Here is a 144,179-nt window from a genome sequence, read left to right on the forward strand (position 1 = left end):
TCTAGTGTCCACAAGTTCTTTAAGATTTGACCTAGTGACCTAGTTTTTGACCCCATGTGCCCCACTTTTACAAGCGGTCCATATTTCATCAAGGGGTACATTATGACCAAGTTTGAACAAAATCCGACCAATCATTTCCATTCCGGACGAAAAAAATCTAAAGTTTGACCTAGTGACACAATTTTTGATCATATGTGACCAAGTTTTAAATATGTCCAAGATTTCATCAAGGAAAACATTTTGATTAAGTTTTATGAATACTTGATCATTTATAATGCCTCTAGTATGTTCCAAAGATTTTTCTAAGATTTGACCTAGTGACCTAGTTTTTGACCCCATGTGACCCACTTTTTTAAGTGGTCCATATTTTATCAAGGGGTACATCATGACCAATTTTAAACATAACTTGACCAATCATTACCATGATATGGTTCCGGACAAAAAAATCTAAGATTTGACCTTGTGACCTAATTTTCGATCAAATGTGACCCAGTTTTATTTACAACCAAGAGTTCATCAAGGAAAACATTCTGATAACGTTTCATGAATAATTGACCATGTATAATGCCTCTAGTATGTTCCAAAGATTTTTCTAAAATTTAACCTAGTGACGTAGTTTTTGACCCCATGTGACCCACTTTTACACGTGGTCGAAATTTGATCCACGGGAACATTCTGACTTAGTTTGAACATTTTCTGATCAATGCCTACCAAGATATGTTACCGGACGGACGGAATGACGGACCGAATGACGGACGGACGGACAACGCCAAAACAATATCCCCCTCCCGAAACCTTCGATTCGGCGGGGGATAAAATATATACTATGGAAACATTTCAGTTTGCCTCTCCAGAAAGAGTACAGTGTCATCTTGCCAACCGTCCCTGCAGTACTATTAGTATTTTGACTAATGACTAAGGATGATTTTGGAATCGTGTGCGTTGAACGCTCTTTGTTCAAATTGTCTATGTCACCAGTTATCGTCTGAAACGGAAAGTTTCGAAGTGGTTTGGGACTTCTATTTGAACATCTTCCTTTTGATAAAAGTTCATGAACATTTGCCTGCAATTTTGACCAAGCCTTTTTTGACGACAATCTAGTTATGGTTATGACTTTTCGCCATGTGTATTCGCCACCATCTCTAAATGTCAGCAGAATATGTGGCAAGTTAAAAAAACACACGAAATAACATTGTTATAAAAGCGTTTGTAGAATATGTTGGCAACGACCGTAGATTTGCATTAATTTTACATGTGTCATCGATGTGCTTAACATTCTTCGGATCATTCCTTACTTTAACAGATCAGGTTGTTTGTTCCTAGTTTAAGCCTTCTATAAGTGACCCCCCCCCCCCCCCAAAAAAAAAAAAACAACAACAAACACAACAACAACAACAACAAAAAACAAAAACAACAACAACTACAACAACTGTGTACAGTACATAACCTCTGTTTATTGATCTTAATCTACTTGCCTTGATCCCTCTTATCCTGCTGTGCAGTTTTGGAAGTTTTATTATAGAAATGGACCCTAAATGGCCCTGAGCCAACAAACGAATACACAGGAAATTGGCCCCTACTGTGACACCAGTGCAATTAGCAGGGGATGCACAGCAGGGGATTACCATGCCAAACATTCCTTAAACTAGGCATTTAAATGAATTGCGAAGTCGCTCCCATCACCACTCCACTATGGTGAAGACACATGATATTATTAAGCTGATAACGTTCGGATCAACCGTTCTTTCTTCTCATTCAATGAGTACAAACGTCTTACTTCTTGTCCCATAAAACAAATATGTGCTGTTTTAACGACAAATGGTAGGAAATAATAACATAATAATTACTATTTAACTAGTAACAAGCTTTAAGAACAAAGAATTATCACGGTTAAAATTTTCATTTGACATAGTTTTGTAGAATTCTACCACGAGGATGACAGAAAAGTATCATCAAAAGTGGCATTGCGGTTTCAAAGGAATTGTGATTTGAAGCAAGGATATATATCTGATCATATTTTATTTCCCAAAACAAGGACAATAAAATAATACATATTTTTATGGATTTAATATTGTACATATTTCCTAAATAACTATACAACATAACGATATATAAGTCGGTATGTGCTGTTTAACTTTTATATCTAAACGTTTCGACAATGCGCCTTTCAATACATAACATGATGTGACATCAACAGCAACAGCAGGCAACTTTTTTACATATATGGAAACCGAATAACAACTGTTTTATGTATGAACGCTAGATGACAACAGTTAAATATATAAACACCAAATGACAACTGTTTACATATAAGAACAACGAAATGGAATCTGTTTACAAATATGAACACCAAATGACAACTGATTAAAGATATGAGCACCATGACAAGTTGCAAACATCGGCACGAAAATATTTATGAGGAAAATACATGAACCTGATCGCTAGTATGTTAAGAGTTTAATAGAATACTCAATATAAATACTCATAAATCGACAGCAGATAAACTGATTAAAAAATAGAACATGGGTATTTGATATGACTGAGTTCGTCATGTTCTGCAAAAATCGTCAATATACATCTTACAACACAATTGAGTGTTGTTTATAAAGCAATTTCCTAAGATTTCCTTCTTCCAAAAAAGGAAATGTGAAGAAATATTTAGCCTTTGCACCTGTTTAATTTCTGATTGTTTATAATTATCCACGATATAAGTGTTATTAGCATAGACTTTTATGAGCCCATTTTAATCTACTGTATTCGTCAGCGCTTTATGGAAAACATGATAGTTTGGTTACGGTTCAAAATCGCATGAACTCATCAAAAAAAGAATTCAATCCGAACACACTAGTTTGCCCCTGCATTCCTCCAAACTAGGTCATGAACGATCTGAAAACTAGACGTGTTATTTGATCGTCATTTACCCGCGGCTACCCCAGTACTTGTAAATTGATTTCACTCCGCAAATGTAAAAACAGATAACAAGAACAAATCATGAAATGGTATTGCTATATTGGTTATGTATCGAGTACTAGAATTGTACCCGGGTACCCTCCAAAACTTCTCCAGCCCGGGAGAACTATTAACATGATTCATATGATGATCAAATAGTTGACAAACCTTTTATTCTTCAAACCTATTGACATTCATGAATGGCACTTAATTGCTGCATTTGCTAAATGCTGAGAGGTCAATGCTCCTCAATATATATATTCATTTCCAAAAAGATTGGAATGCTAGGACAGGTGAAAAGGCTGATTATGTTTTAAATGTATTGCCTGATGGTTATGTTATGGGTGATGCTTTGAGTGTAATGTTGATAAATTTGGTCTAAACATATTTTATTGAGCAAAATTAGTCAACATATCAAGACAAATACATAATTAAATTTCAGGATTGGAACGGTAGAAATAAACTAATAGAGTTCCTTTCCCTGTTATGATAAATTACAATTGGCATAAATTTTCTAAGTTATATGATGAAAACAATATTTCTAGAGACAATAATGAGATGTTTAGATGTTAACCTTCAATCATTAACATATATTATGAACAATATACTTTGTTTAAAAAAGTATAAGTAATAGTAATACTAATGATATTAGTTTTAAAAGTGTAAAAAAAGACTATTTTGATGAAGACTGCATAGACTTGAAATAAATAATTATAAATGACTGAATACTTTTAGACAAATATCATGAATATAGTGCAGGCTATAAATAACTTAACATAAATTGGAAATAATAAGATTTTGTTGTGCTAAGTTGTACTGGAAGATGTTAAAAGGTTCCAGAGTACAAAAAACATGTTTACTTACATCAAATGATTTTGTTGAGTACTTTAAGTCCTGTATATTTTTTCAGCCGGACGAAGATGTGTTGCATTTTATTGAAAGGTATTTAGATAGTGAGTTTAATGTCATGTTCCAAGGATTAAATGTCCCCTTTACTGTTGGTGAAGTTAGAAAGGCTTGTAAAAAACTTAATTATGGTTACGCCAATGCGCCGGATTACTTTAAAAATGAGTTCTTCTAAGTGGGATGTCATAATGAGGTGTTTTGCAATGTATTATGAACAATGTTTAATAAGTTACCTGATTGTGGTTATTTCCCAGACAAAAGGTCAGAAGGGTTTATTGTACCACTACATAAGAAAGGGGCTGTAAATGAACCAAGTAATAATAGTGGTATTGCTTTGTTAAGCTCTGTGGAAAAATTGTTTACAAAAATATTGAATACTAGTCTGAAGATTATCATGTGTATAATGAGGCCCAGGCTGGTTTTAGGCAAATGATGGGCACTATTGATAATATTTTTGTATTACAAAGTACAATCACATGTTTATTTGATAGCAATAAGAAAGTATATGCAGCATTTGTTGACTTTTCCAAAGCATTTGATTATGTTGTTAGAGTTTTACTCTGATAAAAATTGATCAAATTTGGTGGGGAAAGATGTTAGATATTATACAATCTATGTATATGTATGTTAAGTAAAACGTGAAATATAATAATGAATTAAGTAATGATTTTTCATCTTTATTTAGGGTACTTCAAGGAGAATCTTTATCTCCGTTTTTATTTTCAATGCATCTTAATGACATAGAAGATATTTTATGTACTTATAACTATCAAGGTATTGATTTTAATGTGTTTAAAATATTTATATTACTGTATCCTGATAATATAGTTTTGTTATCAGATACAGAGTCATGATTGTATTCGGCCAATAATGTATTTTTCTTCAAAATAGTATTAATTGAATAACAGTAGTTATTCTATTATACAAGAATGAATTGTAAGAGCATTATGTCGTAGCTTCTGTCAAAAATTACAACCAGCATTGTCTGCATTATGTTTGGAAACAAGACAACTGGTAGCTGTTATGCATTGGCAAAATATGCTACGCATGCATGTAAAACAATGTAAACGCGGTCTGAGCATTATTAGAAAAATGCCGTCTGACATAAAAGCTGACAAAATAACATTCCACCGCAGCTCTGATTTAAATGACTTTGAACGTAAGTCCAGATTAGTTTAAGGTCTGTCGTTAACAATAGTCATCTTAAAGTATTTTAATACAACTATTGACAAACAATAGATAACCACAATGATAGTCATTTTTAAGAAAAATATAAATCGGAACAGACCATTAGCAAGCCACAATTTGGGCTGAAATGCGGAATTTCCGGAATGTTTCTAGTTTCAACACTGTTTTATCCAAGTTGACCACTTTATCCATTGGTGTAGGTGGCAGCCAACACACTGTTTGATTCGGAGTTTGGAGTCGGGGTGTCAAATTCGAATTAAGAAGGCATTAGAGGTAATAACGTGATTCTGATTATTTTCTTTTAAACAAGGTCCTAAATTAAGAATACATTACATGTACATTTATTTTAAAACTCATACTTAATACTTAAATAATCGCGTTTGATTGATTGGTGATTTGTCAGATTAATTCAAATATTTTTTCCCGATATGTTTGGAATTCAATATTCAATATCAGGATCTGATACGAATAAAAATGATCTAGAGTTTTGTGTTAATTCAATGTTCAGAAGTTTCAGATTAATCATGATTTTTTTATAGAATTTGAAAAGAAATTCTTCAGGATATGCGTAGTATGTTCTTGAACATTCCCATTTGGCATGTAAGAGCACACTTGAAAATTGGTATATGTAGTAAAAATAAAGTTTCTTTTAAAAATTCACCAGTGCTAGAACATTTCTTAAATCAAATTATTCTATGATGATAACTTTTTGTGAGAGTTATTGTGATGTTAGATATAAATAGTGCTCATATAGTATCTTTCATAATGTATAGGGATTTTATTCGGAGGACATTAATACTACCAAGACCAGGGAATATATTTTGTGAACTTATGAACTGTTGACATAATTCTGTATTCAATGAATCAAAATTATTTCATTTCTTATTTAAATTAACATTTGTAAAATCTCACTGAGTACATTTTGTTGATGTTTTCTCTTTCTTTGCTTCGCTTGGTGGACGTAACATAATTGGGGGCTCGTCCGTGGTTGAATTTTGTTTTGCAGATTCAATATTGATTTTTTTTTCATATTACTGTTATACAATTCATCACCTTAGTGCAAGAACTAAATATCTGCTTCTATTTATATATGCAGTTATTGAGTTACTGCAATAAGGTGCAAATTACTTATATTAATTTCTTGGTTCAAACTAGCAACAAAAAGCCATGTCATTCAATTTAGATAATTCTGTAGCTGCCCCTTCCCATTGGATAGTTTATTTGGCTAGGAGGACTGATTTTCTCAATCTTGCCAAGCATAAGTATGTGTCTGAAACTAAATCTGCTATGCGTGAACAAACGTTAAGATTGCTTTGGTTCGTCTTTTAGTGCGTGTACTCTGTGTCATTGTTGAATCACAGTCTGTATCGCAGTTTCAAATCACAAAACCGAAACTCGTTTTTGATACACTCGTCCACATTTATTCCACACCATCAAACAGTCAAGCAGTCAATCTAATTCAACATAACAGAACGAAATGGAACACAATGTAACGCAATTGTACGTAAAGGAACAGTAATATGAAACCACCTAAACACAGTAATCAAGACACATACATCATATACACAATTGCAATCAACATAACGCAATAAATATAACAAATAGAGGTTCGCAAAATCTTTTAATGACATTCAAAAATACTTAAAAAATGCTCTGAAGTTATCTAGCCATGGACAAATGCATAAGCTAACCTTTTATTATTCAATGTTTATTAATTTCATTTATAGCAAGCAAACTTATAATGAAATATAACCTTCTAAACATTGGAACGTTTTCCAATTAATTTATTTTTATTTCAAACAGAAACTTATCATCATTCATGTCGTTTCACTCGCACATCACTTACTGAAAATATATACTTTCGTCCAAAGCTCTCCAAGCTGCCAGCCGATCAAATTCCAATACAGGATCATGGAAACCTTGCTTTATCTATATTTGTATACGTATCTTGCATATCCCGGCTAAATTATCAAAACAATGGGTCCGATCAATTTCTATTATTAATCTTACAATGAATCATTCTCGCTAGCGTCCCGGACACAAATCTTATCAATCTACTAAAAATATTTCTAGCTTCAGTTTGAATTAAATTAAGGGAACTTTAACTACATTATGCAAGTGAGTGAAATGGAGACAGATGCAAGAGAAACAAATGTAAATGCAAATGCAGTAAGAAAAAGAACGTGGTGAGAAAAAAGAGATGCAAATACAGTTTGACAATGAACGTAAAGGGAGGCAGTTTCAGTTACAATTGAAGGAGTTAGAAATCAAGGGAGAGCAAATCGAATTACTTTGATTTAAAAAAACACACTCATAAGGCTTGTTTAACCTGGAGTAAAAATACAAAATATTTCGTTCAATTTAAAAAGGATGAAGCACAATCTGAAATGGCCTAAAGAGCACCGGACCTTGCTGTTGCAGAGTGTTCTAATTGGTAAAGTTCGTAATTTATAAGGAGCGTTGGGTCATACAAAGCTCTAATTATGACACAGTTAAAGATCTGAATCTTAACAGTAATGAGTTGGTCCATGGTGCTCATAGCTTGCCATTTAGAACTTTTAGAAAAGACATTGTCCAGGCCCAAGTGAAACATCACAGATATGGTTAACCATCTTGGAAGAATACTGATGCGTCAGCTTGGTGTTCCAACGAGTGGGAAGTTGCAAAGTGCTTTTGTCCAACTGACGCTACAGTGATTCGAAATCTGCTGAAAAAACAGATTTGAATGGGATTCTTAGTATCATACAAAACTGTGATCAGTTCGAAATGTATTTTGACGATATAAAAAAGGTTGAGGAGGTAAGAGCTAATAACTATTGTCTGAGATTTTAGTGCTTTTAAAGTTGTTCATTTTTATATTGCAAGGAAATAAACCATAAAAAATATACAGAAAACGATATTGAAGACGCGTTTTTACAATGAACGAAAGCTAAATAGATCATTCATGTCCTAGTTTAACTGAAATGAAAAACATATACAGACAAATGCAATAACGTTATCAGCAATGTAATTTCAGTCATTGAATTTAAATATTAGTTATCAGTCCGCATTACCGTTTCAATTTATATCAGGCTTATATGGAGTCATAAGGCATCGACATTTATCATGAATATCAAATTATCTCATTTGTTTACCAAGGGAAACAGGGTTTATGGAACTGCGTTTTTACTCTGGAGGTTTTATTAAACTTGAGTGGAATTTAGCAAAATGAATTTCCATTTACATTAAGAATCAATAAGTTGTATTATAAATGTTGTTGTTGTTGTTGTTGTTGTTGTTGTTGTTTTGCACTGAAGAATGCTTTTGTAAATGTTGCAGGTCCGCCGGTTCTGTCGAAGTCTATGCCACTCCCCTAATATGCAAGTTTCATGTCAGGAAATGTCGGAAATTTTCAAAGCCTTAACAAACTTGTTAACAGATGGAAAGTGTCTTGGTAGCAAACCGGAAGCAATTTCTACAGTTACGGAGTTGAAAAAGGTTAGTTTTTTCTAAGTTCATGTATTTTGTCTATCTCAATAATTTACTTCATTGTCAAACGCTGATTTGAAATGAAACACACATGAATTTTATAAAATTTCAGTTAGAGACAAACAAATTGACTGTCACTTCCGAAGAAGTTGGAAAACTTCTTGTATTAGAAAAAGGTGCCATGGAAGATTGTAAAAAGGCATTAAATGAAGAAAGGGATGACGACAGTGTTACTATGAAAGACATCGTTTCGCGTTTGGACCATGTAACACAACTTTTTTCAGTTCTTGGTCGACAACGTCCTAGTAAACGGCCAGTCAAATCTGACGATGGCCACTTGCCAAAGAGAGTAAAGCGTGACAGAGCGTCATATAGTTCAAATGTTGAAGGTAAGAGCACAGATGTTTCGGTTTTTGTCGGTTCTGCTTCAAAGTAGTACGTGTCTTTAATTATGTAATGCATTTCAGGCATGTTAAAAGACTTACGCGTCTTCTACGATAAATACTACAGTACTTTACCATTGGGTCCAATGTTTGAAGAAAAGGTATCTAAACTTGAGGAAGCTTCGAACAGGCTGGTGAAAGAATCGTATGCTGTAGATGCTTCTGAATTTCTTGAACAAGTTGAAAGGCAAAATATTCAAGACTGTTTGTCAAATCCACTAGAAAGCATACACTTACTTTGTATCTTTCATGATGAAAAGACACTTGTTGACTCGAGATGTAAGACATACTGCCAAATATTGAACATGTTGCTTGGGAGGGCAAAAAAGATGTTCAAGATAAAGCAGCAAGACGTCACCGATGGATCAGAAACTATTGATTTACCAACTTGCTTTAAACAGGATGCGGACATGTGTCAGGAGCACAAATCAATTCTTTTAAGATTGGGAGAAGTTGCCTATACAGCGTTGAAATCTACAAGCAATCAAGTATTAGATGAAGCAACCGTAAGCGCAACATTTAGAGGAGAAGAAGAAGTGAGCTTTATACTGACTGCAGGTCTATTGTCCAAGGACGAGCAAAGGGGGAAACTTGCAAGACAGGTTTGCCGTTACAGTTTTTTGCACTCAACATATCAAGAATTGTTGTGCTGTTTGTATCTGGTATGTAAAGACAACGGTGATGATCTCTTGAGCAGGCTTTTAGACCATCTTGAGACAACAGGACAAAAAGATGTTTTAACAGAAATGTTTCTGTTCTTCTGTGGCATGAGCGGCAAACTAGCGAGCAGAGCACACGATAAACTTTCACAAATGAAATATGACCAAATGAAGAAGTGCGACCGCATTAGGTTTTTAGATGTGCGGAAATCAAGAGACTTAACCCTGAAGGGATACGAGGAATCGAAAATAAATGGAGTCGAAAATAACATTGAAATGCGCCAGTTGGTAATTGACAAACACTTGGATTTTCATTATCCAGCTTTACAGAGGAACACGACTGGGGTACATTCGCTTGCTTGCATTTGGCACAAGGAAATTTCAATTGAAGTCAAAAACATGGATCTCTTTATCAAGAACTCTTCGAAGTCGTTATTGTATGTCTTTATCAATGGTGAGCATGGCAAAACTATTCAATTCACGTCACAAAATCTAAATATATGTCTGAACCTGCATACGTTGGAACTGCGGTATATACAGTTGACGGATAAATTAGATCTTTCCGCATGTGACACACTCAGATCTCTAACAATAACCAGAGTAAAGCTCTCAGAGGTGTGTATACATGCACCAACGTTACACTATTGCTTTCTACGTACTGTAGATGAAAGGGATGCTTTATTCCACTTGTCATTTTCGAACGATCTACGATTTTCAGTGAAATTAAAAGAGCTTACTCTGATGAACGTCAGTGTAGTAGGAGTGTTAGATATAAGCGAGTGTAAACACCTGACAGGCATATGTTTGTGGAATGTTGACATGGACAAGTTGATTTTAGAAACTCTCTCGGTTAAGACATGTTTTCTTGGTGAACACATTGGAAAGAACAAAAGCATTGGAAAGAACAAAAGCTTTTGGCCAATCATCCTCAATGCACTGACAGGTTCGGAAAAGTTAGAGGAACTCTACGCTAGTGGACCAGAATGCAGTTCGTTAGAATTGTTTGATGCACTTAAGACAATAAAGAATGTTCGTGACATACAACTTATGCACGTGAATTGCAATGACGCTGATATGCAACTGCCAAAAAGCTTGCAAAACATTTCCCTTGATGAAGTTATCCTATCATTTCCTGCTTTCACTAAACTTGTCGAAAGTGTTAGAGCATGTTCGCTAAGTGTGCGTTGTAGTTTTCACGACTGTGAAATAAGTAAAACAGTCCCTTCGACTATTGAAAATTTCATTAAAGAAACGTGCATACGGCCTAAGTACGAATTAGAACAAACGGTGTTTCCTTCGAGAAATAAGCCTTTCCGAATACCGACAAGCATTCGTGCCCCAGGTCCAAAAGTGAATGTGAACATGAATAACGTTGTTTTTCGTACTTGCAAGTAATAATCAACTGATAGTCAAAAGCAAAAACAATGCTTTATTATGTTTCGTACCACTAAAGACATATATAAGCTATATAAAGAAAATCTAAAAACGCCGTGAAGCCTTTTCGAAATATGTTTGAGTTAGGCTCAATATTTGCTTGCTTAAGAAATAATTGTTTGTTTTCATGCTTTTCTTTTAAAGCTTCACTCTCACAGATATACCATTTTTACAACTTTATTTATTTTTTATCTTGGAAAGAGCAAATTTATGCATAAATTTCTGCAAACCAATGATTTAAGATTGCTGACAAAAAATCAGATTTCATATTTTCGTTCGAAAATTAATGTTTTGTGGCTTAAACCGTTTAAGAAAAATGCATAAAACATCATTTTTTGATCTTAAATATAAAAATCTGCTATCTACGTTTTGTCAGCAGTCTTATATAAATGGTGTCCGTGCATTTTCGCAAAAAAAATGCTCGTTCAAAGATAAAAAAATTAAAGAGTTGTACAAACGGTAAATCTGTGAGAGTGAGGCTTTTAACGAAGAAATTGTGGGACTCAAATAAAATGAACTTTTAATAATGTACCAAGAATCTTGTTGTTACTATATGGGTATGTTTGATAGTTTCTGGATGGTTTGCGATATTGTACAGCTTTAAACTTTAAAATGATCGCCACTATTTCGTGTACGCAATGTTTGGGGTCACCAATTTTACGTTGAGCCGTACCAAAATGGCTTAGTCAGCTTATTAGTTCAATTATGAATGAAATGCAGTTTTTCGATGGACATACATGTGACAATCAAACAAAGTGAATTTAATATCAAATATCATAACGTGTTTACTCGATCAATAATAAATCCGGTTGGATAATGCATGTTCTTAAACGTTGATGATAGTGTTTACTAACGATCTCTGTCATTGAGAATAAGGTTATAAACTAAAGTTGTCATCACCGATAACAGTACGGAACATATCACTCTCTAGTGTTTGTTCCGCTTTGAGCTTAAATAACATATCACACATTGTCTTGAATATGTTATTGGGCAATATATGTAGCGTAATTTAAGAGCTAGATGTTAAACTACTCAAACTCGTCATATAATGCATTTTCTCATATAAAAAAATCCTTACATATTGCTGGGCGAAATGCTACGCGTTACTTGAGGTCTAAAGAGTGCAAACTGGAACACACCAAGGACAAGAACGATGCGAGCTAATTAATATGAAATAAAACAAAAGGCTCATATACCTTCTGAAATCTTAACATATGGATGATGTACTTGAATTAAGAAAAGTAACAAAATGAGCAGTACGCACCAATCTGTAGACTAAACAAATCAATAAAGTTCATAAAACTTTGAGCATGTTGATAGAGAAAGGTTAATAAATGTAGCAACTAAACTCCTACAACATATAAATCCAAAGGACGTCAGGAACGACAATTTAGAAAAACAACAACTGATATTGCTTCGATGACATGCTCCAAGTAGTTCCTAAATTCTGACCTATTCAATTTATTTCGATACACCTACTGGTAAGCAGTAACAGTGCTGTACCAGTTGACCTTCCACATATATCCGATGTACAATGATGTGCATTTGGGATTCCTGGTGACATATTATGTTGATATCATTTGAAAGAGTTGGTGTTTAGAGAAAACAATGTAGCACTTATAAAAAATAAAATATTACAATAATATTTGGCCATATTAAAGTTGAAATTAAGAAAGAATACTTGAACAACTTTATTTATAATGTATTGTGGGTCATGCATGTTATAATATATAGTGAAGGACAAGCATTACTCCTTCGAATGATACCAACATTAAATGGGGCCGCCCGACATCCGAATTTAAATATTTGCCACATAAATCAATCCAAATGGCAGTGTTGCCAACTGGATCAATCCAAATGGCAGTGTTGCCAACTGAATCAAATCAAATGGCAGTGTTGGCAACTGTATCAATCCAAATGGCAGTGATGGCAACTAAATCAATCCAAATGGCAGTGTTGGCAACTAAATCAATCCAAATGGCAGTGTTGGCAACTAAATCAATCCAAATGGCAGTGTTGCCAACTAAATCAATCAAAATGGCAGTGTTGCCAACTGAATCAAATCAAATGGCAGTGTTGCCAACTAAATCAATCCAAATGGCAATGTTGGCAACTAAATCAATCCAAATGGCAGTGTTGGCAACTAAGTCAATCCAAATGGCAGTGTTGGCAACTAAGTCAATCCAAATGGCAATGTTGGCAACTAAGTCAATCCAAATGGCAATGTTGGCAACTAAGTCAATCCAAATGGCAGTGTTGCCAACTTATCAATCCAAATGGCAGTGTTGGCAACTAAATCAATCCAAATGGCAGTGTTGCCAACTTATCAATCCAATGGCAGTGTTGGCAACTAAGTCAATCCAAATGGCAGTGTTGGCAACTAAATCAGTCCAAATGGCAGTGTTGGCAACTAAATCAAATCAAATGGCAGTGTTTGCAACTAAGTCAATCCAAATGGCAGTGTTGGCAACTAAGTCAATCCAAATGGCAGTGTTGGCAACTAAGTCAATCCAAATGGCAGTGTTGGCAACTAAGTCAATCCAAATGGCAGTGTTGGCAACTAAGTCAATCCAAATGGCAGTGTTGGCAACTAAATCAATCCAAATGGCAGTGTTGCCAACTTATCAATCCAAATGGCAGTGTTGGCAACTAAGTCAATCCAAATGGCAGTGTTGGCAACTAAATCAGTCCAAATGGCAGTGTTGGCAACTAAATCAAATCAAATGGCAGTGTTTGCAACTAAGTCAATCCAAATGGCAGTGTTGGCAACTAAGTCAATCCAAATGGCAGTGTTGGCAACTGTATCAATCCAAATTGCAGTGTTGGCAACTAAATCAAATCAAATGGCAGTGTTGGCAACTAAATCAAATCAAATGGCAGTGTTGGCAACTAAGTCAATCCAAATGGCAGTGTTGGCAACTAAGTCAATCCAAATGGCAGTGTTGGCAACTAAATCAGTCCAAATGGCAGTGTTGGCAACTTAATCAATCCAAATGGCAGTGTTGCCAACTCAATCAATCAAAATGGCAGTGTTGCTAACAGAATCACTCCAAATGGCATTGTTGCAAACTCAATCAATCAAAATGGCAGTGTTGCCAACATAATCAATGCAAATGGCAGTGTTGCCAACTAAATCAATCCAAATGGCAATGTTGCCAACTTAATCAATGCAAATGGCAGTGTTGCCAACTAAATCAATCCAAATGGCAGTGTTGCTAACTGAATCAATCCAAATGGCAGTGTTGCTAACTAAATCAATCCAAATGGCAGTGTTGCCAACTTTATCAATCAAAATGGCAATGCTGGCAACTAGATCAATCCAAATGGCAGTGTTGCCAACTAAATCAATCCAAATGGCAGTGTTGCCAACTAAATCAATCCAAATGGCAATGTTGCCAACTAAATCGATCCAAATGGCAGTGTTGCCAACTGAATCGATCCGTATGACAGTGTTGCCAACTAAATCAATGCAAATGGCAAAGTTGCCAATTATATCATCAATCCAAATGGCAGTGTTGCCAACTTATCAATCCAAATGGCAGTGTTGCCAACTAAATCAATCCAAATGGCAGTGTTGCCAACTTTATCAATCCAACTGACAGTGTTGCCAACTGAATCAATCCTAATGGCAGTGTTGCAAACTTAATCAATCCAAGTGGCAGTGTTGCTAAGTAAATCAATCCAAATAGCAATGTTACCAACGAAATCAACCCAAATGGCAATGTTGCCAACTAAATCAATGCAAATGGCAGTGTTGCCAACGAAATCAACCCAAATGGCAATGTTGCCAACTAAATCAATGCAAATGGCAGTGTTGCCAACTAAATCAATGCAAATGGCAGTGTTGCCAACTAAATCAATGCAAATGGCAGTGTTGCCAACTAAATCAATGCAAATGGCAGTGTTGCCAAGTAGAACCTTAATGGCTTGCTAAAACGACAAGATTACTTGTACATCGGATACAATTAAAAGCACATATTGACGGATGGCGTTTTCGACTGATATTTCGAATATTGATATGTCATTCATAAACAAGAAATTGACATTCGGTGTTAGAAAGCGCATTTGGATTTGAAAGTTATCACATTGAGTGTCAACTTGTGAAATTGCTTAAATACAGGATAGTTGTTGTTCATAATCCAAGCATAAACTGTGCGAACTTTCCGTCGTAGCTTCTATAAACAATAGTTTAGTGCCGTTCATTATCTTCAAATACAAGACAGCTTCTAAAAACAATACCTTAGTGCCGTTTATTATCTTCGGATACAAGACAACTGCTATCTAAAATTCATTGGAAAGATATACAGAACATGCATGCAAAATAATGCAAATAAGAAGAAAAATGTAAACATGGTCTGTTGGAGCATTGTTAGAAGCCTGATACCTGACATAATAGTTCACAATATATTATTGCGAAGAAGCATTTATCTAAATAAGTTGGAAAAATGGTCCAAATTCAATCTTTCCAAAAATAAAATAACCTGCATTTTGTTCGGCTGCAACATAAATGGTAGTTGTAATTCATTATACAACAAGGAATTGTTAGAGTATTCCGTCTTAGGTGCCGTAAATAAATACATTGGTTCGGGCGCAAATTATATTTTTTGAAAACAACACTATTTGCATTTTGTTCTTCGGATACAAGGCACATGGAAGCTGTTATTCTTTAGTAAACTATGCAAAACATGCATACAGAGCAGTTATGTAAAGGTTGTCTGTCGGAGCATTATTAGAAGATAGCCGCCTAACAAAACAGTTCACATTGTATCATTCCGCCGCACCTTTTATTAAAAAATCTTGGAACAAAGGTCAACCTAAATATTTTCAAAACAATTGTCTGCCTTTTGTTCGGATACAACATACCTGATAGTTGTTATTTATTATACAAACATAAATTGTGAGAGTTTTCTGTCGTAGCTCCCATTAACAATGCCGTGATGCCGTTCCAAATTCAATGTTTTCTCAAAAATACTATTTGCATTATCATCGGATACAAGACACTTGGAAGCTGTTATTCATTGGAAAGATGTACTGGACATGTATGCAAAACAATGTAAAGACGAGCAATGTAAACACGGTCTGTCGGAGAATTTTTAGAAGCCTGCTGCCTGACATAATAGTTAACGAAATATCATTCCGTCGCAGCTTTCTTTAAAATAACTTGGAACAACGGTCCAAATTTTGTTATTTATTATACAAGATTTAAATGTGAGAGTTTTCCAACGTAGCTTTCATCGACAATACCTTGGAGTCGGTCAAAATTATATGTTTTCAAAACAGTTCTATCAGCATCACGTTCGGATACACGACATCTGGTAGCTGTTATTCATAGGCAAAATATGCTAAACATGCATGCAAAACAATGATATTTTCAAGTAAAATGCAAACGCGGTCTTTCGGAACATTGTAGGAAGACTGCCACCGGACATTAGTTAACGAAATAGCATTCAGTCTCAGCTTTCATCAAAATAATTTTGAACTTCAGTCCAAATCATTTCACGATATGTCGTAAATATTCGTCATGTAGAATGGTGCACTTTTTGTCATCAGAATCATTTCACTTTTCCCTAGTAATCGTACGGCAAATACGAGTTTGAATGTAAAATGCAGCTAAACAATAGTTCGTTTGGAACGATAATTGTGTACATTTTTGTATTCCTACGAATGTTTACATGTAGAATGATGAAGCATTTTTTTGAATGTCATCATAAACATGATTCTCTTTCCCAAAACACTTTTTCTTTATCTTAGTGCGACATGTACGGATTTCATTGCAAAATGCGGTTAGCCCACATTTCGTTTTAAACGATCGTTTGAAGAATTGTGTTTTTCACAAGGATAAATACAGAATACAGAATGAGGCTAACAAATAGTTTGTTCGTGGCGATAGTTTGTATAATTTTGTATTGTAGGAATGTATGCATGTACAATGTAATGACCTTAATTTTCATAAGAAACATGGCACATTTTACCAAACGTTTCGGCACTTTTTTCTGGTCATATTCCGGCATGGACGAATTGTAATGCAATATGCGGCGAACCAATAGTTCGTTCTGAACGATAAATTGTATAATTTTGAATTTATAAGGATGTTTACATGTAGAATGTTTTACAATTTTTAATTTGCCATAACAAACATGTCACATGTCACATTGAATTAAACGTTACGGCACTATTCCCCTTTCATGTTGTGGCATGCACGAATTTCAATGCAAAATGCGGCTATCGAAAAGTTCGTTCGGAGCGATAATTTTTACAATTTGGTAATCATGTTTACATGTAAATTGTTGCGACTTTTTTATTTTAAGAATAAACAGTGCACTTTTTACCAACGTTAAAGCACTATTTTTGTCATATTGCGGCATGCACGTATTAAATTTAATTTTAATGCAAAATTGTTCAATTCAAAATACACCTAACCAATAGTACGTTCGAAACAATATGTTGAACAATTTTGCGTTCATAAGGATGTAACTTGTCATCAGAACTATGGCTTTTGTACCAAACGTTACGGCACTATTTTCTCGTCATAATGCAGCCGGCACAAATTTCAATGCAAATTGCGGCTAACCAATAGTTCGTTTGAACGATTGTTTGTAAATTGTTGAATCCATAAGGATCTAAACAAGTTTAATGTCACAGGGTGAGAAAAATGTGCAGCCAGACCGGGGCTCGAACCCGCGACCCCTCGCTATCACCGACTGAGCTACCGGACCACTTACACACCTCCTAACCACAAGTGTAGGTATCGGTACCGTGAGATACTTCCCCGCACTGGAAATTCGTCCTCGAATAATTATTTCACATAATTAACACTAGGAGCGCGTTATGCTGCCAAACAGTGCTGCCACGGCTCCACGTTGGGCGCCAAATGTCACAGGGTGAGAAAAATTTGCAACCAGACCGGGGCTCGAACCCGGGACCGCTAGCTATCAGGGCGAGTGCTCTACCGACTGAGCTATGTCACGGTATCGTTACCTAATCAGGTATTGAGAAGGTGTGTAAGCGGTCCGGTAGCTCAGTCGGTAGAGCACTCGAGCCCCGGTCAGGCTGCACATTTTTCTCACCCTGTGGCATTAATGTTAGACCTTACAAAACCTTACGGGAATATTTCCTTGTCATAATTCGGCATGCAAGAATTTCAATGCTAAATGTGGGCAACCAATAATCGCTTGGAACGATGAATTGTACAATTTTGAATACATAAGGCTGTCTATATTGTAACATGCTATACTTTTGTTATAATTGTCATAAAAAATAATTATGACGCTTTTTTACAAAAATTCATAGTATTATTTCTCCCACCTCAGATAAGTAGATCCAACAATTTAACCATGCTAGAAATTCTTATATTGCCCACGGGCGAAGATATAATACCCGTATGGAACTCCTTTTTAATGGTCCCTTGTTGAAGAATGTCGTCTGTAGCATCATGGAAATCATGTCTTGTGGCAATATTTAGAACGCTAATTAAATATTTCTCGCTTCAAATGTCACCATAAAACAGTTTTCACGCACCTTTTAAGAAATAATGCTTCACTCTCCTTAGAACTATTTAAAGACCGATTTAACTATTAACATAATCTGAATCACTGCGCGCATATCCATGACAACCACGAGCTATCGCATATCCATACGCAATTATTTTCACTTAGCACAAAAGAGTTCCAGCAAAAATTACATTTTTACTTAATTTTGTTTAACTGAGGTGGGAGAAAAAGCATCTACCATAGCCGCTCGTGTAAGATAGGTTCATCCCGACCCTCGCGCAGGGTGTTTTGCGGAAACTCGGTAAACCTCGTTTCCGCAAAACACCCTACGCTCGGGTCGGAATGAACCTATCTTACACTCTCGGCCATGGAAGATACTTATAATCTTGGCCATATTGCGGCTGGCACAAATTTCAATTCAAAATGAGGCTAACCAATAGTTCGCTCGAAATGAGAATCTGTACTATTTTATTCATAATTATGGATTTGTACAAGAAGAATTATGTTTCTTTATTTAATGACGTTACGTTGTCGACTCATTAAGGGGAAGGGGAGGGGGCGTGTGCGATTTTGTCACTCCCACGAAATGCCCTTGAAATCCTGTTGGTTTAAAGAGACGTACCTATAGTCATCCTTAACACCACTGACGATATAAAACATGATGGTGACAATATTAGAGGCGGATCCAGGATTTGACGTTTAAAGGTGCGTAAGCTAGGGGTGAATGCATTTCACTTGCACCCCTTATAGGGCGTGCTATTACTGTTTAATTTGACATTAAAATAGTGTTTTACACAATAATTGTAGCCAGTGTTTTAAATGATCTAAGAAACAGGAAAATCAGCGAGAAAATCAACTTTGCCAGAAGGAACAAACATACCAGGAGATCAACCGCAGCTAAGAAATCTTGAAAAAAAAATTTTTTTTCAAAATACTCCAAATCATTTGAGCAATCATTTGAAACTAGAGAAGGTTATTTGCAGCCGGTCTAAAGGTACAGAAAGAACATCCGCCTTTTCAAAACGGCTGAATGGATCACTTCTAAAGGATACCGCTTTCTTCACATACATTAGGTAAACATTGCGTCAAGCAAGTATTGGAACACACACATCGACAGAACTGTCAAAAGGAGCAATAGCTTTCTCAAGAGTAACGGTCGAGTCCGAAGAAAGGATGCGACATCCGATGCATACCTCGCAATGGTACAGTCCAACTTCGAGTATTGAGCTTTGGCACTGTGCAATACATTTCCACGCTTGAGACGTTACAAAGTAGAGTTGCGCGGTACACTTTCAATCATTATAGAAACGCCAGCAGCCTCAACGAGTTGGACTGGGAATCATGTGAGTACAATCACATCAAGACCGAGCTCATCATGTTGTTCCATATTCTACACGATTTGGTATGCATCAACACATCAACCTACTTGGAACCTGTACCTTCGCGTACAGTATCTCAACACTCGTCAAAACCTCGACTAGGCTTGTTCACGCGTACCGTCCGCCACTGGAATTAAAATCAACTATTCAGCCAAACTATGTAAGGGACCGGTGATGGTATAACTGTATCGGTTGGATGAACGCCGGGCTGCTAAGCGCTTCGATTATGTTTTCACATGGACAACGTTCAATAATTAGAGTGCGGTATTTTATGCTACAAGGTTGGTAGGTGACCCGATATTTATATATGGAAAATTAGGTAGAGTTCCATTGTATGTCCATAGATTGACATCACTTATCCGCTTTTGGTTGAAAAAAAAACAATGACGTATGAAAGAAAATTTATCAAACTTACTCGATGTTAACTGATATACAAAACAACGCAACGGAAATAAACTGGGCAATTAAAGTAAAAACATTGTTAGAATATATGGGATTCGCTGAAGTTTGGCGTTCAACAATACAAACTATTTTATACACACCTTTAAGATGAGGGCTAGAGATTGTTTCATGAAAAAATGAATGAAGAATTACGAGAATCATCAAGGGCGTCAGCATACATACTATTTACAATTTTTAATTATCAGTCATATTTAAAACACCATACAAAACAATAAATTCAAAAAAGCTTTAACACGACTAAGAGTAGCTTCACATAGATTAGAAATTTTATAGAAATGGGAAGATGGCACAAGCCCCAAATAAAACCAAGAAATGAACGAAAATGCCAACTTTGTAATACACTTGAAGATGAATTACATTTTCTCTTAGAATGTCCATTATACCATGAATTAAGTAAGACTTTTATACATTAAGCGATATTATTGGCGCAATCCAAATATTCCTAAATCCATAGAACTGATTTCGAGCGAAAATAAAACTTCTATTAGAAAACTATGTTGTTTTGTCTATATGAGCTTTGAAATGCGTTTGAAATGCGTCAGTATAGATAGTAGACGCTTTTCTCCACAAACTTTATTTTTCAGTATTATAATCAAATGTGTTATAACTTTACTTTGTTTATACATTATGGTTGATTTTGAATGTTGTTCTATCGGAAATGTTTATATACTGTACATGTTCATATTATATGTAACTCATGGGCTGTAAATTAATAAAATCTTCTTCTTCTATGGGATATACGGGGCAAAGGAAACCATATCGGGTGAGAGCGATATACCATATCGGGTCACCTACTAACATCGTAACGTATACATCACGTCGACAACCTGTTTACATGTCGTCGGTATCGGAAAAAGACGTCATTTTTATACGATATTAATTTGGTTACTCAATATGAAAAAAGGCTTGGAAATCTCATAACAGACTCCAAATGTAAAGCTGATTTGCTGATGGACAGTTCCAGTCAGTATTTTGTAAAATATCAGAAACTGAGAACGAAAATAAACTAAAATATCAGAAAAATTGTATACAATCTATTCCTATTTACCTGTGAGCCTAACTGCAGTGTTCTGTAAAACTTTAGAACATATCATCTGTGGACATTTACTGAAGCACTGTAAGAAACATTCTATTCTGACTGATAGAAATCATGGATTTAGATCTGTGTTTGTTTTCAATAGAAACTCAACTATTGATAACTTATAAATAACTATGGATGGTCTACTATGTACAATCTTATGATAAAAAGTGCCAAGTACATATAGCTATACTTGACTTTTCGAAAGCTTTCGATACTGTCCCACACGACAAACTACTACAAAAATTAGAAAATTATGGTATCAGAGGAAACCGACTAGTTTGGCTCTCGTCTTTCTTAAAAAAACAGAATCATGAATGTTATTGTTGAGGGTGAAAAGTCGGATAGTGTAAAAGTAAACTCCGGCGTGCCTCAAGGAACAGTACTCGGTCCTCTGATGTTTTTATGCCATATAAACAATCTACCAGATACAGTGAAATCTACAGCTCGTTTTTTTTTGCCCTCGGTTGCCTACTATATAGGGCCATCCGCAACACCAAAGGCCACCTCGTATTGCAAAACGATTTGAAACAACTTGAAAATTGGGCTTAAGTATGGGGAATGATATTTAATGCAAGAAGTGCTTCATCTAAGTGTAAGACAGATTTTTTTCTATGATCTGGACAACACCATACTACAAAGTTAATACAAATCCATACCTTGGTTTGACATTGTCAGTAGACCTTACATCAGTAACATTTGTAAAAAGAGGCTAACTTTACTTTCTGACGAGAAATTTACGAAACTCTGCGCAAGATTGTAGGAAACTAGCAGTATATTTCACTCGCATGCCGTTCTACACACTTGAATATGGATCTGTTATATGGAACCCTTACTACGTCAAGGACATTACTTCTATTGAAAAGATTCAGCGTCATGCTGCTAGATTTTTCATGAATGATTACACTTCGAGAGAAGATGGCTGTGTCCCAGACATGCTACAGAGACTCGATCTCGACCCGCTTCAGACCAGGAGTCATCAGGCAAGGCTTGTATTCATGTTCAAAATTATCAGGGGTATGGTTCTGGCAATAGACAAATCCAGCTACTTAACACCTATTCAAAAACTTAAGTGACAGTATTCAAAAAAATATAGTAAAAAGGTTTGCAACCAACCATTCGGACTGTTATCAAATCAAACCAGCTAAAACAGAACAATAAAAACATTCATTTTTTTATTAAGGCACTCGATCGTAGTGCAGGACTGAAACTATTTAGAGGAGAGTGTCGGGAAATCAAATACAGTGGAGAGCTTCAAGGCAGCTCTCACAAGTCGTGACTGACCGACCAAGACTCACCACCGACGCCTTATGCCAGAATTGGTCCTGCGTCGTATACATAAAGATACAGTCAGAGAACTATTTCTTATGAACTTCTTCTTTACACTTACTACGCTTGGCGATTTAATCATATCTAGTGCTTATTTCTTATCTGTTTCTTTTCCTTTTACTTGCCACAAGCAGAAACGTTATGTTCGATGTTGACAGAGTTTTCTACAATGTTTATGAAACTTTATGAAAATTTTCAAACGAAGAATATGGTTATAGTAAGGGAAACAACTCAGGGCAAAAGAAGTTCGGCAGTTTTTCTTTGGGTTTAAAAACTGACTCGCGCATGCGCTCTTGGATTCAATTAGCGATTAACAGGTTGTTGATATTTTTAAAATTATTGATTACAGGTAAATGCCGTCCTTTCGTACTTCACAAAATTCTTCTAATAGTTTTCCAATTCTAATTGTTTCTTCTTTAAATTTGTGCATGCTGACGTTGCCGCAAGTGTAGTTTCTGATCATTGTACATGCATGTCCGCGTACTATTTCGGATTGACTTTTATTTTTCTATTTTATAAAGCGGATCCTTATAGTGGACCCTTTTAAAGAGGTTAACAGCTGTGTTATTGCTTAATTGTTCTGTTGGATTTCGTCTTAAATTAATGTAGTGAACGTTGCCACATTCCTGTTTATTAAAAAATGGCAAAATAAAATTAACATTTATTCCAAAATAACAGCACTTTTAAACATTCCTTCAAAAACAGAACAGCTTTTGTCTGGAACAATATCAGTGACTTCAGATACTCTTTAAGACTTGAATGACTATATTTAGTTTTCTCTCCCCGCTTGTATGAAAGAACAGGGATGCAAATTGACACAGGGGAGCTGAATTATCAAAATACAGAGGCACATATGCCTAGTCCAAATAATTGTACGTAGACGGATTTTTTTTAGATTTTTGATCTGGCAAATCCTTCACGTACAAATTGTTTAGTATCAAAAGTGGGTAGTTGTTCCGATCAGGATTCCGGGTTAAAGCATATAGCGTCTATAAAATATCATAAAAACAAGAAATATTACCAGATAATGTTATTTTATATTAGTTCCGTACGCACACAAAAAATATCCAACTTATAATTATGAGTTTGACGGCTTTTCTTCATTTCATTCTGTCAAAACATAACGATATATACATGAAGGGCACCTGCAAGGCTTCAGGGCACAGTTTTAAATCGCTCGGAACATTTCGGACATGGCCGAGTTGTTACGAGTGTATAACAAGGTCTATCTCGAAGCTTTGTCGGAGGAGGCCGAGTTATTACGATTGTATCGAGTTGTTCCCCTTCGCATAATTGTTATTTGTGTCAGTCAACTTTCTTTTATTGGAAAGGTAAACAACTTGTTTTAATGCATTTCACTTACATGGTAAAATATGAATTTAACTCTTTATGTTCAATTTCAACCATAAAATACTTCACTTAAAACAATTTCAATATTTTTAAAACACCCCCGTTTTTTGCACATTCCCGTTTAGACGTTATGGATTGGAAGAATCCCGTATAACACATCTATTATTTTAGACTACACATATGCCCAGCTACTAATCCAATTTCAACAATCATATTTAAAACAATTGCGTTTCAGCGTCCGGAATTGTCTTTGTAAAACTAAGATAATATAAACTTATAAATTAGTTAAATTTTAAATATTGTACTATTGATATCAATGTTCTGTTGTGTTTTTTTCTTCAGAAGACGTGACTGAACGGCAAACATGGCGGATGAAGAAGGTATAGTATTTTTAATATAGTTGTTTTTATAATGCGTGAGACTGTTTTTGAACTCTTAAAATTTGAAATGTTTAAATGCAACTTGCTCTCTAATAATGCTCAAAACTTGGTTGCTCCCAGTGCCCCCATCCAAGGGGCTGACCTGGACTCACCAATGGGCCTTACTTGGCCCCTGGGAACCCAGAGTTAAAAATTTCAGGGATTTTTGCATTCAACCATTCTCACTCCTGATATGCATGTATCTGTGTTTTATTGCCAGTGCTCCAGCTAGGCCTAAATTGTAGGGTTGTGCACCCCGCTGCCCTTTTCAGGCACCCTGCAGCCTTTTTACTTCAGTTCACTCATTAAAGCTCATTAAATGTGCATCAAAAGTGCCCACTCTGACATAGTACCTTGCCCTCTTCAAATCTTAGCTTGAGCACTGATTGTTCTTACACATCATTCTTGTCACTTTTTATATGTGACAACTCCTTTTCCTGATATATTTAAACCACTGTTTTAGCTGTACACTCATGTTAAAATCGACAAGAGGGCAACCAGGCTATATGAGAGTAAAAAGTTCAGATATAATAACCTAAAATTGTTTTTATTATCTCTCTTATGGTGAAAACTTGCATATAAATGTCAAACAGGGTTGGCATATTATCTCAAAGTGATTTTATCTCCTTCTTTAACAGTGGGAAATACATAAAATTGCTTCCCTTCCATAAATGCCATTTAATTTTATATAGCCTCTGTGTTAAATGTATTGCTTTAATGAAACAAGATTTTCATCATTTCACTTTATACTCATTTCAAACATAATATTTAACTCATGTGAACATAGAAAAATGTTTTCTGAAAAACCCTGAATGTCTTTCAGAGTGTTTCACATGAGAATTTTACTACCAGTACTTATTTTGCAGTTATTTCAATGACAAGATTGTGCTGTATGGACAATTTTGAAAGGTTTAAAATACTGTAAATGTTGTATTAGATGTGCATGCCCTTATAGATGCGCTGTGGTCTTATCTTGGGTCTTATTTCTGATTCTGTGTCGAGGACAATGAATATGTTTACCTTAAATTTAAAAAAAACCCAAAACAAATCTGATGAAAAGCATTCCTACAACCACCAATTTGGGGTACCTTCTGAGCCTCAGAGGTCATGCATATAAGGAAAACCCATATCCTGTTATACACAATGATAGTCGAGATAAATTGCCGAAGTTAGTGTCTTGACTTATAGAACCCATGTATTCTCTATTTCAATGGACCATTTTATCCATTTACACAGCATGAAATGTTTACCGTAAATGACTGGGTATAAGACGATAGGGGGTATTAGACGCAGGGAAAAAAATATGTGAAAAATCAGAGAAAAAAACTTTTAATCTATGTTTTTGGTTAAAAGACGCATAGAAAAAATGTCAAAATCGTCCGGCATTTTCAGCCACCATGTTTGTTGACAGTGACAAAAAATTTTTTTTTCGTGAAAATGGCGATGGTTATCTTTAAAACCATACTGTCGAGAATGAAAAGTTATGTTAAGCAAAAAATATTTTGACAGTGCCCAACTTTGCTTTTTTATATGTAAGTTTGATTATTGTTTAATTCAATTTATTATTCAAAATAATATTGAATACCGTAATTCACAAGAGTTCGGACACCATAAATTAATTATTTTTTTCGCTCTCCGAATACATACATTTTTACATTTTATTTACATGTTTGTTTAACCTGCCTTATTTCTTCATGTTTGCTTTTTACCACTTATTAATTTATCCGTAGTAATCAATGGTCATAAACTTATTTATTACGCCTATAAGTGTAAATCCTTCATGAAGTTAATTAAAACACCATTTTATACATGCACTGAACTGAATAAACACATTCTATCGGCTTCAGATCAAAGAGTCACACTGTGTGACGTCAGATAACTTACAGTTATGCCCACGAGGATCTCGTGGAGAGCATGGACATTGCTATGCAGGATTAATGTATAACTGTACGATTATTGCTTCATATAGTCTATAAGTGTGGTACAAGTTTGAAAGCTTATTGGCAGATCGTTTTACAAACATGCCATGTCGATGTTTTCTTAATCCCTTGATTGCCCTTGTTGTTTGTTTAATCCTCAAATAAATATATCACACTTCCTTTTCAACAGGCAATAAATCGTTTAGGATGGGTAGTAACTAATTAAATTGTCACAGTGGTGTATACGGTTAGGTAATCTAGCCAGGCAGTGTAAAGATAAAAATCAATATTCTTCGTCTGTGAAACTTGGTAACTATGAAAGTTATGATTGATGTCCTTTGGGTGTCCGAAAATTAGGTACGCAAAATAAATTATTTTGGGAAATAATTATGTGTGTCCAAATATAAAATATTTTTGTTGAAATTATAAACGTCTTACGATATACCGTATCCCGATCTTCAACTGCCGTTTTAACCCGTATATACTCGATCAATATGACGCGAGTAACATCCCTTTCTACATAAATCTAAACAAACTCTCGGCTTGAAATTGACATCAGAAAAAAAGTTCAAAAAATTGTTACTGGGTATTATACGCAGGCATTTTTTTGCATCAAAATCTGAGGGAAAAAAGTGCGTCTAATACCCAGTCATTTACGGTACAGTTATGATCCAGCGAAAGCTGATTGTTATTTCATGATTTTGACTTCAATTTATTAGTAGATTTTTTTTTTAAAGTTGCTGAATGTGGGGAAATGGTTCTTTTTTAACGCAGAGTGTTCACAAAAAGACATGTGTCAGGCACGTTTAGTACGACATGTACGGTAGTTGATTTTATCTGTGAATGTAGCAAGTAGAGGGAAGTTAAAGGCCCAAAGATTCTGTCTTGTAACACTTAAGAAATCCTATCTACAATATGACATGAATTTTTTATTCCTGGTGAACACATCATTATTTCAGTATCATTTGAAAGGCCTTAATTATGAGTAGAAAATAATTATGTAAAAATTATACTCCAAAAATTTGGAAACAAACTTGTTTAGCCTTAGTATTTTGAAAAATAGACCAATTCACATGCAATTTTGAAAAATGAATGGCAATCAATTGACTTATTCTTTTTTCAATTATTTAGTTAACATATTTGAAATCAGCAAGTTACACCCATTCAAATGAAGCCAAGCGCAGATTGCGTCACCAGGCATCAAAATTTATCTTAATCATCAATAGCAGGATAAATTGACAAGCCTTATTTCACACCGGATACCTTGATTCAAGTGTTGAAAATGATAAGTGAACTACATGCTGTAACATCAGATACCTGCAAAGCACATTAGAAAAGGTTTCTGCATGTACTCAGGAAATTCGGAATTTTGCATTAAATCTTGCATCATTTAAATGCCTTAGCATGCATCGTAAGGCTATTAGGTGTTTATTATGTATTTATTGTCTTAGTGTACCTTAGTATCGAGGTGTTTTCAAAGGAAAATTAAACACTTTTTATAGCCCCTCCAATTGGTGGCCAGGTCTTTGTAGGAATCAGGTAATCTTTTCTTGCAGTCTATAAAGTTGTGTCTTTTTAAATATAATTTTCAACACTGAAAGCCTCAGCCATTTTTGTCTGGTACGTTTTAATGTCTTTCCTATGCCTAAAAACTATCAAAAAAAATATCTCAAAACTGGCCAGAAGGAAAAAAATCAATGGTCAGTAAAAAAGTTCTGTCTGCAATACAAAGATAAGGGGTGGTGGAAAAATATTAGGGTAGGTTCGGGAAACTATACACAAACAATAATTTTTGTTTCGACTCACTATGTTTATAATTATACCCTAAAAAATATATTTTTTGACATCCTTCGATGATACTGCCACATATAAAGTACCTAGCTAGGTTGAAAAAAAATGGATACCGAGGCAATAAGACCTAAAAAAAATAATTGTTTTTTGAGGGTAAAAACATCTCCAAGATTATGAGGTAGGGTTTGTCAAGATCATTTTTCTTGCAAATAGCACTATTACCTGCAAATCTTTTTTTTATTCTTATTATTTTGTTGTGTTTTGGGGGGAATAAAATTCTAGGGTCCTCAGCTTCTATTAGGTATGGTCGGGTTACCAGAAACAAAGAATTTCTTTTTGGCAGACCTAAACATTAAAATAAAGCAGTGGCCTTGCAGAACAACTGTAAAATATGTAAACACACTCAGCTCAGTGGTGATAGTGCCAGATGTCTGTGAGAGAGAAAACATCATAAACATCAAACAATGTCTCCGCTGTTTGGCACATACACATGATTAGAGCAGAATGAATGTCTTATTCATTAGATTAGGAGTGGGGAGAAAATATGAAGGTTGATGTAAGATCATGCGTGATTTCTTTGCATGCTATGTGCAGGTACCGGGACATAGTTTATTATGAATTTTTAGAAAAATGATTAATTATATCCCTAGATGTATGGCATTCAATAATATTATGTGCTGTTCTTTTTTTAACAAATAGGTTATTGGATTTTTCTCCCATGAGATAATGTTAAAAATAGTTATAGTCATACAAATGCTGACAAAATGATTTATATGACCTTGAGATTATAATACGTCTATTTATTCTACTTATCTGTCATATATTCTGACTCACTTTTCATGGCAAATTCCCAATATTTATATGCAAGTCTTGTTTCATATCCAATTCATGCTAGTTTGGGTACATTTCTCCAAAAAAGTATGCAAAAACTTGTTCTCAAAATTTCTAGAGAAAAAAGCTTGATAAATTATGCCAAAAACTGTTTCAAAATATTAAAGATCAAGATTTTTCAAGGGAATTTATAATGCGCTTAAAATACACATTTAGATGTATTTGTTAGCCAACGATTAACATTTGTATTGAAGTGAATGAGCCGATTTCAGGTATTTTTATATTGAAATATGAAACCACAAAATGATGTAAAATCTGTATTCATGAGTCACGCCAGAGGCATTTTTGGTGCAGTTTCGTATTTACAGTCTAAATCAAGCCTTGAATTACCTTAAAGTAAATACTCATTTTAAAGAGACTTGTTCGGTCACATATAGGGCAAAATTTATTTTGTTAGAGTTGTAAAGAAAATGCTTGTTTTGATAGTAGTAGTAAGGTTACAAGTTTTGTAACACAAGAAAATGTGGACCACTAAACGAATTAAGGTTTTAAGTATGTACTTACACAAATTGAATGGTTATGCTACTGTGTCTCATAAAAACATTTTATTTATGTAAATACAACTTCTAATCATTACATAATTTGGTAAAAAAAATGTGCTAGGCCAATATAAATTAATTGCTCATCCAATTTTTTTGTGTGGGCGGGTTGAACATTTCATTTTTTATTTTTCATAGATGACTGTTTCACCGTTGAGTATGTGTTTATGGTCTTTTTTATATACATGTGTTTCTAGACAAACCACAAACATAATCATAACAAGTCTTCTTTTTACATGTGAATGTTATGCATCAACACTGTTGGTATGAATAAATGCTGTTCCCAGACAGTATTGGACCGATACACAAATACAGCCCCAAGATCAGCAATTTTGGTTTGAGTCACGCAATTAAATTTAAGGGGCGGCAGAAAGAAAAAGGGGTCGGGTGGGGATGAAAAACGAGCAATTAATTTATAGTCTCCTTTTAAGAATTTAATTATTTACGGCTTATTTTTTCGAAATTCTGTTTATGTGTATAATGCTCGTTGCTATTTGGTGTAACATGAGGGTCATAAGCTCAAATTTAACATTTTTAGCTCAAAAAATATTAGGGCAATAGTAAATCTGTAGCGTCCCTTTAGTCTTCACTCCTACACTGTCTGAATGCCTGCAAAGAAATACATAGAAATTGGGCTTTATTGAAATCATCTGTTCATATCATTTTCAAAATTAGCGTGTTATGGGAATAGCTCCTTTCTGGTGTCAATCTTATTGAAAAAAAGTTATATTAATAATTTAGTGTTCTGTGAGAATAAAAAAGGTGGAAAAATCAAACAAATTTTAATTTTATGCCATAGTCAGAGAGTGTTTAATTATTTAAATAATTTTACCCATTTCTTTTTTTTGCTTTTTTTTTTATTTACATTAGACTTGGCCATAACTTATATACCTTTCTAAGATATGTATTTGAATGAAACTTGGTACACATGTTGTCAGAGACAAAGTCATGCAAAAACCTTTAACTTGGCCATAATTAAATAACCATTTAAGATGTACACATGAAACTGTGTACACTTGTTACTAGTGACGGAATGTGCATGTCCAAGAACCTTGGCTTTAATAATTATCAAGTTATGCCCCTTGGTAGATTGAAAAAGTCATGCAATAGCTTGACATTGGCCCTTTATGATCTTCACAAGAAACATTGTATACATATTACTGTTGAGAATGGCCCATAACTCTGACTTAAATAATTGTTATGCCCCTTATTAACTATAAAAAACAAACAAACAAGCGATGCCTTATCTTCCGCGTTTCTCTTGTTCCATACAGTGTTAAAATGTTTGGTATTTCAATCCACATTGTTGAAGATCATCACTTTATGATTATTTATCAATTTATGTACAAAAGCACTTATATCCAAAACATAGGTAACTTACGTTTATTTATTTCATAATGATAAAACACTCTTACTGATTGATGTAAATTATGAATTGTGATGATAATTTGAGTTATGCGCATATTGTTGCCTATGGGGTTTATTATATGGAACAAACTTTGAATAGGTAATGTACCATGAAAGTTTATGATCAAAACTTGTTTTCATAGTTACCTTGCCCCTTAGAAGAAAAACAATATTTATTTTTAAGTGTTTCAAATTATTAATCGTTTATTCATGTTTTTGGGGACAGAGGACTTTCAGACACAAAATGTATTAAGATAAAGGTAATTCAAATGATAATTCAAACCAAAGGAAGAATATTTATAGATTACATGTATATCATATGCATTCAGTCCATCCACTGAATCTGAAAACTGATTTTCTGATTTTTTGTTTGAGTTTTTTTCCATTATTTAATGTATGTGTATAAAATACGCTGTTAATTTGATCGTGCCTTGAGCTATTATGATAAAATAAATTGATGGCTGGACTGGATCCCATATCATTTTGGTTTCATTTGATTTACACCTGATGTCTTAAATCAAAACTCTGGCATCATAAGTGTCATAAAAAATCATTTTTGTGTCAGTCATAAGTAAGCATATTTTATTGTGCCTCTTAGGTAGTAGTATAATGGTGGTATGGCCAAGAAAATAATATTATAGTTCCAGTTTCCAGACCCTGTTTGGTAATTTGGTAAAAAAATATATGTCTTTTTTATCAGAATTATAAGCCATTTGGCACTATTGTTTGGACAAGGTAATACAGTTTACTAGTTATGACTTTATTGGCATTATTACTGTCAAAATGTACATTGTATACATAATTAAACAGAACAATAATATACATACTTTGTACACTATTAAAAATATACTCACTCCTACGCACAGGGTACAGAAGGTTGAAAAATAAGCACACTATGTGCTTATCCTATATCGGTGGTGACTGTTAGCTTATTTATACTCGACACTATGATTTTGGAGCATACAGTGCACAGACAGAATGTTACCCTGGTTAGAGCTACCCTGGTTCTTTATCGTGTACACTCTCTGTGTATAGCACTGTCACACAGTACCTCCATTTAATGTCCCTCCTGGAAGACAATAAGTATATAAATTAGTGGTGTGGTGGGAAATCGAACCTTTAACCCCTTGATTGACAGTCAAGTGTGTTACCACTAGACCATAGATCCGCCACTTATCCAATATTGCTCTCCTTAAGCCAATTTATGACCACTGTGGGCAAGAGTATGCCACCCCTACCTACCAAGTCTGTTTGTTTTTTCAGCATGTTACAGGAACCTCAAGATACATTTTGCTGGGCCTAATGGGCATCTCTGGTTATAGACATGAAATTGACCAATTTGCATACTGTATTGTCTTTACCATTGAAGTACTGTGTCAGTGTGTGAACTTCAGTGATAACAATGAAATAAACATGATCATAACCCATTTCTGTACCTGTTGCTATGCTAAATAACTTGTACCTAGTGCAATCAGTTGAAGCATAATAGATAATGTTCCTTATTGTGCCTTTTATGAGTGGGCTATTTTTCAAAAATGGTTTTAGTTTGTATAACTTTATATAAGTAATAGTTACAGCACCCACAGTCCGTGTTATTGAGACTATACATGTACACTTCGTTAAGCTTCAATCAAAAAGGTTGTGGGTTACATAATTTTTTGGTACTATGTTGTCAAGGAAAACGTTCAATAAATATCGTGCTGTATAAGTGGACATGGTAGTTATTTATCTACATGATAGTTATTGAACAGTTACGGCATTTCTATTTGTTAGCATTCCAATATGGGAGTTTAAATCCGTAGACAGATAAGGAAGAAAACACCCCCCTAACAAACTACAATGTCAGCTTCTTTGCAAAAGAAATAATTTAAGGTAGCCTACGACATAAACTGATCAGCATTGTTTGGAAGATGATTGATGAGATTTGTTTGACTGTTTTGTTTTTAAAACCAAAAGAGCATCTTTGAACCACAGTTGGGACTTTTTGTAAAGTTGCTCAATGACTGATCTTTCATGATAATGTGGGAGTCAAATAGATGTAAAAAGTCAATATCCATAACATTGCTAATTGGAATGTTAATTTACATTTTAAGCCATGGTTTTCTGAAAAGATGTACAAAGTCATGATTGTAGTTTCATTGTTGTTTGGGATATTCATCCTTTTTTATTCATGATTGTTTGAATATATGTACAAAGTCATGATTGTAGTGACATTGCCATTCGGGATCTTCGTAGCGTGTGTGGGCAAGAACCAGCCATCCGGTTAGCTCTGTTGGTTAGAGCGCCAAACTAGTGTTTCGGCGGTTGTGGGTTCGAACCCCGTACCGGGTGCACTTTTCCTCCCATTTATAATATGCATTGTTTTCACAGAGTTCTAATGTTTATGTATTTAACATTACAGTAACCCAGACGGGTAAGGTCAACTTTCAAAAGTCTTTAATAGTTGCCTTCAAAAGTTGCCTGCAAATGCTTGGATATTGGCAATTTTTAGCTCTTCGGGGCCGCGCGTGGTAATCATAAAACATTTTAAGTCATTTCCTAACTTAAGACATTTTCCTAGTTATATCGTCATCTCATTATACTATGATATTATATTAATTGAACATTTTTGAAAAAAATACTGGCTTTATTTAATTGGAAATTTTTATGTTTAAAAAGCGTAAATTTCTTATCAAATTCAACCAAACAAAATCAATCAATCAATACCTTGATGTGATAACAACTTATGTTTTATGAATACTGCCAGTGGCCATTTGTAAGAGAAAAGTTTTAGGTTTTGTCAGGATAATGATCAATCAAATAATCACTGGCCCATTTTAAATAGCAAGCCTGTCAGATATTTTGTGTAAAATCATTAAATGTTAATTGTGCATCTTAATGTGCACAGTCTCATTACTGTGTAAACATTGGTAGAGTTAGGCCCCTTGATAAAGTGAGAAAAACAGATAAGCCTTGGCATTAGAGTGAGTGCTTGCTTAGCTTTAAATATTAAGTAAGACTTCTACAGTACATTGCAATATTGCATAGTTACATCTGATTATTTTGAAACAGAACAAATCATTTCTTATTTTCAGGTTTTAGATTCTATCATTTTTATTCTTGATGTTTTGAAATTCGTTTTCATTACACAGGTTTTTTAACAAAAGATCCTGGTTATTAGATTGGGGTATGTTGATGATAAGGCAGGAAGCCATGATTGCATAAAACAGATGGTTTTCGCTCTATGACTTTAGAATTGATGGAACTTGGTGTGGAGGTAGCTTATGTGAAGAAGAAGTTTGGGATGCTTTCTTGGGTTTATGTGGTCAAGGTCACTGTTACTAAAAATAGAAAAATGGTTTCAGCTTAAAAAATTTAAGCATTATTGAATATTAATTAAACAGTGGGTGTGTATGTACTGTATCTTATGTTAAAACCTAGCGTGAGACTGCTTTTCGGGTTCATGGGGTCAAGGTCTGATTGTTCTAAAAATAGAAAAATGCTTTCTACTCATCAATTAAGTTAGGAATGACTTATATTCATGAAACTGATGAAACTTGTTTTGTAGGGAACTCAAATGAAGAGGTACCCTAGGATTGCTTTTTGAGTCCGTAGCATCAAGATCAAGGTCATTACTAAAAATAGAAAATGTTTTTTTCCCAAAAACTTCAGCTGGCGTTGATGGATAATAATGCAAGCTTATATAGAGACTGGTATTGCATTAGTTAAAGTGGGGCTTGATCGCACAAATCAAATTCCTGGTTTCGTCACATAGCAAAATATATCTTAGTAGTGATATACCTGTTGAACACTCATTAGAGTCCCCTCTTCTGTAACAAGCAATATACATGTACAATAACATCTCAGTTTTCATACGGTGTGTTTATTTCAGAAATCATCATGACACCTTCCAAGAAGGGCAAAGCCACTCACATTCGAATTGAGCGAAGGAAGAAGCTTGATATGAATGGCACAGAATCTGATGAGCGCCATCACGTTGGCGGGGGTGAACACAAGGGTCTGGTGGTGAACAAATCTTCCCAAGGTGAGTAGTCGAGGGAGATTATGATTTAGCTTTCATTCTCAAAGGGTATAGACTTGCTCAAATTTGAAGGTAAAATATGAATTGCACAGATTCTGATAGGCACCATCATGTGGGCAGTGGTGAACACAAGGGTCTGGTAGGAAAAAATCTTCCCAGGGTGAGTAGTTGAGGGAGATAATGATTTAGCTTTCATTCTTAAAGGGTATAGACTTGCTCAAATTTGAAGGTAAGATTCTGGTAGGCGCCATCATGTGGGCGGCGGTGAAAACAAGGGTCTTGTGGTGAATATGTCTTTACAGGGTAAGTTGTCAAGGGAGATAATGATTTAGTTTTATCCATATCGTCTAAACTTGCTAAAATTTTGAGGTGTGAAAAGAATAGCTCAGACTCTGATTACTGACATTGTGTTCTGGGCGGTGAACAAAGAAATCTCATGTTGGAAGAGTCTTCCCAGGGTGTAAAGTCAAGGATGTAGCTGGGGATGGTCATTGGCATCAGCCTGTGATGCTTGTATTTATTTTTGGTTCAGTAAGTTAAGGTATACATTATGTTTTAAGAATGAATAAAACCAGCCATAGAGTTGAAGTATGTACTTGGTTGCATGTGTATGACCTACAGTGTAACTTTTCTCCAGGTTCTTACATGTGTCATGTGTAAATCTGGGTTCTCGTATGTGTAGATTTGGGTTATCACATGTGTGGAAATGGGTTCTCATATATGTGTAGATTCGGGTTCTCCCATTTGTACCGTATTATATCATGTATAGGACGCTAGCATAGATAGGACGCAGGCAAAAAATTGTCGAGAAAAAGGGTAAAACCCCTTAATATATAAGATAGGTAGCAGCGGAAAAATGTCAAAATCGGAGCCGAAAAATTGAGGTTGGTAAAGTATTTATAACATATATTGAAGTAAAAAAACAAACAAAAATTGTATATAAGGCATATTTCGATAACTGTCTTGTGTATTTCGATAATTATCGTTGTATTTCAGTAATTAAGCGTATACAACAATGATATATATCTTGACATTTTGAGAACATTCAGCATAATATAAGACTTATACAAATGCTGTAATAGACTAGTTCTGACTGACAGTCAATCATTGCAACCGTTGCATCTCCCGACATGTCTTCTGAATGACAGTCAACCGTTGCAAAACTGTGTATTGTCAAAACTAATGATTGTTTTGATAAGGCTTGTCGCTGCGCGGATTAAAGCATGTCAGCATAATTATTGCGTGCCGGTAATTAGCCTTGCCAGCAGAAGGCACCTCAGGTAAAGTGCGAACAAACAACAAATAGGTATTACCATCGCAATAGTTTGTTCTATTGATGTTTTTCTAATGACAGACAGCGGGTGTTTTTCACACCTTCGCACATTTGAAAAGATTTGATAGTGACAATAATGCTACTTTGCGTTATGCACATTCCTTTATTAATTTTTTAAAACAGTAACATACAACAAAATGTTTTGTAAAATATCGAAACATTAAAATCATGAACAACGATTAATTGATAAATACCTCCTTTCCCGATTTTACGTTGCCGTTATAACTCAATCCAGTTAAAGTGCTGACTCACATCGAGTTTTTGTGAGTTGCGTCCCTTTTGTAAAAAAGTAAACAAACACGAGCATGTTTGTTTTCAATTTATTTCTCAATAAATCATTTTATAGTAAACATTCAATATATTTCTGTGTGTGTTAACTTGCGTGATTTTACCTATGTCAGTTGTTCTCTTCGGTGACGCAGTACAGATACTTACTTTTACCGCGTTCTTCCCGGTCCGATATTTTCGACCTGAAATGGACTTGGAAAAAAACAGATGAAATTCTAATAGCATAGAAAGGACGCAGGCAATTTTTAAAACAATAATTGGGGGTAAAAAAGTGCGTCCAATGCATGATATAATACGGTAGATATGAGTTCTCATATGTGTCGATTTTCACAGCATGAACCATAATTTATTGTTGACATATTTTTTTCTCTTTCTAGGCAATGCTGAGGAGGACCTTGGTGCGGCCCATGTACAGCTGGCTTTCAACTGCTTCATGGTAGACATGAAGACCCAGAAACACCTTGTGGTATAATACCATATATATAATTTATTAGAACTTCTTTAACCAGGATAATAATACTCACAGGTAGACCATAAATTTCCATTTCTGTTTTGTGGCTCAAAGGACATGGCTATTGTCAGTGTCAACAGCATTTCTTCTTAAAATGCCTTTCAATTGTGGTCTAGGGTTTTTTTTTTTAGTTTGATTGTTAAAGTGGCACAAATATGGTTGATGCAAACATATATTTTTTAATTTTAACAAATTATTCATTTAATACGTTTAACTTATTTTACTCTAATGATCAAAAAAGAAAAAAACGACATGTGCTTTGTGTACAGATAAAAAATAAAAATGGGTTTTTAATTAATAGCTATGATGCCACTAACTTCCCAGTTAAAAAAGAGCCAACATATTGCTATTTTTTTCTTTTATAAATCTGTAAACAAACCATATGCCTTTATTTGTTTTGATCGAATGAGTTAAACATAATAATGCATATAAATTATTATTATTATAAATAAATGCGGGAAACAAAAATTTCATCTTTCAGTTGTATTCTATAATGTGCCCCTTTAACACTTAAGTTTGAACTAATCTAAAAGCTTGTCTTAGAATAGCTATATATTAAATGGATTGAAGATGAGTGAATAACAGATAAACAACAAGCTATTGCTTCTACTATACCAGGAGGGTCGAAAGTTGAAGTTTTGGTACGTGGACTCGGCCGACTATCTTGACCAGATGACCACTGGGTTTGAATTCTTCAAGGAGCTGCTGAAACCAGAAAACTTCCCAAAAGGTATGTGAAGCGGTGGAACTCAGTTTAAGCTCTGTGGTGGTGTGTGGTCTTGACTACCACCAAATATTGTATTAGAAGGCGGACCCGGTTCAACTTCGGCAATCAGCAGAATAATTTTCAACCGTAACGCATCTGGTTCTTGAGGAACCAATGAAACTGCCTCATTAATTATTCATAATAAGGAGATTTTCCTAGCCAATTGCCCATGAAACCCAATGAAGCATAGCGTAGTTTGTATTTGGGGTATCCGAAGATGATGATAAACATGCAAGTGCCAGTTAGAAAAAAAGGTTGCCCGCTCATAGAATGGGACGTATTATAGTTTCACCTGCAGCTTAGGGCGGGTTGGTGTCAGCGTCCAGTATGTTGTGAAAAGGTATCACAAAGCTTTTCACCCTCATGTCACTGGATAATTGATAGTAATAAGCAATGAAACCAACAATTTTACCTTCATTGCAGATTATGTGGGCTTCATCAGAAAATGCATGAAGCAGATGCAGACGTCCAAATACAACCTGATTAGGAAGCTGAATGTTGAAATACAGGTTCTCGATGAAGGGGATGCACCACTTACACCAGGTATTTGGACATTTGTGGTGTTTTGAGTCACATTTGTTTGCTCTTTAAACTGTTCTGGTGTCTTTTGTTCTTGAATATCTAAATATTTATTGGATCAAGACCTGGTTTCAACAAAACAGATAAAAATCTAAGCAAAGACCTTTAAGCTATATAATTGATTGTTTTTATCAAGTAGTCTGTTCTATTAGATTATTATTAATAGGATAAAGGCAGAAAAGTATTTTCTCGTCTTATTTTCTTAAAACTGACCCCTGATATATAAGTTCAGTTTATTCTTCTGAAAAGAGTGGTGTTAGTGTTAGTTCCAAGGAAGTCCTGTTATAATGATCTGTATAAGGTTTTTCTTGCAGTTCTCAGTGCTAACATCAATTATTATACAACTTAATTATATTTTCATTTAATAGTTTTTATTAATAACATAGCTGTGACACTCAATGGTTAGTTTAAATGCACTTTCCTAGAGATTAACCTTTTTTTCCTTTCACTTCTTTTTGACATAATATTTTTTTTGAGTATTGTCATAGCCTTTCTGTTCAAGACAGTTACATTGTCATAGTGCAAAAACTTAGCCATAGCTCAACAACTTGCTCAAAATATTCATATGAAACTTGGTACACATAAAACCAGTGAAAATACGCACTTTCAGAGCAAAACCCATAACTCTGGCTTGAATTATTGTTGAACTATGCCTTTTGTTTGATGGGGGAAAAACAGAGGGTTGGTGTTCTTTTAACTACACTCTTGTTATAGATATCCTACCACTATTGCTATTCTGTCAGTTGTCACATTAAAAAATATATCAATATATTTCTTTTACTTGTCTTGTGAATGTTAACATTAAAATGTATTTTTTGATAAATTCATTAATCAAATAATTATAACATCGTATATTATAAAACAACTAGAGCTTTCTCGGGACTCAAATGGTAGGTGGCGTAAAGATGTCAAGTTCTGTGCTTTGATGCCAAATATTCTGGTTGTGAACATGTTATGATTTCCACAATTATACGCGTACATGTATGTAGTCAGTATGTTTGACCTTATTTTGCCCCAAAACTGTACTGAAGATTGCTTACATTTCCTGAGTGTTTTCTTAGCTTGTCTATTTTTAGCCTCTCTGGTCAAATGCCAGAAGAGCTTATGCCATGGCATTGTGTATGTTGTCTCTGTATCTGTGCGTGCGTACGTAAACAATAATTATTGCTTGTGAACGTGGTACAGTCTTTAGTTTTGATTGTATCTCAATCAAACTTATACAGTTGTAAGATATCCAATAGAGCTTGGTTCAGTTTTTATATCAGTCAGATAGGCGCTAGCCTGGCTGGATTATGGCCCTTGAAATACTGCAGTGCTCATGGCAAAAGTTTATGCCAAGGGAGACAACTTTTGACAGACACCAGTGTATTATCGATGCATTTCTCTTCCTTCACAAAATGGTAAGTTTGTCTTGGTTTCGATAAAGAAGTTAAAAATAACTCATGCCAGTAGAGCATAGGCCCTCGTGGGCCTCTTGTTTAAGAGGATATCGTGATGGACCTGGAGTCTTCAGTGACATCTTCCCAATATCTTATATTTATGGCCATAACTCCAAAACGGCTGAAGATATTCATTTGGAACTCAGTTAACATATAAGCCTTGATAATACACACTTGACTAGCAAGGCCAATAACTATTGTTTTAATAATTGTCAGGTTATGCCCCATGTTTGACTGTGAGAATGAGGTTTTTAGTTATTCGGTGGCATTGTTTTTAACTTGTTAGTCTCATTTTAACCATGATGCAAATTTTAAATTTAATTTTTTTTCATGTTTATTAAAGCAATTTATATCATCGTGCTGTCGGAAATGCTAAGCTTTGTTGAAATGCTCAAGATATATCATCTGCAAGTAAGGACCTCATGGGTGTAAAGCAATCTACAGTATTAAGAATTCTTTTCTACGGAAGACTGGTGATGCCATTTTAAATTCAATATTTCATAATTTTAAATTCAATATTTCATAATTTCTTCTTCATAATTTCACATTCATAAATACGCGCTTGTCGACTACATAGTTTCTTCTTTACGATTTAATGATTGTAACTTCACAAACTCATGATTTTCATTTTAAAATTTAATTATTTTATCTTTACAATTTCACAAATTTGTGAAGTTGAAATTGTGAATTTGTGAAATTGTGGCGTTGCTACAATGAATGTGTGAAGTTGAAATAATGAAAACATGACATCATGTAGGTGAAATCATGAACTCATTAAGTTTAAATCGTGAATTTGTGAAAAGGATATCATAAATATTGAATTTGAAAAATAACCTCAGGTCTTTCGTACTTTGTGCTATGTTGCATTCTGTAATTATCTTTTACGTAAATGTTTATGCCTCTTTTGTTGAAATTGTGAAGTTCAGTAAATGCCTGTCAATTATTTTCAGATTTCATTTTATGTACTCAAAAACCATTCTTTTTTCCATGCATTCCTCTTTTTTCCTTTCCTTCAAATTATGCACATAGCAATATCAAACCTTCAAGATATGTGCATAGCGAAATAATTTTTTATCCAGCATGTCTGCTATAACATGTTTTATTTACATGTTAAACATGCTGTTTCTGCCTGAAAATATAGTCTTAATTTGGTTTTGTTAAACAATAATAATTATGTATATTTAAGTTAATTACTCAAATTTCCATGCCCTTGTCTTGTCATCGAACTAGTTCTCAATTTAACATTCAAGTAGAGTGAAATTAAAATTCTTTGTCTTTCTGAATAAATGTGTACAAGTTTTTAAATATTGATAGAAAATATGAATAATGCTCTTTTTTACATTAATTCTTTTAATGACATTTTTTTGCCTTCTTGAAAAGGAGGGAGTCATCTTTCTGATGAACATTTCGGTAAGTATTTGGTATGTCACTGGATGTTACATGGACCCTGATTGGCTAATAAAATGTGGCCTGGTTCATTATTGGCTAATGATAATACCTTGTTCCTGAGTGGCTAATAACTTGTTACTTGGCACCCATTGGGCTAATGATTTGTCTCCTGGCACTCCTTTTAGCCAATAAAATGTTACCCTGTTTCTGATTGGCTAATGGTCAGGTATATTACTCCTGATTGGCTTATGCATTCAGTAAAATTGTTAAACTCTTCATAACTGGTTAATGTTGTTTTAATGGCACATGTTGGATTTTTAGAATAATATGCTTATTATACTGGTTTCTATGAAAAAGAAATCTTGTTTTCATCAATATAATTACAAATCTCTGTTTATTAATTAATTATGAATTAGTATGACTATTAAATGATGTCAAAATGAAGAAACGAAGTCAAAGACAGTACAACTAATTGATTTAATACACTGAAAACAAGGTGTTCTAGCATTCAAGGGCTTCATTGTCTGCGAACACAGCTATCATTTTTATAGGGTAAGATTTTTATTAAGTAGTATTTTGGTTTACAAATAACGGCACATTTTGCTTGTCTGTTTTCGAAGAAAAAAAGTCCAAAATATTCTGAAAACCTTGGCATAGTTTGTCCTCATCAGCATCAGCATGCATATTTTTAACCTTTACCATGCATCAATAACCTTTCAAGATATCCAAATGAAACTGGCTACACAGGTTGCTAGATACTATGTTCTCATGTATAGCAAGTTCCATAACTCTCAGGCTTTTTTAAATGTTGTGCCTTTTTTTTTGAAAAAAAGGAGAGCGTTGGTGTTTTATGGCATTTGTTTTAAATTTGTTCATTGCATCTATATCATCGAAATTTAAAACCCCTTCATCTATACAATCACATCATTGGCAACCACAGTACTTCCTACTGTTACACTTTACATAAACTGTGGGAAAAATGACTAACAAAATCTCGTTTTAATGAATATGCATGAGGCAGGGGAGATGGCTCTTTTTCCAATGAAATCGCATGTTCCAATTTAATACTCCAATAACCTAGTATTGTGAGCTGTCTTCACAGGCGAGTGGTCTAAGTAGCTTTTGAAAAAATTGTACTGAAAAGTCAGTCCGAGTTCAATTTGAGCTTTCACTATTATACTTTTCTGCGGGAAAACATACTAGGGAACACATTAGTCTGAGTGTCTGTGCATATGTGAGAGTCAGATTTTTGGAGAGGTTTCCTTGCAGAACAAATGAAACTGCCTCATTAATTATTCAAGAATTTGAGATTTTCATAGCCAAATCACCAATAGTACAAAACAAATCAAAGCGCAGTTAAGTGTATCAGAGGTTTCCAACGATGATACAATCAGAGTTGCGTCTTTAACAATCAGACTAACTGAATCAATCTTTACCTTAACAAACACCATCAGTTCTTTTGAAAATGGAAAAATAACACTCCATTGAAATGCATGTTGGTAGGTGGTGAAATTTGAATGTTGACTAGAATAACCACAGAATGTAGAAAGTGCATTGAAGTTGTCAATATGATAACTTGTGCATGTTTAATAACAGAATCATTAGTTAAATCTGCACTCTTACAGATTGAACATTTTGACAAATTAAAAAAAAATGTCTTGGAATGAACCAATTTTGGCGTCAATATCTGCAAACTGGTGATACAAAGCTGGTGAAATAATATCAGATCATATTTTTTAACATTAATGTTTTCGAAAGTTGAAGTTTTATGGCTAAAAGCGTTACTAACGCTTTAAGAAAAAAAGTTTTTTAGCACAAAATGTTATTTTAAAACCTATTCTGAAATACTAAAACCTGTGAGCTGATTTTTTGAGATTCATATCACTGGTTTGCAGACCTTTACGCAAAAGTTGGCTTGTTCTAAGGCAAAAAAATGAAAAAAGTTGTCAAAATGGTAAATCTGTGAGAGTGCAGCTTTAAAAGTTGGTGGAAGAGAAATGTTGTCTAGATCGTAAAGTAACAGAATAGTGTTAAAGACAGCAATCTTTTGGCAAGGACTGTTAATATGATGTTAAAGGTTGCTGTAAATATAAACATGATATGTGACGTCGTCTGCAAAAATGATTTCCTGTTAGGGTATTTATATTAACAATAAATCCAAATTTTACCAAGAGATATTATTACAAAACAAAATCATAACTATGTGTAGAGTTAAATTAAAGAATCTTTAAGAAATTATGTTTAAGCAATGATTGCCATGCTTATGAGGCATAAAATCGCAAAAATATGTCACTTTTTTCACAAGTTTCATTTTTGTTTACTATGTCACATATAAAAAAATAATAGTGCCAGAAGACTTGAGTAGGGATGTTTTGGCATTTTAGAGAGATTTCCCTTGGGTGTAGGGACATTTTGATACAGGAGTATCCTGTAATGTTTGACTAGATATTGTTTCATGTTATTTAATTAGTTAATAGTATGTTGAGAGTGTGGTCTGGTTAATTGTAATTTAGGAGATCATTATTGATTTTTTTTCGTTTTACTAAGGTTCAGCATTAATGAGGCCAGCCTTAATTTCTTCTTTTGCCCTAAGCTTGTCTGTTTTTCCGAGGAAAAAAAGTTGAGAAAATGTCATTGTCTTGGTGTTGGCATAAAAAATGTCATTGGCTCCTTTGTTGTCATTGGTGTCATTTGTGACAAGAGTTGTCATTAATGTTAGCTTTGTCATTGGCATCAACAATGTCATTGGCTCCTACGTTGTCATTGGTGTCAGCGTTGTCATTGATGTTAGCTTTGTCATTGGCATCAACAATGTCATTGGCACCTATGTTGTCATTGGTGTCAACGTTGTCATTGATGTAAGCTTTGTCATTGATGTTAGCTTTGTCATTGGCATCAACAATGTCATTGGCTCCTACGTTATTGTTGGTGTCATTATTGTCATTGATGTTAGCTTTGTCATTGGCATCAACAATGTCATTGGCTCCTACGTTATTGTTGGTGTCATTATTGTCACTGATGTTAGCTTTGTCATTGGCATCAACAATGTCATTGGTGCCTACATTGTCATTTGTGACAGCGTTGTCATTGATGTTAGCTTTGTCATTGGCTCCTGCGTTGTCAGTGTTGTCATTATGCAGAAAATGACCATTATAAATAAAACTTGGTATACATGCTGCAAAATACAATTTGAACATGTAAATAAAGTTGCATGACTCTGGCTATGATAATTGTTGAGTTATTTCCCTTGATTGACTGAACGGAAAAAAGACAGATGAGCGTAGGCTTTTTGTGTATTCACTATGCGGCGGTCTTGTTTTCTACATTTGATTAATATATTCTTCTTTAGCCTGTTTTCCCACACACACGGCCTTGATTTCGTCACAGCTGTATTCCCATTAACAAGACCAGAAAACTATTAACATGCTAGATGTAGAATTTAAGAAACTGTTGTGAACACCTGGTTTTTGCATTGAGTTTTGTAAATTTAGATGTTAAAACTGATACATAATAGGGCCACTTTATAAACATGCTCACAGCAACATATGATACGAAGATGCTCACAGCAATATATCATAAGAACATGCTCACGGTAACATATCATAAGAACATGCTCACAGCAATATATCATAAGAACATGCTTACGGCAACAAATTATAAGAACTTGCTCAAGGCAACATATCATAAAGACTTGCTCACGGCAATATATTATAAGAACTTGCTCACGACAACGTATCGTAAGAACTTGCTCACGGCAACATAACGTAAGAACCAGCTCACAGCAACATATAAAAAAACAACATGCTCACGGCAACGTATCGTAAGAACCAGCTCACAGCAACATATGATAAGAACATGCTCACGGCAACACATCGTAAGTACCAGCTCACAGCAACATATCATAAGAATTTGCTCACGGCAACATATAATATGAACCTGTTCATGTCAACATATAATATGAACATGCTCACAGCAAAGTATTGTAAGAACCAGCTCACAGCGTCATATAATAAGAAATTGCTTACAGAAATATATAATAAGCTTGTGCTTACGGCACCACAGCACAAGAACGGGCTTACAGCAAAATATCATAACACAAAAAACTTCGGTTAAACCAATTAAGTTGAACACTGAGCTTGCACCGTCAAATAAGCTATTTTAAACTGATAGATAACCATATATTCTTTATTTCTTCCTGATGGAAGAGCAGATTGTGTATTTAAAAAGTTTTATAGATAATGACCCTCTGCAAAAATTAGATGTATTGTTATGGTAGTTATAGTAGCTGGTTGGAAAATGCTAGTTTCATGGGAAGAACTTGTTAAAAACAAATTTGTTTTTTAACGATTTCTTGTCTTTTGGCTATGATTTTCATAGAAGTTAAGTCATACACTGTATTCAGACTATAGACTTTAGTGTTCCTTTTATCCTTTCTATAACAGTATAATATTATCAGTTCCTTCAAATCTGTAGAAATTTTTAAAGACCTTAAAGGCAAATTTCCCAAAAATTGGTCTTCTATAATTATGTCATGCAAATAGTATATATATCGTTTCCACTGTTAGATGCACAAGTTCCATGATTATAATTGGTTGCCTAATTTTGAGGCCCTTATATAATCTTTTTGTAAACTAACTTGTTTTAAAATCATTGGCAATAAGCTTTGACCATTGATTAATAAAAAGATATCTGGATAAATTACGATGAGGGCCTCATATTTTGGTATCAGTGATGGTTTAACTACATGACACAGTCCTTATTCCTTTTATGAAGTGGGATATTTGCCTTTAAAACCACCACAATGTCATATAGTGTCTAGTAATATTTTCTTTGACATATTTCAGCGTTTGCGAAAGTTAAAGACTCTCGACCAGTGTACGAGATTGTACGTGAGAAGTTGTTAACAATACTGGAATCAGCTTATCCCAATATTTTGACTGTGGAGGACTTAATCAGGTAAGCCTTCACTACAGTAAGCACAAGAAATCCAACAACCTCCAAGGTAATTATCTCCCTTGTCAAGTAGAGAAGATCTCTGCCAAGATGTACAAAAAATAGCTAGATTTCAGCTTTTTTTTCTTTAGATAATACTTTTTTTCAGATTTCTGTATCGTATTGTTTAAATCTTTAAAATTTGAATGTTTTTTATCCATACTAGTGTATAATTATGATGTGAAAGAAAGTGTTTTATAACTGATTTCAATACATAAAGGGAAAATGTTAGTTTGTAAATGACAAACATAATCTGGAGTTAATTGGCAAGATTTACACTTGACAGTGGTCACGAGAAACCCATCTATTGAAATGTTATAGGTTGCATAAGTGATATGTTGATTTCCAAATAGAAACGGCTTCATTTCTTTAAATTAATTTTAGCAATTACACATTAATTTTTTGGGGAAAAACAGAATTGATTATTGACGACTTTTGAGTCAAATGACATTTTTTGGCAATACTCAATTATCGTTTTTTTTCCTATTAAAGCTGCACTCTCACAGATTGACAGTTTGGACATTTTTACATATTTTATCTCAGAATCAGCTGATTTTGGTTTGCCTTCAATTCCATCATTTAAGATAACTTACAATAGAACAGATCTCAATTATTTGGGAAAATGCCGAAAATTTCATTTTTCTTATAGTGTTAGTAATCCTTTTAGCCATAACATAGCCATATATTTTTTAACATAAATATAAAAAAACTGTGATCTGATCTTTTGTCAGCAGTCTTTTATCAATGGTTTGCAGACATTTAAAAAAATTGGTTCATTCCAAGACAAAATATAAAAAAGTTGTGAAAATGCAGCTTTAAAGACTTCTGAAGACAGTTGATCTCATAATTTGCCTAGCAGATTGATCTTAAAATAGTTGGTAAAGCAGGTGATAGTAATCTTGCATTCTCTCTTCAGGATTGTAAATGTAGAAGATGCTACTGAGGAAATGCTCCGGGAACAGTTGGAAGAGCTTGAGAAAAGGGAACTTGTTAAGAAACTCGAGAATGGTGGATATGTTAGACACGTGCTCGGCACTAAGACTGGCGAGTTGGTAACATGGTCATCAAGTAACTTCGGAATGGTAAATACGGAAGCCTTGTGCTTGGCACTAAGACTGGTTAGTTGGTGACGTCATCATCAAGAAACTCGAGAATGGCGAATAAGTTAGACTTGTGCTTGGCACTAAGACTGGCGAGTTGGTAACATGGTCATCAAGTAACTACGGAATGGTAAATACGGAAGCCATGTGCTTGGCACTAAGACTGGCGAGTTGGTAACATGGTCATCAAGTAACTTCGGAATGGTAAATACGGAAGACTTGTGCTTGGCACTAACTACTAAGGTTTATTACTCGATGGCAGATATATACGACAGATGCTAGATGCTTAAACTGTTGAGTGAGTTACAGTATTATAAAGAAACTTTAGAATTGCAGATACATGAAACACATACTTGACACTTAGACTTGTAATTGGGTTCTTGTGAACATCAAGACAGTCGAGAATGGCAGCATTGTTAGACATGCTTGCCACTAAAACTGGTAAGTTTTGTTTGAATGTTTCTGAAACAATGTAAGTAATTGTTGAGAAACTGGAGAATGGTGAAAATGTTAGACACATGCTTGACATTAAACTGGTAAGTATACTCAAATAGTATAATTGTTTGTCAAGAAACTCGATAATATTCAATATGAAATAGTATAAGATAATCATCAAGAAACTCAAGAGAATGGCCAATGTGTTAAAACCATGATCAACACACTTAAAGTATTAAAGCTGCACTCTCACAGATTGAACATTTTGACAACTTTTTTTTTTTCTTGGAACGAGCCAATTTTTGCGAAAATCCATGTAAACTAGTCAAATAAGACTGCTGTAAAAAAATTAGATAACAGATATTTATTTCAAGTTCAAAAGTTCAAAAATTGATGTTTTATGCATTTTCCTTAAACCGTTAGTAATGGATTAAGCCAAAAAACATTAATTTTCGAACAAAAATATGAAAATCTATGATCTGATTTTTTGTCAGCAATTTTATATCATTGGTTATCAGATATTTACGCAAAAATTTGCTCTTTCCAAGACAAAATGTTAAAAAGTAGTAGAAATGGTATATCTGTGAGAGTGCAGCTTTAAAGGAACTGTACACCAGATTGGCACCCAAAAAAGTTTTTTTCTGTAACGAATCTCAGGACAGTTATTTTATAGAATGTGTTACGCTTTGATATCATAATTGTAAAAAAAAGTACCAAAATGTAAAAAAAATTGTGTCGGAGACCGGGTGCGAACCCGTGTCACCAGAATTGCAGTCCAGGGTTGTATCCACTGTGCTACTAAGGCTTACTCCAAACGAGTGGTATATTTAAGCTATATACCTAAATTGGTAATATCATGTGATAACATCGACTAGCCAATCACGCATAAGGAATGAATTCTACTAGGTAGACTTACCCAGTAATCTTTTTTAATGGTAAAATATGAAATAACTGCTAAACTTTAATAAATTGTAAACTATGTGATACTTCAGTTAGTAAGTTTCAATGCATTGTACACATAAATACCAAGTTTATGTCAGTTTTCGACAATTTTCTTTCTTTCTTGCAAGTTGATCATCTGGTGCACAGTTGCTTTAAGGCAGTTGCTTTAAGGCTTGTTACTTAAATAGTATAAGTAATCATCATGAAACTCTAAAGAATGGCCAATGTGTTAGAAACATGCTCGACACAGTAACCCACCAGGTACTTTGTATTAATAAATTAGTATAATGTAACCTTTTGTACATTTTTCCCTTACAGAGGTGCAAGTTGTGAAACAGATGAACGTAGTCTCAGCCAGCAACCAGCCAACAATCGCCATCATAACTGCTAACTACTGTGAAAAAATGGCTGTGGATGCTATGATGGAGAATAAAACCACATATGTTAAATATAAGGTTAAAGGTGAGTGGATTAAGAATGAATTTTGGTGATCTTGGTAATTAATGATGCAATAAGATTGGATGGTTTCAGGAAAATTGGAAGAAAATAAAATGAAGTAAGGCACTGCCTTCAACAGGCTCTCGCTGGACAGTACTGCATAATACACTGGCATTTATATCTAATTACAAGTTTCACTTGTTTTTTCTCTAAAATAGTTTATATGGTTTACAACTTGAACCCATTATGTTATTCGAGTTGCAAATTTGTGGTAATTGTCACTAGTAAAATTTTCTACTATGTGCTTTGTCAATACCTTGAACAAATTTGGTTCTATTTAAATCTGTCACCTGGTAACCTGTGTATATCCGAATTCTAAAATTGTTTTCAATGGAGTACCAATGTTAAAAGTTTTACAAAATTATTTGTAATGTCATTATATGAGGGCTTAAAAAAAACGACAATTTGCTGGTCTGGACCAATTTAAGCTGATTGTGATTTCAAAATTTTAGAGGCCTGTTTATATAGAAACGACTAATCATTGTTGCCAATATGGTTTGGTTCTTACATTGAAAATAAAAAAATATTTTAAGACCATTTTTGTATTCAGTTTGATTTGAAACATTAGAAGCTGTTGACAAAGGAGGAGTTATTGATCAATCATAAGTCTTAGAATTAGTTGTTTTTTTATCAAAATTCATGTTTTACAAACTGATATTTTCAGGAGAGTCGAACGCTTACACAATAGGGTTTATTGGCGAGCATAAGTGTGTTTCAACAAAACTGCCCATGATCGGACATGACCGATCAGCCCAGATTTCCTCCGGGAACACAACAACAAGACTGCTAGGTAAGTAAAGTGATGGAAGTTTTTCTTGAGCATTGAATTTTAAGCAATATTTTTAAGGGAAAAGTGCTTCGTTAAAGCATTAACATAGGGTATGATGAGCCAGGTTATATCAAGGGCAGGTTGCTGCAGAAAAGGGTCATGGTTGTAAGGAAGAAAAAGGCATATTGTTTCATTGTGAAGAGTTGTATCCTTACGAATTTGACAGTAAATGTTAGGAATTGGGCTAAATTGAAGTAAGCATTAGGTTTCAACTGCCAAATATGTCAAATTTGTAAGAATTTATTAATTTATAATTATCACATTTTAAGTTTTAATCAAATAAAAGAAATATTTTGGCGGGAGAGTGCACATACTGGTCTCCATGAGTGCAGAAGTTTGCTTCCAAAAAAAGACATGGATCAGTACCCTTCCATGACTCTTGAGCTAAAACCCTAATAAACATTAGACTGGTTGGAATTTGAAATCCATACAGTATTAATAGCACACTGGAAATGCAGATTGGGTGTGTTGGAAAATTCCATCTGGATAAAACAATCAAGACCTCAATTTACTGACTAATTCAAGCATCTGTCCAGCCTCCTTCAAAGATCTTTTCATGACTAACGCTCTGTCGGAAATATCAGTGTTGCGTCACCTTGCTACTATTCAACAACCATTCCAGCAAGCTGATAAATCACTTGTGGTGAGAGTTGGTGTATAATCATGATTTTACTACAATTTCAGGTACATTCCAGCAAGTCGAACACGTGTTTGTTGTGGGCGTTGGTGGAGGAGTACCTCATTTTACAAACTACTTTAAACATCTGAGAATGGGAGATGTGCTCATTTCCGAGTGTGACGCTGCTGGAAACCTATATTACTACTGCGACAAAGTCCTACAGGTTGGTTTGTGTTTTGTTCAGGCGTAAAAAAAAAAATGTCCGTTTCGGGTAACCCGACCCTACCTATAAAAATGTGCCGACACTAACTATTTTTTTTCTGTTTCTGAGCAAAAAAAATACTCGTTAGCAAATAGAGAGTTACGAAGGGTGGATAAATGCATATTTTAATCAGTATTATTGTTTATATCATAAAACAAAGTCAGGCAATGACATTAATGTAGGAAAGACTGCCATGTGGAAGAAAACACTCTGAACTTACGACAGATTTTGAAAAAAATTAAAATAAAATATAAAAAAATCCCTACCTACCCTACTTAGAAATTTTGGGAAGGTTACCACAAGCCTTCAAATACAGCAATGGTGAAATGCTTTCCGGCATCGCTTAAATTCTTGATTTTATATCACAGCTTGTTTCCTTTTATTCATGTCAAACTCTAGTAATGGGATTCTGGCCTGTTTATCCAAAAGTCTAATTTCGAAAGCTGATATGATATTAAGGCCTAAAAAAAAATTTGTTTGGTTAGGGTTACATCCTTTTCAAAAATAGGTAGGGTAGGTAGGCTTTTTATTTATTTTTTATTTATTCTTTATTAGGCTTTATATAAGAATGTCATTTTCATCATTAGAGAATGGTGTTAAAGTTATCTTCTATATAAGCATTTAAGGTTTTAAACTTCATATTGAAAAGCAAAAAAAAAAAAAGCAAAAAAAAAATATTTTTTTTTTAGTTTTTCATTTTTTTTTTTTCGAACTGACTATAAAAACGGTAGGGTCGGCGCCTATTCCGTAGGTAGGGTCGTGTAACCCGAACCAAATGTATTTTTTTTTTTTTTTTTAGGCCCAATAGAGCTTATATGTTTTTTATCTGTAACAATTGAGATATAAAAAAGGCGGGCATGAAATACAGGCAAGCATTCAATAGATGTAGGCTTGTTATGGTGTCTTGTGTGGTATTAATCAATAACTATCATTTATCAATATATTGTATCTGTCTATTTGAATCACATTAATATGATATCAGTCAATTTGTATCTTATAGAATTGAAGAAAAAAATAAAAGCAAACAATATGACATTGAATAATGGTTTCCCAAGGAATTCCCCTCAAGAATGTATTGAGCATAAATTATGCATTAAAATGCTTGATTTGGCCCGAAAGAAAAAAGGTATGTGTCTGGTTACATGGTCTAAAAGATATAAGGCGGTAGGTAAGAGATTAAGCAAATGTTTTTTGGACGCCAAATTTCGGATATCGTTATTTGTTTGATTCTTTTTATTTTCGTAAATTTTTTTTGAGTGGCTGGTAAATAAATAGGGTCGATAAGGTAACCAGAAACAAACACTTTTTAAGGTCTTAATTCTAAAAATTGCCAAAATAACTATATAAGTTTGACCATTTCTATGATGCAAAAGGGAGCCTCACTCCACGTGGTCGCTGGTCATAGTTGTCCTTTTGATTATACAACCATGAAGTAATATTAATTTACAAAATGTACCTTTATTTGTCGTGTTAATTTCAGGAAAAGGATGGTTCCATTGTTTACAACACGAAGACATTCCGGCCCAAGGATTATTTCCTCCAGGAAGTCATAAAAAACATCAAAGCCGTAAGGAGTCAGCGTCACTTTGCACCCTGGGAGAAATACATGAAAGACGGGCTGGAACTGCTGTCCACCCAGGAGGCAGATTACAACCGACCCCCGACAGAGACTGACAGGTATATTAACCATGTCTGCAAATAACGCATTTATGTTTATAATATGATATAAAGTAGACACTGTGTAATGCCGCTGCTCACACTCTGAACAATGTATAACTCTCTTACAATGAAACAATTATCTATCATCTATATAGCTAACTGTGGCATTTTCAGCTTGAATCTGATTTTCAAAGAAAGCCCAGGTGTTGTCATTGGCTAAGTGTCCGTGGCAGTGTTGAAGAATTAATTTCAAAATGAAACTTGGTGCACATGTTGCCAGAGACCATGTGCACATATATGGCAAGGGCCATAACTCTCTGTTTGGTTTGATAAATGTTTGCTGAGTTATGTTTCTTTATTGACTGCAAACAAAAATAGACAAGCATTCCTATTACTTCTTCCCCATTCTCTCTGCTGTTTTTTTGTTTCTATCATACACCATTGAATTATTGAATACAAAAATGTTTGCACCAAGGTATTGTTAGTTGACCTGCTTGGGTTTTTACTGAGGAAACAGAGTGAACTTTGTGTAAAAATTTATAACAGATGATCTGGAATAATCGAAAATTCAGCTTGCACAATTCAGCTAAGTTAATTCAAAAACATATTTTGATAATTTAATTATAAATAAGTTATCAAGAAATGCTTTTATTGACCTGAATCTGGACCAAACTGATATAAATGTTCATCCAAAATGAGAGATTTACTACCATAGTCACATGTTATCCTCAATAAACAAAAGCACAGGTTTACTTGTTTTCTATATATTTTTCTGTTAAACAAAACTGATAATTATTTAGGGCAGTCATAATTTGATTCAGCATCATATCAATTCAATGTAAGCTCGAAATTGCCTCTACATTTGCCCAGGTTGATGATGATGCCATCACAATACATTTCAGCGTCATATAAATTCAATGTTTGATCAAAATTGCCTCTTCATTTTTCCAGGTTGACGATGATGATAGGTGAGGGAAACATAATTGAGATGCAGCATCCACATCATCCTGATGGCATTGATGAGCGTCATGGAATGCCGAAAGTCTTTTTCGGGGCCATCGGGGCTGGTAAACGCTTCGCTCGTGATGATGACCTTCGATTGGATTTTGCAGCAAAGAACGGCCTCCAGACCTTCGATTCCGAGTTTGATCAAGTCTTGGGAGGAATTCTGGGTAGTGTCAAGGACAGCTTCCTGTTCATACGTGGTATTGCTGACTACAGCGATGGGATGCAGAAGACAGAATGGCAGCCATACGCAGCACTCGTTGCCGCAGCAGTTACAAAGTCAATAATTAAATCGTTTAAAAGTCCATACGGATCAGAGGACGAAGCTTAAATGAAGGGAGAACAATCGCAGTCCTGTAATATGGAATGAGTTGTAATGGTTGCAATTTTCATATACATTTTAGAAACAAATTTTAGGATACACACTTTCTATGCTTTTCTGTAATTTTGAATATTTGTTGTATACTTGTTTACTAGGAAGTTTAATATCTGGGAGAGATCTCCTTCAGTAAATTTTGTCACACTGCATTACACTTACTGTACCACTTATCTTTATATTTTGTTTATGTTTTATTTCTTAACACAGAAAGGTATAGATAAAAAGAAATTGTTCAGATTCTAAATGAAATGATACCTAATGTCAAAATGTAAACTTGTATCAATTGTAAAATGAAAAGTGTGAATCATATTATATTTGCTAATCCATTAATCCTGAATATGCTGGTGTATGGATATAAACAAAAAAATGCAAAAAGTGTCTTTGGGGTCGCATTTTTCCCCCATTTGCCATAATTTTTTTGTATGATTGTCAAACCGGTTTAGTTTGATCATTATTTGACCATTTTATCATGCAAACTGACAAAACATGGTTTAAACTATTATCAAATGTAGATGCGTCAAAAATGCACTATTTGAAATTTATTTCACACTTTTCGGTGGTTTATTGAAAAATGCAGGTGGATTATATCCTGATTATTTCATTATTTGAAATGTAATTTCACTTTTACTCTTACTTGCGTCCAATTCAATGCAAAAAAGACAACAAATTTTTACACAAACAGTTGGAAGAAAAGTCAATGATTAATTTCCCACAATTTTGCCTGTTTTAAGTATTTACAATTTACTATGAACACTGTTTCCACAATTTCCCATCATAATGTTAAGATAGACACATTCAATCTTAGTTTTAGCTTTGAATTGTAAGATGAAGAAAAGTTGGAATGTTTCAGTTAACTTGTAAAACAAAAATGATTTCATGTACAACTTTTTACTTGTTAAAAAGAATGAATTTTGTGTGTGTTTATGTGTATATGGTGTTTTATCAATATGGTGCAATGCTTCTGTATAATCTCAAAGCTACCGTTTTTAACCTTGCCTCTTTAACCGCAAGCTTATTGAAATTGCTTGTTGATTGGAATTGTCCAAACCATAAGAGTGTGATGAATTTGGGACGACGGAAACCATGTATTTCATAGTCTTAGTTAGAGTTATATTCAAACAAGGTTTTTTCATATTAATCTTAAATGTAAAATTCATTTACTCTTCATGTTCAATGGGTGTGAAATAGCTTGCTGAAATTTGCTTATAATGCTTATTTCTTTTTTTAAATCAATGTAATTCCAATAACGAAAAGACATCGAAAATTTAATTTCTCAATTTTAAAGACTTCAATAGATACTTCACAATACAATGATAATTTTTATCTTTAAGGCCTTTTGGTAAAGCGAGAAGACAATTCAGATTTAAAGCTACACTCTCACAGATTGAACGTTTGTCAACTTTTTTTTTTTTTGTCTTGGAACAGGCCAATTTTTGCGAAAAATCATGGAAACCAGTTATATAAGACTACTGACAAAAAATTAGATCGCAGATTTTTATATTTAAGTTCAAAAATTGATGTTTTATGCATTTTTCTTAACCATTATAGTAACGGTTTAAGCCATAAAACATTAATTTTCGATAGGAAATATGAAAATCTACGATCTGATTTTTTGTCAGCAATCTTATATCATTGGTTTGCTGATATTTATGCAGAAAAATTCTCTTTCCAAGACAAAAAATAAAAAAGTTGTAAAAATGGTATGGGAGAGTGCAGCTTTAAAGGAAGTATTTAAAATTTAATTTAACTCCATCACTGAATTTTTGTTCTATTTTTATTTTTTACTTTTATTTTTCTCAGTTATGTTGTGAATCACTTTTGTTTAATATATATAAGTCAGCAATTCAGATTTTTTTTTATAAATGTGGAATTTCTCTGTTATTTTTGTAAATCATATATGAAATAAAAAAAACCAAGTTGTAAACATTGTTTTCCTTACTTATATATTGTTTCTGTTATAATTATGTACTAGTATGGAATTTTATTTTTCTACATGACCGGTTGTATATTTTTCATATTTTTAAATTCTTAACATAGTTAAAACATGACTGTTAATATATTTTATGTGTACAGAATTGTATTTCAATACTTTATTGCATATTGTTTCTTTGGGGATAATTAGTCAATAATCATTTTTTTTTATTTCAGTTCTATTAATTTCTAAAAAAATCATACATAATGCAGACAGGTAGTAGGCAATTGTATATAACTCTGATAAGTTTTCCACTGCTAGGTTATCTTTAATTTGCGGCTGGTGATTTATGATCCTATTGATCCAGGGTGATAAATTGCATCATAAATGCTACGTCGGAAGGCAATATTTTGCTTCGAATGAAGACTTAAAACAAAGATAACTTCACTATTTCTTCACCATATTAGATAAAACATAGCACAGTCTACGCCTCTTAAGGAGCCCCGCCTTCGGTCTTTGCCCGAGTTTGATTGAGACTTTAGTTTCTTTAAAAACTTTGACAAAACTTTTCACAATACTTCGGTAATAAAACGAAGGTGGCGTTCTTTAAGTGGCATAGATTGCCTTTTGTTTTTATTTAAAATGGTATAGTTAAAGAAAGTTATCTCTGATTTTAGTCTTCATTTTAAGCAAAATGTTGCCTTCCGATGTAGCATATAATTTATCACGTGGTGTGATTTTTGAAAGAAAAACCTGCTGTCTTAAATGGTCACCAGCATTTTGTTTTCATTTCAAAAAGATGAATACACAAATGTACATCCTTTTCTAGATAATCAAGAGGTTTCATTGAAAATTGTTGTGGCAAAATTATCAACGTAGATGCCAATCATTTGACAAATCTTGCCATTCCATTTGTTGTAAAAGGGACTAGACACCAGATGGTCCCAAAATAGACTGGTTCATTGTTTCCACAAAACAAGCCTAGAATTGTCACACGAGCTAGTTTGAGGCTGAAAATATGTTAATAATAATAATTTGGCATGATTTAAAGAATATTCTGTATCTGTTTCAGCTGAGTTTACCCATTTAAATAACGCATTATGGTTTCCCAGTTTGTAGTGTGTAAATTTAGCATGTGAAAGTCACGTGATAAGTACAGATACATATATACCCAGTAAATTTTAAATTGAAAAAAAAATACGACGGATACATGTGTTGTAATGATATCAATTTTATGTAAGGTTTGATAAAAAAATAATCTTACAATTGTAACAACTGGTGTCAAGTCCCTTTAAGGTCTGTACATTTTGAGATCATTTCAAAACCAAATATGAAAACGAAGCAAATGCTGCCAAGCTCCTTTATTTTTCATATGATAAGGCGTAATAACTTATTTGTTTGTTTCCGATTTCACAACCTATACTACCAATCCTATTTTTTTGCACCTGACCCTGTTTATGTATTGCCAGCAGACTATTTGTCTCTGATTTCTTTTCCCCTATTTGGATAGAATATCAGAATGGAAACTACAAGTAAAATGAATGTATACAAACATAATGATGGTGTTCAAAGTATAAAAATCAAATTCAGACTTGTGAAGTTCAGATGATCGATAATAATCGAAAATTTTTATTGGTTGGGTCTGAAATCAGCAACACTCAATTGTATTTGGTCATAATCGACCTCCGAGATCACCCGCGAGTTGTTTTTCATCTTTCCTCTCGTTATTTGTTAGGTTAATTTCTGCCAATTTTCTGCTTTGAGTTCATTTGTATATTCAAGTGTTCAGATGTTATCATAAACAGTATGGCCAAAAGCAGCAACAACCCTTTATGAGTTTAAACATACAAATACCATTAGCATTGTAAAGGATTATGAGTTATTGTACAAGAATGAATTAAGTTATTGTCAAAAACCGATTGTACTATCGATAATCGGTTACTTAACTGGAACTGATTGTCGATAGTCAAACTAGAACCGATTCCAACAATAATTCAGACACATTTATGTGATTCCTATGATGATTGATAGCGATATCTCCTATTCATTCGTGTACAGCTGGTTAATTGTTTTACAAATATGATTTGGCATTTTATATCCTTATTATAATTATAGATATCACATAATGTAAGTAGACATTTTAGATGCCTTTCTGTATTTGCATTTTTTTTTTTTTTATCTTTGTACATAATCTTGCATAAAGTCAAACATTTTTTGATTTCACTTCAATATATGGAAGATAATTGTTTGTTTGAGTGGGAGATCAATTTGACTTCATTGAGTGAGCACCGAAATGAACAATTTCACGAGTGGTTCAACCGCCAGTGAAAATGTAAATTTTTAACGTTTCACGAGATGAAATAAAATTGATATCTTACTGAAACAAATCATTTTTCTTTATTATTTTGTGCTTAAAACTCCTTCCAAATGATGTTAATTGGTGTTCAATTGCAAAAGCGCTCTAAATATTTGATGATGTAAAGCCATTCTAGAAATTAAGTGATTGATCATTTGCCCAAGCTTTTTGAGCACTGACATTATAATTTAGAAGGCTGTATGGGCCAAAGTTTCAAAACAGTGAAACTTACTGATATAAAAAGTATATCAACCACAAGAAAGTATAAAGTAAAGCATAATTATTAAGATTAAGTATTTTTTTTTTTTTCTTAGATTTTATAATGGGGAATGCTAGTTGTTAAGGCTATTTAGACACTGATAGTATTGGCGTTGCTGGTGGGTGGGGAACTTAGATATACATTAACATTGTAAAAGGATAATAATGCTACTTCGTTATAATATTGCCTTTTAACTTGGAAACAAGGAAATGAAATATTCTGAAATCATGTTTGAAGCAAAGCATTTAGTTTAGGCCATGGGTTCTATAGTTCCATGATTAATCCCTAAAATCAAGATTGAGAAATTTCAACATCAGTTTATTGTCATCCTCGTTCACCAGAGTGATGATGCTTATCGGTAGATTTATCATTATTAACCTCTGATGAATCAGAATGTTTATTGTACAGTTGTAAAGATTGTTATTTGTTGGGACATTTGCATCAAAACAGTAGAAAGTACCTTGGAATGAATATAAATGACTTGAAAACAATTTCAAAAGGGGCCTATGAGCCTTTATCCCACTTTGGGCATAACTCCCTAATATTCAAACAGACCCCCAAGCTATTATTCGGGATTGACAACTGTCAGCAGTTGAAATCCTTGTTAATCAAACAGCTGTCACAGTTTTGTTACATTAGAACTTATATGTGGGATAAAGATTTTAGTTTTGTCTATAAATAATCTATTACTTTTGATTTACTTTTAATTATGTTTTTTTTTCTCTTGCTAGAAAACTTTAGAAGTTTCTTGCTTAGCATTTTGCTGTCATAGATTTATGAAACAGAACATTTGTAAACATCTAAACTTCTAAAAGGACATGGATTTGAATTAATTTACAACATTTGTGTGTTTTTTCATTTAAATGTTATTAATAGATGCTAATATTTTTGCACCAAACAGACTACTGGTATATGTGTATGTAAAGATACCATTCAACCTTTGTCATCTACAGACCTCTTTTGTGTAAGGTTATCTATAAATTTGTGCAGTAAATATCGTTTACAAAGTACTGGTACATATGTTTACCTGCTATGTGCCTTTCATGTATACACACTATTAAAACATGAAACATATATTGAATGAGTCCTTTTTGTTACCTGGTGAGCATGACAGATACATATAGTGATGACATGAGACCGATTGTTCAGAACTTTGTGAAAGTTAACAAAACGTTGTTAACGTCATTGTTGTTAACTTTTTATGTAAATGTAATATGTATTGTTCTCAATTTTTTTCGGAATCGTAAAATAGTACACCTCTAACGATTAACAATGATGTCGAGAACCGTGCTGTTAGCTTTAACAAAGTTCTGAACAATGGGTCCATTGTCCATGGTTGTTTTCTGCAGTGACGTCATCGTTAATTGTCTTTAAGCTTGGTATGCACATTGGTAATGGTCAGGAGATGACCTACATTGATTTTGGGGTCAGGAGGTCATGGTGACTTACTGGACAAAATCGGTGCTCGTGACAGGCAGCACATCCGAATCAAGGGATTATATTTTGTTTGCAATCAAAATCAGGGTCAACAATAGAAAATCTCTAATATATCAATACCCAGCATGAATATAAGAACATTCTCGCGTTCAGTGCAGTTGAAAAGGTGAAATATTGAAAAATTGCATTTTGAAAAATTGTTTGCAAATCTGATTAAAATCATCATAATGAGCCATAATAATAATAGTCATAATCACTGAATTGTACAACAGCATTTGAAGGTGTGTCACACATAGCTTTCATCTTAAAGGTCAAAGTAATGATGCCTGTCTCCATTGTAACTTTGTCACTTTCAATCTGATTTCAATCAAAGGTCACAGAATGACAGCAGCATGGGAAGATGCCCTCAATCATAGATATCCTGCTGTAACTTTAAAGATCAAATTTAGAAAGGCGTTGGTTCCGATAGCGATTTCATTGTAATAATTTGTGTCTCCGCTGTAACCTCGTCACTTTCTGCTCTCATCTTAAAGGTCAACTTTAATTCAGCCCTATAGGGTAGACATAGTTATGATTCATGTCTCCGCTATAACTTTGTCACCATCAATTGGTTTTTATCAAACTTCTCAGAAAACATTTGGAGCAGAATGGGCAATATGCTGTGCATAGCATGGGCATTCCTTCATTTCACATAAATCGTGCCCGGAGTACCACATATCATTCGTACCCTCACATCAAAGGTCAAGATCATACTTAGATGGTCACTTACCATGGATTTTATACTTACATTTATTATATAATTTATGTCTTTTAAAACTGTTCCTTGTCACTTTCAATCATAGCTGGATGCAACTTCACATAAATGCTCAGCAACTTAGAAAGATGTGTTATGCATAGCATTATTGCTCTCACTGCTATGGACAAGGTCACACCTAATGGTCAATGGGGCCTGATGAGGATTTCATAGTAATATTATATGTCTCTGCAATAACGTCATCACAGAATGGGTCTCAATATGTGTTTTGATAAATGAAGTGTTAACTTCAAGGCCATATGTCAGTTACAATAATCTCACTATACATCATGGCTGTACTCCGACAATATCAAATAAGGCAACAGTTGTCACGTGTCTGTGACAGGTCTTGTTGTTTGTTTTTTTACATTGAATATTCTACTGTTTCAAAAGCATGTGCCAACTATCTCATATATATCGTATATCCGAACATGGTACTTCTCTTTTAACTTGTCCCGCAAGTCAACTTGTCCCCTTGCGGTTTTTACCTTGAATTAACCAGACGCCCATTTACTGGACAATATTGATAGGGATATGAAGAGATTTACTTAGTTGCATGATAACCTTGGACATACTAGTGTATGTGGACTTGGTACAATATATTCTTTTGTCACACAATGGTTGTCAAAACCATAATTTAATTCATAAAATTTGTGATAGATTGTGACTTCCAGAAGTCATCATTCAACGCATTTTAGATGGTTACATTGGTCTGGTGGTATTGGTGTGTCAGCTTCTCGCCCAAAATATTGTGGATTCAATTCTAAGGCTCTACTCTAGAATTCGAGGACTTCTGGACTTTGGCAATATGGTTGTTACTCCATATAAAATTTACGTCAAGACTTGCACTAAGCCCGTGAATTTTGACCAAGAGTGGTATTCATTTAGCTTACTGGAAGGTACCAGTGTCAAGGGGTCTGTCTCTCACCAAAAAGGTTCTGAGTTCGAGCCCCACTAATTAATGTTTTCTTCAACTCTTAAAAAGGACACAGTACTAGCTTCTATCAATGAAATGGACTCATGGGTGATGTATATCAGCGTATAACGGTCTTCACGATTAAAATGCACTCTTACTCCCAAATAAGATTCACCACAATTAATGATATTGTTTTAATATTCCAAACAGGATGAATAAATGTCAAAAACAATGGTGCTTATAAAGGATACCAAGTTTTAGTTTGAAAGAAATGAGTATAAACATGGTAATTCTACTTTACAAGACGTTATTAGACCACAGTAAATCTTTTAGCATTCACCAATCATTTAATATTTTCCGCTTTCTGCTATTAAATACGCGGTTACAATCTTGTTATCAGTAATTTACATAAATGCATTATTTAGTAAGATGTTAATGGTTTATCAGTCAAATTGATGTTTGTTATTCATGTTTATGTATTGAATTAAAATAAGAGGGCACTTTAAATTGAACTAAAGTTACCACAGAAGTAATGAATACTAGGCCTCAAATGCAACCTTGACACAGAGTTAAGTGCTTTAGATTAAACAATATGAGGATAAGCATTTTGAAAAAAACAAAACGATAAAGATTTTTCAGACCATTTTCTGAAACATTTTTTTTTAAATTGAGTGAAAATAGAAATGTCATACAAATCCCCTTTGCACAATTTCCCAAGCTGACAAACATTCTTATGAAGTTTCAGGAGTGTAGGTTCAATTATTTTAGAACTATATGTGTCACATTACACATGTGAGGCCGATATAACATCAATCTACATACTTAAAATAATAAAAGCAACAATTATGTTGCTGCCATCTGTATTTCCTCATTTATAATAGCGCATAATGTTTATGAGTACAGATAAATATACCTACAATAGTTTAATCGGACTGTTATTTACGTGGTAGACAACCAAAGTAAATTGGAAATTGGAAATATGCGCAAAAGCTGCGAGAGATTTGTGTCATAAGCGATGTGATACATCAGTAAGAAACATGTAATGCGTTGTACACAATGATGTCACTTTTATGTAAGTTTTTGACAATTTTCTTTTTTTCATGCAATTGTATCATCTGGTGTCTAGCCCCTTTAACCTGCCCAGTTTAACTTAAGTTCCTAAGTCAATCAGGGACCATAATTTGTATTACAGATAATACTGAGTTATGTAACCTCATTGTATGATGGTCCTTAACAAAAATGTGGAGTATCAAGTGAACTGAATGAAGGGTATTGGAGTTATTAGTGAAAATGCCAACATGCCCTAAATATCTCACCGGACACCGATGCCAAAGGCAGGACGTATAGTAAAGCCTCCTTTTCCAAATACCATGGCTTTCATTTGAAGCAACGCATGTTCCCCAAAACTTTGGGTACAAATTTCGAAAATGTGCAAATATTACTTTCCAAATTTATTTTTGTGTGCAATGTGATCATTCATAAACAAACATGAAAAAAAAAAACATGAACAATTATTACAGTGTTATAAATACGAAATGAACAAAGTGTTAAAGCAACGAAAACTTTCCGATCAGTATTAAAAGCTTGCTTTAAGAACTAATGCATTCAAACATAAACTAAAAACTATGAAACATACAATCACAGGACCGTTATTTAGGTCATGAATGGCACATCAATAGACTACATTTAATAATATAAATAGCAAGGTTATAGTTGGATGCTATGTATGCTAATAAAAGACTAGGGTTCAACAATAAAAAAAGAAAACACAATTTGGAAAATATTACTATTAATTTTTTAAACAACCAGTTATAACGGGCAAAGGAGTTGTTTATGGCCAGAAGCAGGATCATAAACACCTTAGTTTAATGTTGAAAAGATTTGTGCCATGTGATTATAAAATCATTCATAAAAACATCAAAAAAAACATCAACAACTATTACAATGAATGAATAAAATGATTAATTAACGAACACATCAATCATTGCTTGCAACAATCCCATTCAAACATAAACTAACTTAACCATGAAACATACAAACACAGGAAAGTAATGTAGGTCATTGATGGCACATCAATATACAATACATTTAATGATAATTACAACAATTACCTTTTAACAGATCTGCTTACGAAAACATCAATTTAAACAAGAGATGTTTGTCAAACATTATGCCCCCCCCCCCCCCCCAGCACCATTTTGTCAGGATTATATGGACAATTGAATGAAATATGCATGGACCGAAATGACAGCTGATTTTTCACTGACATTGGATGCCGTTGAGGCAGTTTTAAGATTATGACCATTCAAAGTGTGAGGATAGAGTGTGCTATGACAATGACTCTATGACCTCAAAATCAATAGGAGTCATCAGCTGGTCACCAAAAATCTGAATGTCAAGTTTGAGGGCCATGGGTGCTGGCATTGACAAATTATCGCACAGACAAGCTTTTTTCGTTCAAAGTCACTGTGACCTTGACCATTGACCCAATGACCCCTAAAATCATATGGGGTCATCTACAGGTCAGACACAACTACAAGTCAGGTTTGAGGGCCATGGGTGCAGGCATTGTCAAGTTATCACTCGAATCATTTTCGCATTCAAGGTCACGGTGAACTTGACCTTTGACCCAATGACTCCTAAAATAGATAAGGGTCATCTCCTGGTCAGGCCCAACTTCCATGTCATGTTTGATGATCATAGGTTAAGGCATTGTTGAGATATCACTGGGAGAAGATTTGTTAACATTTTTGCGTTAAAGGTTACTGTGGCCATGACCGTAGCCCGATGACCACTAAAGACAAGAGGGGTGATCTACTGGTCAGGCCAAATACTCATGTCAAGTTTGATGACCATAGGTGCAGGTATTGTTGCGTTTGCATTCAAGATCTCTGTGACCTTGACCTTTGACCCTTAAAATCAATAGGGGTCATCTACTGGTTACGCCTGATCTCCAAGTCAAGTTTGAGGGCCATGGGTGCAGGCATTGTTGTGTTATCACACAGACAACCTTTATCATTCAAGGCCACTGTGACCTTGACCTTTGGCCCAATGACCCCCAAAATCAATAGGGACCATCTACTGGTCAGGCCCAACCTCCCAAGTCAAGTTTGAGGGCCATGGGTATAGGTATTGTTGAGTTATCACTCAGACACCCTTTAACCAATCAAGGTCACTGACTTTGACCTTTGGCCCGATGACCCCCAAAAACAATAGGAGTCATCTACTGGTCAAGCCCAACTTCCATATCAAGTTTGATGACCACAGGTCTAGGTATTGTTGAGTTATCACTCAGACAAGCTTTAAAATTATTTTATCATTAAAGGTCAGTGACCTTGACCTTTGACCCGATGAGCCCTAAAATCATTAGGGGTCATCGACTGGTCAGGCCCAACCTTCACGTCAAGTTTGATGACGATACGTCCAGGAATTGTTGAGTTATCACTCGGACAAGCTTTGGTCTACTGACAGATCGACCAACCGACATGTGCAAAGCAATATACCCCACTTCTTTGAAGGGGGACATAATAAATGAATGGGTTTGCACTTAGTATAAGTCATAAATATGAAATGTTATCATTGTGAATCATTATTTAAAGGATGTGAACCTCTTTGCTTTAAGGGATTTTACTTAAAAGGCTTAGTTTAAGCCTTCTATAAGTGACCACCCCCATGGGTCATTAAATGACACATACCTAACACCTCTATAAGGATTTAACAATTTTACTGTAACAATATTCTGATTTGTTTAGACAGTCCCTTGTTCAATGCTAAGTTGATTACTTCTTTCGGTACATATAAATCCCAGAAAAAACATGAAATGCCAGTTTTGGAATTTTGTGTTCTATGTAATTCAGAAAATCTATATCATTATGAATACCTAGACTACTTAATGTACTTCTGAACTCTCTACATTGTTTTCTTTGCTCAACTAAATGACTAAGGATGTTTTTTAAGAATCTAAAGAAATCCTTTACTTGATCAGAATAACCAGTATACTCCCTTTCTTTATTAGAATATACTGCTTTCTCCAACCTTTCAAAAGCTTTGACCAATTCCAAACCAACATGCAGCCTCCAGTCTGGTTTCAATACTAAAGAAGCCTTTCGCCTTAACTCAAATGCAAAAAAAGCGTTCTGTCTTAAATAAAAAATGTCATTTAAAGGTGCACGTTGGATTTCTTGCGAAAAGTTCCTCCAAATGCATGGCATACATGATTGATTAGTTTTCTTAAACATGTGCAAATTTCTACCCTCATACATAAATGTAAAGTCTGGAGTTTTACTGTAGGCTTTGATCAGGAAATGCAGCGCTTTTGTATTAACACTAACTTGAAGAAAGTATTCTAGGAATGCACAGCATTCAGAGTAAATATCATCTGTTTTAAATTCCTGAAACACATTGAAAAGCATATCAAGTTGTTCACCTACTGTATTGATTTCTTCCATGTTTTTAATGATGTAAAAAACAAATTCTACAATAAGAATCAAATCTGGCTTACATCTTTCTAACATTGGAATTGAGTCATCACCTGGCATAGATGTAGCTTGCAAGTTTGGGTCATAAATCTTCAGTTCAGATTGTCCATCAATTTTATATATATTCTCAATACTGAAATTATTTATCAAGATTCCTTCAAGGTGAACATTTTTGTACAATTTAAGCAATTCATTTATCGAACAGGAAGCATTTTTCAGGTCCTTGAATGGTTGACGATCCTGTACTATGTAACAGGAGTTCCGTTTTTGTGAAGGCGCAGTAAGATTAGTAGCCTGTGCAGGTATAGATTCTTTGGTAGCAGCCTGATTTTCTGGGGTGATGGAATGCTCATTATCATCGGCACAACTATATCGTACAAGGGAAGAGTCTGCAAAAGATGTTGCACACAAAGAAAGTATAAAAATACAGATTAATTTCTTAACTGACAAATTACATGTTTATTGATCAACATGGTTAAGATTTCTTACACCTCTAGTGTATCTATTGTGCATTATAAGAAAAACACATGTCAGTATATAGTATTTATAGTGTCATCTTATTTACTCTGCGAGTTCATGTTCCTACTCTGTGTAAATAGTTCTTTAAGGCCTAGTTTAACCCTTTAGTTTAAATCCCTCATTACTTATGGAAACATGTTAGAATAGAGATGCATTTATTTGTTGGAGAAACAAGCATAATTTGATGTTAACAAAATGAATCATTTACATGTACTTAAATGGCTTTCAACCTTTGTTGTAAGATTTCTTTATCTGTCTGATCTCAGCACTGCTTTCTATTTCTAATCTGACGAGAAAAGCCACAAACAAAATCCCTGATGCACAACTTCACATGAAGGTAAACATTTTATGTGTCATGGTACTAGCTTATATACTTATTCGAAAGGGGTGACAAAAGATTCCCTGCCTTATAAGCACTTTGTAACTATGTCAAGGAACATAACTCTAAGTTGAGGCAGACTCACACTTTACGGTGCACAACTTTACATGTTGGTAAACATTTCTGCAAAGTTTCGAGACTGTGGTTCATACCTTAAGGGATATGTGCTGCACAAGATGTCATGCTCTTTATGCCATATTTCAAGAAAAAATCAAGAGCAATCAGACTGCACTTTTTCGGCACAACACAAAACTCAGCATAAACAGCTGCATATACTGCTTAACATTTCTAATCCTAGTTTCATCCCTGTGGCTAATACACTTTTGGAGACTTGACACAATACTTTGTAATTTATGGACGGATTGACAGGCAGACAACCATGCCATCATTCAGTAGAAGGGGAAACATAATTATACCTGTCTCTTCACGTTGGTCTTCCCAGTTATCTGGAACGTCAGGCACATTTTGTCCTTGGGTTTTCTCTGAGATGCCTAAATTTGAACATGTTTTATATTAGGAACATAGATGGTTAGTTGATGTTTTAATAAAATTGAATTTGTTCACATGTTCATAATTTGTTGCATCACAGCATTTACCAAATGCCTTTTCAAATTTTGTATGTGCGCTAATAATTATTTAATATCCTATACCTAAATAAGTATCTGTATTGTTTGATATGCTTGTATTTATATAGTTTTGTTGGTGTACTAAGGAGTATTGAAAACAACAATATTTATGTTATGGTAAACATACTTGACATCTCAAGACAGAGGAAACACCCACTAAAACACCCCCTGTGCATCTAATAGGGCAAACATACCATAAGGACATTAACAGTATATCTAATCATATAAAGTTTATTATACCTTCAGGTTCCTTAACTACATGTACTGTCCTACTCTTACGACTTGGGACGCTCGTTCTACTTTTACGTTCTCGTTTTGAGTCTGAAATAGTAATAATAATCAATGTAAAATAGAGACAATTTCTAGCAATTAATTAAAGTAGAATTTGGGCATGAAATGCACAATGTAGTAAAATGGAGACTAATTTTCATTTTAGTGACATAAGCATAATTTAACGAAGCTAATCTATGTATAATCACACATACTTTTAGATAAAATTTAAATCCATTGAAAGATCAATAACATTAGTACTTAATTGAAATCTCGAAAATTATGATTTTGATAAAAAAATAATTATGACCTACCATAATTATGATCTTCTCCAGTCTTCAGGGATTTGGGATCTCTAGGCATCTCAGACCCATTGTTTGCCTCCACTTGTTCACAAGTCTCCACATTTTTTGGTCCTTGGGACATGTCAGTAGCCTCAACTTTTTGAGCAGGAATGTCAAAGCCTGTTGGACTACCCTCCCCTAAAGGGGTAATTTTATCACTGAACTTGAGGACCTCTAATTTATCTGATTGCGGTGAACCACTCGCACCTGCATCCTTGCCCTTAAAACAAACAAGCCTCATCAGTATAAGCAACAAATAATTCTTGTAAAAAGATGTTTATCAACAAAATATAACAGGGTTATGATTTTTACACTTTAATCAGGGAGGTTGTATTTGACTGGGTAGATTTTTGTGGATTTGGATTTTATAAAGCACTAACTTAGAGCTATCAGAATCTTCAAATTGAACTGTCAGAGGAATACCGCTGTTCAGGGGCATAAATAATATGATTTTTTATTTACTTATTGGTTAAAATCGTTATTAAGACTTCACTCATTTAATGTTTATAAATACCTTAGGAAATTTATTTTCTCTGAGATTTTTAATATCTTCTCTGAGAATTTTATTCTGTTCTAGCAAACTTCTTTTTTCTGAAATTGAAATAAAAAAGAATTTAGCTTTAAAAGATAAACAGTTTCTGAAACAGAAGATAAAAAAGTGCATAAAAACTAAGAGTCATTTTAAGATGTTGCAAGTTTTTTTAATTAAACCAACATTTGGCTATACTGTCTTACAAATATTCTTGAAATGTATATAAATATATACATACATATATTTACATTTCAAGTTAAAATTTGTAATTATTTTCAAATTATGGCCAAACTCAGGTTTTGAAATGTTAACAGTAACAACAATGTTTACACCTAAGGCTATGACAATACCGCAACTTCTTGGAACAACAGACAAAGAGACAAGCCAATAACAATACCATCTTTAGTCTTCTTTAGCTCCTTTGAATGATCCTTTTTAATCTGCTCTATCTCCTTGGAATGTTGGTTTTCCCTCTCCTCTAGCTCCATGGAGTGTTGGTTTTCCCTCTCCTCTAGCTCCTTGGAGTGTTCCTTTTTAATCTCCTCTATCTTCTCTTGTGTCTCACGTAACGCTTTCCTGAGGAAAAGGAAAATCTAATCAATGCAACAAATTTATTCATTCAAATTTATGCACAACATGAAAAAATTGAGGTAATTGATAAAGACAATACAATTCAGAGGCTCTAATTGAGTATTCAAAGACATAACATACATTCAAGTGTATCAAATATTTAAAGACCAGATAGTCCTGTTTAACAGAAGTAAGAATAAATATTGCACATGGATCATTGGATTCAAACAGTTACAATAATTGGATCATTGGATTCAAACAGTCACATGGATCATTGGATTCAAACAGTCACATGGATCATTGGATTCAAACAGTCACATGGATCATTGGATTCAAACAGTGTTATTGATAACGATTTATATAATGGGTCAAGTACAATGGGAGAGTCACAACTTTTAACTTATATATGCAAAAATGTCTTAAATAAATAAGAATAATAATGTTTTAACAAATTTGTTTAAGCATAGCAGATACCATTTTACACATATTCAAAAATTCCTTTTTGTTAGTTGTGTTTACCAGCTGTTCAAGTTTATATTTGTTTGGATGTCTGTTAAAATATGGTTATATATAATGCCAGTGATTTTTATTTAAATTTTCAAAACCACCTGTGGCTTTACAATTGGGAAAATAAGCGCGTTAATTCCCAAAATTGGGAAAATACAATAAACATTAAAATGGTCATTTAAAATAACCAGTAACAAAGACAACTGTTTCAACTGTTTTAATGACAGTTACAAAACACATGTAAAACATGATTTTTGTGCCAAATAATCCCTATTAAGCATTATCACTTTCTCACCAAACAAATTGCAATATATGTGACATAATTATGATTAAACTTTTAAGTTGAATGTTACATTTTGCTATAAGGTAATGCTATCACATATTATATGTTATTGTTTGCCGTTAAAGTTGAAGTCAAAACGTCGAAAATCGTGAACAAATTGATCAGTGTCATTAGACGAATTAGTCAATTGTTTGATTAACAAGTTCTTAAAAATTTCAAAGACAATTTAATGGGCTTATCTTCCTCTTAAATTGGATACAAAATTTGCTGTCTATTAAAAATGACTCATAGAGAGAATGGAATGAATATATCAATATTTTTAATTTATTCCAATTTCCAAATAGTCAGACTTGTTTGCAATTGAAAAAACAACAACAAATGAATGAATTTTGTAAAATTTCATCTACATGTTTCCTTTGGCATTCATCAAAAAGTAAATACACCATCATTATAATGAATAAATACTGTCTACTTTCAGTTTCATTCCCAGTTCTGTCATTTTCCGATATTGGCAATGAAGGTCAATGTCATGTTTGTAAACATGTAAGTGAGGCATGACAAAGAACAGCATTGTCTATTAGTTATTTTAATCCCCTCCTGCACCGAATAATGCACTGTCACTTTTAAATTATTGATCCTTTTGTTGACAATGACACATGTTTTTTACACAATGTTTTTAACTCTTAATTTGTTACATGCTCTCTGATTGGATAAAAAATATAGTTCAACCAATGAAAATCAACCTTTCACCACGACGCGGATTTTACATCATGTCTCTGTGAATAGAATCTTGCATGTAGGGGAAATAACTGTTTTGTTTATATTTTCATCGTCTTTTATGCTTTTTTCTTTTGAAGTTTTAGAAAAGATACTTTTTGCCATTGGGAACATGACCAAATACCGTCTATAAATATTGTCGAAAAAAACCCTGACAATACAATTAAATATTTTTTATTTAATTCTTAGGGGAGTTGATTACCTTTTTGGGGAAAAATATGACTATTTTTTGGGAAAATTGGACAATTTTCGGCGAGGGAAAACAGCCGTTATTCGGCGGTAAATTTCACGAAAAAAATTACTGAAGTATTATCTCAATTTAAAGGAAGGTATTGGACTTACAAGTGAAAATCCCAACTTGCCCTAAAATTTAACCGGACGCCGACGCTTGGGCGAGTAGTATACCCATATGTCCAGTTTTTTAAAAACATGAAAAATATGTATTTGTTTAAAAAGATACAAAGGGCAATAACTCTTACAATATTTTGGTTGGATATATATAACTCGTCACAAAAAAATCACAATTTACTGTGAATAAGTTTATGAAGTTTGAAGTTGGTACCTTCAATGGTTTTAAAACAATAACCCATATTTGTACTTTACTTCAAAATTATCCAAACAACCTTTCTCATAAATTTTCAGGATACTTGGCCTGAAAATGTTACCTGTAGAGTGTTAACAAGGTTTTTCTATATTTGGGCTCTGTGACCTAGATTTTGGCCCCAGAAGACCCATATATTCAAACTTGAGCTAGAAATCATCATAACAGTATTTCAAACAAATGTCCAGGATATTTGGGCTGAAAATGTTACCTCAAGAGTGTTAACATTTTTCCATATTTGTGCTCTGTGACCTAGTTTTTGACCTCAGATGACCCATATTCAAACTTAAGGTAGAAATCATCAAAACAAACTTCTGACATATTTTCCAGGATATTTGGGCTGAAAAGGTCAACTCAAAAGAGTTAACAAGGTTTTTCCATATTTGGGCTCTGTGACCTAGTTTTTGACCCCAGATGACCCATATTCGAAATTGAGCTAGAAATCATCGAAACAACCTTTCTGACAAATTTCCAGGATATTTGGGCTGAAAATGTTACCTCTAGAGTGTTAACAAGGTTTTTCCATATTTGGGCTCTGTGATCAGTTTTTGACCCCAGATGACCCATATTCGTACTTGAGGTAGAAATCATTAAAACAACCTTTCTGACAAATTTCCAGGATATTTGGGCTGAAAATGTTAAGTCTATAGAGTGTAAACAAGGTTTTTCTTTATTTGGGGTCTGTGACCTAGTTTTTGACCCCAGATGACCCATATTCGAACACGTCCGAGTAATTACTGGGACAAACATCATGACCAAGTTTTGTAACAATTGAGGCAAAAATATGACCCCTAGAGTGTTAACAAACTAAGTGTGGACGTACATCAGACGACAGATGAAGGAAAATCATCTGATCCTAAGGCCTAAAAAATTTTTTTTCAAAAATAGGTAGGGTAGGTAGGCTTTTTATTTTTATTTTTTTTATTTGGCTTTATATAAGAATGTCATTTTCATCATTGGAGAATGGTGTTAAAGTAATCTTCGGTATAAAGCATTCAAGGTTTGAAACTACTTATTTTTTTTATTTTTTTTTCAAACTAACTATAACTAGAAGCGCCGCAATGCGACGAAACCAGGTTTTTGTTATGGGCAATCAGAAATTATAGCCTATTAATTTGTTGTATGAGCAAGTTCAATCTGCAGCTTCATATAAGCTATATTCACACTAAGATTCATCACTATCCATCAATTCTAACTAAGTTGTTGGGCAGAAAAACATTTTTCTATTTTTAGGAACAGTGACCTTGACCCCACCTCCCAAGCTAGCTCTTCACATAAGCTACCTTCGCTCTAAGTTTCATCAATATCTATCAATGCTTACTAAAGTTATTGGGAAGAAATCATTTTTCTATTTTTAGTAACAGTGACCTTGACCCCACGCCCCTCAAAAGAAATTCCAAGCTTGCTCTTCACATAAGCTACTAGTACCTACACACAAAATTTCGTCAATATCTATCAATCCTAACTAAAGTTATTGGGCAGAAACCATTTTTCTATTTTTAGTAAAAGTGACCTTGACCTTAGCTCCACCCCCCTCAAAAGCAATCCCAAGCTAGCTCTGTACATAAGCTACCTACACACCAAGTTTTATCAATATCTATCAATGCTTACTAAAGTTATTGGGCGGACACCATTTTCAAATTTTTAGTAACAGTGACTTTGACCTTAGCCCCACCCCCCTCAAAAGCAATCTCAAGCTAGCTCTTTACATAAGCTACCCACACACCAAGTTTAATCAATATCTATCAATGCTATCAAAAGTTATTTGGCAAAAAACGTTTTTCTATTTCAAGTAACAGTGACATTGACCGTAGCCCCTCCCCACTCAAAAGCAATCCCAAGCTAGCTCTTCATATGCTACATACACACCAAGTTTCATCATTATCTGTCAATCCTGACTAAAGTTATTGGGCGGAAACCATTTTTCTATTTTTAGTAATAGTGACCTTGACCTTAGCCCCTCCCCACTCAAAAGCAATTCCAAGCTAGCTCTTCACATAAGCTACCTACACACTAAGTTTCATCAATATAACTTATGTTATTGGGCAGAAACCATTTTTCTATTTTAAGTAACAGTCGACCTTGACCTTAGCCCCACCCCCCTAAAAAGCAATCCCAAGCTAGCTCTGTACATAAGCTACCTACACACCAAGTTTCATCAATATCGGTCAATGCTAACTAAAGTTATTGCACAGAAACCATTTTTCTATTTTAAGTAACAGTGACCTTGACCATTTTTCTATTTTAAGTAATAGTGACCTTGACCTTAGCCCCTCCCCACTCAAAAGCAATCCCAAGCTAGCTCTTCACATAAGCAACTTACACACCAAGTTTCATCAATATCTATCAATGCTAACTAAAGTTATTGGGCAGAAACCATTTTTCTATTTAAAGTAACAGTGACCTTGACCTTAGCCCCTCCCCCCTCAATAGCAATCCCAAACTAGCTATTCACATAAGCTACCTACACACCAACTTTCGTCAATATCTATCAATCCTAACTAAAGTTATAGGGCAGAAACCATTTTTCTATTTTTAGTAACAGGCGACCTTGACCTTAGCCCCACCCCCCTCAAAAGCAATCTCAAGCTAGCTCTTCACATAAGCTACCTACACACCAAGTTTCATCAATATCTGTCAATGCTAACTAAAGTTATTGGGCAGAAACCATTTTTCTATTTTAAGTAACAGTGACCTTGACCAATTTTCTATTTTAAGTAATAGTGACCTTGACCTTAGCCCCTCCCCACTCAAAAGCAATCCCAAGCTAGCTCTTTACATAAGCAACTTACACACCAAGTTTCGTCAATATCTATCAATGCTTACTAAAGTTATTGGGCAGAAACCATTTTTCTATTTTTAGTAACAGTGACCTTGACCTTAGCCCCACCCCCCTCAAAAGCAACCCAAGCTAGCTCTTCCCATAAGCTACCTACACACCAAGTTTCATCAATATCTATCAGTGCTAACTAAAGTTATTGAACAGAAACCAATGTTTGACGCCCGCCCGCCCAACGACAACCTCATTCTAATAACCCGGTTTTCGTTGAAAACCGGGTTAAAAACGGTAGGGTCAGCGCCTATTCCGTAGGTAGGGTCGGGTAACCCGAACCAAATGTATTTTTTTAGGCCTAATTGCTCACCCTCAGCCTAAGGCTAAGGTGAGCTGAAAAGTATTCTATTTTTTACAAAAAAGACACAAAATTCACAGCACAACTTCTTCTTTTTTTTTGGCCTCATTCAACTCTCAACGGTAGTTCTATTAGTTTAAATGCATTCCAAATCTCTTAGAATTCTTCAAATTCTATTACTTAAAGTGCTTTTGCTTTGTTTCCTTCTTCGAAATATACAATTGTTTCTAACAATTTCAGGCATTTTGTCACTACATGTATTTTCACAAATCTAAGGGCGCTGGGCCTATTCACAAAAAGGTGGAAAAAACACTGGTGAGATTCTATATCCTACTTTGTGGTTTTTGTCACAGGATATGTTCCACAAAATTAAACACAAGTATGTTATATCACATATTAGACACATACAATGAGCTGAATGTACAAATCATTTCAATATAATAATGAAACGTCCATTTTTCTCAATATGATAGTTATCATAATCGACTCCTTGTTATTGTTTAAAACCAGCAGTGAAGAAAGATGGTCTTTAAGACTAACAGTAATTCACAATAATTTCTGTCTTAGTGATGGGAGTGGGAAAGTCCTCAGCAAAAACCTGAATAGGTGGCAAATCATCAGATGAAGCGGAAAATGCAACTACTGTCAGTCTGAAGTTTTGACATACAAATGTATATTGAGAGTTTAGCAGGTTATAGTTTCTGATATATAATACTTAAAGAGTAGCCAGCAGCCTACTGATTACAGAGTACTGTGAACTCACCCCATTATTGTTTTGTTATTGCCTAAAATTCTGATTCAATCATCTACCTAAAGGATAACTGTGTTCCAGAAAATGTAAATCTTTTTAGTAGGCAGTTAACATGCCTGTCTTAAGTCACCTTTATGCCTCCCCGCCCCTCAGCCCCAACCTCAAATTTGGATATATAATTTAATGACTCCAAAATCAGTACATGTAAAGTTAAGAAATTAAAAGAAAATCTATTATTGATAAGCACAATTGATTAGGGCCTATGTTTGAGGCCCATAGACGATAATGATTAATTAAATCCAATCACGGCCCCACCTTCAATAACACGAGTAGTCACAGACTGCCAATATCACCAGCTCAATTAAGACCCGTATCAACTTCGCCTAACAACCACAACGGATAATATTAAAAAAATAGCAAATGGCAATAACTCTAAAAAATACTGCATCAAGAGTTATGGTTTTAGTGCTGTGCACTTCTCCTCAATGAAATCTATCTGAATATGAGTTTGAAGTCAAATCTTTTAAGATTATTCATGGCAAACTCCAAGCAAAACAAGAGCTGTCATAGAGACAGCGCGTCAGACCATTCCGCCACTTTTAAGATAAGAATTGCAAAGTTGAAGTGAAACATGCATGGATCACTGTAAAATAAATTTTAAATGCAAAACCTTCACCAGAATTTCTAAGTAGAACAATTAAGGGCCATCATTTGCAAAACACAGTAAGGCCAGAGTTTTTTTATTTTTCGTTTTACCGGAGAGCCGTACCTAAATATTGCAAAACCCAAATAAGAAAAAGATTCAAATTTCAAACTTTATTTTATTTTTTCAGCCGCCCGTTTCTTCGATCTCCGATAAAATATAAAATTTAATGTTATTTAACCTAACGCTAATTTCAAAACAACAAAAAATTATCGCAGACAATTTCCAAGATCGCGGAAGCTGGCGTTTATTGCTTAAAATATTAACTGAAATATGTTTCATTGTTTTGTGATATCGCATGCATATTATATGCCATGATGAAAATAAAACTTGAAACTTGCTTATTATCATCATCTAAGCGCTTGAATGGAATATGGCAGCCTTTTACGAAATTTTAAAGTGGATTTAGTTTGAAGACTGATACGGTTGTTCATAAAATCGTGGCGTTTGTCATTTTGTGATATCAGAACGGAATTGTATTTTCTTTATATCGAAGCATAAATTAATTAAATATTTCTGTGTGTAGACCTGTTTACACGGGGACACACTGAAAATTGAAATTTGCTGTACAGTTTCCGACTACAGAAAAAGATGAGTATGTGACATTGGATTTGGTTTGAAAAAATGACCTTTGCCGTAGCTTTCAATACTGCCGGTAGGAGATATGTCTATCAGATGGTGGATGAAGCTGATAAAAATCATTAGTAAGAAACGAATTTACAGAAATATGCTAAAACTTTTTAATCACACTGCAGGCTTTCAAGTGACCGATAACAAAAAAGTGAGATAAAAGTAGGCGGATTTTTTGGAAAAGTAGGGGAAAATCGGGATATTAAGAGCAAAAAGTAGGGATAGTACGACTCTTTACTTACCTTTCTTGATGCGAACAAATAACTACTAAATCAGTTGTCCTTTCCAATAACTCATTCATCTGCCCCTGAATACACTTCAACCATGGGATAAAGTCCTCGGAAGAATAAGTTAAATTTAAAATGCCATGCTTCAATTTCGGCTTGGTTGGGTGTAGCCTTTTTTTTGTAAAATTCTGTGTTTTAAAGGTTATATTTGGTTTTCATTAACTAGAAACATGCACTACAACCAAACAAGCAAAAAGTAAAGCATGACATTTGAAATATGAGTTAACTTTCTCCTTCAGGGGAGGATGAATTAGTTATCCGAAAGGGCAGTTAATTAGAATTGCTTTATTGACAATGGGCATATTGGCCAATACCTGGCCAATTTTTCACAAACAGGCTCAAGAATTGACTCAACTGAGTCCACCAAGTTATACAAAAAAGAAACAAAAGATTTATACAAGAAATACCCAGGCTACACTCAAACAAGCAAAATTGTAGAGAGGTATTTCAACTTATTTTTTTTTTACTTCGGGGGACTAAATCTCCCAGATGAAATGCCTTTCAGGGGCAGGCATGTATGCTAAATCCCCTGCCAGCGGAAAAATCCCCGGGAATTCCAACCCATCCCATGGCCCTCCGCCGGGGGATCCATATCCTCAGGAATTTTTTTTTTATTTTTTTTTAAAAAGTAGCTCAAGAATGACAGTGGAAAGAATCCATAATATTATATTTGTGAAATTCCATGAAGGACCATGATGACTAAGTCCAAAAATTATTTAATGAGAGTGCGTTTCTGTATTTATTCTTTTATCATAAATGTAGAAATTGCGCTAAATTTCGCTGTGTAAAAATCCCCTGGTGTCGTATCAAAATCCTCTGGAATTCAGACCTAAATCCCCTGGCAATTAAGCCTCATAGAAATATGGCATGTATGGGCAGGTAAATGAGTTATTGAAAAGGACAATAGTGATGTACATGTAGTTATCTTTGCTTATAAACCAGTGCTTCAAGAGGGATTCAGCCACAGGATGAGGAGATGAACCTGGAAATGGTGTCTCAGACTTGTCAACATTCACCACTCATTCTCATCATAGAACCCCTCTTGCAGCACTGAAGACCTACTGCATCAAACTTATACTACAAAAATACTAGGAATGGCTTCTTTTAAAACCAAGATTTAGATTAATTCAATCAATGCATCTAGTTAAAACTTTTTTATTATTTCTTGAACTATTTTTACAAAAAAGTACCGGGGTGGGAATAGTAGGGCTTTTTCAAGGAAAAGTAAGGAAAAGTATTTTTACAAAAAAGTACTGGGGTAGGAATAGTAGGGCTTTTTCAAGAAAAAGTAAGGAAAAGTAGAAGCCTAACAAAAAAGTAGGGAAAAGTAGGAAAAGAAGGGCCCGCTTAAAGCCTGACACTGCAGTAATCTTTAAAATTCAGTTGACATATGCTGGTCAAAAGCTAGTCCAACTAAGCTGATGGCAGTGATGCAATCCTAGGAAATATTGATATTTTTTTGCAAATGGCCAATATCCCCACTCATGTCAAACACTTGAAAGACCAAAATAGTTTAGGGTGTAACGAAAATAAACTGTGATTTCTCAAAACATTTCACTTTTTTCAGTGCCAAGGCAAGCTGTGATGAAACCATTGGCAAAGGGAAAATGAGCTTCCTGGTAATGTAAATTGTCCGGTGGATTCGTTTGAAAAGTATCTCTGGAAACTGCATCCACAAATTGACTGCTTATGGCAGCGACCATTTGATAGCTTTGAACTTAATGGACCAATTTGGTACTGTATGGCTCCCTTTGGAAAGGGAAAACTAGCTGGAATGATGGGCGATATTTCAAACATGGCACATTTGTCTTAATGGTACACAAACCATTGTGTTCGAGCCACATCAATATCCGAACTTGATAGAAATCGAGGCTCGACATCTGGTACAAGTGTCTGGACATAAATCAGAAATGTCTATCCATAGCTACTCGAGACGTTTGTGTGATGAAAAACAGCAGCAAATGCTTGACACACTGGCTAAAGCCTTGCAGAAAAAGGCAAATGTGACTAATATATATCAACAGGCTCCAATAAATCAACATCCTCTTACTGAAACAGCTACTTCTGGAGTTGACATAATGATATGGATTTTCTTGTGGAGATTTTTCGTGATGATAATGAATTTATTGAGTAGAAGCCACTGGGAAGGAGAATCATCCCCCCAAATGTACAGACATATGTTAGTAACAAACCCATTGTCATACTGGAGAGAACAAACATTGCATTGCAACCAGTGATAACTACTCAGGCATCATCAGTCGCTAACGCCTCGGGAGACATTCTGTTCTCGGGTTGACAATATCAATGTCACACAGTCATGCTGCCATATGATATTTATATATATATAAAATATGTTTGATGTCAAACTCAAAGACTTTTCAAGTTAAGCTTTGGACAAAAAATAAGTATGGAACTGAACAAAGGGCACCCAAAGGTGCACTGCACTTCAACTAGATCTATCTGTAAATAATGTTTGAAGTCAAAGACTTTGCAAGTTATGCTCTGGAAAAGATCACCCCCCCCTCACGCACACACACCGCACACACACCGCACACACCGCGCACACACACCGCGCGCACACACACACACACTGCGCACACACACACACACACACACCGCACACACACACACACACCGCGCACACACACACACCGCGCACACACACACACACCGCGCGCACACACACACCGCGCACACACACACACACCGCGCGCACACACACACACACCGCGCACACACACCGCGCACACACACACACCGCGCACACACACACACACACCGCCACACACACACACACACACACACACACACACACTCGACGGGGGATTTTATGCTCAGGATTAATAATGTATTATTTCATATAAAGTTCTTACTGGAGAGATGCTATCACTGCTTTCCAGTTTTCCTTTTTCTTTTTGCCAGCCATCATTTACCTGAAATAAGATTAAGAAAGTTAAAGATGTTGATATAAATTATAATCATGTGTTATCTTTTTTCCTCTCGAGTTAGATGGAAAATGAATTCTACCTGGTAGACATACCAAGTCATCTATTTTAAAGAAAATATACAAAATAACTGCTACACTTAAATAAATTGTAAACTATGAGGTACTTCAGCTAGTAAGTTTCATTGCATTGTACACATCGATGCCAAGTTTGTCAGTTTTCGACAATTTTCTTTTTTATTCGCTATTTTATTATACGTGAGACAGCCCCTTTAAAGCTGGAAGCATTTAGTGAATTCAAAAAAGATATAACTTATGATATGTATTTGAATAATGGCCTAAAAAAATACATTTGGTTCGCACTCTACCTACAAAATAGGCGCCGTCACCTAGTCTTAAATAATAGACTTGTTATACGGAATTCTTTCAATCCCTAACGTATACACAGGTTTGAGCAAAAACTGGGTGGGTTTGAAGAGTATTGAAATTGTATTTAATGAAGTATTTTATGTTTGAAATGGATAATAAAGGTTTATATTCATATATATATCATGTCAGTTCAAAGCTTTTTTGCACAAAACAAGCGTTAAACACATGATCTACCTTTCAAATAAAAAGAAACTTGACTGACACAGACAACAACTATGCCAAGTGGAACAACTCGACCCAATTGTAATAACTTGGCCACCTCTGACAAGCTTCGTGATAGACCTCGTAATTAAATCGTACCAACTCGGCCATGACAAAAGTGCCCAGATTGTTCTTAAACTGTGAACTGCAGCCTCGCGTTATGTTTTGTCAGAATGAAATGAAGGAAAAACCCATCTAACTCATAATAATTCGTTGGATATTTATTTTTTGTGTACTGAACTAATATAAATTAACATTATCTAGTACTATTTCTCGTTCTTATGATATTTTATGGACGCAATATGCTTTAACCTGGAATCCTGATCCCACTTTTGGTACAAAAACAGTTTGTAGGTGAAGGATTTGCCATATCAAAAATCGTAAAAAAAATCTGTCAACGTACAATTATTTGGACTAGGCGCTGACCCTACCATTTTATAGTCAGTTTTAAAACAAGAGCCGTCGTAAGACAGCGCGCTTGACTACGCCGCTTTGATTTAGAAGTGAATACAATAACGATGTAAATTACCAAGTTTGGTCCCTTTATGTCAAACCTAACTAAAATTATTCGATGCATGAAGACTTTCCCCCGCATGCCATGTATTGACATTTGAACATGAAAACTTCAAATGTTAGCAGTAATTGAAATACTTACCGGAGAATCATGTTCTTTGGAATATGTATCTACATAATGTAAGACAAACATCTTTATTGATCAAAATCATAAATAAACTCATCTCAATCAGAAAAACACTTTTATGATGGCTGTTCCATATTTAGGTACTGTTCCGATTTAGGTACTCAACCAGTATATAAAAAAAATTATGTACTGATACAGTAATGATATTTTTTCAACTAATTTTTTCTTTATACATTTATTGAAATGTCGTTTTATCACTTTTAATTATTTTGTATTAATTTTTAACAATATAAATGGACTGACGGGCCACGTACTGTAAACAATATCAAAGGACTGCCATGGGCCATATTTTAGTGACCAAGCTATGTGACGATCACCTGAGGTGAAACTTGAACCAGGTGAAAACAAAGATGGCCGCGAATCAAGGTTGGTAGCGAATTTAAGGACTAGGACGATACATTAATGATGAAATCAACCAATGACAACTGTTTTTTTATGAATGAACACTATAAAACTAAAACTAGTTAGGTACCATGACAAAAAACATCGTACCTTTATCCGAACTACCTTTATCTGCATAATCCCATGTGTCGCCCAAATGATGATGAAATCGATAACCCTTCTAAACCTTCTAGATGGGGTCGTGCTAAACTGCTGACCGATTAGCTGACCATATAGAAATAGAAGAGATTTGCTGACGAATTGCTGACCATATAAACAAAGAAGGATTTTTATTTTTTAAGTTTTTCTGTTTGTTATGTTTGTTTTCAGTGTTTTAAATGTTATAATGTCCTATGAAATAATTAATTGAATTGACGAATATTCTTTTTTGTTATTCCAAGAGCGTTTCGTTGCAGATACAGTAGATGTCTTTTTATCAGTAAAAGATAGAAATAAAACTGTCTACATCCAGGCCACACCACGTGGAGGCGCTCTTACCATGGCCTATTTTTTTTTGAGTGAATGAGCTAGTGAGTGGTGATTGATTGAGTGATTGAGTGATTGTGTGAGTGAAAGAGTTATTGATAGTGAGTGATTGATTGAATGATTGCCATTTTATCGGAAGTCACGTCGAGTTTCCTTATACGTTACATTGGTCAGCTAAGAAATTGGTCAGTAACTTTCCAATATCGGGTTTCCTTATACGCTACATTGGTCAGCTAGGAATTTGGTCAGTAACTTTCCAATATCGAGTTTCCCTATACGCTACATTGGTCAGCTAAGAATTTGGTCAGTAACTTTTCAATATCGAGTTTCCTTATACGTTACATTGGTCAGCTAAGAAATTGGTAAGTAACTTTCCAATATCGGGTTTCCTTATACGTTACATTGGTCAGCTAAGAAATTGATCAGTAACTTTTCAATATCGAGTTTTCCTATACGTTACATTGGTCAGCTAAGAAATTGATCAGTAACTTGGTTAAATTGCCTAAGTATTTCGCCTGCGAATGTCCAACAATTAAGCCATAATGAAACTAATAGAAAACACAAAGTCCAGCTAAAAACAATATTTCACTTTATAAAACTATATGAGAACGCAAAACTGCACTAGACAAAATCCTTTAAATTTACAAATGGAATCACACTAATTACAGAAAAATAATGAAAAATACGGCAATCTTTCGGAGTATATTTTGCAATGACTATGAAAGTGATGTTCTTGACCAATAAAATATATACTTATCAAACTTGACTCATTAGCAACAGTTTGCCTATGATTGACTTATTATTCACAAAATAACTTAGAACATACAACAGATTAAAGAGAAATAATTTCTTAATTAAAATGACCGATGCCGATTTGGCAAACACCATTCTTTTGATCGTTTTTTGATGTAGTGCAGATAGTTTTTCACAGGTAATGAAGCTAACATTTAAAGCTACATTAACAATTAAAAATATTGCTTTCAAATAATTGTACTGAACATCGTAATTAAAACCGTGATATATTTCACATATTTTCAACAAACCAGTAAAAAAACAACTCAATTAATTTCATTGAAATGCAATTCCCCCCCCACCCCCCCACCCCCCACCCCAAAAAAAAACACACCAAAAATCCGTCTATTCTTACACTATAATGAGTATATAAAATAAATTTAACATAATATGTCTTGAAAAATCTTAAATATCAAAACTTTTTTTTCATGTGTTTTCCTTCTTTGTCTATATGGTCAGCAATTGGTCAGCAACTCTCTTTTATTTCTATATGGTCAGCTAATCGGTCAGCAGTTTAGTATTGACCTTCTAGATGTTACCGTTGTAAAACCTAAGCCGTAATAATAATTAATCGGTTAAAGAATACCTTGACAAATTTGGGCAAACTCCACTCAGTGGCTACTTCCCTTCGTGATCTGCTACCGTGTCACACGGTCTAGTACGCATAGTACCACAAAGGCCTATTCCAGATAACAGCTTTTCTAGTAAGGCTACTGTATACCAGTAGTAGGCCTGCAGACTTTTATAACCGTTTCGCGTTCTGCAATGCTCATTCTCTCCATATTTAATGTTTTTCATAAATTACAATCCAGGAAGAATGCATTTCCACCATATTCGACCACCACCATGCCGTGCACGAGAAACTCGAACACATAGACTATTTTCGCACCTACCGTTCCACATGGATGATTTTGTACATGGATACGTGTTTCTTTAAGTAAATCGATAGATTGGTGTGTGTACAATACAAAAATAACCAACAATTACCGGTAGATTTATTGATTAAAAATGTCGCATAACATCATATTTGATATGATGGTCAATTAGAAACTCGTCGAAGTGAACATCGTTTAAGCATAGCCGTTGTAACTTGATATCGCATGATAAGCTATGAATATATACAGTATGCTGTTTGCTTTAACAAAGTTCTGAGCAATTGACCCATTTTCCATGGTTGTCGTCCGCTGTGACGTCAGCATTTACATTGTCTTTAAGCTTGGTATGCACATTGGTAATGGTCAGAAGATGACCTCTATTGATTCTTTAGGTCAGGAGGTCACGGTGACTTTTACTAGACATAATGGGTGCTCGAGAAAGGCAACATCTTTGAATCGTGGTATTATATTTTGTGTGCAATCAAAACCTGGGTCAACAATAAAAAATGTTATCAAATCTTTATACGCAGCATGTATATACGAACATTCTTGCGTTCAGTGCAGCTGAAATATTGAAAAATTGCATTTTAAAATATTGTTTGATTAAAATCATATCTAAATTCATTCGCACGCCAGGAATGTCGAGTACTTTAGCCAGATTGAAAATATGCTATAGAAATCTTGATACTGTATATCAAGTCTTTGTTAGGACTTGGCAAAAAAAAAAAAAACTATCCTTTTTACACAAGCTAGGCTGTATCGTACTTCTTTAAAAACGTTTTTCAACAGAAAAAAATCAGGGTTATTAGAGTCTTGATGTCTTAAGTTAGAAATGATATAGAGTGATTAATTATGTTATAAGCGTATATGAAAACATACTTTGGGATTGCATTTGTGGTCAATGGAGTGAAGGTCAATGTCGCTGCTACTAAATTGAATAAGTTTCGGCTGGATAACTATATTGATATATTACATGCGTATTGTGAATGTTTGATGGACTGCCAAATTGTAACATTCACCTAGTAAGAGTAATTGGCCTTGAGTTTTTCAAATTTTTTGGAGGGTAAAAAAGGTCAGATACTCTCAATGTTGTTGTTGTTGTTGTTTTTAAAGGGTTGGGGGTTGAAGGGGTTCATGGCTTATTCAACTTTCATATATTTTTAATTGGAATCTGTTTTTTCAGATACAATTCATGCCTAAGTTAAACAATTAATCTTTGCTTACGCTGCATGTGAAACAAACCAATGCGCGGATGGTATTCAATATGCAACTTAAGTTGATATTATGGTTATACATTTTTCATTCACACTATTGGTCGGTTATTAATAACAAATACTCCGATTAGCTACATCGTTCTTAGATCAAATTAAGATCAATATCGAATACCAGCGCAGACATTGTAAACTCATTCAGAATCAGATGGTATATCAACCCAAAACATATTATTAAATTTGTTGTAGGCACGTATTTGCTAGTTTTTGAAGTACATGAAGTATGAGATCTTAGTTAAAATTGTTTCCACGTATGTTCTCTAGGGTACAGGAGATATCATACTAATACAAAGTCGTACCACGTTTAGAATACAACCCACATTTACAGCCAATGAAATTGCAGATAGGCAATCATTAAGTACTAGACTTAATCATTAAGAATTTCAACTTAAATTGCGGGTGTTAAAAGGTCCGCCCACTGCCACTCACCTGATACACAATCCCTGCGTCAGATATTTTGTTCACAATGTTTTCTAGCCAATGAGGTTATAATCTTAGGTCAATTAGATGACCTGAATTAAAAGGATCCGTTGCTACGCTCACTCCGCCCATTCTTAATCATTAAGATTTTAATTCATGTCATCAATTAATATTTCAAAGTAATTATTCGTGCCTAAACTGTCATATTTGAACTACAGTCAAACTTCACTGAATTGTACAGCAGCATTCGAAGGTGTGTCGCACTTAGCTCTTGTCTTAAAGGTCAAAGTAATGATGCGTGTCTCGATTGTAACTTTAATCAGATTTTGATCAAATTCACAGAATGAAAGCAGCCATGAGCATGGGAAGGTGTGTCAGCCGTCATTACATTCTTGCTGTCACTCTAAAGGTCAATTTAAGATAGCATGCATGGTTACTTTAGGAATTTCATAGTAATAATTCCACGGCTGCCAATCACGTGACATTTGTTGTGATACTAAAGTAGAAAACCTACTTTCTACACAGTCGACGAGAGCCGGTAAGTTTGCATGTTTTTCATCTTTAATCAGTATATTGTGTCAAATTTTAACAGCCATGTTTTAGAGCCCATTTTCCTCGACATGATAGTATCATTTTTCTTACAGTATTCTCCGTAGTTTGCTTCATTACTTTGCAGAAAGTTTTCAATCGAGAGCATGTGCCTCTGATTTATATGGTGAAATTGGCGAACCGATGGGTTTTTCCTTCATTATGTCATCCCTAGGGCAGTTCAAATAATGAATTTTCAAGTAGAATGTCGACACGATATTAAAAAGTGTACAGAAACTCTTATTTTCCAAGTAAGTTCCAAAAAAGAAGAGTAAAATAATAATTGAATATATGATAAAGTAGGCGAACAATAATTAAAGGATAAAGTAGTCTTACTGTTTCATGAACATTTATAAAACTTGTAGATGGGACACGTCTTTTTTCTGTAATGTTGATTATTCAACGCTTTACAACAGGCATGAAAGCTCAACAGAAGTTTTGCTCGTACTGCGGAATAGGTTTCCGGAGCAAGTCAGGGTTGAGTGTCCATAGTAGACGACATCGGAAGGATGCGACGTACCGATATTGTGACAAGTAATTTAATACTGACGCCTCATGTTGACCTTTGTTTTTAATCATATACAGTTAACGATTTTGTCTACATTGTTAAACAATGACATCTGCGTAAAACTAGGGCGTTTGTGTTTTATTTTTCTACTCTTTGTTTCTCATGTATGTAAACATGCTGAAAGATATATCTTTCAGAATCTCGATAAAGCGGCAATGGGAAATGCATTCTGTTACCGGCTAAGGAAAATGAAGCATTGCTATACCCTTTGTCTGTATGACATATTCATTTATCATTGGCATTACAATTACTTAAACACTATTTCATTATCATCTGCGTTTTAACTAAGACACTGTTTATCTCAAAGAAACTACCCGGTATTTTCGTCATCGATTTCTCGAGGTCTAAAAGTGGTCAAAACGAATTGTTCATTTGACAATATTTTGACTTGATGATTTTTTCTCTTCTATCTTAAGTATGTCAATATTAAATGTTCCATAAGTACAACGCCCATGCCGCGACAAAGGAGGTTGCCTGTGCGATATGTGAATCTCGCTTCGTGACAGAGTGGGAGCTGAAAAAAAACATGTCTGTACTACACATGGGAAGCGCCAGCTCAAGTGTGACATTTGTGATCATATGTTTCATGAAAGATGTCACATTCAAGACCATCTAAACTCTCATGTTGGATGAAAGAGCAATATTTACGACAGCGGAAAGGCATAGACCTTTGCACTGGTTATCACGGCACAAGCTTAACTGTAAAATATAACTTGTCCAAGTGCTTCTCTTTAGAGATAATATAGATGGATTTAAGATAAACAGTATTCGATAGATATTTCCTTCTCATACATTAAGTAAAAAAAAAATGCAAATTATATTTTCGACTAATGCCACGCGATAACTATTTTAGGCAATTTACTTGCATTGTTAATATAAAAATATCTCATTTTGCATAGCTTACCTTGTATTTTTCTGTATATAAGGCAATCTATAAGAGAATATTCAGCAAACTCGTATGGTATTACTCCTGCTACTATACACACTTTGCTCCTCATTTCATTACTGGAACTAACTGAATAGATGTTAAAAATTGTACCATGTTTTGCCCTTATGACTGTGTTATTTTTAAATAATGTTGTTTCTTTTGATTTATAAGTGATTGTCACTGTGATTTGTTATGTTGATTTGTTAATCTTGAGATTCCTCTAATTACTGTTAAATAAAACATTTATTTTAATAATAAAAAAAATCAAGCATTGACTTTTTTTCGTTTTGTTAAAGTTGAAGAAGGAAAACATTGGTCGATGGAAATGTAAAAGTAAGTAAAAGATGATGTCGGTTTGTATATGGGATACCTTAACGTTTTTGGTACACATTATTATTTAGGAAAAAACAAAACAAAAGATATACATTATAAAGTTTAATATTTTCATATTTTTTATGAAACAGGTCAATATATGGAAAATAGAACAGACTTGTTCATATATTACATATCAAAGACATATAAAGAAAAATGAACACACAAAGTTTACAATGAAACTGTAAAATACAAATATAAAGTTGTTTTTTTATCAAATTGGAATGACCTATTGTCTCGTTACGTTCAAAGTCTTTAATTTGGGGATTTGACATTTGTTTATCTTTTATTCAACAATTACATGACAAATCGCACATTGTCAGTTGTGAGTTTAATGATAGACATTTCCTCCGAATTTTACTTTGAGCAATAAAAGAGAGTATTAGAAAAAACTTTGGTTCTACAAAAATGTGAAACAATATATTCAATATAAACAAAAATTAAGTGTATTTATTCCTGTATTGTAATTTTAGAAGAAAAACAAAACATTTGAAGGAAAGGGATGACACGTTAAACAGTAAATATGAATTTCACTGTTAACCGACTATTACTTTTCGAGTTCCTTAAAGTTCACGTTATTACAGTTTTTTTAAAAGATTTTAGTTCATTTTGAATGCTTATTTAGGTCAACAATAAAAGCCAACAAATGAGTTCAAAGAAATTCAGTTAACGGACCAATCAAACGATTCTCGACCTTTTCAAGTTATTATGTGTTGTTGTCAAGTCCAATTCTTTCAGTGGTCACGTCTCTCTCTTAAAGTTCCTTTCATAACGGCATTCCTATTCGGTAACATATTTTTATTTGGATAATTCTCAACGTTTTTCGTCATCTTCGAACAAAGCTGCTTTAACTGCTTTGCACCGTTTGTAAGCGGGAGATCCTTTATACAGCTGGGATCTAATTGGCGTTTATTAGCGTTTTGAATGGCGATTAAAGTGGTGTTTATAATTGTTTTGCTTCCCTGTCTCTTTGAATATTTTTCGGGTTTCGGGTTGGTTTTGATGCTGGTTTTTCGCCGTACGTATTTCCGCAAACAAGGATTCTTTCTAAACATATTTTGTAACAGAAAATGCCACTGATAAAACATCTGTAAAAATATTATACTTCTAATCGGCATGGTTTGTAGTTAATCAGGTAAACTTATAGTGTTCACGTTTTATATTCCTAACAGCAAATGGAATTTAAAATTAAATACTTTTTACTTATTCACCATTTAAAGATAGTTTTGGTTCGCATGTTCCTTTTCAGGTATTGATTTATTTTCATCAGTAACTATGTTCAAAACACATTAATGGTAAGCCTACTTTATCCACTAATTTTTGTTCGCTTACTTTATCATTTTTTAATTAGTTATCTTATTCTACTTTTTAGTACTTTCTGAAAAAGAAACCGTTTCTGTACACTTTTTAAATGTCATGTGGGCATTTTACTTCAATGATCATTATCTGAACTGACCTAAGAGTGACACATTGAAGGAAAAACCCATCGGTTCGCCAATTTTACCATATAAAACAGAGGCACATCAGCTAGATTGAAAACTTTCTGCAAAGTAACGAAGCAAACTGCGGAGAATACGGTACGATAAATTGTACTAACATGTCGGGGAAAACGGGCCCTAAAACATGGCCGCTAAAATTTAAGACAATATACTGATTAAAGATGAAAAACACGCAAACTTACCGGCGCTCGTCGACTTTGTAGAAAATAGGTTTTCTACTTTATCACAACAAAGGTCACGTGCTTGGCAGCCGTGAATTCTTGTTTGCTGTAACCTTATCGCTTTCAGCTCTCATCTTGAGGGTCATGGTCAATGTTAAACTTTAACTAAGCCATATAGTAGTGATTCATATATCCGTTGTAACCTTCTTGTCACTTCCAGCTCTCATATTTAAAGTCAATGTCAATGTTAAACTTTAATCAGCCCTAAAGGGTTTAAATATGAATGGTTCATGTCACCGGTGTAACTTTGTCACTATCATTTTGATTTTGATCAAACTTCTCGGAAGCGTGGAGCCGATTATGGCAAATCTGTTGCCCATAGCATTGACATGCTTTCACTACATATAAATTATGTCCTTAGTACCACATATCATTCGTATCCTCACGTCAAAGGTCAAGATCATACCTAGATGGTCACTTACCATGGATTTTATACTAATAATTTAAACTTCACAGAATTGCATGCAACTTAGAAAGATGTGTTATGCATATCATTATAGCTCTCACTGCGATGGACAAGGTCACACCTAATGGTCAATGGGGCCTGATGAGGATTTCATAGTAATATTATATGTCTCTGCAATAATGTCATCACAGAATGAGTGTCAATATATGTTTTGATAAATAAAGTGTTAACTTCAGGTCCATATGTCAGTTACAATAAACTCACCATACATATGGCTGTACTCCGGCAATGTCAAATCGGGCGACATTTGTCACGTGTCTGTGACAGGTCTTGTTTATTTGTCTGTTTTTTTTTTTAACATGGAATATTCTACTGTTTCAAAAGCATGTGCCAACTATCTCATATATATGGTATATCAGAACATGGTACTTCTCTTTTAACTTGTTCCCTTGCGGTGGTTTTTACCTTGAATTAACTGGACAATATTTATAGGGATTCGAAGAGATTTACTTAGTTGCATGATAACCTTGGACATACTAGTGTATGTGGACTTGGTACAATATATTCTTTTGTCACACAATGGTTGTCAAAACCATACTTAATTCATACAATTTGTTCTAGATTGTGACTTCCAGAAGTCATCATTCAACGCATGTAAGATGGTTACAATGGTCTGGTGGTATAGGTGTCATCTGCTTTTTGCCCAAACGAATGTGGATTCAAGTCCAAAATTCTACTCTAGAATTCAAGGACTTAATGTAATATGGTTGTAACTTCATGCTAAAATTGACGTGAAGTATTGCACTTTGTCCGTGAATTTTGACCAAATGTGGTATTCATTAAGCATACTCGCAGATACGATAGTATAGGTGTCTGCCTCACACCAAAAAGGTTCTGAGTTCGAGCCCCACTAAGTTGATATGCATTACTCTTGAATCCATTTCTATTGTTGAGATAGACTCGAGTGATGAATATCATCTTATAACGGTATTCGCGATTAAAATGAACTAAAAAGCTACCAATGAATAAGTACTAGGCCTCAAATGCAACCTTGACACACAATTTAGTGTCTCAGATTTAACGATATGAGCATGTGCGTTTAAAAATAAACGATACAGATAATAAATACCTTTTTTGAAACGCTTTTGTGAAATAGAATGGAATGTCTCACAACCCCTAGATGCACAATTTCCCATGCTCGCAAACATTCTTATGAAGTTTCATGAATGTAGGTGCAATACTTTGAGGGCTACATTTTTCACAATACAGTTCAGACTTTATTTGTAGAAACCAATGGCCTGAACTTTGATTTGAATAGGTGGAAGGTCAGTCAAATTGCAGGTGCACAATTTTCTAGGCTTACCAAGATTCATTTGAAGGTGAAGGAGTGTAGATGCAATACTTTTGGAGGCATATATGTGATACAAAAGATTTAATCAGGGGCCGTAACACTTATTAGACAAAGAAAAATGTCAGTTTGGTTACAGGTACACAATTTACCACAGAGAGCAACATACCTAGAAAGTTGTTGTGTGTACAGTAATTAAAATACTTTGGAGTTAAATACATCACAATCTTTTTCAGACCATTTTTACCAAGGGACATAACTTTTGTTAGACTAGGTGAAATGTCACAAAAATTGCAGGTACCCAATTTTAGCATTCATATCAAGTTTCATATGTGTAGGTGCAATACCTTTGATGCTACATGCGTTAAAAAATCTTATAATGTTAGGTGACGATACGTGACAAGCGCAACAACTTATAATATCTCCATCTTGGGTACAAATAGCGCAACAAACGGTGTTTATAACGTACAATGATTCATTTTTTGATTTTCTATATGAAAAATATTTTTTTATTACAGCAACATACAGTTACATGTGTTTCGTGGAACATTTGAACCCAAAGTTTGTAACAAAAACAGATTGGAACATAACAAATAAACTAGTTTAATATAGAAATGGTTTTAAAGATGATCACATGTATCAGCGAAGTTTTACTTTCAAATGTGTTTTTAAACTTTTTGCTGCTGTTACAATGCATTTCAAAGCTAAACAGTTGATAGTTTAATGGAGAAATTTTATAGAAAACAAAGCAATATCATAAAAAATGAAGAAAAAAACCTGAACGACAAACAGAATGTCTTCAATGAATAAAAAGTTAAATCAACGTACACTTTTCGATCATTATTAAAAGCTTGCAGCCTTAAACATTCAAACACAAACTAACAATTATAAAACATACGAACACAGGAACGTTATTAAGATCATGGATTTAAATCAATATACTACATTTAATAATATATTGGTGGGAGCCATGTGTGAAAAAACAAACTTTGGTACAACATTGGAAAAAGAAAGCATGAAATGGAAAATTTACTTTTCAATTATTATTTCTTTAAACTACAAGTTATTCATAAGGCAAAGTATTAGGCTGTGGACAGAAGCAGGATCATCAACACTTTATTTCAATTTTAAGAGGTTTTGTGCCGTGTGATTTTAAAATCATTCATAAAAACAACAACATGAAAACAGCATGAGAACACACAAGATAATGAATGAATAAAATGATACATCAAAATACCCTTTATAATCATTACATGTAATCATTAACAACTATGCCATTCTTACTAACTTAACTATGAAACATAAAAACACCGGAACATAAAAACACAGGAAAGTAATCGAAGTCATTGATGGCATATCAATAGACAGTTCATTTAATAATAACAACAAGGCTATCATTTAAAGTTATGTATGCTCCCCCAAAACTAGGAAAGAAAATACAGAAAAGAAACCACGAATTTGAAAATATTCCTGTTAAAGTAGATTTTTAAACTACAGGTTATACATACATATGGCAAACAGGTTGGTTTTGGAAAGAAGCAAAATTAACATGGTATATATGGAAGGCAAGATTAAAGCTCTTGTGCTCTTCATTTCCTCTCATAACTTAGTATTAATCTACATTACAAGTTTCATTTAAATGAAATCCCTCCAGTACTTTTGAGTTGAAATTAAGCAGCTTCCTTATTTATTAACTAGAACTCCGCGAGTCAGATGTGTGGCCTGACTTATTACTTACTGTCGACATTATAGCTGTTGGATTGGCATTTTATTAATGTATAGAAAATTGATGTTGCCATTTAAATTTCAAGTGTAGGTGGCGTTTGAACTGAAGGTTAAAACATTACGCCGGAGAAAAAATAACAACGAAAATTAACAAAGGGCAATAACTCTGAAAATAAAGAAGCAAGAGTAACTGTTCTTCGGCTCTGCACTTGCCCTCAATGAGATCTATCCACCTAAAAAGTTGTTTCAGGTTGATACCTCTTATAGTTTACGATATATGCCCCTGAAAAATGTTTAGCTTGAAAAATAACAAAGGGCAATAACTCAAAACATATCATGCAAGAGTTACAGTTATTGTGCACTGCACTTGCCCTCAATAAAGTCTATCTAGCTACATGTATGAAGTTTTAAGTTGATACCTCTTAAATTCTTCAAGATATGCCCCAGACCAAACTTTAAGCATGAACATTAACAAAGATCTATTAATCTAAAACTAAGAAAGCAAAAAATACTGTTATTGTGCACTGCACTTGCCTTCCATGAGATCTATCTACATAATTTTGAAATTTCAATTTAATAACTCTTATATATAGAAGCAAGAGTAACAGTTCTTGTGCTCTAGACTTGCCTTCAATGAGATCTATCTACATATGAAATTTCAAGTTGATACTACTAATAGTTTATGAGATATGCCCCGGACAAGTGAAAACGAGACATGGACGCCAACAAAGGGCAATAACTCTACAAATATGAAAGCAAGAGTTACTGTTCTTGTGCAATGCACTTGCCCTCAATGAGATCTATCTAGCTATTAAGGTTTCAAGTTGATAGCTCTTATATTCTTTAAGATATGCCCCGGACAAAACTTTAAGCATGAACATTAACAAAGGGCAATAACTCTGAAAATATGGAAGCAAGAGTAACAGTTCTTGTGCTCTGCACTTGCCTTCAATGAGATCTATCTACATATGATTGTTTACGAAATATGCCCCAGACAAGTGAAAACGGGACACGACCGCCGCTGACAAAAGTAACACCTTATGTCGCCTTTTCAGGCGACTCAAAAATGACTTAATTGTTTTACGAATGGGGGAGCATTAATTTTTTAATTATAACATGCCAGATAGACTTGGTACAAGCGCTTGGTGCTTGATAACAACAAATAAGCAGCGACTGAAATAAATCTCAGTTCTTCACCAAATTGTAAGCAAAAAGTTTCGTAATGTTTTATTTTAAAGATGCACTCTTACTCCCAAATAAGATGTTCCACAATTAATACAATTGTTCTATTTTTATCAAAAAGGATGAATAACTATTGAAAACAGTGGTTCTTATGAAGGATACCATGTTTAATTTGAAAGAAAGATGCTTAAAACAGTGTAAAAATACCCTATGAGATGATAGTTGATCACTAGATCTTTCAGCACTCACCACTCATTTAATATTTGTCCATTTTCAGCTATTAAATACACAGTTACAATTTGGTTATCTGCAATTGATATTTTCTATAAATGCATTATTTAGTAAGTAGTTAAAGATTTATCACTCAAAAAGTATGTGTGTTATAAGCGTGTGTGTATTGATTTTAAATAGGGGGATCACTTGAAGTGTTAAGTCATCACTGAGTGGCATATTATCTTTCTTACAACCCAATTAAAAACCTTGTTCTGGCGAATGTAAGCACAATATTTTTTTAAGGATTTTTCAACTTAATGAAGAGATCGATCAGGCCCCAATATCACGAAAATACTCAAGTCGAATCTCAATCTCAGTTTCAACTCTTTTTTTCAATTTACAGCATCATACGATTCAAATTTGTAAATGTTTTACCCTTTTTAAAATCGCATTCTCTCATTCATTGTTGATAAAAAAAAAATTGAGAGCAAAAATGGTACTTGATTCCATTTATAATTTTTGAGTTTTACTCAAGTACATTTTGGGCTGTAGAAATATATTCTTTTTAGAATATTGAGTAATCATGTTAATCAACATAATTCATACATGTGAGAATGTGCTTTTAAAAATAGTAAAACATTAGTTATTTTAAATAATGTCATACTGTAATGTGGAAAAAAGAGTTGAGATTGAGATTTGACTTAAGTATTTTCGTAATATTGGGGCCAGAGCTAGCAACCGTTTTGCAATGACGTTGAGTTCAGATGAACATAAAAAAAATATTATGATGAAAAAAGTGGTTCAGTTAATAATATAGAAAACATACATATCGAGGGCTTGTAAAAGCTTTCCATTTAAAGTTACAACTGTGTTACTTCGACTAAGCCCGCGAAATTGAATAAAATGGTTTTATGAACTAATACAGGTTTTTTCTTTTATTTCTTTTTACTTCAATGTAAATTGCTGATAACATATGAAATTTCAATCTGGGAAAAAGTCCATTTATATAGTTATGAAAATCTTTATCACTGTGAATTTTAAGACGATGAAAAATTTCAGGATGCATATCCATTACTTCTATTACATGACTATGGCCGTTTTTCACAAATCTTATCAATTCTTTCCCACTTTCAGCATTATATTTTAAAGGGTTATTGGTATTACCGTGAAAGAAAATGAACTTTTCTACAAGATCTTCACCAATAACTCCCTTTCCCTTCCCCATCCAGCTGTTTTTGCCTATTACTAGATTGAGTCTCGAATTCAAATGAGAAGCCATTGACGTGTGAAGTCTAGAATAAGCTAGTTGTTGAACTATCCTATAGGTACATTGCCCGCAACTGTGATGAAACAAGTCATATTCTTCACCCTGAAGATTAATTTTGAAGCCTGGATTCTGCTTATAAATTTGTATCAAGTCACGTAGTGGCTTGGTATCTTTACCAAACAGAATGAAGTATGCTAGAAATGCAAAGCATTCTGAATATTCATCCTTTTCAATCTTCTCAAATTCCTCTGAAATATATTGAAAATGAGTTTCCCATTTTTTAATGTTCTTCAAGTGTCCCCAGCGATCTATAATTTCCCAACAAATTTCAACAGCTTGCACCAGATCTATCTGACATCTTTTTAACAAAGATTTTATAGAGAAATCCTGGTAAGATTCAGTATCTATATCAGGAATCATCACCACCAACCCACCATCAACATAACTCAGTATTACATTCTTTAAACTAATGTTTTTTATCAATAGTCCTTTTTGATGGACTTTCTTCAGTACTTGAAGGAAAGTAACAATCAAAGAAACAACTATTGTCACATCAACACGAAATCTTTCCATGTATTCATGAACACACATTTCGTGTCCAACCATTGGTGGCCAATTGTGGGTAGTGGGCAGTTGTTCATAAATAGATGTCGTCTGTTTGGAACATTTTGTTGAAGCCTTATGTGCGGACTTTAGGGAAATGTCTGCAGCCCCATCATCATCTGCAAAACATGTAACAAAAGCGCCTTCAAGTTTATGGTTAATCGTATTGTATAAAATAGATAAGAGTCTGCTGCTGAATAGAAATGATGAAACTTTGAAAGGATGTTAAATTAACAATCAAGGTGTGTTTTTTTATAAATAATGCAACTAATTCAGTTAAACAGCGATTTTTTAGGTGACGAGCTACTCATGGTGAACATCTGTGCCAAGTTATTTGAACAAGTTAAAACAAGGACAGGCCAAAATACAAGGACTTTTGAAAAATGACCCTTCATTGTGACCATTACCTTTGACCAGACCTACTGACATGGTTCCTGCATATACTATAAACACTTCTCATAATAAACATTTGTACCAAGTAATGCTATGCATGCTACAGCCTAGACTAGGCAAAATACTAGAACATCTTTATGTTTAAACACTACCTTTGACATACAAACACGGCTACTGCATGAGACACACTGCCATGTCATATCAAACAGTTGCACCCACTGGCTCTGGGCTTGCTCAACTTCTTAATTGTATATAGTAGGACTTGCTGAAGATTTTGAGGCCAAGCATTAATGTAAACAATCGGGTATATCCATTCAGAAGTCTTATGTCAATGACTTGGTTTTAATTAGTTTAAATCATCAAAATAATAAAATAAATATGTTGGCAATGCCCTTAAGAAGAAACATAGAAATAAGGGCATTAAATCTGCTAGGCACAGTCACAAACAACGCCCCCCCCCCCTGCAGCACAAGATGTCATGCTCTTTATGCCATATTTAAAAAAAATCAAGAGCAATCAGACTGCACTTTTTCGGCAAAAATGACATAACTCAACATGAACAACTGCATATACTGCTTAACTTTTCTAATCCAAGTTTCATTCCCGTGGCTAATTCACTCTTTGAAATATGCTTGACACAATACTTTTTAATGTACGGACGGTTTGACAGGCAGACAACCATGTCACCATTCAGTAGAAGGGGAAACATAATTATACCTGACTCTTCACCTTGGTCTTCCCAGTTATCTGGAACTTCAGGCACATTTTGTCCTTGGGTTTCCCCTGTAATGCATAAATTTGAACATGTTTTATATTAGGAATATAGATGGTTGGTTGGTGTTTTAATAAAATTAAATTTGTTCACATGTTCATAATTTGTTGCATCACAGCATTTACCAAATGCCTTTTCAAATTTCGTGTGTGCGCTAATAATTATTTAATATCCTTTACCTAAATTAGTATCTGTATTGTTTGATATGCTTGCATTTATATAGTTTTGTTGGTGTACTAAGGAGTATTGAAAACAACAATATTTTATGTTAATGTAAACATACTTGACGTCTCAAGACAGAGTAAATACTCTGTGCATCTAAAAGGGCAAACATACCTATAAGGACATTAACAGTATATTTAATCATATAAAGTTTATGATACAAAATGTACCTTCAGGTTCCTTAACTACATGTACTGTCCTACTCCTACGACTTGGGACGCTCGTTCTACTTTTACGTTCTCGTTTTGGGTCTGAAATAGTAATAATAATCAATGTAAAATAGAGACAATTTCTAGCAATTAATTAAAGTAGAATTTGGGCATGAAATGCACAATGTAGTAAAGTGGAGACTAATTTTCATTTTAGTGACATAAGCATAATTTAACGAAGCTAATCTATGTATAATCACACATACTTTTAGATAAAATTTAAATCCATTGAAAGATCAATAACATTAGTACTTAATTGAAATCTCGAAAATTATGATTTTGATAAAAAAACTAATTATGACCTTCTCCAGTCTTCAGGGAAATGGGATGTCTCGGCATCTCAGACCCATTGTTTGCCCCCACTTGTTTACAAGTCTCCACATTTTCTGGTCCTTGGGACATATCAGTAGCCACAACTTTTTGAGCAAAGCCTGTTGGATCACTGGGGATAACTGTAGGACTGAACTTGCTGCCCACTTTTTTATCTGTATGCGATGAACCACTCGCACCCGCATCCTTGCCCTAAAACAAACAAGCCTCATCAGTATAAGCAACAAATAATTCGGTAACTGGTAAAAAGATGTTGATCAACAAAATATAACAGAGTCACAGTTTTTACGTTTTGATCAGGGAGGCTGTAAATGACTTGGTAGAGAGGGATGATCGCAACCATATTGTGCTTGAGAAAAGTATGACATTGTGCTTGAGAAAAGTATGACATTTAATAAAATTCCATCCAGTTGTTTTCATAAGAAAAAGTAGCCAAATGCAATTACTTTGTAATTAGCTGAAATGGAGTAATGGGTATTGTACACCGCATTTCCTCTTATTGTGCTTTACAATCTTATGAAGTTTGATTAATTATATCCAATAGTTTTCAACCTATGCACTAAACTGGATAAGAACAAGAGCTGTCACAGAGACAGCGCGCTCGACTATTCTGCCGCTTTTCAATGTAAGGATTGAAACGTTTAGGCGAAACATGTAGGTTCACTGTTAGATAAGATTTCAATGCAATACATGGTGTGTTGAGATATTAACATAAATGTGGTTCCATGCAAAATTTTAACGAGAATTTTTAAGTCTAATAATAAAGGGCCATTATTTGCAAAATACAGTTATCTAACTTGGTTATTCAATTAAGTTGGGTGGTTGATTACCATTGTATAAAGTCTAAATGCAATACATCAAATAGTTGCTGAGATATTATCCTATGTGTGCTAACATGCAAGACCTTAACCAGAATTTCTAAGTCGCATAATAAAGGGGCAAAAATTATATATTATAAAAGATAGAGTTATCTTACTTGATTAAATAAGAAGGTTAAATTGATGGGAGCCTGTGTGTAAAGTTTCAATGCAATACATGATGTATTTGCTGAGGTATTGACTTAAAAGTGGTTACATGCAAAACCTTAACCAGAATTTCTATGTCGAATAAAAAAGGGGTCATTATTTTAATTTAATGCAAACTGGAGTTATCTTACTTGGATATTTAAGTAGATTGGATGGTTGAGTACCATTGCATAAAGTCCCAATGCAATCTATCAAGTAATTGCTGAGATATTAACCTATGTGTGCTTACATGCAAAACCTTAACCATAATGTCTAAGTCAAATAATAAAGGCCCATAATTTGCATTATATTCAAAAAAGTGTTATCTGGGAATATATATCTAATGTTTCAATGCAATACAAAAAATACATGATATATTTGCTGAGATATTGACTTAAATGTGGTTACATGCAAAACCTTAACCAGAATTTCTAAGTTGAATAATAAAGGGAATTATTTTGCATTTAATGCAAACTAGAGTTATCTAACTTGGTTAATTAAGTAGGTTGTATGGTTGACTACCATTGTATAAAGTCTCAATGCAATACCTCAAGTAGTTGCTGAGATATTAACATATGTGTGCTTACACGCAAAACCTTAACCAGATTTCTAAGTCAAATAATAAAGGGCAATTATTATTATTAAATGCAAACTAGAGTTATCTAACTTGGTTAATTTAGTAGGTTGGATGGTTGAGTACCATTGTATCAAGTATCAATGCAATACCTCAAGTAGTTGCTGAGATATTAACCTATGTGTGCTTACACGCAAAACCTTAACCAGAATTTCTAAGTCGAATAATAAAGGCCTATTATTTGCATTATATTCAAATAATAATAATAATATCTAACTTCATTAATTTAGTGTGTAAGATAGTTGGGAATACATATCCAAAGTTTCAATGCAATAACTCATGTATTTACTGAGATAATGATTTAAAGGTGCTTACATGCAAAACCTTAACCAAGGTGTGACGCCAACGCCAATGCCAGGGTGAGTAGTATAGCTCTCCTTATTCTTCGAATAGGCGAGCTAAAAACTGGAAGAGACCGAAAAAATGACCGACTGACTGACCACAAGGTGACTCCTATATACTCTCTCAAACTTTGTTTGTCAGGGTTATTATCATGTACACATTTATACGAACACTATATAAATCCAACAGCATTTAAAGAATTCCCTCAAAAGGTTAAACAGTAATCTTAACAGAATAATTTAATTAAATTTAGGATTTTAAAAATGTTCTAGCACTGGTGAAACATTTATAAGGTATTTTGTCTTTTTATTTTACCCATAGCCCAATGATCAGAGATGTTTGCTCTTATATTCCAAAACTACAAACAAGAGCTCTCTCAAAGACAACGCACTCAACTATTCTGCTTCTTTTCAGTTAAGAATTGAAAAGTTTTAGTGAAACATGCATGGATCACTGTAAAATTAGATTGAATGCAGAACCTTAACCAGAATTACTAATTTCAGGCTGTCCAGCACTTTTTGGCAAGAAATAAGGGCTAATTTCTGGGATAAAAAAAAGAAGAATTTTTAGGGCTAATTTAGGGCTAAAATTATAAATTTAAGGGCTAAATATGGTGGTTGTAAACATCATAATGGACTTACCTCTGCGAATTTAATAAGAAATAAACTCACATACTACAGGAATGAAATACACCAGGGTTCCATTGTCTCATCTGTTAATTGGCTCTAACCTTTATGATTAAATCTCTGCCACAACATGCACAAGGTCACAACCAATAAACAAGCCTGACATGGATCCACTGGTCATCTGCCATTCATTGTATTAAATATACTCTGAATAAGAACTGTAAACTACATTAGACACATTAAAATGAAATAGTGAGAGTATTAGTTTATATTTTCAAAACTGTAAGGTAATCAGAAAAGAAAAATGAAAAAAGTATGAAATGGCATAAAAAATAAGGGCTTTTTTAGGAATTCCCTTTGAATTTTGAGTTTTATCAGGAAATTTAGCAAAACTGAATTTTAGGAATTAATGACTTAAAAGTGGTAACATGCAAAACCTTAACTAGAATTTCTATGTCAACAAAGGGGCCATTATATGAATTTAATGCAAACTAGAGTTATCTTACTTGGTTAATTAAGTAGGTTGGGTGGTTGAGTACCATTGTATCAAGTCTCAGTGCAATACCTCAAGTAGTATGAGATATTAATACAATATGCTGAGATATTAACCTAAGTGTGCTTGCATGCAAAACCTTAACCAAGGCGTGACGCCGATGCCATCGCCGACTCTTGGGTGAGTAGTATAGCTCTCCATATTCTTCGAAAAGTTGTGCTAAAAATGTGCCTTTCAAAAGAAATTAAAAGAAAAGTTAAAAAGAAAAACAACAACAAGGGCAATAATTTGTACTTAGGGCTAAAATGGAGTTATGTTCCTTGTTGTCAGATGGTTGTTAATTCTGCGAAGTATTAAGTGCAATGAATGAAGGGTATAGAAGATTTTTATTAAAATCCCTACTTGTCCTAAAACTTTAACCTGCCCTGAACAACTGTGTGAAATATTAAGTCAATTGAATGACTAAAACTTTAACCGGACGCGATGCTGACGCTGGGGCGAGTAGTACAGCCCTCCTTTTATTCTTCGAATAGTCGAGCTTAAAGTATCTTAATATATGAAAAGATCTATAATATCTATGAAAACCATTTCTTACCTTGGATTTGAGTTGTTCCTTCAGTTTCTTTGACATCTCACTGGAGATGTCAGCCACGGCAGTAGTCGTCTTTTTCCTCTCGTCTATGACTTCACGCTGAAATATAAGATAAATGTTTATTATATGCGTGTTTATAGTGATGAATCAGTGAAATATATCTTGATAGTTTCACTGTTTTAAGCAGTGAAAATATCAGTTTGACACTGTTCACTGTTTTCGATTATGAGGAACTACTTTTTTACCCTGTTTGGGCACCTTTTAAAGTATATGCAAATATTTCCCTTGGTTTACAACATGTTAAATTACTTGTGAAAATATATTTTCTATTGCCCACTCATGAAATAAAATTTGATCTTCAACCAAAACCAACAACTATCCTCTATGTAATTATAACTATTTTTAAACTTCTTGTTAAATGCCGAGTTATGTTCCACTTCATTTACAATGAGTGAGAAACAAGATATTACAACAAGTTAATATGACTGTTTGTTTAACTTAACAATGAGATTAACAACATCGTTGTTAACTTTTAAATGTCAAATATTTGATAATGTGCTCATATATTTAAAAAAAAGTATAGCTGAACAGTTGTCTCAAATCTTGAAAGGAAAACAGCAGATCACAAGTAAACCAAGAAAAAATCAAAGCAATATAGATTTTAAAGTAAACAACAATGATATTGACAGAAAGGAGTGAAAACAGCGCAATATTACTGTTGTTATATATTTTATTCTTTCTAATTCTTGAAGAAATAGCTGACGGATTGTTACTGTAACTGTAACAATGTTTTACACCAAAAATATGAAAATAAGGAAGAAAAAGATCCAGATAATAAAGGCAAATGAAATATTTTGATGAAACATAGATGTTTTATTAAATATTCATTGTAAACAATTCAAGAATTTTAATTTTAGTTGAAAATTTACTAAAAACCTTAACAAATATGGTCCTAGGGCTGTCATTAAAAAAATTGAGGCCGATATAAGGCCACATTTCAAAAGCTAAGGAGTATATCTTTCCCTCCAGATTATGGTAAAATTCCCCTACATAATTCTAAACATTTTTACTCTGTTACTAAATAATTGCGGGTCAAATGGAAACAAGAGATGTTTGTCAAACATTATGCCCCCCCCCCCCTGAGGGCCATGTTGTCAAGAGTATATGGACAATTGAATGAAATATGCATGGACCGAAATGACAGCTGATTTGTCACTGACATTGGATGCCGTTGAGGCAGTTTTAAGATTACAGTCAAACCTGTATTAAGTGGCCACCCTTGGGAAATGATCAAAGTGGCTGCTTAAGACAGGTGGCCACTTAATCCAGGTTCGACATTTCCGCCACTTTAGCTTTATTCAGAGATGGAGTATGTATCTTAACCACCACCTCACACCACAATCATTAACATCTATATCAATATTATTGAAAAAGGTTGAATACAAATACATTTGTATAGATAAAATAACTTTATTTCAAATTTATAAATAAAATACATTAGATAAATGTTGATACAAGGCATAAACAAAACACACCACAGATCCGTCTACACATTTACACAACTACATGTGCATACACATTTCCTGTAATTTTCCTCTGTCTATTTGCGTTTGGATTTCCATTGTTTTCATATTCCTCCTCAATTTCACGCTTACGCTTAAGTAAGAAATTGATTTGAGTCCGTCCACAGTTAAATTCCTTGGCAACACTTCTTGCACTACGGCCGTTTTCTAATAACTTTATACACTTGACACGTTCTTTTAGAATCAAAACACTTTCGATTAGTCTTTTTTCAGCCATAATCAGTTAAAAAAATATCTAGAACAATGCATTGTAAATATCCGTTCGTAGAAATATAAATCCATGCACTTTGAAAAATAATATTGAAGTGAATAAAAATCGTAACTCGTTTCACGCTGTCGAATATAAATGCAAACTGTGAATTCATAATAACCGGTGTTAGAGTCGGTATTTAATAATTAACTGCTTAATTATTTAATTATCGTAATAATTGTGCCATTAATTGTGTCAATTCTGATCAAAACATTCGCCGACATGTAATAAACATGATTTCTCGATGAGTAAACACGCAAACAATCGTGTGATGCAATATTCATTTTCATTGGACGGAGATACCCGAGGCCGTCGTTATTTTCCGTAAATTTCTATACGCAATGTGTATTGGAAAAAATTGTAAGCGGAAGTGTCAGTGATAAGGGATTAGTGGCCGCTAATTAGTGATTATATGGCTTCATGGGGACAAAAATTAGTGGACGTGGCTGCGTTAGACAGTTGGCCGCTTAATGCACGTACATTATATAGTAAAAACGTACGGGGGGGATTTGGAGTGGCCCGTTAAGGCGTGTACCATTTAAAGCAGGTGACAGTTCAGCCAGGTTTGACTGTATGACCATTCAAAGTTTGAGGATAGTGTGTTATGAACATGACCTTTGACTCTATGACCTCAAAATCCATAGGAGTTATCAGCTGGTCACCAAAAATCTAAATGTCAAGTTTGAGGGCCATGGGTGCAGGCATTGACAAGTTATCACACAGACAAGCTTTTTTCGTTCAAGGTCACTGCTACCTTGACCTTTGACCCGATGACCCCTAAAATCATAAGGGGTCATCTACAGGTCAGACACAACACCAAGTCAAGTTTGAGGGCCATGGGTGCAGGCATTGTCGAATAATCACTTGATACATTTTCGCATTCAAGGTCACTGTGAACTTGACCTTTGACCCAATGACTCCTAAAATCAATAAGTGTCATCTCCTTGTCAGGCCCAACTTCCATGTCAAGTTTGATGATCAAAGGTTCAGGCATTGTTGAGATATCACTGGGAGAAGATTTGTTAACTTTTTTTGTGTTAAAGGTTACTGTGACCTTGACCTTGGCCCGATGACCCCCAAAGTCAAGAGGGGTAATCTACTGGTCAGGCCCAACCTTGATGTCAAGTTTGATGACAATAGGTCCAGGAATTGTCAAGTTTGCTTTCAAGGTCACTGTGACCTTAACCCCTAAAATCAATAGGGGTCATCTACTGGTCAGGCCTAACCTCAAAGTCAAGTTTAGGGCCATGGGTGCAGGCATTGTTGAGTTATCACTCAGACAACATTTTATCGTTCAAAATCACTGTGACCTTTGGCCCAATGACCCCTAAAATCAATAGGGGCCATCTACTGATCAGGCCCAACCTCCGAGTCAAGTTTGAGGGCCATGGGTGCAGGCATTGGTGAGTTATAACTCGGACAACCTTTTACCATTCAACGTCATTGTGACCTTGACCTATGGCCCGATGACCCCCAAAACAAAAAAGGTCATCTACTGGTCAGGCCCAACCTCCAAGTCAAGTTTATGGGCGATAGGTGCAGGCATTGTCAAGTTATCACTCGGACAACCTTTTAACATTCAAGGTCACTGTGACCTTGACCTTTGGCCTGATGACACCCAAAAACAAAAGGGGTCATTTAATGGTCAGGCCCAACCTCCAAGTCAAGTTTGAAGGCCAAAGATGCAGGCATTAATGAGTTATCACACGGATAACCTTTTACCATTCAAGGTCACTGTGACCTTAAACTTTGGCCCAATGACCCCTAAAAACAATAGGGGTCATTTACTGGTCAGGCCCAACCTCCAAGTCAAGTTTGAAGGCCATGGGTACAGGCATTGTCGAGTTATCACTCGGACAACCTTTTACCATTCAAGGTACATGTGACCTTGACCTTTGGCCCAATGACCCCAAAAACAATAGGTGTCATCTACTGGTCAGGCCCAACCTCCAAGTCAAGTTTGAGGGCCATGGGTGCAGGCATTGTTGAGTTATCACTCAAACAACAACCTTTTACCATTCAAGGTCACTGTGACCTTGACCTTTTAGCCGATGAGTCCAAAAAACAATAAGGGTCAGCTACTGGTCAGGCCCAACCTCCAAGTCAAGTTTGAGGGCCATGGGTGCAGGCATTGTTGAGTTATGACATGGAAAACTTTTTACCATTCAAGGTTACTGTGACCTTGACCTTTGGCCCGATGACCCCCAAATATAAAAGGCATCTACTGGTCAGGCCCAACCTCCAATTCTATAATGAGGGCCATGGGTGCAGGCATTGTTGAGTTATCACTCATACAACCTTTTACCATTCAAGGTCACTGTGACCTTGACCCATGACCCGATGAGCCCCAAAACCAATAGGGGTCAGCTACTGGTCAGGCCCAACCTCCAAGTTAAGTTTGAGGGCCATGGTTGCAGGCATTGTCGAGTTATCACTCGGACAACCTTTTACCATTCAAGGTCACTGTGACCTTTTGCATAATGACCCCCCAAAACAATAGGGGTCATATACTGGTCAGGCCCAACTTCCATATCAAGTTTGATGACCATAGGTCTAGGCATTGTTGAGTTATCACTCAGACAAGCTTTAAAATTATTTTACCATTAATGGTAACTGTGACCTTGACCTTTGACCCGATGAGCCCTAAAATCATAAAGGGTCATCTACCGGTCAGGCCCAACCTTCACGTCAAGTTTGATGACCATAAATCCAGGAATTGTTGAGTTTTCACTCGGACAAGCTTTGGTCTACCGACGGACCGACATACTGACATGCCTGTTCAAAGCATTATATACCCCTCTTCTTTGAAGGGGGTTATAATTAAAAAGAACACTTATTATTGACACAACACTTTGTACTGTGTTTGATACATGCATATTACATCATTTTCATTAAAATGTGTTGGGTTTTTTCGTTGACTTTTTAGCAAAAATAACACTAAATTTCCTTTTCTCAGGACCCCAGCCCCAAATGTCGAAAAACAGCCCTGAGACATGAAAGTACATGTACATGTAACTGGCAAAACATAACTTAGACAAACAAGAGCTATCGTAATACAGCACGCTCAACTTCGCCGCTTTGACTTAGAAGTGAATACAATAACGATGTAATATAACCAAGTTTGGTATCTTTATGTCAAACCTGACTAAAATTATTCGATACATAAGGTGACTTTGATGCTGCCCTCCCACCAGCCCGCCCGAACAATAACGCAAGTCATTCAAATAACTTTATTTCCCATTACGAAAATGTGGTTAAGAGTTATGTTTCTTGTTATACGATGGTCGTTAATAATTTTGAAATTTTTTAAGGCTATTAAATGAAAGGTATAGAAGTGTTTTTATTAAAATTCCAACTTGCCCTTAACTTTAACTTGCCCTTAAACTTTAACCTTAGTCAATCAGGGGCCATAACTTGTATTGAGGATAATATTGAGTTATGTTACCTCATTGGGTGATGGTCCTGAACAATTATGTGAAATATTAAGTCAATTGAATGAAGGGTATAGAAGTTATTAATAAATATCACAACCTGCCCTAAAACTTTAACCTAAGTTCCATAGTCAATCAGGGGCCATAATTTGTATAAAAAGATAATATGGAGTTATCTAACCTCATTATGTGATGGCTCTGAACAACTGTGTGAAGTATTAAGTCAATTGAATGAATGGTACTGGAATTTTAAGTGAAAATTCCAACTTGCCCTAAAACTTTAACCGGAAGCTGGGGCGAGTAGTATGTCCCTCCTTATTCTTTGAATAGTCAAGCTAAAATGAGCTATGAAAAACCACATATTTCAAATACTATTAATGCACGTTATGATTACATTTATTACCAGCAAAGTGTCCACTATGATTTCACTTTTTTGTCAAGATGAATCATTTTTACTACCGACACTTCATTTGGAGCAGAACAGGGAAATTTAAGGACTATGTAAAACAAGAGCTGTCACAGAGACAGCGTACTAGACTATTCCGCCGCTTTTCGGTGTATGGATTGAAAAGATTTGGCGAAACATGCATTGATCACTGTTAGATTAGATTTCAATGCAATACATGATGTGCTGAGATATTTTTATAAATTGAATTGGAAAATATTTGAGGTGGTACGCAAACTTTAATGTTAATTTTAAGTCAAACAAGAGGGCCCTGAAGGCCCTGTATCGCTCACCTGATCCAATTCAAGTATGAAATAAGTGTTTTCAGGGCGAGGCCAATTGTGACAGGGGAAGGAAAGTGCAACGAGAGGGGACTTTATTAAAACAAATTAACGACTACCTTAAGATTATCAAGAATAACATTTTGATCAAGTTCCATGAGCGTATGGTCATAAATGTGGCCTAAAGAGTGTTAACATGCTTTTCCTGTTCTTTGACCCGGTGACCTAGTTTTTAACAGCACATGACCCAGATTCGAACTTGGCCTAGAGCTAATCAATATAAACATTCTGACTAAGTTTCATGAACATATAGACATAAATGTGACCTCTAGAGTGCTAACAAGCTTTTCCTATGATTTGACCTAATGACCTAGTTTTTGACTACACATGACCAGGATTCAAACTTGACTTAGAGATTATTAATATAAACATTCTGACCAACTTTCATAAAGATATTGTTATAAATGTGACCTTTAAGAGTGCTAACAAGCTTTTCCTATGATTTGACCTGGTGATCTAGTTTTTGATCACACATAGCCCAGATTTAAACTCAACTTAAAGATTATAAATATAAACATTCTGACCAACTTTCATAACTATACCATTATAAACGTGACCTCTAGAGTGTTAACAAGCTTTTCCTTCAATATGACCTGCAGACCAAGTTTTTGACTGGACATGACCCAGATTCGAACGCGACCAAGAGATTATTAATATTAACATTCTGACTAAGTTTCATGAAGATACAGTCATAAATGTGACCTCTATAGTGATAACAAGCTTTTCCTTTACCTCCTCCTGTGTACAGGTTGGGGACATGATGGTAAACAAGTGTGCAAAATTTCAAAGCCATATGTCAATGGACTTTGAAAATATTTGAGATGGTAAGCAAACTTTAACATAAGTGGTAACGTCGACGCTCGGGTGACTAGGATAGCTCTCCTTATTCTTTGAATAGTCGAGCTAAAAATTCAAGCATTTTTCATGGCAAAATAACAAAGTTGTTTTAAGGAGTTGTTTGAAAGTATAAGGTCTTCATCAGCAGCCCAAAATTCAAGAATTTTTTAAGTCTGTGCGAACCTTGAATACATCAAGTGTATGCTGAGATAGTTACCTATGTGAGCTTAGATGCAAAACCTTAATCAGAATTTCTAAGTCAAATAATAAAGGCCCATAATTTGAATTATATTCAAATTAGTGTCTTCAAATTTGACATAGTTGGAAATATGTATCTTAAGTTTCATATATATTTTAAGTTTCAATGCAATACAATGCTCATGCTGCATTTGCTGAGATAATGACTTAAAGGTGCTTTCATGCAAAACTTTAACCTAGGTGTGACGCCCTTACATCAGCGTTGTGTCTGCAAGATCCACGAGAATCAAATAAGACATTCCGGACCGAAACGCAATACTAATAACCCTTTTATTATGTACAGACACTGGTAAATTCACTCAAAAGACTCATGTTTTCATAATGAATGTCATTTTAATGACGCACTATTTTGTTTTATGACGTCATTTCAAAATTGCGCATCAATATGTTAACGATTGGACGCCAGAATAGTGAAATATGGCTATTTTTTGCAATGTAATGGAATACGGACAATCATATTTTGTGATATGTATTGCCTGAAGATTTATGACGGGTATAAAATAAACTGTGTAAGAGCTGGTCTTGTTTGTTTCTCAATTTATTTTTACATTGCTTTAGTATTCCTTCAAGGAAATGCACAGTAAATTGTTCGGGCGAATAGAGACACTCTTGCTGGGGAAAAAAGCTTTCATAGGCAGTTAATTGCAAAGAATAAATCACTGCAGTGAATCCTTATTGGAACATTTCTTCATGTTTATAAATACCTTGGTGAGAACAAGTTTTTTGAGCTTTTCAGTCTGTTTACACAACTTCTTGTTCTCTGAAACAGAAAAAACAACAACTCTTAGATCGGAGATTCTGAAAAAGAAACAAACACACACACAGCAAATAACTTAGCCATTTAAACATATTATGCATGTTGTTTTTGTTGTTATTAAATTAACATTCATAGAATTTTTTTTATTTCAGAAAAGCAAGTTTTCAACATGTATACAGAAAAAAATGTTATTTGTGTAATGTGCTATAAGGTCATCATGCTTTTTTTGAATGGAGACTTTATACAATAGTAGAAAAAAAACTGGAAACAAAGCAATGCGACGGAACCAGGTTTTAAAATGGGCAATCATAAATTATAGCCAATTCATTTCTTGTATTAGTCTTGTATTAGGAAAAAGGAGCAGCCTAAACAAATTGGGAGAAATCCATTTTTTTCTATTTTTAGTTCTGTGACCTTGACCCATACCCCACCTCCCTCAAAAGCAATCCAAAGCTAGCTCTTTACATAAGCTACCTAAACTTTCACCACTATCCATCCATTCTTACCTCAGTCAATGGTTGGAAACCATTTTCCTACCTTTTGTTATAGTGACCAGGACCTGGATCCCCTTAAAAGTAATCTCAAACTAGTTCTTCACATAAGTTATCAATTCTAACTTCAGTTATTGGGCGGAAACCATATTCCTCTTTTAACTAATAGTGACATTGACAGGCTCCCCTCAAAAGCAATCCCAAGCCAGCACTTTATATAAGCTACCTACACATAACTTTCATTACTCCCCATCAATTTCAACTTAAGTTTTTGGGCCGAACCATTTATCTATATTTAGTGTCAATGACCTTGACCCTGACCATCCCCCATTCCCCCATCAAAAGCAATCCAAAGCTAGCTATTCACATTAGCTAGATACACACCAACTATCATCACTATCCATCAATTCTTACTTAAGTTATTCGGATTTATTTCTAGTTTAAGTTACAGTGGCCATGACCTGGACGGTGACCCTACCCCAATCAAAAACAATACCAAGCTAATTCTTCACAAAAGCTTACTACACAAAAACTTTCATCTCTATCCATTAATTCGTGCTTAAGTTATTGGGCCAAAATTATTGTTCTATTTGTAGTAAAAGTGACCTTGACTTTGACTCACCCCCACAAAAGCAATCCCAAGCTAGTGCTTCACATAAACTACCTACACTCCAACGTTCGGTTCAACGGGAATCACTGAAAGTTTTTTCCTAGTTTTGACTCTGTGTAATATATAAGCATCATTTTTTGATGAAGTCAACAAGGTAATTCATTAACGTATTAATCATTAATAATTTTCTTTTGTTTTGCATGCAATTTTCCCAGAATAAAAAAATATATATTTGAGAAATAAGAACAAATCAGTATGAAATAATTTCTTTTCTTTTATCAAAACATAAATCACTTTTAATGTTGTTGTTTTTCTTTTTAAGAATCAAATGAAGTCCCTTTTATGGCCCTTTCCAATACAAGTTTTAACAAGATTGATTTTTCTTTGAAAAATTAGCAATTAAACAAGACCTGTAACCCTGACAGTGGGCACTGCTTAACTACTTCACTGCTTTTAACCACAATTTCTAAGTCAAATATTAAAATGCCATACAAGATAATCATCTCACTTGACTACATAAGAAAGTTTAATGGTTTGGAGCTATTGTATAAAGTTTCAATGCAATAAAGTAGTTTGGAACTTATACACACATACATGCAAAACCTGAATCAAAATTTCTTAGTCGTATAACATAGGGCTATAATTTTGATTTTCAAGAAAGAGTTATCAAACTTGATAAATGGTTCAGAAAATTTGCCTCAGGGCTTCCATTAAAGGAAGTATTATTATATTACTCCCTAAAAATGGGTTAAAACTTTCTAAACTAAATCTCAGAAAACAAAAACTTCCATAATTTTGAAGAAAACTTCCAAAGTTCATACCTTGGAAGTTCAAAATATCTGAAAACCTGTTGTCAATATTCCTTAAATGGTCACAATTTCAATCAGTCTTGAATTAAACGGGTTTTTAATTATTTTATTTTATCTTACCTGCCTAATTAAGTAGATAGGATAGTTGAGAACCATTGTATAAAGTCTCAATGCAATACATCAAGTATTTGCTGAGAAATTAATATATGTGTGCTTAACTCCATAGCCTGATCCAGAATTTCTAAGTCGAACAATAAAGGGCCATAATTTGCATTACATTATGAGTTACCGTAAATGACTGGGTATTTAAGACGCATTCTTTTCCCTCAAATTTCGATATAAAAAATGCCTGCGTCTAATAACCCAAATAAAGCTTTTGAACTTTTTTTCTGAAGTTGATTTCAGGCCGAGCGTTTGTTTAGTTTTATGTAGAAAGGGAAGTTACTCGCGTCTAATCGATCTAGTATATACGGGTTTAAACAGCAGTTGGAAGATCAAGATGCGGTATATCATAAGACGTTTATAATGTAAAAAAAATATTGTACGATTACAATTATAAAAATTATTCAATATTATTTTGAATATAACAATAATTAAACATGCATATAAAAAGCAAAGTTGTGCACTGTCAAAAAACTTTTGACAAACCCGTACAATATAAGGTTTTTGCATAACTTAACCTTTCATTCTTGACAGTTTATTGTTTACGATATACTGTCAGAAAGAAATCTTACAAATTGTCATAAAAGGTACTTTTTAGTGCCATCCAACAACAAATTGTCATACACGGTACTTTTTAGTGCCGATCTCACTGCTTCCCATCATGGGGAAAGTGCGTTCATCGTACACAGCACGAGAAAAGTTAGCTGTTATCAGCTTTGCTGAAGAGCACAGCAATCGTGCAGCGGGTCGCCAGTACACCATGAATGAAGTCAACGTACGCAAATGGCGAAAACAGAAGCACAAATTAATGGCCATGACGAAGACAAGAAAAACCAATTGGGGCATGGTGGCGCTCTATCCCGCTATTGAGACGGCTATTCTACAATACGTCAAAGAGTGAAGGGAGGGTGTGTGGCCGTATCAACGATTGATATCTATTTCGAGGCTATGAAGTTGGCCAAGACACATCAAGTTCAATCATCCTTCAAGGCATCGACAACATGGGTCCGCGCCTTCATGAAACGTCAACAGCTATCCATCCGAAGATGTACTCACATCAGCCAGAAGCTGCCAGAAGATTTTGAGACTAAAATCACAGACTTTCAGTGATTTATTATCCCCCAAAGGAAAGCCACCAGCTTCCCCCCACAGCCAAAGAGGCAATGCCGACCAGCCTCCATTGACGTTCGACATGCCTGCATCAACAACGTTGATTGCCCTTGGTTCTAAGACTCTAACCATACATACAACGGGAAACGAGAAAAACAGATTTACTGTGGCATGTTGGCTTGTACAGCTGATGGAGGCAAGCTCCCGCCATATGTTATATTTAAGAGGAAAACTATGCCGAAGAATATCGAGTGGCCAGCAGGGATCCACGTTCGTGTGCAGGAAAAAGGGAAAAAGGCTGGATGGACCAGGCTTTTTGCTACGACTGGATGAAAACCGTTTGAAACAAACGACCGGGAGCAGCCATGCATCGCTTTCTACTCCTCCTGGATGCTTTCAGGGCACACACAATCCCCGAAATGAAAGAGTTGATGAAAGAGTCGAGAAGAATACCCGCTGTCATTCCTGGAGGGATGACATCCATACTACAGCCCCTAGATGTCTCCGTTAATAAGCCGATGAAAGTGGCACTTAGATATAAATGGAACAACTGGATGGCCGGTGAAAAACACTCGTACACAAAGACCGGAAGGAGAAGAAAACCTGAACTAGATCAAATCTGCACTTGGATCGTGGACGCATGGAAAGAGCTGGATCCAAAGATCATTGTATATGCGTTTAAGAAATGTTCCATATCAAACGCTATGGACGGGACCGAAGATGACACCATATGGGAGGAGTTCGTTAAGAAACCAGTGCATCAACAGACAGACGAGGCAGCCGATGAAGAAGAAGTCAATGATGGATGCGGTTACTACACCGACAAGACGACCAAAGACATGACCGAGGATGAAATGGAGCGTTTCTTCCAGAGCGACGACGACGAGGAATTTGAGGGCTTTAAGGAAAACGATTTAAGGTTAAGCAAATGACATTTTGTGTGTTTTGTGTGCAGTTGGTTTGTTTATGTGCTGGTTGAATGTATTTTATTTCAAGTAATCTGTTATGTTTTATGTAACATGAAACGAATAAAAATGAAACCTATTTTGCTTTGTATTATCATCGTATGGTTTTAAAGATAACCATCGCCATTTTTACGAATTTTTTTTTTCGTCACTGTCAACAAACATGGTGCCCGAAATTGCCAGACGATTTTAACATTTTTTCTATGCGTCCTTTAACCCAAAACATAGAATAAAAGTTTTTTTCTCGGATTTCTCACGGATTTTTTTGCCTGCGTCTAATACACCCTATCGTCTTATACCCAGTCATTTACGGTATCTTACTTGATTAATCATGTAGGTTGGATTGATGGGAACATGTGTTTAACATATCAATGCAATACATGAAGCATATGCACCGTCAAATACAACAATATCAATAATTTCTTGTGAGAATCAGACAAGCAAAATTAATCAAGAGACGTTTGTCAAACATTATGCTCCCCCCCCCCCTGATGGCCATGTTGTCAGGATTATTTGGACAACTGAATGAAATATGCATGAACCAAAATGACCGCTGATTTGTCATTGACATTGCATGCCTTTTTAGGCAGTTTTAAGATTATGACCATTCAAAGTGTGAGGATATTAGGTACAGTTTTTAGTCATGTTCATATGATGACTGATATTTTCAGATAAAAATGTATCCTCTTCACAGCAGGGAATAAGTAAATTCTACGAAATTTTAATGATGAATATGTGTTATGACCATGACTTTTGACCTCAAAATCCATAGGAGTCATCAACTGGTCACCCAAAACCTAAATGTCAAGTTTGAAGGTCATGGGTGCAGGCATTGTCAAGTAATCACACAGACAAGCTTTTTGTGTTCAAGGTCACTGTGACCTTTGACCTAAATGACCCCTAAAATCAAAAGGGGTCATCTACAGGTCAGGCCAAACCCCACGTCAAGATTGAATGCTATGTGTGCAGGAATTGTCGAGTTTTCACTCGAAGAATATTTTCACATTTCACTGTGACCTTTACCTTTGACCTAAGACTCCTAAAATCAATAGGGGTCATCTACTGCCCAGGCCCTGCCTCCAAGTCAAGTTTGATGATCATAGGTTTAGGCATTGTTGAGATATCAGTGGGAGAAGCTTTGTTAACTTTTTTTGCGTTAAGGGTCAACGTGACCTTGAATTTTGGCCCAATGACCCCCAAAATCAAAAGGGGTCATCTACTAGTCAGGGCAAACCTACATGTCAAGTCTGATGACCATAGGTCAATATATTGTTAAATTTGACTTCAAGGTCACTGTGACCTTGACCTTTGACCCTAAAAATCAATAGGGGTCATCTACTGGTCAGGCCCAACCTCCAAATCAAGTCTGAATGCCATGGGTACAGGCATTGTCACGTTATCACTAAGACAACCTTTTATCATCCATGGTCACTGTGATCTTGACCTTGATGACCCCCAAAATTGGTAGGGGTCATCTACTGGTCAGGCTCAACCTCCATGTCAAGACTGAGGACCATGGGTACAGGCATTGTCATTGTCTTGACCTTTGGCCCGATGACCCCAAAAATTAGTAGGGGTCATCTACTGGTCAGGTTCAACCTCCAAGTCAAGTCTGAGGACAATAGGTGCAGGCATTGTCGAGTTATCTCTCTAAGACAGCCGTTTATCATTCAAGGTCACTGTGACCTTGACCTTTGACCCGATGACCCTAAAATCAATAAGGGTCATCTCATCTACAGGTCAGGCCCAGCCTCCATGTCTAGTTTGAGGGCCATGGGTGCAGGCATTGTCAGGTATCACTAGAACCTTTTATCTTTCAAGATCACTGTGACCTTGACCTTTGACTCGATGACCTCTTAAATCAATAGGGGTCATCTACAGGTCAGGCCCAGCCTCCATGTCAAGTTTGAGGGTCATTGGTGCTGGCGTCATCGAATTATCACTAGGACAAACTTTTATCGTTCAAGGTCACTGTGACCTTAACCTTTCGCCCAATGACCCCCAAAATCAATAAGGATCATCTAGTTGTCAGGCCTAGCCTCCCTGTCAAGTTTGATGACCATTGGTTTAGGCATTGTAGAGTTATCACTCAGACAGACTTTAAAATCCTATTACCATTAAAGGTCACTGTGACCTTGACCTTTGGTCAGGCCCATTCTTCATGTCAAGTTTGGTGACTGTACGTACGGGGATTGCTCAGTTATCACTCGGACAAACATAGGTCTACCGACCGACCGACCGACATGTGCAAATTAGCAATATACCCCTTCTTCGAAGAGGGGCAATAAAAATAAATAAACACTAATCAATGGGTAAACTTTACTTCTTTCACTCTCGGCCAGCTCCTGCTTTGTCTCGGCCAGCTCCTGTTTCATCACGGCCAACTCCTGTTCCATCTCGGCCAACTCCGGTTTCGTCTCGGCCAGCTCCGGTTTTGTCTCGGCCAGCGCCTGCTTCGTCTCGGCCAGCTCCTGCTTTGTCTCGGCCAGCTCCTGTTTCGTCTCCGCCAGCTCCTGTTTGGTCTTGGCATTCTCCTCATTCATCTTAGCAAGCTCCTTTTCTTTCTCATCATCCTTTTTCCTGAATCAAGTGAAATTCGACATTGCAGTTATATTCCATTAAGGTTATTAATAAAAGTAATTTAAAACACTGATATTATTATAAATGCACTGATATATAATAGGCAGGAAGAGTTACTTTTTTACTGAAAATGGGGCCGAAATTTGACGACAATTCCAAAAAGTATACTGTATTTTCACAAATCTAAGGGTGCTGGGCCTATTCACAAAAAGGTGGAAAAAACACTGGCGAGATTCTATATCCTCATTTGTGGTTTTTGTCAGATGATATGTTCCCCAAAATTAAACACATGTATGTAATATCACATATTAGACACATACAATGAGCTGAATGTACAATTCATTTCAATATAATAATGAAACATACATTTTTCTCAATATGATAGTTATCATAATCAACATCAAACACCTTGTTATTGTTTATTAAGACTAAGGCCACTGCTTTTATATAAATTGGTTTACAAAACCGGCGGGTCTAATTTTCCGAAAAGTACAAAAAAAAAAATTGAATTTCACTTTTTTTAAATTATTTTTTCCCAACCGTATTGATTTTGGTGCGAAACGAAAGAAAAACGAACAGATAAGAGAACGAATGCAGTAGATCTCGACTGGTTTGTTGTTCCGTAGCCGTTATGGCCAATTTATAGTGATAGCATGTGAGCCAGTCAACTGTTATGGCAGCGTCATTGGCAGTGACGGAATTGACGATAGCAGTCATTCTTTGTATAAAATAATTAATTAAAATATGCAGGAGTTGTTAAAATAACAATAGCAATAAACATTGGAAAATTTAACAGCCGACACAAACAATAACTGTCACGTGATTGTTGTTTTTCCCCGCCAATTTAGGTCATGAAAATATTGTTGTTTATAGATAAAAAATAAAAGTGTCAGCGGCTGCCATCAAATTAGTAGACACAAATATCTGTAAATTTTGTGTGAGAAAAACCTTTTTTAACATTTTTTGGTTAAATATCAAATAACAGTGCACTAAGTGTGAGTGGTGAAATCGAAAGTAAAATTTCTAAGTTGACACCGGTGACCTAGTTTCACAAGTTCGGTCGGTGGTGTTTATGGATTTTAAATCACAAAATGGTATCGAAATACATGTCATTGAGTCAATGTAAAGCTTGTGTTTATTCTAGATTACATGTTTATTCATGTTTGGGTTAATAGTAGAGTAAAAACAATGAAAGAGTTGAACACATGTGCCAATGACATTTACTAATGCCAGGAAATGTGTGCAAAACATCTAGATAAAACAACACGGAAAACTATTTTGAATAAGTCTATTTCAATTTGTAATGGACTTGGTATTTCACTATAAATGAGATTTGTTGTTGTAACCAAGGAATACTCTTTAAAATGAAAAATAAACAAACATGAAGTATTGATGCCCTGTGAACGCATGTATACACAAAATGGCGGAGTTGGGAGAAGATGAAAATATCCGATACATAATTATGGGTTTCTCTGTTACTATCATTGGTACATAAAGTTAAGTCACATGCTAGATTTATTATTTTGCTATGTGATTTGTATGTACTGATGTGGTAATTTGCTGCAAGATTTGAAAATGGTAAATATCCCGGTCCGATAATATCCGAACTTAGCATGGATCGGGTTACACACAACTAGGACCCCGCATGGTAAAAGTTATTAAAACTGAAATCTAGGTCTAGTTTGGTTTTTAGTTTTTCAGGAATTGTTTTCACAATATTAAAGCTCAAATGTCTTCATAATATGTTCCTTCCTTATTTACAAAATTGGTAATTATTCAATTTATTGACATTTTCCAATATTGAAAAAACTGAAACAATGTTTAGAAAATGTAATGTATTGTTTTAATACAGTGCAATTTTTGTGTATTTTAATGCGTAAAATTCGCCTTCTCTTTTTTTCCAATTTAATATTGGTCAGTTTTTAAGTGCTCTGCATTCACTTTTGCTTTAGCATACCCTTAAAGCTAAACAGATGTCTTGCTGAGTGATATTCAATGTATCTTTGATAAAAAGTGTAGTTTATACATGTAAACATGTTTTATAGTCACTTTATTGATGTTTTATATGCACAATATCTAAGATTTAAACTGTGTGTTTAATCAGAACTTTAAAACTTTGAGTGTATTAAAACATGCATTAATAGCAGTTTAAAAATTTAAAATGTCAAGTAAATGATATAAATTTTCAAAGTTTTTATGTTGTTCTCTGATTTTCACCCTCAGAGTATGTTTTGTGACTTTTTTCCTTTTTTTTTTTTTTTTTTTTTTCGACCACCCGGTGGACATTTTTTCCAAAAATTCTTGTAAACCAAAAAATAAAAAAGGAGTGGCCTTACAGTAATTCACAATAATTTCTGACTTAGTAATGGGAGTGGGTGTGTCCTCAGCAAAACCTGAATAAATGTAGGTGGCGAATCATCAGATGAAGCGGAAAATGCAAATTCATGCGTCAGTCAGAAGTTTTGACGTACAAATGTATATTAAGAGTTTAGCAGGTTATAGTTTTTGATATATATTACTTCAAGAGTAGCAAGCAGCCTACTGAGTACTGTGAACGAACCCATTATTGTTTTGTTATTGCCTAAAATTCTGATTCAATTATCTACCATAAGGCCCTTCAGATAACTGTGTTCCAGGAAATTTAATCCTTTTAGAAGGCAGTTAACATGCCTGTCTTAAGTCACCTATATGCCTACCGCCCCTCAACCTCAAATTTGGATATATAATTTAATGACTCCAAAAACAATCTATTATTGATGAACACAATTGATTAGGGCCTATGTTTGAGGCCCATCAAAGATTATTATCAATTAAATCTAATCACGGCGCCACGTTTAATAACAAGAGTAGTCGCAGACTGCCATATCACCAGGTCAATTAAGACCCGTATCAACTTCACCTTACAACAACAACAGATAATATTAAAAAAATAGCAAATGGCAATAACTAAAAAAAATACTACATCCGGAGTTATGGTTTCAGGTGCAGCGCACATCTACTCAATGAAATCTATCTGAAAATCAGTTTGAAGTCAAAGATTATTCATGGCAAACTCCAAACAAAACAAGAGCTGTCATAGAGACAGCGCGCTAGACCATTCCGTCGCTTTTAAGATAAGAATGGCAAAGGTAAAGTGAAACATGCTTGGCTCACTGTAAAATAAGATTAAATGCAAAACCTTATCCAGAATTTCTAAGTGAAATAAAAGGGGCAAAATTTGTATTATATGCAAGATAGAGTTATCTTACTTGATTAATTACTAAGCTTGAATGATTGTTTCAAGTTTCAATGCAATACATCAAGGAGTTGCTGATTTATTGACTTACATGTGCTTTCATGCAAAACCTTACTCATAATAGCTAAGTCAAATAATAAAGGGGTAAAATTTATATCATATGCAAGATAGAGTTATCTTACTTGATTAAATAAGAAGCTTGAATGGTTGGGACCACATGTTTAAAGTTTTAATGAAATACATGATGTATTTGCTAAGAATTTGACTTAAGTGTGGTTACATGCAAAACCACACCAGAATTTCTAAGTAGAACAATTAAGGGCCATCATTTGCAAAACACAGTAAGGCCAGAGTGTTTTTATTTTCCGTTTTACGGGAGTGCCGTACCTAAATATTGCAAAACCCAAATAAGAAAAATATTCAAATTCCTAACTTTATTTTTATTTTTTTCCGCCGCCCGTTTCTTCGAACTCCGATAAAATATAAAATTTAGTGTTATTTAACCTAACGCTAATTTCACAACAACAAAAAAACACAATTTCCAAGATCGTGGAAGTTGGCTGGCGTTTATTGCTTATAATATTAACTGAAATATGTTTCATTGTTTTGTGATATCGCATGCATACTAACCGGTATATGCCATGATGACAATAAAACTTGAAACTTGCTTATTATCATCATCTAAGCGCTTGAATGGAATATGGCTGCCTTTTAAAAACGAAATTTTAAGGTGGATTTAGTTTGAAGACTGATACGGTTGTTCATAAAATCGTGGCGTTTGTCACTTTGTGATATCGGAACGGAATTGTATTTTCTTTATATCGAAGCATAAATTAATTAAATATTTCTGTGTGTAGACCTGTTAACACGGGGACACACTGAAAATTGAAATTAATGCTGTACAGTTTCCGACTACAGAAAAAGATGAGTATGTGACATTGGATTTGGCTTGAAAAAATGACCTTTGCCGTCGCTTTCAATGCTGCCGGTAGGAGATATGTCTATCAGATGGTGGATGAAGCTGATAAAAATCATTAGTAAGAAACAAATTTACAGAAATATGCTAAAACTATTTAATCACACTGCAGGCTTTCAAGTGACTGATAACAAAAAAAGTAGGGATAAAAGTAGGCGGAATGTTTGGAAAAAGTAGGGAAAAATAGGGATATTAAGAGCAAAAAGTAGTGATAGTAGGGCTCTTAACTTACCTTTTTTGATGCGAACAAATGACTTCTAAATCAGTTGTCCTTTCCAATAACTCATTCATCTTCCCCTGAATACACTTCAATCGTGTCCTCGGAAGAATAAGTTAAATTTCAAATTTCTTGCTTCAATTTCGGCTTGGTTGGGTGTAGCCCGTTTTTTTTTTTGTAAAATTCTGTGTTTTAAAGGTTATATTTGGTTTTCAATAACTATGTAAGAAACATGCACTACAACCAAACAAGCAAAAAGTAAAACATGACATTTGAAATATGAGTTAACTTTCTCCTTCAGGGGCGGATGAATTAGTTATCCGAAAGGGCAGTTAGAATTGCTTTATTGACAATGGGCATATTGGCCGATACCTGGCCAATTTTTCACAAACAGGCTCAAGAATTGACTCAACTGAGTCCACCAACTTATACAAAAAAGAAACAAAGATTTATACAAGAAATACCCAGGCTACACTCAAACAAGCCAAATTGTAAACTTAAAACTTTTCTACTTCGGGGGACTAAATCTCCCAGATTAAATGCCTTTCAGGGGCAGGCATTTATGCTATATCCCTTGCCAGCGGAAATATCCCCGGGAATTCCAACCCATCCCATGGCCCCCCGCCGAGGGATTCATTTTTTTTTTAAAACGTAGTTCAAGAATGACAGTGGAAAGGATCCATAATATTATATTTGTGAAATTCCACGAAGGACCATGATGACTAAGTCCAAAAATTATTTAATGAGAGTTTGTTTCTGTATTTATTCTTTTATAATAAATGTAGAAATTGCGCTAAATTTCGCTGTGTAAAAATCCCCTGGTGTTGTTTCAAAATCCTCTGGAATTCAGACCTAAATCCCCTGGCAAGCCTCATAGAAATATGGCATGTATGGGCAGGTAAATGAGTTATTGGAAAGGACAATTGTGATGTACATGTAGTTATCTTTGCTTATAAACCAGTGCTTCAAGAGGGATTCAGCCACAGGATGAGGAGAAGACCCTGGAATTGGTGTCTCTGACTTGTCAACATGCACCACTCATTATCATCATAGATACCCTCTTGCAGCACTGGTTACCTACTGCAACAAACAAATCCTAAAAACATACTAGAAATGGCTTCTTATCAAAACCAATATTTAGATTAATTCAATCAATGCATCTAGTTAAAACTTTTTTTATTATTTCTTGAACTATTTGTACAAAAAAGTACCGGGGTAGGGATAGTAGGGATTTTTCAAGAAAAAGTAAAAAAAGTAGAAGCCTAACAAAAAAGAAGGGAAAAGTAGGAAAAGAAGGGCCCGCTTGAAAGCCTGACACTGCAGTAATCTTTAAAATTCAGTTGCCATATGCTGGTCAAAAGCTAGTCCAACTAATCTGATGGCAGTGATGCGATCCTAGGAAATATTGATATATTTTTTTTGCAAATGGCCAATATCCCCACTCATGTCAAACACTTTAAAGACCAAAATAGTTTAGGGTGTAACGAAAATAAACTGTGATTTCTCAAAACATTTCACTTTTTTCAGTGCCGAGGCAAGCTGTGATGAAACCATTGGCAAATGGAAAATGTATGAGCTTCCTGGTTATGTAAATTGTCCGGTGGCTTCGTTTGAAAAGTATCTCTGGAAACTGCATCCACAAATTGACTGCTTATGGCAGCGACCATTTGATAGCTTCGAACTTGATTGACCAATTTGGTACTGTATGGCTCCCTTTGGAAAGGGAAAACTAGCTGGAATGATGGGCGATATTTCGAACTTGGCACATTTGTCTAAATGGTACACAAACCATTGTGTTCGAGCCACATCAATCTGGACACAAATCGTAATGTCAATCCATAGCTACTCGAGAAGTTTATGTGATGAAAAACAGCAGCAAATGCTTGACACACTGGCTAAAGCCTTGCAGGAAAAGGCAAATGTGACTAATATATATCAACAATAAATCAACATCCTCATACTAAAACAGCTACTTCTGGAGTTGACATAATGATATTGATTTTCTTGTGATGATTTTTCGTGATGATAATGAATTCATAGAGTTAGAAGCCACTGGGAAGGAGAATCATCCCCCCAAATGTACAGACATATGTTAGTAACAAACCCATTGTCATACTGGAGAGAACAAACATTGCATTGCAACCAGTGATAACTACTCAGGCACCATCAGTCGCTAACGCCTCGGGAGACATTCTGCTCTCGGGTTGACAATATCAATGTCACACACTCATACTGCCATATGATATATATATACAGGGCTTCTAAAAACCGGCAATTTGCCGGTCTGGACCGATTTTGACCAAGCCAGACCGATTTCCGTTTCAAAAAGATTAATAGGTCATAAAAGTGTCTAAGCTACCAGTAGTATATAAATGAGGGGAGTAATCTTCCAACGGAGGAATCGGCTCGATGGGATGAGGGGAGTAATCTTCCAATGGAGGAATTGGCTCGACGGGATGAGGGGAGCGATCTTCCAACGGAGGAATTGGCTCCGACGGGATGAGGGGAGCGTTCTTCCATGTTTGCTATCGTATAAACATAATACATGGTGTATGGGAAGTTACTGGTAGAGTGGAATACATCTAGGTGTATACAAGAGTGACGTTTTTGACTTCATTGTTGTTTAGTTCCAATGTATTTATTGTGGGTATAAATACAATATATAGTCTACGGGAAACAACTCGTACATACGAGCATAAGTGTATCTATATTTGTGGTCTTAAAATTAGCCCTTGTTTTTGATATTAAGCTTTATATACATGCTGCTGCAATTTTAATAATCTCAATCAAGTTTTAATGATATTTATTATCAAGAAAACTGAGTATTATCTGAATTTCCCCATGTTTCAAGTAATGACTTGTATTATGAAATAAATTAAGGAGATAATGATATTGATATAGAAACTTAAATTAAGGGTGCTGTGACGAAATGGATAGGCATTCTATCCTGACAAAATCTATTTCAATTTTGTAGTAACGAAATGCTTAGTTTTACCAGTTAATATCTATGCATTCTTGTGTTTTTGTTTATGTGCTTATACATTTATATGTTTTTGAAAAGATTGTATTATCAATACAGCTCAAAACTAAACCTTGTTTTGGTTAAGTGTGTGTTAAGACCTGACACACTTTTAAAAGTCCATTTGACCTACTATGAAAACGAATTTATTATGTGAAATGTCTCACGTTTTCAGTAATGGCTTTTTATTATGAAATTAATTTATGAAATAGTGACACTGACATTCAAATAATTGAGGGTGGTGTGGGAAAGACGCCCTACCCTTGCAAATAAGAAATATATGTAAATTACGAGATTTTGTCCTTGGAAAGGCCCTTGGGAGGGGGATAGACTCGTATTGTATACTGTGATGGTCCTTTACGATATAAGTAAACGAATTGACAATAATGCGAGTGTGTATAAGTTAACGTGAATGAAAATTGTTGTAGAACGATATTGTTTTTAATAGTATAAGGGAAACAACTGCTACACTACACGACGTGGAAATACGGAGAAGCGTTATTCTTCTTAATCACCGTTGCTGGGTTGCGTTAATACTTTAAATAAGTACTTGGTGTTGCTAATTCCTGATCGTTTGTTTATATTTAAAGGCTAGGTTTATAAAGACACTTTTTTGTAGCTAAATGCTCATTCGATGTAAGACCAGTACTCGCTTCGCAAACCGAAACGACATAAAATGTAAGAAAGCGAGTTGCTTCTGGACATAGGGGAAACAAGTTATACGAGTAAATGCGTAGTTTTTTTAGGGAATAGCTATTTCTCTTTGATCAACTGGATACGCTTTTTGAACAGTTGGTTTCCTGCCTATTACCAAATACCATTAATGAAAGCCGGGACAAAAATCGTACATGACTATATCTGGTCGAACTATTTGTTACAAGAGCTTTTTCACATTTTACTCGTCCATCTAGTTGTAAATGAGGAAAGTCGAGCACTGTTTTTTTACTATGATTGTTTAAAATGGAATGCAGATTATATACGGACTAGTACTACTAGTTGTATTTTTATAAAGAACAAAAAAAACACCTTGAATTTTCTTTGTAAGACATAACACATATTTTTAAAAGTACGCATTCCTGAAGGGTGGTGTTTATATTTGTAATTTTTACTCTTTTATAAATTATGTTAAATATGTATTACCACTCCGTTTGATATAAAATAAATAATTAACTTCTTTTGATTTTTTTTATAAAAATGATATATGACTTGATGTATTCCACCCAGTATTTAGAAAAATCATTTGGAAATTAATTGGTTTTCGACATATTTCAATTTACAAAAGCGTTAACCCAGACAAAATATGTAAATTTATGTAAAAGAAGAGTAGCAACACCTTAAATATAGTGTACATACTTTAATTACTTTTAATATGTTCATTTATGTGACAGTACTAACGTTGCTCCGTTTTACTGATAAATTTTAAAACAAAAATCATGAACAACAACGCAGTGACTCAACTGTTGGGTTTTATAACGGAGCATAACAAATTGGTCGATGACCTACGTCAGAAGTGCCAACGTCTGGAGCTACAGGTATTTATAATTGACTATTAAATATTACAAGTATATATGGAGCGGATCCGCTGTCTAATGGTAACATGTTGGACTGTTAATCCAGGGGATCGCAGGTTCTATTTACATAGAAAACAGGTGAATGTTAGAATTTTAAAGATTTTTATTTAGTGATCATAGTGTTATAGTTACTTTTTTAAATACACAGATTTTGATATTTATGATTTTTAACTAAGACTCGTTGCTTACCAAAAAAAAATCTTTTTTATTTAGTTGGCTGCTGAGCAAACCCCCCAAAAAGTGATGAAGGATCAACTTGAACATGCCATGAGCATTGTCGCAAGCATAACGGCAAACTTGCCACACGTAAACTTCCAGGTAAACAATTGTATGTACAAAGTTGATGCTTTTACGATATAATGTTAAATGCTAACATTTGGCTATTTAAATGATCAGTTATACGTTCTATAGCTGCTTGATTTATATGTATTATTAGTAGTTCATGTCGGAGTTTCACTTTCAGTTTTAGTAGAGTTAATGGTGTCCTGGATAGCATTATAGCGCTCTCTTTTTCCCGTAAAAATTGCTTTTAAAGGAAAAGTTTTACACAATTTCAAAGTTATATATTTTTCATTTTGTATTTTTCTTTTGCAACTCTAAAAGTAAAGTACAAAAAGTAGACAACAGACTACAAGAAGTGCACAACACACTACAAGAAGTGGGCAACAGGTGTGTTTTAAATATTTTATTAGGAATATACTTGTAAGGAATATAACAACTTTTCAAACTTATAACAGTAAACAAACAAACAAACATTCTCGTGTGTGTAAAATTTTGTATAAAAAAATACCCTTTTATACCAGATAATACTTTTATTGGTAGATAACTAACAAAATGAATGTGGTTGATTTTAGAATTATTGAAACTATTTACATAAGTAAATGATATAAAATGTACACGATGACACTATGAGGTAAAATATATATGACATGCAAAAAAATATGAGGTAGTATATGAGGTTTTATGAGGTTATATGAGGTTATATACGAGGTAATACATGTAGTTATATGAGGTAATATATGAAGCAGAATATATATGAAGCAGAATATATAAGATAAACAACAGTTAAAAACGTACAATAATTAATTTACAATCACAAAAGATGAAATAAATGAAATGTGATTTTATTGCAGTATGAAGAAGAAAATAGCCTGTGGGTTTTCTCCGGTATGTACACAAAAAATGTTATATTAAAAATAGAATTTCAACCCTTTTCGAGCAGAGAAAATCTGTGACACCGCGTAAGACAACTAACTTGAATTGAGCTTATTATCGTTTTATTTTTGATAAATAAATATGTTGGGTGTATTAATGTAATATTGTATATAATATAAGTTACGAAATAACTTTTTACATTTAATAAATGTATAAGAAAATTTAAAGTTCGAACTGACTCTGGGATTATCAAATACTCATAATAAGAAAATCACTTTGCAGTTTTGGCTTTTGTCCCCTTACTTATAGGTTCTTGTTCTTTTTCAGAGTCTTCTTCCACCCTATCAATATGTACCTCAAATACAACAGGAGACAGGAGGGATTGACGAGGACACAGGAGGCTGGGAGGAGTGCTGAGGAGGCTTAAATGAGTGTCTAGTAGTGTTTTCCCAGCATTTGAGAAACGTGAGGGTTGCTATGTGCGCATGCAATCACGCGATCTCCGTCGGATTGTTTCAATCGAACACATCCATGATATTTGATAAACTCAACGCTCATATTTTTTGTTGTATTTTATACCTGTTCTTATAATACTGATACTGCATATTATCTTAGGTCTTACTTGAAGATAATAAATATCAATTTACCTTCTGTTTGGTTTTCTGATTTTCCTAAAGCTATAGAATGGACACGTCTAAAGAAAAGGGTAAACCAATCAGGTCTCTCTTACAGATCACATAACCCTACATGAGCGTTGAGTTTATCAAATATCATGGATGTGTTCGATTGAAACAATCCGACGGAGATCGCGTGATTGCTAGCAGAGTTTTAATTCACGATGGTCGGAAGTATTATAGACATTTATCGCTATTGGTTCCCTATATTTTTCACCAAGAAATGGCAAGCAATGTTGTACAAGGATATAATCAGCACAGTTCGCTTTATTTTAAAAGTGATAACAATAGTCAAACTAGGATTGAAAAAGAACTCGAAGCACCAGTCGAAAAGGCACATTTACAGCAGTCTGGTTACGGGCGCAGATTTAAACGCATATTATAGATATAGTGTTGCAGATATCAAAGGCGAAGAAGAATTTGCACTGTTGCAGATGACATACACAATTAATGTGTTAGTAAACGCATATAACATAGAGATATAAAAATAGAACATAACCTGTAGACATACAAGCTGGGTATTAAAATGTCATCGAAAATATTACTTATGTAGTATGTATGAATTGTAACCAGATATAAAACTTACTTGATTTAATTTTGTAGTAATTGTAGCTTTAAACCTAATGCTCAGTACAATGAAATGAGTTCATTATTTGGACAGTTGAGATGTTTAATTTTAGCACACCTTTTTACAAACTAAGAGGTATGACTGAATACAATATTAACATAATATTTTAATACAATCATTATTATTTTTAACTGATCTGGCGGCGTCTTTGATACCCAGCATCAACATTTGTCTTGTTTATATATGGAAAACGCTTAAAACATAAATAAAACTGCGACTAAAACACACAAGAACAACTCCGTTTCGTATTATTAGACATTTTATTTTACATCATTAAAGACATTTATTTTACTTAAAAACAAGTACGCGTTGCAAAACTATCAGATACAATTGTGTTATGGAATTAAATGGCGTCTGTATTCTGCATTGTGTAAGGATTGAAAACAAATAATTTCCCAAAGCACTCTAGTCGGAACGAATTAAAGTATCTTTGAATGATTTTCACTGTTTTGTTTCTTCCTCTTGCTCTGCATCCAACTGAGGAACGTCGTAACTGTCCAAGAACTTATCGAACAGAAATCTCCGCTTAAGGATGGCGAACTTTACGGCTTCCTGTTCGTCGTAGTCCTCTGTTTCTTTAAGTTGATTAACTGTTTTCGTTATGGTCATATAGATAGTATCTCGCTTGATAGAGTCAAACCACATCAGCTTTGCCCCAAAACTATTCATTAAGGCCTTTCTGTAAGTACCTCGCATATCCTCAAAGACATCCTTCTTGGCTTCGCTTTCACTAAGGTCGGTATCATCCTGCATAAGTTCACGCACTTTCTCCTCATACTGCGATTGACACTCTTGAAAAGCCTCATCGACAACCTCTTGCCAAGGATCAATACCCGAAGAGTTCTCCGAGGTTACAGACATGTCGTCGTCGCTGTTATCAGACTCGTTTTCATCAACAGATCCAAAAATATCCTCTTGGTCAGTAACGTCAGACATAGCGTCTTCATCCGAATCTTCGTTTGAATGCGCAGACCTTTTATGTCGCAACATATTATCGCGTCTTCCGAAACTTTTCAAACAAATATCACACTGGTGCATCGCAACAAAATCCTTAAGCGCTAATGAGGAGGAGTGAGTGAAACATTCAGCTTTATACCTGCCCGATGGTAACGATGTTTTCGGACTTTTCTGAAGTTTGTCTCGGCGTTTTCTGTCTAGATGGTGCCACCTTTCTAGGTTTCTTGTTGCCCTTATTACCGATGACACCCGCACTGAGCACTTTGCCTTTTCGTTTTTTGCTGGCTTCTTTCATTCTTTGTAATTCCAAGTCAATCCAAGTCCCTTTAGGTTTCGACTGACGGTCAAGCATGCTTTTGGCGATAGCTGTCGTCTGTTCAGCCGGGAGAACCATCCGTATATACATTTTGGAGAGAGGCTCATGTCTGTTTCGAGAGGCACTGCTTTTCAATTTTCTCCTCGTCTTATATTTTCGTGTATCCAATAGATCCATTTTTTCCCACTAATGTACGACTTGACTACTTGTCATCCAAACACTCACTGAGATTGAAAACTTCATGACACTTGATTTTATAGTAGCATTATTAACCGCGCGGGTTTGTACCAAGTTTTTTCTTCAAATGCAGCAAAAATGTTTTCCGATCCTGAAACGTTTGCTCGCAGCATATACATGTGTAGGAATAAAACGCGCAGGTATGCCATACTCGTAAATGGTGCAACAGATTTCTCCAGGAAAAGAAAAAAGTACCTACATTTGACGCACGAATATAGACGAATTTCATTCTCGTTTCGTTCCATTATAAATGCAGATCTGTCAACGGTATGTCGCCGGACACTGACTTTGATTCGACACAAGTATATTTGTTAAAGGCATGCGCACATAGCAACCCTCACGTTTCTCAAATGCTGAGAAAACACTACTAGACACTCATTTAAGCCTCCTCAGCACTCCTCCCAGCCTCCTGTGTCCTCGTCAATCCCTCCTGTCTCCTGTTGTATTTGAGGTACATATTGATAGGGTGGAAGAAGACTCTGAAAAAGAACAAGAACCTATAAGTAAGGGGACAAAAGCCAAAACTGCAAAGTGATTTTCTTACTATGAGTATTTGATAATCCCAGAGTCAGTTCGAACTTTAAATTTTCTTATACATTTATTAAATTTAAAAAGTTATTTCGTAACTTAAATACAATATTACATTAATACACGCAACATATTTATTTATCAAAAATAAAACGATAATAAGCTCAATTCATAAGTTGTCTTACGCGGTGTCACAGATTTTCACTGCTCGAAAAGGGTTGAAATTCTATTTTTAATATAACATTTTTTTGTGTACATACCGGAGAAAACCCACAGGCTATTTTCTTCTTCATACTGCAATAAAATCACATTTCATTTATTTCATCTTTTGTGATTGTAAATTAATTATTGTACGTTTTTAACTGTTGTTTATCTTATAATATTCTGCTTCATATATATTCTGCTTCATATATTACCTCATATAACCACATGTATTACCTCGTATATAACCTCATATAACCTCATAAAACCTCATATACTACCATATATATTTTTGCATGTCATATATATTTTACCTCATAGTGTCATCGTGTACATTTTATATCATTTACTTATGTAAATAGTTTCAATAATTCTAAAATCAACCACATTCATTTTGTTAGTTATCTACCAATAAAAGTATTATCTGGTATAAAAGGGTATTTTTTTATACAAAATTTTACACACACGAGAATGTTTGTTTGTTTGTTTACTGTTATAAGTTTGAAAAGTTGTTATATTTCTTACAAGTATATTCCTAATAAAATATTTAAAACACACCTGTTGCCCACTTCTTGTAGTGTGTTGTGCACTTCTTGTAGTCTGTTGTCTACTTCTTGTACTTTACAAAGAGTTGCAAAAAAAAAATACAAAATGAAAAATATATAACTTTGAAATTGTGTAAAACTTTTCCTTTAAAAGCAATTTCCTACGGGAAAAAGAGAGCGCTATAATGCTATCCAGGACACCATTAACTCTACTAAAACTGAAAGTGAAACTCCGACATGAACTACTAATACTGCATATAAATCAAGCAGCTATAGAACGTATAACTGATCATTTAAATAGCCAAATGTTAGCATTTAACATTATATCGTAAAAGCATCGACTTTGTACATACAATTGTTTACCTGGAAGTTTATGTGTGGCAAGTTTGCCGTTATGCTTGCAACAATGCTCATGGCATGTTCAAGTTGATCCTTCATCACTTTTTTGGGGGTTTGCTCAGCAACCAACTAAATTAAAAAGAATTTTTTTGGTTAGCAGTATCAACTAGTCTTAGTTAAAAATCATAAATATTAAAATATGTGTATTTAAAAAAGTAACAATAACACTATGATCACTAAATAAAAATCTTTAAAATTCTAACATTCACCTGTTTTCTATGTAAATAGAACCTGCGATCCCCTGGATTAACAGTCCAACGTGTTACCATTAGACTGCGGATCCGCTCCATTATACTTGTAATATTAAATAGTCAATTATAAATACCTTTAGCTCCAGACGTTGGCACTTCTGACGTAGGTCATCGACCAATTTGTTATGTTCCGTAATAAAACTCAACAGTTGAGTCACTGCGTTGTTGTTCATGATTTTTGTTTTAAAAAATTTCAGTAAAACGGAGCAACGTTAGTACTGTCACATATATGAACATATTAAAAGTAATTAAAGTATGTACACTATATTAAAGGTGTTGCTACTCTTCTTTTACATAAATGTACATATTTTTTCTGGGTTAACGCTTTTGTAAATTGAAATATGTCGAAAAACAGTGCTCGACTTTCCTCATTTACAACTTGATGGACGAGTAAAATGTGAAAAAAAGCTCTTGTAACAAATAGCTCGACCAGATATAGTCAGGTACGATTTTTGTCCCGGCTTTCATCAATGGTATTCGGTAATAGGCAGGAAACCAACTGTTCAAAAAGCGTATCCAGTTGATCAAAGAGAAATAACCATTCCCTACAAAACTACGCATTTACTCGTATAACTTGTTTCCCCTATGTCCAGAAGCAACTCGCTTTCTTACATTTTATGTCGTTTCGGTTTGTGAAGCGAGTACTGGTCTTACATCGAATGAGCATTTAGCTACAAAAAAGTGTCTTTATAAACCTAGCCTTTAAATATAAACAAACGATCAGGAATTAGCAACACCAAGTACTAATTTAAAGTATTAACGCAACCCAGCAACGGTGATTAAGAAGAATAACGCTTCTCCGTATTTCCACGTCGTGTAGTGTAGCAGTTGTTTCCCTTAAACTATAAAAAACAATATCGTTCTACAACAATTTTCATTCACGTTAACTTATACACAGTCGCATTATTGTCAATTCGTTTACTTATATCGTAAAGGACCATCACAGTATACAATACGAGTCTAGCCCCCTCCCAAGGGCCTTTCCAACGACAAAATCTCGTAATTTACATATATTTCTTATTTGTAAGGGTAAGGCGTCTTTTCCACACCACCCTCAATTATTTGAATGTCAGTGTCACTATTTCATAAATTAATTTCATAATAAAAAGCCATTACTGAAAACGTGAGAAATTTCACATAATAAATTCGTTTTCATAGTAGGTCAAATGGACTTTTAAAAGTGTGTCAGGTCTTAACACACACTTAACCAAAACAAGGTTTAGTTTTGAGCTGTATTAATAATACAATCCTTTCAAAAACATATAAATGTATAAGCACATAAACAAAAACACAAGAATGCATAGATATTAACTGGTAAAACTAAGCATTTCGTTACTACAAAATTGAAATAGATTTTGTCAGGATAGAATGCCTATCCATTTCGTCACAGCACCCTTAATTTAAGTTTCTATATCAATATCATTATCTCCTTAATTTATTTCAAAATACAAGTCATTACTTGAAACATGGGGAAAATTCAGATAATACTCAGTTTTCTTGATAATAGATATCATTAAAATTGATTGAGATTATTAAAATTGCAGCAGCATGTATATGAAGCTTAATATCAAAAACAAGGGCTAATTTTAAGACCACAAATATAGTTACACTTATGCTCGTATGTACGAGTTGTTTCCCGTAGACTATATATTGTATTTATACCTACAGTAAATACATTGGAACTAAACAACAATGAAGTCAAAAACGTCACTCTTGTATACACCTAGATGTATTCCACTCTACCAGTAACTTCCCATACACCATGTATTATGTTTATACGATAGCAAACATGGAAGAACGCTCCCCTCATCCCGTCGGAGCCAATTCCTCCGTTGGAAGATCGCTCCCCTCATCCGTCGAGCCAATTCCTCCATTGGAAGATTACTCCACTCATCCCATCGAGCCGATTCCTCCGTTGGAAGATTACTCCCCTCATTTATATACTACTGGTAGACCAATCCAACCTTTGGGTAACTTTGATGCAACCTTTGGGAGACTCGTGTCGCCCATAGGATATATGTTGTGTCGCCCAAAAGTAATTGTGTTTTTTTCTATTAATTTATTTTTTAAAATAATAAAACAATTTTGCAAACGATTTTGAACGCTTTAAAAAGGTTCAGTTATTAAGCACTAATCAGCAGGAAAACCATTTTAGGAAAAATCATGAATTTCAAAAAAGTGTGTATATTTTGAAAACAACCTTTGGGATACATTTATATTTTTAATAATAATTTTCTTGTCATAGTTATATGTTTAAGATAAGAGTTCATAAATGTGAAAAACAAAACTGTTTTTAACAGAAAATTTAATTGTGTTCAACTTAAAAGATTTCAAAATTCCCTCAAAAAAAATAGTTTCGAAATATGCGTAAATTCCGTGTTATTGTGTCGCCCAAAGGTTGATGTGAATGCAATACTTTACAAAATATAAGAAAGACCTGTACTTTTCGTTGCATTTGTTACTTTATTTAAAAGTTTATAGACACAAATGTCAAAAGTGCTTATCATAAAAGTTTTATCTTAAAATGTTTTATTGAACAATTGCGCCACCCTAACTATCCAGGGTAGCGGCCCTGACGCAACTACGTGAGAACAACGAATGGCAATTCTAGGTTCATATGCTAACTCTCAGATAAAACTAATAAGCTCAGAGTGAACCATTACAAGCCAAATACAGCACATATATCTTAGTCATGGACCTATAGTGATTCATAACAGTTGCTTGACATATTTTAGTATTGTGCCATCACAGATTTAAATGTTTTTCACTGCACATATCATTTTATCATGAAAACTTATAAGGTTGCCTACAAAAAATATGGCCTTTTATACAAAAGCTGTATCTAAAATCTTTAATCGCTACTAATTGACCAGTCTGTATCTACAGAAACATAAATCAAAGGTAACAATTTCCTATATGGAATGCGTAAAGACTGCATGCTGCCCGTAACCATTCCAAAATGTTTGGTCTTACCGTACTAGTCATTAAATAACACTTTTTTTATTTCCGTTGTCAACAAATTTTGCGGAATTCATTAAAAAAACAAGTGGTTTAGGTTATTTATTTTTTGATCTTATACCTTTTTTATTATGTTACAGGCTCAGTTAATATATGTTTATTTCTTTATAAAAGAACGGTTTAGCAAACGAAAAACTGTTCATCGCGTAATGATGCGTTAATACTATTACCAGGCAGTTGAGCGGCATTAACTTTATAGTGAATGATTAGTTGACTGACTGTTTTCATGTAATCATATATGTGTTTCATTTATCGGCGAAAAGAACTGCAAAAATTATATGTACGTCAATAGCTTTGAATTAGGACAAAACATTATTATGACTGACTGTTATAATGTAATTGTATGTGTGTTTCTATTAACGGTAAAAAGAACTGCGAAATGGTATATTACTGAAAAATATATGTACGTAAATAGTTTTGAATCATATTATGGTGACAATCGTATGAAAAGTAAACCCATACATATGTATGACAAACATACCTTTTGAGTGATAAACTTTTTATTCTTGCTTTATTATCCATTTATGGAAACTATTTATTGCTGATAATAGGATTTTAAACATGTATTTAGTAGCTTAGAACGCACTGAACATGAATGACTGGTGGGTCCGACAGTAATCAATTATTGTCTCATAATAAGGAAATTCTGTGTTTTACGCATCTTTCTTCCATATCTAACTCGGTATCCTTCATAACAACCATTATTTTTCTCAGTTTCGGTAAATGGTGGTACTTCTTATGTGGGAGTGAGAGTGCATCTTTAAATGAGATTCCCTGTCAGTTACTCTTCTACTAAATTTGTAACACATAAAATGTCGCAAAATAATTCTCTACTGTTTAATGTCCAAAGAAAGTCCAAATTTAAGTATACTCAAATCTAATGTTTGTAAACATCCAACAGTTAACCGCTTGAACCCTGAACTGAGCGATGAAGAGACAGCACTAGTGTCCCGTCTGAGAATGTCCTGCCGTTGGAACTTAAACTGAGCAATTGCATAAAATAGTTTTGTTGTTAAAAACAGGTCAAATAAAATGTGATCCCAACAATCATAAGCAATTTTGCTGTACTGTGTTTATATGGTTACATCGTAAACGTGCTGTCTTTTAATGCCAGACCCTTTACCCATATCATGTAGTTTTAAGTCGCTGTAAAAAACTCATGGATATGTGTTCACCTTTATATTAGTGTAAGTAAGAGTGTACATTTTCCAGATTAGCATAAAAGTTGTGTCTTAGAAATATTTTTTTTTGAATGTAGACAATACAACGCGTTATCTCATGACTTAAATGTCGAGTATATGACGATATATGTTTATGCAAGCCGTGTTTAAATTTATTTGGAATACACAGTGACTTAATTAATGTTAAAATTGAAATGTGACAAATACTTCAAACATCATGAAATGTCGATAAAATCTATAAAAAGAAAGCATTGGGTGTGACTGTTGGTCAAGGGTATTTTGTGCATTGTACACGAGAGTAACTCGAAAGTATGTGCTTCTGGTCATACTGATAAAGTGATATATTTTCACATTCAGATAAGTTAGAAACCGTTTACTTTTAACTCAAAATGGCCCCTAAACGGTGGCAATATTAAGTTATCAGAAGACCATATTTCCTTGATTGGATATAGTTCCACTCCGGACCAGGATTCGAAGCAGGGTTTCGTGCGAAACAACAATGCCGCTCAACCGCCTAGTAAATGACTCATTTTTATAAAAAAAATATATAATAATTGCCCTTTTTAGCATTGTCGTCACTTTCAAATGTCGAAGCACAAACCTGGCACCCATATCGGAGAGCCAATGTCAAAGTTTGTAAACAGATACATTTTCAATACTTATCCTTTCGGCCAGCTCCTCAGTGTACGACCTTGCAATATATGCTGCAGCAGTCCTCAAATTCTTACACTTGTTTTAAATTTTTGCGAAACTGATCAAACCATCATTTGCTAAAATAATATCTTTAACCAGTTTTAAAAGAGTAATCAAAGTAATGGTAAACATACTTTTTCACTATGGTCCTTTTAACACTCGTTTGGCAAAACGTCAGAGACTTTCAGTTCTGGTATTTCAAGCTCATCATTGTGCAAAAACTACTAGCAAAGAAATTTCCATATGTCGTATTAAATAAGCAGGACTCGTGTACTTAACTATTTAGCCATTTAGTACCTTTTTAAAAGTCCAAATAATTCAAGTAAAAAGATGAATAACGATTTGTGTCCCCGTATTATAGCTATACACATACTCTGCTGTATAAGTCAATTAAATGATCATCTCAATACCTGCATTTGCATTCTTATATCAATACGCAACTTTCCACAATTACAACTGCACTCAGCAAACGTAATCTACAAGGTATTTTTTCAATTAAACTAAACGTTCTCGAAAAAACACCATCATCTTTTAAAGATAGTATATGCTTGCTAATAATTTCCTTTGCCAACACATTTAGAGTTTAAAGTTGATTCTTAATGAGATCATGCAGTATAAGTCACTTGAAATGTGGACTACGCCAAACGTTACATATAAGGTAGGGAGTAATTTTCAACATCATATTAAACCCTTATCTGGAGCTTTGGTTTCATGAACAATGCACTGCCACGGATAAGGAATGAAGGAAATTTTAGTAGAATCTACTCTACTCTTGAAACCTGACTTAATTCATTACCAGGGTATGTTAGCTCAACTAAATGAATCCCAACAAAATGCATTGGACATTTTAATTAGGTTTATGTTAAAGCCTTCTTTTTACAACGCCAAATACCTATGGCTCGAAAACCCACTTACTATTTATATATATATATATGTTTGATGTACATACTTGTATCTTAATTATGCGCTCTACGTATATCTTTGGTGGAAAAAATGAACAAATTGATATGAACACATTTATATCAGTTCTTTTTAAAAAAAAATATTGACTGAAATTACTGAGACAAACTGAGAAATATTCACATACTTTCCGTTTGGCATTATATGACTATGATACAAATTGTAGCAGGTCGATAGCCTTTTAACGTTTTACGCCATTTAATTTGAGTGGTAAAAATGTATAATATGCATTTATTTAGGGTTAAAAGGTTGTTAGTAAGTGCTTACACAAGATTATGGTTTAATGCGACACACATTTTATAAACACAGGGATAAAATAAGAATCTCAATAAAAATTGTCAAGACATTTAAAACATAGAAAATATACTCATGAAATAACTAACCCCCCCCCCCCAAACAAAATGCTTGTAGGATAAAATGAATGATTCATTTAAATCATTATGAATTTATATTTAACGCCTAATTAGCATTTAATTACATCATGATATGATTCATATTTTCCGGGTTTTGACAACTTCGCAGAGGGAGTACCCCTGTCCGAAAACGATGACCCACATTCTATTCTAAACGACACTGTACATGCAGATATTATCATTCATCGGCCGAAGCAAAATCGAAACACATGTATATAGGATTCTGCTTTTTATATTACGTTCTGTAACTCGCAGATAATTAAATAATTGCTTATTTTACAATTTCAATCGCGTTATATTACGTTAAATGCAGTTTATTCGAACTATATTAACCGCATAACATAGATTGAGAACTCATTACAGCGTTATTTATAGCAAGCTTATTAATAAGCAGTAGCTTTTGCCCTGGAGGTATTTTCGATGCGAATGTAAATGTAAATTAGGCCGGTGACTACCGCAGTTTTAACCGCGCTGGGGTTGATACGACCAAATTAATTAATTCATTTGGCATTAATTCGCCAAAAGTTAAAAATGTTATGTCGAATTGCCGATCCGATTTTAGGAATACGATTATAAAAGTATGCAGGCCTAGCTGCCTACAGCCTTATTAAGAACATACGAACTACCAGAATGCACCTGATTGCACCATGGTAAACAATTTTTAGAAGTTGAGGTAAACACATTCACGAATAGAGGAAGAGCTACGCTCCTGACTATGGCTGTAAACCGAACACTAATTTATTCTTATTGGCATGCTGTTGAACGTGTGTGTGTGGTCTTAACTAGGATCAGGGCCTGTCCCAAAATGTCAGGCCCAAGTATTGGTGGTTGAGTGCGGGACGCGATGTTTACTCTTCCGAGGAGCCTCAATGTTGTTTTTTTTCAATGCCAATTGAACAACATGATAAAATATTAGCTTTGTTGTCATAAGTGACCATGCCCAAGCTGTCCCTGGTTTCCTTTTTACGAGTATTTTGAAATTTTCTCTCGATCACAGGACTTTTGATAATTTGTATGTAGCCTCATGTTATGGCTGTTAACTAAAAAATCAAATGATATTCCTTTGGCCAAAGCATGCCTTGGCCTTCGTTTATAACGTCTAAAGTAAAAAACATTTTTTTTCCTCTGAAACAGCAAGGCACAGACCCTTGAAATAAGATCTTAACCATTATGTAATGGTGCTCAACACAATTTGTTCAAATTAAGTTTTTGCTGTCCGGACTGGCCCAGTGTGGTACAAGGTTTTCAATATACTTTGTCTTACTTTACAAATCTTCTTTGCCCGAATTCAAGACATCTACTCTCACTCACACTCCAACCACATTCCTGTAAGAGAAACTCAAGTAACCAATTGATTGGAAAAAAAAGAAGTGACACTCAAGTGATCTGGCCCCGATTTCTCCAAACATTTTAAGTCCCTTATAACAGGATTTAGCTAATGTCATTATTGTTTGTTTTCAATTTATTGCATTATATTAACTTCTTTCAGAAATTTTATACTTTAAATAGAAATTATCTCTATGATAATCACAAAACACCATTGTTCATTTATAAAAAATCAATTTATGTCAGTATTTAAGCTAAATTAAATAAGCTACTTAAGCCTGTTAAGCTTAAGAAGTCTCAATAAATTTGGGCCTGTTCATATCCACATGCCTCGCTTACACTCCACTTCATCAAGTGACCAATACGGTACAAATACATTATGTTTTAATGATCATATCTGATTATCTGCTTCACTATCATGGTGGTGTTTATAGTATACGATGTAAACATATGTGATTTGAGTACCTTTTTGTCAGTAATTGCGACAAACAAATGACAATTAAAATTATTATTCTTAAAATGAAACTTACCTTTTAAAACAGTTCGCTAATAAAAAATAAACATTTTGGATTGTAAATAACAGTTTTAAAATTCGTTAAAATGCATGTTTTCTGTTTCCTGTTGTTTTTAAAATATAACCGTTTTCAATTGTATCACGTGATTTGAACATATTCGTATATAATCGTAATGTAATTTAGTCTGCATGAAGTGGGCTTAGCGTTTGAAAATAAATTAAAAATGGAAGTTGAATGCACTTTATAAAAAAGCACATGGATATAAAAGGCGAATTCATCTACTTCTTAAGGAAAATAACAACTCGGACAGAAAGCAAATCAAGAAATGTAGGAAAACTAAGATCGTATAATGATGACAGAAACAATAGTAATAATATTAATAATAATAATAAAAATAATCCAAGATTATTATTATTATTATTATTATTATTATTATTATTATTATTATTATCATTATTATTATTATTGTTTCTGTCATCATTAGCCGATCCGATTATAACGTCGCTAGGCCGCTTACTTCACACAACTAAGCCGCTATTTTCACGTACATAATGCTGTTTTTTATTGCAGTCATCGATGAATTACAACCATCAAGTTTTCAAGGCGGTCAAGATCAGCATAAAACAAAACAAATATGTGAATGGTGCATCCTTCTGAAAATTGATGTCTTCACAGAAGTCACGTTTTTTAAGTACATGTACTCCAACGGACTGTCCCGGTCTATCGATTATTGTCGGGGAACGATCATGCCCCATAGTCGTTCCAAATTTATTAAATATTTCATCTTTACTGCTTGTCATGTACATTATGGGTGGTCTAGTCGTGCACTTACAAATGTCCCACACACAAAACACTTACGTGTTACTCATTTCTGAGCCGTTATTACAGAGGATTAACTCATTGTGTGTGGGCGAGATTGGTTAATCTGAATTCGGCCCTTTATTTCCGAGTCCAGTCTTAGACCAAAATTGTCAAAATTATGCACCTAGAAAAAAAGCTGACCAGGCACATTGGCTTGTATTCATGAAAATCTTATGACCAGTAATATTCAAGTTCAATATTTTATTTGCTAAAGGCCACCGGCCCAAGACAACAAATATGTATATTACAAATGTGCAAAAGCAACAATGGTAACATCGGTTGAACAATTTACAATATAATACAAAAACAATTACAAAACAAACAAATGAGAGAAAAATCCCACAAGAAACCAACAAGAGAATGGAAAAAAGAACAAAAAAAAACAAAAAAAAAAACAAAAAACACAAAAAAAACCACAAAAAAAAACCACGAAAGCTAAAGAGTTAAGAAATAAAGAAGTGCAAGTCGGAATACAGATTCGAATGTGTAGCATGCATTAAATACCTTTTCGAAACGAAATAGAAGGGATCTAAAGAGTACACATTGTAATAAAATACTATACACAATACTCTAGCACAGAAAACACCCCTGCAATAACTTGCATCCCGTCTAAGTCATCGAGACGTCACCCACGCAGGTGTGGTTAATCTAGTGATACCCACCGATACGTCAGGCACACATCTCAAAGGCCCCCGAGGTCACAAGTAATTACAGATGTTACACAATTAATATCATTACCGAACAAAAGTACACAAGTTACTGAGGTAAGTATTAATTTTACTTATAACATTTTTACAACGCTTGTAGTAAAGTATTTCTATGTTGCATAGCAAAGTATATATACATAGCAATATCCCTTAACAAATTTTCATTTTTTGTACGCATCAAGATGATACAATTGTTAAAAGTGGCATTTTCATAATATTTCCTTGGTAAATATGTTTTTCTAATATTAGAGTAAAAAGGACATTTGAGCAAAAAATGGTATTCTGTTTCAACAACATTTTTACATAATTTACAAAACCTTTGATCACGATGAATATTAGAGTATCGACCATATTCAATCTCAATGTTATGTGATGGGCATCGGAAACACGCAAGAGCATTTCTATATTTGCGTATATTGACGCAGTCTAAGTAAATTTCATGGCACAAACTTGATTTAAAACAAGAGTAAAATTTAAGTTTTTCAGAATCTATAATAGAAGAATGCCATTCCTGGCGATACTGGTCATTAAGTGATTGTTTCAACAAAGCAATAAAATGAGATTCATTCAATACTTCTTGGTTATACCAAACGTATCCAAATCCACAACTAAGCAATATATTCTTTACATATGTCACCCAATTCCTATGACCATGTTGGTCTGCCATCATAAGCATACTATAAGCCTTTTTAATATATCTGTCATCTCCTACCTTCAAAATTCTAATCCAGTAATTAATAACCCGGCTTTACAGATTCAATATACATAGGAAAACGACCACACTCGCCTTATACAGCAACATTTGTAGTTTTTAGTGGTAAACTCATATAGTGCTTACAGGCATTAATGTGGACTTGTTCTACCACACATAATCGTTCTACACCCCAAATCTCTGAGCCATATAACAATACTGGTGCAACTTTGCTATCATATATCTTAAAAAATGAAGATTTAGATAATATTCTTCACTTTGAAATGACATATGTGTGGATTTGACTGAATAAGTTTTATAAATGGCACCCAAATATATCTCATATAAATTCACAAGGCCACTTGAACCGACCTCGGAGGATTAGATGTAAATACAAACCGAATGAGTCTGAGTGTTAAATATACATGACAAGGAGAAACTATCAGCTACTTGGAAATATAAGTGACCTGAAAATACTGGGCTACATGATGTACATGCACTGGACTTCTATAAAAATCAAATTTTCAAAAGGATGCGCATATCACATAATTGTTTTGTTTCGTACTGATTATGAACGCCCAGCAAATCTGATTGTTGCAATACATCCCTTGATGCAAGAATAGGCAGCTAGCTGTAAGTTCGTGAAGTTAGCAGCCGAGCGGCCGTGCGGCGCGAAATTGCGCGAATTAGGGTCCTATCAGCATAGATTTGTTCTCTATTCAATGAAATTGAACATCCGTTTTGGGGAAAAAACAATGATAAATCAAAGCATATTTATTCATAGATAAACAGAAATCATTTTTATATGAGCTTTCTCCTTTAACAATATTTTTTTTTTCTAAAAACTTCAACACTCTGAAGCGAGTATAAAAATATTCAATCAACCAGTCCAGCTAGGGAAGATGCTAGTATTCGCTAAAGGATATTGATTTGTGAAAAGGAACATTAGATTTATCAATGTTTTAGAAGAAAACGAAAATAAAATAATTAGGAAGCAATTTAAGCCGCTAGGCTGCCTGGTCGCCAGGCCGCTTGCTTCAAGCAGCTTGGCCGAAATGCCGATAGGCCGCTAACATCACGTACATTGCAGCTTTGAGGTTTTACGCATTTTTATTATTCAGAGTGTGGTCAGGGAATTGATATGCTTTTCATAGCGAACAGTCAGTTGGATTATTATTCTTATAAGTAGTAGTAATATAATAATTGTTGATATCATTAATATTATTATTATTATTATTATTAGTAGTAGTAGTAGTAGTAGTAGTAGTAGTAGCAGTAGATAATTTAAAAAAAAATCCTACATCACTCGAGTTGTTATTCACTCCGAGGTGTAATTTTACAACCCGAAATAGATTCATTCGCTAATTTCTGTCCATGTGCTTTTCTTTATTAAGTGTTTCCGACTTAACATTTTGTGTTTTAACATTTAAGACCGGTTTTTGCTAAACAAACACAAAAACAATTATGTTCGAAAACACATTTAGATAAGGTGATAAAATGAAAATAGACTATTTTATTTTCTCCTTTTTTAAATCAATATTCATGTATAAAGATTGATTAATTTGTACTGTGATTTAAGGTATTTTTCAGATCAATATACAGCAGTCGTACCTGGTTGACAATACGTTTAATATCAGTTTAATTCTAAACTAACTTAGTTACATAACATCGATGTTGCACGGATGATCTTAACAAGCGAAGTTCTAAAATATAATCCGACTGTAGAAATAATGGCACAGTCTTACTGTTATCGTGACGTGATATTATGACATGCGTAATCAAGTAGATAAAAAGCTATTAACTTATTTTTATTTTAAATATACAGTTCATGTTGACCGCAAAGTCAGTATTATCTATTATATCGCCTCAATCAATAAAGATATTTGGGTCCAGCTTATAAGTAATTAATTGTATATTATTATTACTATTATTATTATTATTATTATTATTATTATTTTTATTATTATTTGTTTGATTGTTTGATTGTTGTTTGTTTGTTTGTTCATTCGTTCGTTCGTCCGTTCGTCCGTTC

General features: G+C 34.4%; 3 protein-coding genes across 3 annotated transcripts; 2 read left to right on the forward strand and 1 right to left on the reverse strand.

Moving 5' to 3' along the window:
* The first annotated feature begins 7,747 nt into the window (after positions 1-7,747).
* LOC128235605 (uncharacterized) lies at positions 7,748-22,532 on the forward strand. The gene is made up of 5 exons (XM_052950412.1): positions 7,748-7,842; positions 8,362-8,520; positions 8,624-8,900; positions 8,979-10,771; positions 22,302-22,532. The coding sequence occupies exons 1-5, from the start codon at positions 7,810-7,812 to the stop codon at positions 22,530-22,532; spliced, it is 2,493 nt and encodes an 830-aa protein (XP_052806372.1). The 5' UTR covers positions 7,748-7,809.
* A 548-nt stretch (positions 22,533-23,080) lies between these two features.
* On the forward strand, positions 23,081-59,748 carry LOC128234829 (uncharacterized). The gene is made up of 15 exons (XM_052949359.1): positions 23,081-23,102; positions 24,478-24,515; positions 33,503-33,514; positions 34,973-35,125; positions 37,121-37,209; positions 37,873-37,984; positions 38,444-38,563; positions 41,419-41,448; positions 46,272-46,383; positions 47,336-47,468; positions 49,211-49,358; positions 50,059-50,184; positions 50,908-51,065; positions 52,585-52,781; positions 53,715-59,748. The coding sequence occupies exons 2-15, from the start codon at positions 24,500-24,502 to the stop codon at positions 54,097-54,099; spliced, it is 1,791 nt and encodes a 596-aa protein (XP_052805319.1). The 5' UTR covers positions 23,081-23,102; positions 24,478-24,499; the 3' UTR covers positions 54,100-59,748.
* A 3,510-nt stretch (positions 59,749-63,258) lies between these two features.
* On the reverse strand, positions 63,259-82,056 carry LOC128234828 (uncharacterized). The gene is made up of 8 exons (XM_052949358.1): positions 81,975-82,056; positions 80,082-80,141; positions 69,366-69,544; positions 68,951-69,027; positions 68,407-68,656; positions 68,063-68,143; positions 67,613-67,687; positions 63,259-66,687 (listed from the first exon to the last, which is right to left on the reverse strand). The coding sequence occupies exons 2-8, from the start codon at positions 80,135-80,137 to the stop codon at positions 65,600-65,602; spliced, it is 1,806 nt and encodes a 601-aa protein (XP_052805318.1). The 5' UTR covers positions 80,138-80,141; positions 81,975-82,056; the 3' UTR covers positions 63,259-65,599.
* Between the last annotated feature and the right edge of the window lie 62,123 nt (positions 82,057-144,179).

The sequence above is a fragment of the Mya arenaria genome, chromosome 5 (genome assembly GCF_026914265.1).
Source record: "Mya arenaria isolate MELC-2E11 chromosome 5, ASM2691426v1".
NCBI lineage: Eukaryota > Metazoa > Mollusca > Bivalvia > Myida > Myidae > Mya > Mya arenaria.

What these genes read in the sequence shown, in the direction of transcription:
- LOC128235605 (XM_052950412.1), top strand. Translation starts at nt 7,810, where the DNA reads ATGTATTTTGACGATATAAAAAAGGTTGAGGAG. An exon ending in CAGTTACGGAGTTGAAAAAG is followed by an intron (nt 8,521 to 8,623) that starts GTTAGTTTTTTC and finishes ATAAAATTTCAG; the next exon opens with TTAGAGACAAACAAATTGAC. An exon ending in TCACTAAACTTGTCGAAAGT is followed by an intron (nt 10,772 to 22,301) that starts GTTAGAGCATGT and finishes TACTACGTCAAG; the next exon opens with GACATTACTTCTATTGAAAA.
- LOC128234829 (XM_052949359.1), top strand. An exon ending in TCTTTCTGATGAACATTTCG is followed by an intron (nt 41,449 to 46,271) that starts GTAAGTATTTGG and finishes GACATATTTCAG; the next exon opens with CGTTTGCGAAAGTTAAAGAC. An exon ending in TGTTAAATATAAGGTTAAAG is followed by an intron (nt 49,359 to 50,058) that starts GTGAGTGGATTA and finishes TGATATTTTCAG; the next exon opens with GAGAGTCGAACGCTTACACA.
- LOC128234828 (XM_052949358.1), bottom strand. Translation starts at nt 80,137, where the DNA reads ATGATGGCTGGCAAAAAGAAAAAGGAAAACTGGAAAGCAGTGATAGCA. An exon ending in TGTAGTTAAGGAACCTGAAG is followed by an intron (nt 67,688 to 68,062) that starts GTATAATAAACT and finishes GTTCAAATTTAG; the next exon opens with GCATCTCAGAGAAAACCCAA. An exon ending in AGACCAACGTGAAGAGACAG is followed by an intron (nt 66,688 to 67,612) that starts GTATAATTATGT and finishes CATCTTTTGCAG; the next exon opens with ACTCTTCCCTTGTACGATAT.